General features: G+C 48.4%; 10 protein-coding genes and 2 pseudogenes across 14 annotated transcripts; 7 read left to right on the top strand and 5 right to left on the bottom strand.

Annotated features, from left to right (window-relative positions):
• The first annotated feature begins 12648 nt into the window (after window positions 1-12648).
• Window positions 12649-16408, top strand: LOC120683169 (beta-glucosidase 30-like). The gene is made up of 7 exons (XM_039965200.1): window positions 12649-12824; window positions 13813-13879; window positions 14246-14304; window positions 14436-14511; window positions 14626-14703; window positions 14836-14923; window positions 15048-16408. The coding sequence occupies exons 1-7, from the start codon at window positions 12699-12701 to the stop codon at window positions 16048-16050; spliced, it is 1497 nt and encodes a 498-aa protein (XP_039821134.1). The 5' UTR covers window positions 12649-12698; the 3' UTR covers window positions 16051-16408.
• Window positions 16409-20807: 4399 nt separating this feature from the next.
• Window positions 20808-26324, top strand: LOC120683152 (beta-glucosidase 30-like). The gene is made up of 8 exons (XM_039965184.1): window positions 20808-20980; window positions 22978-23044; window positions 23374-23432; window positions 23564-23639; window positions 23769-23846; window positions 24674-24761; window positions 24886-25610; window positions 25747-26324. Exons 1-8 carry the CDS (start codon window positions 20855-20857, stop codon window positions 26037-26039), a joined length of 1512 nt encoding a protein of 503 aa, XP_039821118.1. The 5' UTR covers window positions 20808-20854; the 3' UTR covers window positions 26040-26324.
• Window positions 26325-38586: 12262 nt separating this feature from the next.
• Window positions 38587-41521, top strand: LOC120683142 (ETHYLENE INSENSITIVE 3-like 3 protein). The gene is made up of 3 exons (XM_039965174.1): window positions 38587-38797; window positions 39113-41040; window positions 41120-41521. Exon 2 carries the CDS (start codon window positions 39235-39237, stop codon window positions 41032-41034), a length of 1800 nt encoding a protein of 599 aa, XP_039821108.1. The 5' UTR covers window positions 38587-38797; window positions 39113-39234; the 3' UTR covers window positions 41035-41040; window positions 41120-41521.
• Window positions 41522-48202: 6681 nt separating this feature from the next.
• Window positions 48203-57032, top strand: LOC120683133 (transcription factor TGA2.3-like). The gene is made up of 11 exons (XM_039965163.1): window positions 48203-48444; window positions 49741-49853; window positions 51125-51177; window positions 51323-51544; window positions 51679-51723; window positions 51886-51945; window positions 52106-52183; window positions 52315-52405; window positions 52494-52765; window positions 54877-55116; window positions 56370-57032. Exons 1-11 carry the CDS (start codon window positions 48296-48298, stop codon window positions 56544-56546), a joined length of 1500 nt encoding a protein of 499 aa, XP_039821097.1. The 5' UTR covers window positions 48203-48295; the 3' UTR covers window positions 56547-57032.
• Window positions 57033-60443: 3411 nt separating this feature from the next.
• LOC120683125 lies at window positions 60444-70243 on the top strand (annotated as a pseudogene).
• Window positions 70244-88963: 18720 nt separating this feature from the next.
• LOC120683112 (IRK-interacting protein-like) lies at window positions 88964-91267 on the top strand. Of its 2 annotated transcripts, none has more exons than XM_039965136.1 (2): window positions 88964-89443; window positions 89579-91267. In XM_039965136.1, exons 1-2 carry the CDS (start codon window positions 89177-89179, stop codon window positions 91079-91081), a joined length of 1770 nt encoding a protein of 589 aa, XP_039821070.1. In that variant the 5' UTR covers window positions 88964-89176; the 3' UTR covers window positions 91082-91267. The 2 variants fall into 2 exon arrangements, with proteins under 2 accessions (XP_039821070.1, XP_039821075.1); XM_039965141.1 differs by having other exon boundaries at window positions 88965-89443; window positions 89582-91267.
• Window positions 91268-96171: 4904 nt separating this feature from the next.
• LOC120695405 lies at window positions 96172-98178 on the bottom strand (annotated as a pseudogene).
• A 4300-nt stretch (window positions 98179-102478) lies between these two features.
• Window positions 102479-103789, bottom strand: LOC120683093. The gene is made up of 4 exons (XM_039965112.1): window positions 103379-103789; window positions 103082-103291; window positions 102856-103008; window positions 102479-102655 (listed from the first exon to the last, which is right to left on the bottom strand). The coding sequence occupies exons 1-4, from the start codon at window positions 103739-103741 to the stop codon at window positions 102494-102496; spliced, it is 888 nt and encodes a 295-aa protein (XP_039821046.1). The 5' UTR covers window positions 103742-103789; the 3' UTR covers window positions 102479-102493.
• A 135-nt stretch (window positions 103790-103924) lies between these two features.
• On the top strand, window positions 103925-104777 carry LOC120683102 (glucosamine 6-phosphate N-acetyltransferase 1-like). The gene has a single exon (XM_039965124.1). It carries the CDS (start codon window positions 103972-103974, stop codon window positions 104470-104472), a length of 501 nt encoding a protein of 166 aa, XP_039821058.1. The 5' UTR covers window positions 103925-103971; the 3' UTR covers window positions 104473-104777.
• A 12739-nt stretch (window positions 104778-117516) lies between these two features.
• On the bottom strand, window positions 117517-122061 carry LOC120683071 (eukaryotic translation initiation factor 3 subunit C-like). Of its 3 annotated transcripts, none has more exons than XM_039965090.1 (4): window positions 121923-122061; window positions 121128-121193; window positions 119185-120996; window positions 117517-118733 (listed from the first exon to the last, which is right to left on the bottom strand). In XM_039965090.1, exons 2-4 carry the CDS (start codon window positions 121152-121154, stop codon window positions 117786-117788), a joined length of 2787 nt encoding a protein of 928 aa, XP_039821024.1. In that variant the 5' UTR covers window positions 121155-121193; window positions 121923-122061; the 3' UTR covers window positions 117517-117785. The 3 variants fall into 3 exon arrangements, with proteins under 3 accessions (XP_039821024.1, XP_039821030.1, XP_039821038.1); XM_039965096.1 differs by having other exon boundaries at window positions 117529-118733; window positions 121739-121931; XM_039965104.1 differs by lacking the exon at window positions 121923-122061 and adding an exon at window positions 121730-121916 and having other exon boundaries at window positions 117529-118733.
• Window positions 122062-130607: 8546 nt separating this feature from the next.
• Window positions 130608-131234, bottom strand: LOC120695404 (serine/arginine repetitive matrix protein 1-like). The gene has a single exon (XM_039978665.1). The coding sequence runs from the start codon at window positions 131232-131234 to the stop codon at window positions 130608-130610; it is 627 nt and encodes a 208-aa protein (XP_039834599.1).
• A 1800-nt stretch (window positions 131235-133034) lies between these two features.
• On the bottom strand, window positions 133035-136785 carry LOC120683055 (transcription factor bHLH130-like). Of its 2 annotated transcripts, none has more exons than XM_039965081.1 (5): window positions 135764-136785; window positions 135108-135613; window positions 134935-135000; window positions 134690-134758; window positions 133035-133338 (listed from the first exon to the last, which is right to left on the bottom strand). In XM_039965081.1, exons 1-5 carry the CDS (start codon window positions 136272-136274, stop codon window positions 133306-133308), a joined length of 1185 nt encoding a protein of 394 aa, XP_039821015.1. In that variant the 5' UTR covers window positions 136275-136785; the 3' UTR covers window positions 133035-133305. The 2 variants fall into 2 exon arrangements, with proteins under 2 accessions (XP_039821015.1, XP_039821007.1); XM_039965073.1 differs by lacking the exon at window positions 133035-133338 and adding an exon at window positions 133450-134380 and having other exon boundaries at window positions 135764-136773.
• Between the last annotated feature and the right edge of the window lie 3935 nt (window positions 136786-140720).

Here is a 140720-nt window from a genome sequence, read left to right as displayed (position 1 = left end):
AAGAATGCCATTTGGGTGCCAAAAGTCTTGGTCACTAACGTTCAAGGACCCAAGAAAGTTTGGGTACCTAAAAGAGTTAATTTCTTTTTGTAGGTGAATTACAAGTCTGGAGGAAGACATTGGGTGCTTGATAGTGGATGCACCCAACACATGACCGGAGATCCAATGATGTTTTCCTCTCTAGATGAGAATGTGGGTGGCTATAGTGACATCATCTTTGGTGACAATAGCCGGGGCAAAGTCAAAGGAGTTGGTACAATTCCTATCTCAAGTGATCATTCTCTTTCAAAAGTATTGTTGGTTGATTCTCTCAAGTTTAATCTCTTAGCGGTCACTCAACTTTGTGATTTTGGATATAACTGTAGTTTTACTAAAGATGATGTTGTAGTGACTAGCTTGGATGGAAAAGATCACATCTTTACGGGATTTAGACATGAGGATATGTATCTTGTAGATTTTGCTACTAAAGAGGCAAACTTGTCTACTTGCTTGTTCACTCAATCTTCTTTGGGTTGGTTATGGCATAGAAGGCTTGGTCATGTTGGCATGAAGCAACTCAACCGACTTTTGAAGCATAATTTAGTAGTCGGCTTGAAGAATGTGAAGTTTGAAAAAGATAAGTTATGTAGTGCATGTCAAGCCGGAAAGCAAGTTGCAAATACTCATCCCACTAAGAGTATCATGTCAACCGAGAAACCATTGGAATTATTGCATATGAATTTATTTGGTCCTACAACATATAGAAGTATTGGTGAAAATTGCTATTGTCTTGTGGTAGTGGATGATTACTCAAGATATACATGGGTTTTCTTTCTTCGTGACAAGGCCAATACATATGACACATTCAAGAAATTCTTGACAAGGGCCGAAAATGAATTTGAGCTCAAGGTGAAGAAAGTGAGGAGTGACAATGGAAGTGAGTTTAGAAACACAAGAGTTGAGGAATGGTGTGATGAGAAAGGAATCAAGTATGAATTCTCAACCAAGTACACTCTGGAACAAAATGGTCTTGTTGAGAGGAAAAATAGAACCTTAATTGATATGGCAAGATCAATGCTCTCCGAATACAATGTTTCGGATAGCTTTTGGCCCGAAGCAATCAACACGGCTTGTCATGCCTCTAATAGATTGTATTGCCATAGATTTCATAACAAGACCCCATATGAGTTGCTCATTGGAAGGAAGCCAAATATCTCATATTTTAGAGTGTTTGGTTGCAAATGCTATATTCTCAAGAAGGGAACTCGGTTATCAAAGTTTCAAAGTAAATGTGATGAGGGTTTTCTTCTTGGATATTCATCTTGAAGCAAGGCTTATTGGGTCTACAATAAAACACATGGCATTGTTGAAGAAGCATATGATGTTGAGTTTGATGAAACCAATGGGTCTCATAATGAACAAGAAAATCTTGATGATGTGAGAAGTGATGGTTTGAGAAATGCAATGAAAAATATGTCAATTGGTGATGTTAGACCAAGAGAAGAAGATGAAGATGAAGATGGTCCTTCTATCTCTATTAGAGTTAATCCTTCAACTTCTATCTCAAATGATCAAGCACAACCAATTGTACAAGATTCAAGTAATGATGATTCTCAAGTACAAGATCAAGTTGGTTCATCTAGTGCACCTTCTCCATCAACTCAAGAACCCATTGTTCCTCAAAGAATTCATCATATTCTTGCAAAGGATCACCCGGTGGATCAAATCATGGGTGACATTAGTAAGGGTGTCCAAACTCGATCTCGCATTGCTTCATTTTGTGAACATTATTCTTTTGTATCTTTTCTTGAACCTAACCGTGTAGATGAAGCATTGAGAGATCCGGATTGGGTGAATGCTATGCATGAAGAATTAAATAATTTCTCCCGGAATCAAGTTTGGGATCTAGTTGAGAGGCCCAAGAATTATAATGTTATTGGCACTAAATGGGTCTTTAGAAACAAGCAAAATAAAGATGGAATGGTTGTGAGAAAGAAGGCAAGATTGGTAGCTCAAGGCTTCACTCAAGTCGAAGGTTTGGATTTCGGTGAAACTTTCGCTCCCGTTGCTAGATTAGAAGCTATTAGAATTTTATTAGCTTATGATTGCTCTCACAACATAAAACTTTTTCAAATGGATGTGAAAAGTGCTTTCTTGAATGGTAAGATTAGTGAACTTATTTTTGTTGAGCAACCTCCCGGTTTTGAAGATCCCAAGAAGCCAAATCATGTATACAAGCTCTCTAAAGCTCTTTATGATCTTAAGCAAGCTCCACGAGCTTGGTATGAAAGATTGAGGGACTTTCTTATCTCTAAGGGTTTCAAAATTGGTAAGGTTGACACTAGTTTGTTCACTAAAGAAATTGGTAAGGATTTGTTTGTTTGTCAAATTTATGTTGATGATATTATCTTTGGTTCAACTAACCCAAGTTTTTGTGAGGAATTTGGTGAAATGATGGCTAGGGAATTTGAGATGTCCATGATTGGTGAATTGAGTTTCTTTCTTGGACTTCAAATCAAGCAACTCAAGGAAGGCACCTTTGTGTGTCAATCAAAATTCGGTATGAAAGATGCAAAACCAATCAAGACTCCTATGGCCACAAATAGGCATCTCGACCTAGATGAGGGAGGTAACCCGGTTGACCAAAAGCTTTACCGTTCTATGATTGGTAGTTTACATTATTTGACCGCATCTAGGCCCGACATCATGTTTAGTGTTTGCATGTGTGCACGATTTCAAGCCGCACCTAGAGAATGTCATTTGACCGCTGTCAAAAGAATCTTGAGATACTTGAAATATACTCCTAATATTGGCTTATGGTATCCCAAGGGTGCTCATTTTGATTTGGTTGGATTCTCGGATTCGGATAATGCGGGGTGCAAGGTTGATAGGAAAAGCACCTCTGGTGGTTGTCAATTTCTTGGAAGATCTCTTGTATCTTGGTCATCAAAGAAGCAAAATTCCGTGGTTCTTTCAACCGCCGAAGCGGAATATATTTCGGCTGGAAGTTGTTGTGCACAATTGTTATGTATGAAGCAAACTCTTCTTGACTATGGTGTGAAATTTGATGAAATTCTCTTGTTGTGTGATAATGAAAGTGCCATGAAAATTGCTACTAATTCGGTTCAACATTCAAGAACCAAGCATATTGATATCCGCCATCATTTTCTTAGAGATCATGTGAACAAGGGTGATATCAAGATTGATGGTATTGGCACGGATGATCAATTAGCCGATATATTTACCAAGCCTTTGGATGAATCTCGGTTTTGCAAGTTAAGAAATGAGTTAAATATCATTGACTTCTCAAATGTGGCTTGAAAACTAGCACATATGGCATATGATTCTTTCATGCACTATTTGTTTCATTTTTCTGAATTTTTTAGGTATTTTTGAGCCATTTATGAGTTTTCATGATTTTACTCGATTTATTTTTGAATTCTTGTTGTAACTTGCTCATATGAGTCTTTTGAAGGTTTTCATGCCAGATTTGAGATTTTTGGATTTTTATATGAGCAATGATCCAAAATTGAAGTTGGAATTGAGAAAGTTGGCAAAATTCTGGGCTGTCTGAAATTTGGTACAGCGGACGGTCCGCGGGTAAGAGGCGGACAGTCCGCCGTTCATGAGACTTGTTCACCAGAGGCTCTGCAGAGAAGTTCTTAATCGCAAAAATACATTGCGGACGGTCCGCCTGTGTTGGGCAGAATTTGCCAGAGGCAGTTTCAGTCCGGTGTCAGTGTAAAAAATTCATAGGCGGACGGTCCGCCAAGATTCCGTGGACAGTCCGCGACTGGACAGAATGGTGGGGTCGGCCAGACTTGATTTATAATGGGTGTCCCTCTCACTCCCCCCCACCAAACCGCACACCTCATCCAAAAGCTCTCTCTCTTTCTCTCTCAAGCACGTGGGGGAGACGACAAGGTCAAGGCTTTTTGGCGTGGTTCCCGGACGGTCCGAGAACATCTCTGGACTCTTCTCAAGATTGTACATCATGTCCTCTCGGTATTTTGATGAATCCCTAACTCTTGTTCTTGGATTTCTTTATTGGAAAGAGTTAGGGTTAGATGCTCCGATCTATTTATGGACCATGGATTCTTAAAATTACTGGGGGGGATCTTGTTCCTAGTGATGAGGAGTTGCTATAGTTAAAATTTGGTTGGTGGATTTGAATCAAAACTCAAAATATGGGTGAATCAAAGTTGGGGCGATTTTGTTTTCCTGCGCAGAACAAATGGGTCGCGGACAGTCCGCCTGCTGAACGCGGACGGTCCGCCGTGGTGGTTCATAAACCGCGGACGGTCCGCGTTCAGAAGTGCGGACGGTCCGCCAGTGTCAGATTTTTCAGATGCCAGCTGAACTGACTTATATCATTATGGATTGGTTCTATTGGTTTAGTAATTGTTCTTATGGTTAAATCTTGATCTCAGGCCACCCCGGAAGGTTCTCAAGGCCACTGCTTCCAAAATCAAGAAGGCTATGACTTCCAAAAGACATAAAGACAGTGATGACTCTGATGATGTGGACTATGCTCCCAATCTCAGTGAGATGGCTGCAACATCTTCAGTGGGTGATGTTGGTGATGGATCTTCAGAGGAAGAGACTGAGGAAGTTGAGGATGATGTTACAGATGTGATGGGGCTAGATCTTCCTAGCCGACAGTGGACTGCTGAGAGCTATGCCAATGCTAGAGCAGTGAATCAGTTCAACTTGCCTCAGGACATCAACATCCTCTTCTTCAAAACTGAGGTACAAAAAGATGCTTACTTTGGTCATCTAGTTAAGAAGAATGTATTCAAACATCAGACCATTGACCTAGGATATATGAGATCACATGAAATCATGTCTGATCTAGTGGATAGATTTGAGCAAATGGGGTTAGCAAATTTTCTGTAGCATAGGTGTGATTGGAATGAAACAGTCATACGTCAGTTCTATGCCACCCTAGAGATCGACATAGTTGAGGAAACATTTTGGTGGACAACTGGAAAGAGAACCTATTATGCTACATTTGCACAATTTGCTGAGGCTAATCAGTTGGATTATGATTTCATCACTAGTGAGCAAAGTGTGAATGTTGGGTTAGAAAAACCTCTAGATGAGAATGACTACCCCATGTACTATGAGCCTGTACATCTTGGTATTGCTAGAAGCTTTGGGGGCACTCAGGGTTTGAGGCATCATCCTGCTGTGATTAATAAGATTGTCAGAGTCACATTCATGCCTAAGAGTGGCAACAAGGACAAGATTAGAGGGCTCTATTGGAATGTGATATCTCATATCATGAACGGAAATAGAATAAATGTTATTGCTCTTATTATGGATCAGCTTGCAGATTTAAGGCTTAACATGGAGATGAACCTATATTTTACTCCATACATTATGTCCATCATCAAGGTCAAGTCTAGCTTCAGAGGGATATGTGAAAGCAAGCACACTCTTTCAGGCCATTCAAGAATGACAATACTTTTCTTTTGAGGCCTTTGACTCCTTTCCCGGGAGATGATATGGATGCTGAAGCACAGGGGTAGGATGATGCTGATGATAGTGATGATGATGCTCACATGGGAGCAGCTGCAGCTCAACATGCCATGCCACCACCACATCCTCCAGTACAACAGCAGTGGGCTCCTCCAGCTGGCTACTTTGACCCTTACTTTGCATCCATGCAGGAGAGCATGTCCTCTCAGATTGCGGGGTTGGCTAGTCAGATGCAGAATCAGATGAACCTCAACTTCCAGAACATGCAGCAGCAGATGTTCCAGCCCATGATGGCTCAGATGCAGGGAGTTCAGCAGAGTTTACACTCAGACATAGCAGCTCTTGACTCACGCTTTGAGGATTTTCCCTCTTCTGAGCAGTTTGAGCAGTGGCAGGAGCAGCTAGGGCAGCGCTTTGATACTTTCAGCACAGCCTTCACAGGGTTTTCTGACCACTTCTACTCAATATTTCTGGCTCCAGTGCCGCCTCCAGAGTTCTACCCGCACCAGCCGTTCTACCCACCACCACCTCCTCCACCGCCGATGGATTGACTTTCTTGGCAATTGATGCCAAAGGGGGAGAAGGAGCTTTGGAGTGCTTGGATATAGGGGGAGCTCTTGGACTTCTCATGGAGATCATTTGCTTTCGGCTTCCGCTTGCTACTCGTGTTTATTTGTGTTGAACTATTGCATTACATGTTTATGATTTGTGTCTTGCATGAACTCTGTTTGAGACTTGTGTTTGGATTTGAACATTTAGTTTGTAACGTGTGATGAACTATGTTGGTTTGTGTTACTCTTATCTATTTATGTTCATCTTGTGGTTGTGAGGTTGTGCTAACCAAGCTAAAATTCATATATATATATATATATATATATATATATATATATATATATATCTTGTATCTTGTTTGCCTCGATTTCCACTTATAGGGAAAACTCCGTCAAAATTTTCAAATATATATAGGTGCTCTTGGTATTCATGCAAATTTATATGCACATATCAAGGGGGAGTTCTCTCTACTCATCGAACTTGGTGAATTTATTCATACCATATTTTGAGATTTTCAAGAAAAATAAGTAAGTTCTTCCAAAGTTCAATTCCAAGTCCACCTTATGCCTAGTGTATAAAGTTGACTTGAACACTTTTATCACTCCAAAATTTAGTGTTGTCATCAATTACCAAAAAAGGGGGAGATTGAAAGCATCTAGGCCCCTAATTGGAGTTTTGGTAATTAATGACAACAGTTTGTGGATTAACGATTTCATTTGAGATAATAAGTATAGGCTGATCCACGAATGAAAGAAATTTGGTTGTGAACGTGTGGAGTTTTGGAGATGATGAGCAAACCTCGGGCTCAAGGCAAAGGTATAAAATAGGGGTTTTGTATTTTACCGGTCACAAGGTGTTTAGTGGATGAAAAGTGACCGGATTTGTTGGATAGATAGCCGTACTATCAAGAGGGGTCGAGTACTCGTGCATGACCGGTCGTTAGTGCCATTTTGCTATCGGTCGCGATTTGGTTCGACTTTCTTGAGTGGTTTTGTTGGTACGATCCTTGTGAGCAACTTTGGTTCAACCCCCCCCCCCACCACCACCACCACAAAATTTCTCACGAATTCAACCTATTTTTGAGTTTCTCTCTAGAATGAGCTCTTTGTGTGGAATTCAATTTTCTTTCTTGTTACACGTTGGTTATTTTGATCTTTTCTCTAGATCTTTTCGGCTTTGACGTTGCAGATCTATGGCCGAAATGTCAATTTGATTCATTAAACTTTGAAGGAATAATTAGGTTTGAAGTTTCATTTTTCCCCTTGCTCTTCATTCCTTCCTACTGTTCTTGCACAGGGAAGGGAAGAGAAAGCTGGAGGCAATGGGCGGCACGTACCGTCCACGCGGCAGAGGCGCTGCGTGCCGGCCACCTCCGGCGCACGTGGCTGCCAGGCAGCCAATGGTAGTGTTTTTTAGAGAGTACAACGAGGATGCAACGTACTCACACGCATCATACTCAGAGCACACGTACAGACACGTGTACCACTAAATGCGCATGCAGGTGTTCATCCCAGCGAGTCTGGCCGCTCGCGCACCTGGTGAGCGAGCCAACTGATAGTGCAAATACTCGCAGTCACATGCGTGGGTGCGAGACAAAGCGTTGCAAAAAGCCGCTCCCAGTCACTGTAAGTGGGTTCGGGAGCTTCTGTTTATCTTCCTCCACGACCTCGACGCCGGAGTTTGAAGAGGAGGGTTGCCAGGTATTCCTGTGGCCTCCGAGCTTAGATGAAGAGGGGAGGAGCAGAAAAGCCCGCCGGTGGTGGCGGGTTGAGGGGGCGGCACGGTGAGGCGTTGGGAGCCGTCGGCCGCTGGCGAACAGTTAGGCAACTGGTGGGCCAGAACTAGAGCGCGGGCGTAGGTATGGTGGTGGCGAGCCGCGGTAGATCCTGTCGTAGGAACTGCCGGAGACGAAGGAGGTGGTCGACAGTGGGGGTGAACTTGTTGTCATGACCGTTCTTAGGCCAATCCCAACCCGAAGTTTCCATAGGCAGTTTCTTAGATGCCATGTCACCAAGACACTCCATCTGAAAACTACTTCATCCAACGCACGGTTTCTTTGAGTGGGCCCAGCATAAATTCTCTTGGCCATTGCTAATCTGGTTGCCCCACACGGTGGAAACGACGGACTCGCTCCAACACTGATCTGGTCGAGTCTTGCGTTCTTGGGCGATGCGTAGACACCGTATCGTGCAGGAGAAATGATGTCATGGTATTTTAATCTCTTTCTTCATTTATTGCTCTTCCACATCAGCATTTTGGTACGTGGCATGCTCATTTAATGAGATGGAAACGATCCCATCTGGCGCGTTGGTACTGGTCTTTGCCTCGTGGGAAACAACGTCAGGAACGGTGCTGTTTTCTCCTTTTTTAAGGTACTAGTAGCAGCGGTGCTGCTTGCGCCGGGCGCGCTGCTGCAGCTCGCGCTCGCCCACGCACGGGCCAGCAACCCGCCGCGGCCCACAGCGCGGGCAGGAAGGCAGGCCGGAGCTGCCAGTCCAGCCGAATGACACTGCCCCGGCTTCGCATGCGTGGGAGCAGGCTGTCCAATCAGCTCGGCCCATGCGTAAGAAGCCCAGTTGAAAGCGATCGGGTGCTCTAGCCTAAGAGGAGGAGGAGGTGAATTAGACACTATTAAAATCTAAACCTATGGCTCCAACTAGTTTGCACAAAACTTAAACTAATTCAAGCTATCTAGATGTGAAACTACAGTTCACTTTAGTGTGAAACCCTCATCCCAAAATTTTTTTTGCAACCTATAGCCAATCCTAGCAAGATACTACACTAAGAAAGTATAGGCACGCAAGTTACAATATGAAATGCGGAAGCTTAATGAGAGGGATGAGAGTAAGCGAACTCTCGACACGAGGATTTATCCCGTGGTTCGGATTGCCACAAAAATGCCCCTACGTTCACGTTGTTGAAGCACTCACGAAGAGTATCGCTTCCCAGCAATCAAGTCTCTTCTGTGAACATAATCACGGTCACCATGATCCAGATCTTCACTAAGGGAGATTGCCCACGAAAGAGGGGTCTTCGTCCCTCGCACAATGTTGTCGACGCCGCTCCACACCAAGCCGGAGGGTCGTTGACTTGCCGGCGAGCCACCAAGGCTCCAAGGATGGCCGGCGCACCAAGATACAAGGATGGTTCACTCTAGAACCACAGCACAAGGATCTAAACCTTTCTTGATCACTCACTCAAGAGCTAACCTTGCACTCAAACTCACAAAGCTTGTGCTAAGAACTAAGGATTTGATCTTAACGCTCTTGGATGGCTTGGAGATGTTCTTGGGTGTGTGTGGGATGTTCAGCAACTCCAGCAAACATCAAATGGCCGGGGTGAGGCGTATATATAGGCCACCAAGTCTTGTAGCCGTTTCTCCAATGGTCAGCAGAAAACAACATACCATCGGATGAACCGATGCCTCTGTATGGGGCGGCGTCGGTTCGTCCGGTCACTATCAGACTTGTAGTAGCCGTTGAGCTTCTGACGCACTATCTGCGACACCACCGGTTTAACCGATGACTGTGTGTCGGTTAAACCAGTCACTCACAGCACTCAACTAGCCGTTGGCGTCTTTCTCTCCTGCTGACGTCATTACACCGGTGCTATGCTCCGATGGACCACCGGTTCAACCGGTGCTGAAGACTTGGCTCCTGCGTGCTTGACATCGTCTCTGGAATATAGTACATCCAATGCACCGATGCCTAGCTTGACGCCGTCGGTTCAACCGGTGACTTGCCTATCTTGACTTGGTCTTCGCTTGATCTCCATTTGGTGCTCAGATTTGCACCGATGCCAGGATGTCGGAACTTCCGACAACCATCGGATGCACCGATGCTACATGCATCGGTTCTTCCGGTGCTCCTATTTTCTGCAGAACTCATCCAATTCAGCGTTTCTTTGAGTTCTTTCTTCGTGTATTGCTTTGTATGGCCTTTTTACTTCATCCCTGGGATCTAGAAATATTCACTTAACAAAAGCATTAGTCACATTGATTGCGTTGTCATAAGATCACCAAAATCACTCGAAATGGCATAAATGGTGCCATGTTCATTACACCTGTGAGCTTTTTAGCCTGTCTTTTATTTTCTGCACACTTGATTTAATCTATGCTCACTTGTTTGAAATACTTGCAAAGGGAATATAGCTCAGCTAGTAAGGTTTCTTGTGGTAAAATTTGCCTACTAGAGTTCAAGTTCTCAACTTGGCACTAGTGCTCGCATTTTTCTAGATATTATTTTTTTGAATATATTCTAGGATTTAACCAGCGCTATTCTTTCAGCGGTAGGCGACGTGCCCGTCGATAGCGAGACATCAATGGTAACTTCATCAATCTCGAGAATCTATCAACTCAGTTTCTCGAAGATGCTTATACGATGTGAGTGTGTGTGCGTTTGTAAGCGTTTACGTCTCTACCATGTTTTGCAAAAAAAGTTAATTAGTACTTGCTCTTTCCAATTGCTTTTAATTGATTTCATACTTACTTGACTTGTGTTGATTAGTTCTTGTAGCTAATTGTTTCATGCTTAGTCAAGTAAGCTTTAGCTGGTTTTGTAGTTTTAGTTCCAGTCCTTTTGGTGAGACAGTTAATGGATTTTTTTTTTGTTAAGCTTTGCTTCCGCTTAGTGCTGGACTTTGCTAATCTTATTGAATTGTGGAATGCTTGGTTAAGTGAAGTTCTGGGATAGCTTTTGCTTGAGTGAATTGTTTTACATTCACTTCTATTTGCGTCGAGTTTTTTCAAAATATTCTTAGGATGTGCTCATCACTGGTTGGCTTGTGTCATTTTGACTTCTAGAAGAGATACATGTTATTCTCTCGGATCAGAAAGAATTGATTTGAGAGAATTTTTTAAAGGCTCTCATCCACCCCTCTCATCGCCGTTCCGATCCTTCAAGTTTCCAGGCGGTCAATGCAACATCTAGAAGGAGAGATGTTGACGGGTGGTGAACATCACCTCGGGTGATGTAGCTGCATATATAGAGACGTTCAGAAGTGAGATTGTGAACCAGGAGTTGTAATGTTGGTGGTCTTGTAATTTTCTCTTTTTTATCTTTTTAAAAGCATATTCTTGTAAATAACTAAATACGCACTTTGCTTCCTCCTATAAGGAAAAAGCAGAGCACCTGCTGTACTTGCTAAAAAAACGGTATTTATAAAAAATGACGTTCATCATCGTTTTGTGATATGGACGAAAAATAAATCTAAGGATTGCGAACAAAAGTGAATCGGCACCTTGTCAAATTTTCTTTGGAGATTTGCACAACATATATTAAGATGTATAATTATCAGGCACGTCACCTACCATTAATAGAAACTAGGTGATACCCCACGCGTTGCCGCGAGAATTTTCTAAACATAATTTTAAATTGAAATTTGAAAATAGAAAATACTAAAATTATTGTATGGCAACATTCTTTTGCTAATGACATTATATATAAAAACATATTCATTCTGTTGAGAACGGCTCTTAAACGATTGATTCTCCGTGTAGAAATTTTGTAGCGTGATACTAATAAGTTGCATGTATGGATGCTATTAGTCACAAAAAATCGTTGTTATAAATAAATAGATGGTCTTAGTGGATGGTGACATGACGTCTGATATAGTGAATTCCTATATGACGTGGATAGCTTGCATGTTGAGAGAAATAGAGTTAATAATTTTTAATGGAATACATCTATATAGCTTATATAGATAAGATATTATTAAAAGCATGCACAGGGTGTCAAACTTACAGCTTGTGGCTGCGGGTAGGAGGCACAACTACCTTCATTATCCATTATTATTAATGGTGTGGCCGCAAGTGGGGCCTGAATTCAACTCTCTGATCCGCGCATCTGAACTACCCTGATCCGCGTTATCAAATCCAGCATCATTGCCCCTTCCAGTTAAGTTCAACGCTCCGATGGATGGGCTCATCTGAACCTCCGCATCCGCAATATCCGAGTCAACCCGCCCATCAAATTAAGTATGCGCAAATCTGCGCGCGCGCACGAAACGCATCGCTGTCTCAGCGTCACGGCATGTACCTCATGCAGCCAAACAAATCTATCCCATTTGCCAATTTGGACATCCTGTAGCTAAGGGTCCGTTTGGATAGATTAAAATTAAGTGATAAACTTTAGCACCTATTTAGCACTCAAATCTTCTTCTAAAGTTTTAAATCTTGGTTAAAATTTAGGCTACCTTATTAGCACTTCTGTTTGGATATAGTAGTACAAGTTTAGCACTTTAGAGCATTAGCAATTAAATCCAAACAATGGATGAGGGTGCTAAATTTTATTTTGCACTAATCTATCCAGACAGGAGTGAGCTAAATTATAGTTAAAACTTTAGCAAAGACATAAATGCTAAAAGATGCTAAAGTTTGGCACTCAACCTTCGCTCCAAACAGATCTTTAAGTCATATCTCGCTCTCCACGTGCAGAAGTGCAGTGCATGAATCCTCTCAGTACTGAAGCTAAGTCCATGGAGTCATGTTCCCTCTATTATATTATAAGAAAAAAAATGCTAGGCGTGGTACTTGAAAGAGATGGGTAAAGAAATCGTTTTCGGGACAGCAGGGAGATGGGCCCTTGCTGCCGTCTTCCCTCTACAAATAGCGCTCGGAACACTGCCAGTGCTCGCACCGACAATTCCGGCTCCGATCCAGTTCTTCGGAAACGGGTCCTGGAACCGGAATGGCGCGGCGGGTCCTCTCCGCGCTGCTTCTCGCAGCCCTGGCGTGCGACGTCGCGTCCGCCGAGTTCGGCAGGCACAGCTTCCCCGAGGGCTTCGTCTTCGGCACCGGCTCCGCGGCGTACCAGGTGATCGATGATCGGTGCTCATCCCTGCTGCACGTTCCTGACCCAGTGACCCTCCCTCCTCTGTCTCTGTGTACAACGTACCATTCATTCAGCCATGGGATGTACGCTGTTGCCAGGGCCGGCCCTGAGGGGGTGCGGACGGTGCGACCGCATCGGGCCTCCAAAAATTTCTATGTTATGAGGCATGTCAAGTTATAAGTAACATTTTTACTTATAAGCCAGCTCATTTAGATATTGAAAGAGACTCGGATCATCTAAGTATTTGGCATGGGCTTTGGAACATTAACCCAGGACTAATTTTGAGAGCTAATATTTAGTCTTAAATTGGTAAGCTAAGCATTAGCCCAAGGTAGATTGTTTGGATCCATGGGCTAATGCCTACCCTCTCTCTCATTCTCATATCTAGGTGTGTGTATACTCACATTTTTTGTGGGGTTCATACTAAATTAGCCTCATTATCACCTCTTGAAGGGGCTAGGAATTTTGGGAGAGATAATCCACTTTAACTTAAAATTATCCCTCATACATCCAAACAGGTGGGATAATTTGAAGCTAAAAGGTGAGGGATAACTATTATCTCTATGTATCCAAACAGACCCATGACCCCCTCATAAATTTTGTAACCTATATTGTTGGGCGTGACATCTCTGTCCAGTTGGAGGAATAAAGCCGCGCCTTGATTTGATAGAGGAAAATCAATGGACAACTTCTCCAACATTTGCCCAACTACACGCTTCAGTGCCTCCTTGACATCCTCGCGAGACGCCGCCGCTGTCTACAGATCGCCGATTTGCTACCTACTTATCATGCCGATTACCAATTTGACTTTTTATATTTTTATAGTTAATGGGAGCCTCCATTATTTTTTTCGTACTGGGCCACCAAAAAGTCAGGGCCGGCCCTGGCTGTTGCTTGAACCATGCATGTATATATGTGTACAAGGCTACAAGCATCTGAGCAAGTTGGTGCCTTGCATTTTTGTTTGCAGTACGAGGGTGCCTACAAGGAAGGAGGCAAAGGTCCCAGCGTGTGGGACATCTTCAGTCACTTACCAGGTTTAGTTCCCAAAAGTTTTTTACAGTACACATCACATCGAATCTTCGAACATATGCATGAAGCATTAAATACAGTAAAAAAATTACTCATTACATAATTTAACTGTAAACGACGAGACGAATTTTTTAAGCATAATTAGTTCATAGTTAGATATTAATTGACAAATAACAACAAAAGTGGTATAGTACCAAAACTCAAAAATTTCACGAACTAAACGAGGCCTTACATGAGTTGCTCCAAAAAAAATATTTACATGCATTCTCAGTTCTCTCTAGTAGTCCTTATGTCTGAATATGAGCTGCTGAAAGTGGTCGTAGACTGATACTGAGTAGCTGACATGCCGAACATCTGCCAACGGCTGCCAGGTAAAATCAAGAACAATGATACTGGCGATGTAGCGGATGACTTCTACCATCGATACAAGGTGATTGCTTGGAATACTTATTAGCTCTGATCAGATCGGTCATTTTGACATTGCTAAATCGAGCTATATATATATTTATTAGTAGTATGTGCTAACGATTAGTATATAAATGGAATCTGACCAATTTGCAGGAGGACGTGAAGCTCCTCAAGGACATGAACATGGATGCCTTCCGGTTCTCAATTGCCTGGACCAGGATCCTGCCAAGTGAGTGCATACTGAATTGGTGTACTAATGATGAGCCTCGAACACACAAGCTCCATCTGGATTGCTGCTGAGTTGTGTGTCACCACGTGCTTTTTCTTTGAATTGCTGCTGCAGCTGGCTCCCTGAGCGGAGGAATCAACAAGGAAGGGGTGGCCTTCTACAACAACCTCATCAACGAGGTCATAGCAAATGGTAGTCGATCAGTTAACTAATTATAATTATCCTTGCCATCCATCATGCAGCTTACTATGTATATAATAAATTATTAACCCATCGTCAACGATGACACACCGACATAATCTTTTGTTCCTAATCTCGTGATAGGGCTGAAGCCATTCGTCACCATCTTCCACTGGGACACACCCCAGGCCCTCGAGAGCAAGTACAAGGGCTTCCTCAGCGAGAACATCATGTATGTGCCTGCTACGTGTCATCTACTTTTGAGTGGCACGTGTCACCGGGCAGTTACTTCTTGTGTCCAAAAATAAAGAAGAAAACTTTGCTCACTACATTACTACGTTCACTGTGCTGTGCAGCCAGGACTACGTGGACTTCGCGGAGGTGTGCTTCCGCGAGTTCGGCGACCGCGTCAAGTTCTGGACCACGTTCAACGAGCCCTGGACGTACGCGTCGCAGGGGTACGGCAACGGCGCCCACGCCCCCGGCCGGTGCTCGCCGTCCATCTCCCCGTCCTGCACCCCCGGCGACTCCGGCCGCGAGCCCTACCTCGTGACGCACCACATCCTCCTCGCCCACGCCAGGGCCGTGGCGCTGTACCGCGCCCGGTACCAGCCAGCGCAGCGCGGCCAGATCGGCATCACCGTGGTCTCGCACTGGTTCGTGCCCAACACCGACACCCCCGCCGACCGCCGGGCCGTGCAGCGCAGCCTGGACTTCATGCTCGGCTGGTTCCTGAGCCCCATCGTGCACGGCGCGTACCCGGGCACCATGACCAGCTTCCTCGGCGGCCGGCTGCCGCGGTTCACGCCGGAGCAGGCGGAGATGGTCAGGGGCTCCTACGACTTCATCGGCCTCAACTACTACACCAGCTACTTCACCTCGGCGCGGCCCGCGCCCAACGGGCTCGCGCAGTCCTACGAAGGCGACATCCGCGCCAACACCTCCGGCTTCCGCGACGGCGTGCCCGTCGGCCAGCCGGAGTTCGTGCCCATCTTCTTCAACTCCCCGGCCGGCCTCCGCGAGCTCCTGCTCTACACCAAGCGCCGGTACAACAACCCCGTCATCTACGTCACCGAGAACGGCATTGCCGAGGAGAACAGCGCGCGCATCCCGCTCAGGGAGGCGCTCAAGGACGGGCACCGGATCGAGTTCCACTCCAGGCACCTGCAGTTCGTGAACCACGCCATCAGGAACGGCGTCAAGGTAAAGGGTTACTTCACCTGGACCTTCATGGACTGCTTCGAATGGGGCGACGGGTACCTCGACCGCTTCGGCCTCATCTTCATCGACCGCCTCAACGGGCTCAAGCGCTACCGCAAGCAGTCCAGCTACTGGATCGAGAAGTTCCTGAAGCGCTAGACGGTTTAATTTGCAGCCCACACTGCTGGTCACGAGGTCCATCCATGTCGATCTCATCCTGTTTCGATCGACAAGCTGGTGGTGGTGCCATGATGCCGTTGCTGCTGCCATGGCATCTTCTAGCTAGTTTGCTGCCGAGGGGCCGGGGTGTATTTGTTTCCAGAGAGCGATTGCTGTTTTGTGGGTCGGGGTTGCCGCTGTCGTTGCATTGTGTGTGCTTGGTGCTTGCAGAGAGGGAAATAAAGCTCACTTCGGAGCTATCTGTCAGTAGTTCAACGGACGTGTACTGTAGTTCAGTTCCTCTCATCAACAAGAATAATTAAACCAAGTGCAGCTGTGAGCTGGCTCGATCAATTAATTTGCTATTTAGTCACTGTTTGGTGCTTGTGGTGACTATTTCAAAGTTCGGACGCCTTAAAGCCTGTTTCTACGAGGCGCTTATACAGATAGAGTGGGCTAGTTTTCTGTGAGGGATCGTGTGAGCTGTTGTGCCAATCATGCGCCTTGTTCGCATTGCTAGTTCTGGCTGGCATCAGGCTCCTTTCGATCCCCTCTCCTGTCATTCCAACCCTGCCAACCATTCTTACTCAGCCAGTCGAACGGGCTGATGGATGCCTTAAAGCCTATTTCTATGAGGCGCTTATACAGAGAGTGGACTAGTTTGGAAACTATCTGTTTGGTGTAAGTCCTCTCATTTTGTTTTGTCAGAGTGATTGGTTAGGGTTAGACAGAGGGAGAGAGGAGTGGCTCGGATCTTTTTGCTATCCAATCCTTTAATTTTTCTAGAAAGTAGCTTGTAATTAGACCTCTTGAGATAATCCAAAGATCAATTTCATGCCAAATTGTTTCCTTTTGGCGTGATCTGAAAATTATCTTTTTCACATTTTCGGATGATTGCGATTATTTGGTTCAAATTTCTTAAGAGGTTTTGTTGCTATGATCCTTGTGAGCCATTGGTTCAATCCTCCCTCAAATCTCTCACGAATTCAACCCGGATTTTGAGTTTCTCTCAAGAACGAGCTCTTTGTGTGGAATTCGAATTTTTTTTCTCAATTCGTTATGGTTACTTGATCTTTTTTTTAGATCTGTTAAGGCTGGAGGGTGCACATCAACGGCCAAAAGTTTGACTTGATTAATTAAATGTTGAAGGAATAATTTAAATTTTGAAGTTTCTTTTTTTTTTCTTCTCAAAAACGCAGGAAAATGCACTTCTTTGTATTAAAATAAAAAAACAGTTCCGAGTTACACTTCATATCACAATTTCGCGTATTGAAGTTTCAATTTTTCCCCTTGCTCTTCCTTCCCTCCTTTTGTTCTTGCGCAGGGAAGAGAAGCAGAACACAGAAGGAAGCGGGGGGACGCGGCGCACAGGCACGCACCGCCCACGAGCGGCAGAGGCGCGGCGCAGCGCGCCAGGCAGCCAGCGGCAACGCTGCTGCTTTTGTTTCAGAGGGCAAGACGAGGATGCCAGACTCACCCACACCATACGCTCACACACGTGTACTCACATACTCTAGAGAGTAGACAAGGGATTAGTGAGCTCCAAGCTTTCTCGCTGAGGGAGGTAGCTGGATTCGGGCTGGGGCGACTAAGCTCGCTGCTATCGGTTGGCCACATCGATCGCTCACGAGTACAAATGTCAACGATAGCTAGGTCTCTTAGCAGGTGCTCTCTGGTTGCAATCTACGGCCGTATAGTTTTCTTCTAGTTTCGGTTGAGGTGTGCGTGCGCCCCTTCTTGGTCCGCGTTGTAAATTTTGAACAATCTTTTTTTAGTGAAATGATAGATAGCTCTCCTGTGTATTCTCGAAAAAAAGTACAGTAGTGCACGGAAAACGTACACGCAGGTGTCCATCCCAGCAATCGGACCCGCCGCGTCCGGCCGCTCGCGCCGCTGGGCTGCAGCGGCCCACGCACGGCCAGCAGCCACGCGGCCCTGCAGCGACCGCAGGCCGGAGCTGCCAGCCCAGCCACGGGCGGGCTCGGTCAGCAGCGCCTTTTTTATTTTTATATTTTTCGAAAACATTTTTTATAGAAATATATTTTCAATATCACAATTTACAGTTTTGTACCCCTACCGCCCGGCAGGGGGGCGACAGGGGGTCTGCCGCCCAGCAGCGGGGCGGCAGGGACTTATATGTAAATTTAAAAAAAATTATTTGCGCGGGAGCCCTTGGCGGGACTTATATGTTTAAATACATAGCAAAATATATGAATCTAGAAAAGTCAAAACGACCTACATTTTGGAACGGAGGGAGCAGTTAACTATTAACTAGTACTTGCTCTTGCTAATTGCCTTTAGCTGATTGCGTGCTTAAATGACTTGTGTTGATTAGTTCTAGTAGCTAGTCAAGTAAGCTTTAGTTAGTTTTGTAGTGTATAGTTCTAGTCTTTTTGGTGAGACTTTAATCGGCTTTTCGGTTAAGCTTTGCTTCCGCTTGGTGCTGAGCTTTTCTAATCTTCATTGAATCGTTAAATATTTGGTTTAGTGAAGTTTTGGGATAATTTTTCTCGAGTGAATCACTTTATATTTACTTTCGTTTACATCGAGCTTCTCCTATACATTCCTAGGATCAGATTATCACTAATTGACTTGTGTCACCTCGATGGTTAGAAAAGATGCGTGTCGGGTTATAGTTAGGACATAGACCTTATTCTCTCGAATTCGAGAGAATTTTTTAAAGACTCACATACATTTACCCTCCCCTCCTCTCTGATCGCCGGTTCCAATCATTTAAGTTTCCAGACGGTCAATGCTAACATTGAAGATCATATGCTTGGAACATCTACATAAAAAAAAACTTTCACTCTGTTTGCTGCAACTAGCCAACATTATTTTTCTCTCACACCAAACTAGCACCAACCACCGGCCACCAGCCAGCTAGCAGTACTTTTCTTTTATAAAAAAATCAGCATCAGCCACAACACAGCGTACAAAGTGTTTCAATGTAATCTCCTGTGTCCACTTCAAACAACTCAGCACAAATTCAAATAGTCACAATGTTCTTTTGAAAATAATAAAATAATGTGGAAGTGGTTGCGCATCGAATGGTGCAACTGGATCACTGTGTTCCTAAGTCCTGTATCCATTATTATTAATGGTCTGGCCGCAAGTGGGGCCTGAATTCAGCTCTCTGATCCGCGCATCTGAACTATCCGCATTATCAAATCCACCATCATTATCCCTTCCAGTTATGTTCTCAGTACGCTCCGATGGATGTGCACATCTGAACCTCCGCATCCGCAATATCCGAGTCAATCCGCCCATCAAATCAAGTAGGCAAATCTGCGCGCGTACACGAAACGTATCGCTGTGTCATTGTTTGTGTCACGGCGTGTACCTCATGCAGCCAAACAAATCTATCCCATTTGCCAATTTGGACATCACGCGTAGCTAACGCTCTATTTTTTTATTATAAAAAAAATTCCGACCTTGATAATTCTCACAAGTGAATAACTACAGCCAAAATAGTTACAAGAGCTCTTAGACTTTAGACCTCAAATGAGAGATTTCACAAATACAAGAAGAAAACTATAAAACAAAAAAATCTAGAAGACTAAACTTCAAACTTTTTCTTCGTTCCTGCTTCAATATATTCACATGTACCAATCCATCGTATCACTTGCCTGCTTAGAAACTTGATATTTAGATGGTATGTTGCTTGCCCTTTTACATAAATCTCCGTATGAGGAGCCACCATTGCCTATGAATGGTTAAAGGTGGTGCAGGGGTCGCAACGACAACGCCTGCATGGAGGAAATCGGCATCCGCAGACGTCGTCGCTCGTTGGGAACCACTATTGGCTTTTGCTAGCGAGTCACACCACCCTGTCAAAGCAGGTCTTCTAGACAGCGCCTCCATGGAGAACGCGACATCAATGCTGCCGCCGCTGCCTGCCCAGCACCTGAGTAGAGTTTCCTCCGAAGAATCCCGCAAGGTTCGCCACGCGAAATGACCAGCAGGCCACCAAGGCGCCGATCCGCTTGCCACCGACGAGCAGCAGCAGCAAGGTGTGAAATTCGACGTCATCGGTGAGGGCAGCCCGCCGCGGCACGCAGACCACCTGCGGATCGCCATAGGCGAGCAGTAGGCCGCCGTGTTGCAGACCAGGGCGGTACCATCGACACACCTCCCCATCTCCACTGCGACCGCACCACTTGGTCGGGCCAACGCTCTATTTGGATGGACTAAAGTTAAATGCTAAATTTTAACATCTATTAGCACTCAAATTTTCTTCTAACGATTTGAGTCTTGGTTAAAATTTAGGCCATCTTATTAGCATTTATATTTGGATAGAGTAGTGTTAAAATTTAGTGCTTTAGGGCATTAGCACCTAGATCCAAACAGTATGTAAGGCTCTGTTTGGACCAAATGCAAGTGAGTGAAGGTGCTAAACTTTAGCATTAGTATATCCAAATAAGAGTGCTAATAGGATGAGCTAGAGTTTGATCAAGACTTGAAAATTTTAGTAAAAATACAAGTGGTAATATATGCTAAAATTTAACACTTAACTTTAACTCATCTAAACAGACTCTGTCTCGCTCTCCACGTGCAGACGTGCAGTACATGAATCCTCTCAGTACTTAAGTCCATGGAGTCATGTTCCCTCTATTATATTATAGGAAAAAAATGCTAGGCGTGATACTTGAAAGAGAAGGGCAAAGAAATCGTTTTTGGGACAGCAGGGAGATGCATGGGCCTTGCTGCCGTTCCCTCTACAAATAGCGCTCGGAACTGATGACAGTCCTGGCACCAACAATTCCGGCTCCGATCCAGTTCTTCGGAAACGGGTCCTGGAACCGGCATGGCGAGGCGGGTCCTCTCCGCGCTCCTTCTCGCAGCCCTGGCGTGCGACGCCGCGTTCGCCAAGTTCGGCAGGCACAGCTTCCCCGAGGGCTTCGTCTTCGGCGCCGGCTCCGCGGCGTACCAGGTGATCGATGATCGGTGCTCATTCCTGATCCCTGCCACTACGAAGAAAACGATTTGTAGGAGCGTCTAATTTTTTTTTCAAAAACAGACTAAAATTTTATCCGTTACTACAAATATAACATGATTATTATAGTATCCGACCCGCCTCTATAAAAATATCCGACCCGCCTCTATAAAAATATTTTTAGAGGAAGAGTCACCCCTCATCTGCCCTAAAAATAAGTGGCATATTTGTGACACCCCGGCCCAGGGCTTAATAGGATTAATAGAATACTCATACCAACAAGTTGCAACTTCTTTTCTGAAAGCCGGTCTCCAAAAAACTCCGAGGTTAAGCGTGCTTGGCCCGGAGAAATTTGGCGATGGGTGACCGACCGAGAAATTTGGGGATGCTTGACCGGAAAGCAGCCAGATGTAAGCGGGCCCGGCCTCGGGGAGGCGGGACGTTACAGAATGGTATCAGAGCCGACTCTCGCGGTCTCCAAAGAACTCCGAGGTTAAGCGTGCTTGGTCCGGAGAAAAATTTGGGGATGGATGACCGACTGGGAAGTTCTTCCCGTGTGCGCATGCTTGGCCCGGAGAAATTTGGGGATGGGTGACCGACCGAGAAGTTCTTCCCGTGTGCGCACGAGTGATGACAAAGTGTGCAAAAAAGACTGGTGTTGGTCTGTGAGGACAGTCTATATCCTAGAAAGCAGCCAGATGTAAGCGGGCCCGGCCTCGGGGAGGCGGGACGTTACAATATCTAAGGGGCGAGTCACGCCAGGCCCGCCCCTAAAAATAGTGGCATTTGTAGGGACGGGCTCATTAATCCCTAAAAAAATATATTTATAGAAATGGATGGCATGACCCGCCTCTACAAATAGTTCTATAAAAAAATCATAATTTTTTTATATGATCTCGGATGAAATTAAACTTTATATCAAAAATATAGAGAATGACAAGATCTAAAACTTTGTAGTTGATAACTTTTTTCATTTAATGTCATTTGGTGGTCCAAAAAATTATTATTAGTTCTCTAATAGCTATAACTATATAGTATCTCATATAACTCAAGTCATATTTGAGGTTTCCACAATCTTAACCTTTATATGCACTAAATATACTTGATATATTTTTTGTTTCTATAGTTCACAATAATCATAGTGTAGAAGTTTCACATTTTTTTTAATTTGCACTAATTGAATCAGCTACAATCTTTATCCGAGATAGAACTGGATGCGTGGGGATGAATGGAGAAAAGCTTTGACGTCTAGGGTTAATATACTCAGGTCATCCAATCACGAATGGTCGTGATATAGTTGGTTATTACCTGATCTTACGGTCATAGGTGTTTTAATCACAACGTGGGAGACTCCAAAAATAAAGAAAAATCAGATGAATTAGTAAGAAATGACGGTTAGCAAATATACTTCCTATCCAATTCCTATCAGTAAGTGTTGCCCTGACGGTGATTCTTAGACCCGTTGGCCACCTCTATATGTTGCCGACGGTGATGAGTGAACTGCCGGGAATTTCAATAGTTTGCCAACGGTGACTACAAAACTATAAGGCACTAAAATAACTGTCGGCCATTTGTATAATACCCGAAGGTGATTAGCTGCACGGTTGGAAATATAAAAACAGTTGGCCATTGCTACGTTTCCATCAGGCTGTCGCTAATTTGTGGTAGCTCTCGGCCAAAGTTGCCAAAATTAGAATTCTAGTAGTGTTGTTTTTCGATTGTATGTAAACAATTAAATGAATTTTCAGATAAAATAGAAAAATATTTTTAAGGGCGTGTGATGGCATCACCCGCCCCTAAAAATGCATTTGTAGGGGTGGGTGATGGCGTCACCCGCCCCTACAAATCAATTTCTGAGTTAATATAAAAGAATATCATATGTCATAAAGTCACAAGTGATTATATAATATGGTGGTAAAGAAAGTACGTATGCTCGAGACTTGAGGTAGACGATTCGAATCACATGTGATGCAAGTGTAATTTTTTATTTGCAGTACGAGGGTGCCTACAAGGAAGGAGGCAAAGGTCCCAGCGTGTGGGACATCTTCAGTCACATACCAGGTCTCTATGAATTTATTTACATGAGTTGCTTGAAAAAAAATTATTTACATGCACTCTCAGTTCTCTCTAGTAGTCTCTGCATGTCTGAAATATGAGCTACTGAAAGTGGTCGTATACTGGTACTGAGTAGCTGACATGCCGAAAAATTGCCAACGGCTGCCAGTAGGGGTGGTAAAGGGCCCAACATTTTGAATTAGAAAATCTAAGGATCGGGCCCTAAAAGGACCGGGCTCTAAACATATGTATTTTTGAACTAAAAATTTTAAGGGCTTTATTGGACTGTGAAGAGGCCACTAGGGCCATGGCCCATTACCACCCCTAGCTGCCAGGTAAAATCAAGAACAATGATACTGGCGATGTAGCGGATGACTTCTACCATCGATACAAGGTGATTGCTTGGAATACTTCTTATTATTAGCTCCGATCGGATCGGTCATTTTGACATTTCTGAATCGAGCGATATATATTTATTAGTAGTATGAGCTAACGATTGGTAAATGGAATCTGACCAATTTGCAGGAGGACGTGAAGCTCCTCAAGGACATGAACATGGATGCCTTCCGGTTCTCAATTGCCTGGACCAGGATCCTGCCAAGTGAGTACATACTGAATTGTTGTACTAATGACGAGCCTCGAACACACAATAAGCTCCATCTGGATCACTAAGTTTCTTCGCTTTGAGTTGTGTGTCACCACGTGCTTTTTCTTTGCATTGCTGCTGCAGCTGGCTCCCTGAGCGGAGGAATCAACAAGGAAGGGGTGGCCTTCTACAACAACCTCATCAACGAGGTCATAGCAAATGGTAGCCGATCAATTAACTAATTGTCCGAGTCATCCATGCAGTTTATTATGTATATAAATTATTAACTTACTAGCCTATCAATCCATGCTTCCACACGAACTAATTAAATTTAATATAAAATAAAACTTATAGCTAATAATTATATTTATCTATCTCATACCCTTTTTTATCTATTACATATTCTAAAATACATATTTATTATTATCTAGTCGCAATAGATTTCATTTTGGGTCTCCATATGTGTTCGATATATATTTAATTGAAACATTTGGTATTCTTATCTCTTCCATCACACATAAATACATGGTGACACATATCGAGTAATATTTTCATAAACAATAATATAAATAATATATTAATAATGATAGAAATAGTGATTTACAATTTTATATTGCTGATTTTTAATATTTTGTTATAATTATATAATTTGGATTCAGATTTGGGGTTACTTTAACTTTTAGTAATGATATAATTTATATGCAAAAATTAAGGGTTATTTGCTTTCTTTTTATAATAGCATATGTGGGTAATTTACACGACGATTAGTTGTTTACTTTAGATTTTTATAATGACAGAAGTGTGTAATTAGATACATATATTTTGGAGGTTATTTTAGTCTATTTTTATAATGGCATATAAGAATAATTTATTTAGAAAAAAGGATCATGTTTTTTATTTTTATGAGAATACTAGAATTTCTCTATTTTTAGAAAGTCCATCTAAGATTCTCCATGGCTTCGCGTGGAGACTTAAAAAAATATGATTGAGTGATTGTACGATTCTCAACGATGACACCAACATAATTTTTTTTACTAATCTCGTGATAGGGCTGAAGCCATTCGTCACCATCTTCCACTGGGACACACCCCAGGCCCTCGAGAGCAACTACAAGGGCTTCCTCAGCGAGAACATCATGTATGTGCCTGCTACGTGTCATCTACTTTTGAGTGGCACGTGTCACCGGGCAGTTGCTTCTTGTGTCCAAAAATAAAGAAGAAAACTTTGCTCACTACATTACTACGTTCACTGTGCTGTGCAGCCAGGACTACGTGGACTTCGCGGAGGTGTGCTTCCGCGAGTTCGGCGACCGCGTCAAGTTCTGGACCACTTTCAACGAGCCCTGGACGTACTCGTCCATGGGGTACGGCACCGGCGCCCACGCCCCCGGCCGGTGCTCGCCGTTCATCTCCCGGTCCTGCACCCCCGGCGACTCCGGCCGCGAGCCCTACGTCGTGACGCACCACATCCTCCTCGCCCACGCCGAGGCCGTGGCGCTGTACCGCGCCAAGTACCAGCCGGCGCAGCGCGGCCAGATCGGCATCACCGTGGTGACCAACTGGTACGTGCCCAGCACCGACACCCTCGCCGACCGGAGGGCCGTGCAGCGCAGCCTGGACTTCATGTACGGCTGGTTCCTCGACCCCATCGTGCACGGCGCGTACCCGGGCACCATGACCAGCTTCCTCGGCGACCGGCTGCCGCCGTTCACGCCGGAGCAGATCAAGCTGGTCAAGGGCTCCTACGACTTCATCGGCGTCAACTACTACACCAGCGACTACGCCTCCGCCGCGCCGGCGCCCAACGGGCCCCAGCAGTCCTACGCCACCGACATCCGCGCCAACACCTCTGGGTTCCGCGACGGCGTGCCCATCGGCCCGCCGGAGTTCGTGCCCACCTTCTTCAACTCCCCGGCCGGCCTCCGCGAGCTCCTGCTCTACACCGCCCGCCGGTACAACAACCCCGTCATCTACATCACCGAGAACGGTATGCGATTATTGATCGACCTGCTGCCGCCGCGATCGATCAGCTCTCGATCCATTGCAGAACGAACGCGCCATGGATTGATATGCTCTAATTAACCTGCTCTACTACTCCGTCGCCGTCGTCGTGTGTGCCGCAGGCATCGCCGAGGAGAACAGCGCGCGCATCCCGCTCAGGAAGGCGCTCAAGGACGGGCACCGGATCACGTTCCACTCGCAGCACCTGCAGTTCGTGAACCACGCCATCAAGAACGGGGTCAACGTCAAGGGCTACTTCACCTGGACCTTCATGGACTGCTTCGAGTGGAGCGACGGCTACCTCGACCGCTTCGGCCTCATCTTCATCGACCGCCTCAACGGCCTCAAGCGCTACCGCAAGCAGTCCAGCTACTGGATCGAGAGCTTCCTCAAGAGGGAGGAGACGCACTACTGATGATCATCAGCTGAGCTCCATCGCCGGCTTTGATCAGCTGGTGCTGCGTCGTCGTTGCCGCGCCCGAGAATGGGTGTGATTGTGGGGCCGGGAATTTAGTAATTTTCGGAGAGTGATTACTGTCTGCTGCTGCCTGTATTTTGTTTGCTTGGTGTCGCTGAGGGCCCAGTAAGGGGAAATAAAGCTCTGGCCGAGCTCGTTTATTACCAGTTCAATTGGGTAATGTAATTCAATTCTTCTGAAGCAAAATAAACCAACACGTGCTGTCTGCGCATGTTTCCATCAGAACACATCGTTTTCACATCTCCTATACTGCAAGCGCCAGAAATTTTAAAATATTTTAGTCCTTGTTCGGTTGTAAGAGACTTTATGGGGATTAGAGAGGTTTGGGAGGGATTAATTCTCCTCTCAATTCCTTCCGATCCTCCTCAATTCTCTTGTGGAGGGGATTAATCGAACAAGACCTTTGTTGATCATGTGAACAGTTCAGAGTCGCACAATTAGGATGGGTCTTTCGATGGGCATGTTCGACAAGCGATTTGGCACTAGGAGGCCATTCGGGGGCAGACTAAGAGCAACTTCAAAAGCCTATTTAAATCTATTTAGTTAGGTACAAATAGAAAAAAAAAGATAAAATCTTGATCCAAGAGTAGCTATCTGTAACGGCTCGGCATCTACCCCTGCTCACTCGGCACACATGCCGACCGTGCTCAGCCTCGCTATCTCCTCCCGCGTCCTCCCCTTCCTCTTCTGGCGCCCTCCACACCCCCCCCCCCTCTAGCAGCTATGGCGAAGGAGCGGGCTCGCGGCCCTCGATGGTGGCGTGAGGTCCGAATCGGCGGCGACTGGTCCAAATCGGTGATGGCGGCGTTAGAGGTTGGCGGTGATGAGCTTGGCACGGACCCCGGCGGCGACGAGCTCAGCACAGACCCAGGCAGCAGTGAGCTCGGGGTGGAGGCGGGCGACGACGGGCTCGGCACGGACCCTAGCGGCAGCGAGCTCGGCCCGGAGGCGGGCGGGCCGGCGATCTTGGCATGGACCCCAGTGGCGGCTCACATGGCACGGAAGCCAAAATTCTTAGTTGGCGCTCGTGCGTTGGGACCCGTAGCAGCGATCACCTCATATTAGTCAAGCTTCTTTACTCCACTTTCCCTTTTTGGTGTCTGCACATTGTTGTCCGTGCGCCATCTCTTCCGTGCTGCTTTTACTTTCCCCGAGCTGTTTAACGATTCCAATTCTCCCCTCCCCCGTCCACCACCGCCTTCATTTTTCTGAAATTTCTGCCAGCCCCAAAATCTACCACGCCGCTGCACCGCCATCTCCGTTAATGATTCTTTCTCGCGAGTGGGAGCGACGCCAGGAGCCAGGAGGGGATCCACGCGCGTCGATCTCGTCTCCCGGCGTCAGTGCTTCGTTCTCGCCGAGGGAAGGCACGGCGGGAGCAGCCCCAAATCTGCTAGAGCGAGGTCACACAGCGATTCGTTCTCGCCAAGGGGAAGGCGCGCCTGGAGAGAGGTAGGGATCCACATGCGCGTCGATCTCGCTGGCGATTCGGGGTCATCCTCGCCGGAGGGATCGGCGCACCGTGAGCGAGGGCGGGATCCACCAGAGAAGGAACGAGCAGGGAGATCCCGCGCCCGGCGGTTACCGCGCCGTCAGTTCCCTCACCGCTCCAGGAGGTCAATAATCTTAGTTGGCAAGGGTGCATTTTTTTTTATAAGTTTGGGATGCCCCCGTTGAGCTACTGTATGCACACATATTTCAGATTTTCAATAAACCAAGCTCTTTTTGTTCATGTTCTTTTTCTGTGTATTGAGTGAAAATGCTCTAAATATATGTTTTCCAAGTGTATGGATTTATAGTTTATATATTTATGATTTTAAAGTTAGATATGTAAATAGGTATCTAACCAACATGTATGAAGTTTCTTATTTAGCCTCAGATAAAATTTAGTTAAAAGTTTCTAACATGTCCAAATAAAGTTTTGACACACGGAGCACAAATTTTGAAATGTGCTACTACAAATTTCCTACATTTGTGGATTTAAAGTTCGAAACTACAACGATTTGGATCCGGATGTATAAAGTTTATAATGTGATAGTAGAAATTTACAATAAATTAGTAGAAAGTTCAGAATTTCAGACTCAAAGTTAAGAATTACAAAGTTTTTTTAGATCTTTTTTTTGAGATGTTTGAAACATATTAATAGAAACTCTTGAAAATTATTAAACTGCAACTTTTAGAGTTAGTTTTGTAAAATATTTTTAACCAGTGTTTTTCAAAGTTCCAGAATTCAAAGTGCAAAGTTACCAAATTTTGAATGTAAAGTATTCAAATGATGGGAAAAGCTGGATTTGTCAAAAGTTTTTAAATATATCATTTGAAACTTTTTCATATCCAATCTCAAATATTTTTAAAAAGTTTTTCAATATATAGAGTACAAAGTTTGTAACATGCTAGCACAAAATTCTTTGATGTAGGATTCTAAAGTTTTTGGATTGCAAAGTTTTGAATCTAGGTGTATAAAGTTTATAATCTGCCTGTAGAAAGTTCATTAAATTTAGATTCAAGGTGTGGATATACGAAGTGTTTTGGATCTTTTCTGTATCATAATGCTTGAACCTTTTTTTCATTCGGGGCTTTTTTTTGCCTGAATTTAGTGTGGAAAGGTTTGGAATTACAAAGTTGTGGATTCTGGCGTATAAAGTTTGAAAACTTATTAGCACAGAGTTTTTGAAAACATAATGATAGGGGGCATTCTAATCCCCCCATGAATTCATAAATTCACTTAAGTCCTTTATTTCAGTGTATTGAGTCAAAATGCTATGAATATTTGTTTTCCAAGTCAATGGTCTTATAGTATATATATTCATAATTTTAAAGTTACATATGTAAATAGGTATGATGATATCTAATCAATATGTATGGAGTTTCTTATTTACCCCTCAGATAAAATTTAGTAAAAAATTTCTAACATGCCCGTATAAAGTTTTGATGCATGGAGCACAAAGTTTGAAATGTGCTACTGCAAATTTCCTGCAGTTGTGACTGTAAAGTTTGGAACTACGAAGTTTTGGATCCGGGGTGTATAAAGTTTATAATGTGATAGTACAAATTTACAATATAATAGTAGAAAGTTTATTATTTTGAACTCAAAGTTAAGAATTACAAAGTTTTAGACTTTTTCCGAAATGTTTTGAACTGCAACATTTGGAGTTAGTTTTGTAAAATACTTTTACCTAGTGTTTACAAAGTTCCAGAATTCAAAGTGCAAGTTACCAAATTTTGAATGCAAAATTTTCAAATGATGTTGAAAGCTGGACTTGTCAAAAGATTTTAAATATACCATTTGAAAAAAAATTTATATCGAATCTTAAATATTTTTATAAAGTTTTTCAATATACAAAATACAAAGTTTGTAACATGTTAGCATAAAACTTTTGGATGCAGGAGTCTAAAGTTTTTGGATTAGAAAGTTTTGAAGGTGTACAAAGTTTATAATTTGCTTGTAGAAAGTTCATTAAATTTAGATTCATGGTGTGGATATACGAAGCTTTTGGATCTTTTCATAGCATAATATTTGAATCTTTTTCTCATTCTAGGGTTTTATTCCCCAATTTTAGTGTGCAAAGTTCTTGAATTTAGTGTGAAAAGTTCTGGAACTAAAAAGTTCATGACTCCAGCGTATAAAGTTGGAAAACATGTTAGCACAAATTTTTTGAATTTTTACAGTGCAAGAGTTTGAACTAAAGTTTTGTATTTGGGAGTACAAATTTCTATGTCTAAAAATACAAAGTTTGTTATATGCTGCTAGTAAGTTTCAGATATAGTACAATAGGAGTTGGAATTTTTTCTACCTTTTTCTTTGCTGCACACAACTGCGATAGCGGTATATTTGTTACGAAACTCATGTAAAGCCACGATGGTGACAAGCAACACCTGTTCAAACCAGTGAGTATACCTTTTTCTTATCCGTCTCTATTTTTTTTCATGGTTCATGAGTAGTCAAAATATATTTATTTATTCAAATATCATAGTTTCATATTCTAAAATTTTGGTACTATAACAATTTATTAGTGTGCTAGTATAAAGTTTATAGTTTCAGATTTTAAAGTTTTGGGGTAAACAAAAAATTATTATGTGCTAGTACAAATCTCATAATGTGCTAGTACAAAGTTCATAGTTTTTTGGCTTTCAAAGTTTTTATGGCCTCAAGCTTTATTACTATGGTACTACAAAGTTCATAGTTTCGTATTTGAAAGTTTTTTTGGAGCTGCAAACTTTTATTGCTGTGGTACTACATATTTCAAAGTTTTTGGGAAGCTAATAAAATTTATTTATATGATAGTAATAAGTTTATGGCTTCAGGTTCAAAAGTTTTCAAACTAATAAGAAACTATTACTGTAGTACAAAGTTTATAGCTTCAACTTCAAATTATTTTTAGAACTACAAACCAAGTTGCATTTTCTTTTTCCTTTATATTCCTACTGACCAAGTACGACACACTTGTGGAGATAAAAAAATACTAAATATGCATGTAAGTTTATATGTGGATATCTTTTTAGCTCACTTTTTAAAACATATTTTAACAGATGAGCAGTTATAAGAAAAGACGTTGGATAAAGAATATGGACGTGATGTTTATTCTATGTTGGAGAATAACAGCCCGCAAATGTTCTTTTTTTTATTTTTTATACTCATATACGCCTAAACATGAGATGTTGGAGTTTTATTTTATATTTTTATCAAATATTGCATCTTTTTTTTTCTATTTTCTCAATCTTCTTTTTGCTTAGTTCTACATGCATATGGATGTGAAACCCTCCGCCCATTCACTCACCTACACATCCGTTGTCCCGAAAAAAGAAAGAAGAATGAGTAGAAGGCAGAGTATAGCACGAAACTAGCAAGTCAAATGCTTATTCGCTAGTTGTAAGGATCGATGGACCAAGAGGGGGGGTGAATTGGGCCTTTTTCAAATTCCTAAAACAAAGTAAAGCAACCTTAACCTATGCAAAACTAGTAAGGCTCAATTCACCAACCGGCTAGCTAAGCAAATTACACAAGCTTACAAAGATACAACTAGATATTAAACTAAGCAAGGTAGAGCTAAACTATGATATCTAAGGTCAAGCACATGAATAATTGCATGAAAGTAAGTGCTTGAAAGTAAGGAGTGGGCAAGAGACAACCGGATTTTTTTTCCCGTGGTGTCGATGTGTTGGCACACACCCCTAATCCATGTTGTGACACTCACTAAAAGTCTTGTCACCTCCCAAGTCACCGAGACGAGGGCGCTCACTAAGAGTCTCCGTTCACCATCCCGGCGTGGTGGAGCTCAAGCCACGTACAAACTTCTTCAGGCTCCCACAATCTTTGGCAAGCTCCGGAAGAAACACCTTCAATCACCAAGATCGCCTAGGTGCTGCCAATCACCAAGAGTAACAAGCTAGGGCCTTCACTTGAGCAAGAACCGATCACCAAGAACGGATGCACACAAGCTTCTCTCTACTCAAGTCCTTAGTCTTGCTTCTTGATTGATTGAATGAACAAATATGTGGAAGATGAAGCTCAAGGTGGCTCTCAACAATGTATGAGTGTATGAATGTGTCCTGGTGTTAAGAGTATGCAAAATGACCCATTGGAGGGGTATATATAGGCAGCTTACACGAATAGAGCCGTTGGAGAAAAGCTGCCAGAAAACTGCATAGCGCCGGTTAATCCGACGTACCTCCAATAGTCAGCGTCGGTTTAACCGATGAATGTAAACTGCCCTTTCTGAAAACTAGCCGTTACAACTTGGGCAGATTAACCGACGTATCATCGGTTTAACCGGTGAGTGTAGTTGTCCACTGATCAACTGAAAAACCAAGTCTCTGGACAACTGCACCGACATTAACTTAAAACCATCGTCGGTTTAACCGGTGAGTACAACTTCTGAATTTCTTTGAAAAACCATCTCACTGGTCAATTGCACCGACGTCTCAATTCAAACAGCGTCGGTTTAACCGGTGTATAGAACCTTGAAACACACTGGAAAAACCAAATCTGGACAGATGCACCGACGTTAAATTCAAACACGTCGGTTTAACCGGTGTATTGACTTGTCCAGACTCTGCCGACTTCGTTTAACCGACATATAGAAAAATGAAAGCGTCGGTTAAACCGGTGTTAAAGACTTTTTCTGATTTTGCCTTTTCTGTTTTGAGTCTTGAATGAAATCCAAATATTCTTGAGATATAAGTTGAAAACCACTTATTTGAACTTCTAGGAACCTGAGTGACCATAGTGTGCATGCATTTTTGATTTACCATGTCCATGCTCAAGTTACTTGGCCTTAACCCCTTTTAATAGTGTGATCACTACAAAACTATAAAACCTATACTAACCTAAGTGTCCTTCTCAACCTTATGACACTTAGGACTAGAAAGATCCTTAGTCTTGACATATAATTGAGTTGAATACCGAGATCGCCTTTTTGAATAATGAAATTGAGGGGCCTCTTTTGACATATGACCAAATGAGTGATAATGATTTATTAAGCTGCACAAACTCATTAGTCACAATAATGGTTGTCATTAATCACCGAAACATACCTTGAGGGCCTAGATGCTTACACTAGTACTAGTGACACTGCACGTCCGCTACTTGCTAGTTGCAGTGCTCGTTCGTCACTTTGTCATCGTGGCGCACGATCGCCAAATAGTGCCCCCCACCCCCATGGAAGCTCGGTATGGAAGCGGACGGGAGGTGCATGAGGATGGATGGGACACTGACAGCCGGGTCGACAGAACAGAGAGTATATAGAGTATATGAAGAGTGGGATTTTAGGTAGGCTGTTGGTTCTCCAACCCTTTGACTAACTTTTTATTTGTTTACCTAGTCTTTTACCTAGCCATTTAGGTAGAAATTTTACTTTTAAGGGGTGTTTGGTTCATAGCCACACTTTGCCACACCTAATTTTAGATAAGTTTGACCATGTTGGTTCATAGCTCCACATGTTATAGCCATTTAGTTTTTTAGATTACACATGAAATTTTAGATGGAAATAGGCATTTCGTAAACTGAGGGTCCACCATATTTGGACAACATTTGCGTGGATTATTCCTCTGTTGACTTGCGTTGGGCTGACTGCTGAGACATGAAGCCCGAGCAGTTTGTTTTGGCGACCAGTTCGCCGGCCCAGTGCCTCCGAGCCAAACACGGCCCAGCCTGCCTCTTTCACAAGATAGCGCGAAGGCCCATCTCTGACTGAGCTGGGCTGGGTCCGCAACAGTACCTTGAACCTGGACGCCTTTTGACGTGAGGTGGTCTACGTTCAGCTTTTTTCATTTTTATATTTAAAAAAAAATTTCAAAAATATATGTCGAATAGGGAAATTTTTAAAAATGTGTGCATGTCGCCCATCGCCCATACAATTGGCGACTGGACCTAAATATAAAAAAAATTTTACATTTAGGTTCTCGCGCCCAGGGCGCATTAAACAGTAAATTTGTAAAATCGATATAAAATCATAGAAAAAATCGGAAAAATACAAACTCAACTGTTATGGATTCTATTAAATAATATCTACAACTTTTGTTACATAAAGTTTTTCATTTTATCAATGTATCTAAATCAAGAAAAATAGTTCTTGTACCTAGAAAAATCTGAAATAATTCATTTGGTCTAGTTGTGCTTATCTAAAATTGACCAAATTTTTTTATAGCTCTTAGAAAATAAAATAATGGTACTGTAAAAGTTATGGCTTCTAATACTTAGCATAGCAGCATGGATAAATAACCCATTTAAACTAGACATATTGCAAGATCTAATTTAAAAACTTATTCTAGAAATGTTTTATGGGCCTACCAATTTTGTAAATGTCTATGCTCACCATATGCAACACTCTGGCCAAACATGACATGCATCCAAAGGATGGATCTTGAGATTTAAATAAAAGTGCATTAAACTGGTATTTAAAATAGAGCAAAATACATTGATCAAATGAAAAACTTTATGTCACAAACATTGTAGATCTTGTTTCATAAAATCCATAACAGTTGAGTTTGTATTTTTTTGATTTTTCTACGATTTTATATCGATTTTACAAGTTCACTATTTAATACGCCCTGGGCGCCAGGACCTAAATGTAATTTTTTTTACATTTAGGTCCTGTCGCCAACTGGACGGGCGACAGGCACCCTGTCGCCCATTAGGGGGGCGACAGACACTCATTTTTTAAAATTTCCCTATTCGGCATATATTTTTGAAATTTTATTTTTTTAATATAAAAATGAAAAAAGCGCCCACGTTCAACGAACCTGCAGGTTTAGGGAACCTGGCCGAGCACCACTCGCCTGCCTGCCCGGAATAGCTATATAGCGCGCGCTACAAAAGCGCGAGCCATCGCCTGAAGCTGACGTCGGTGACCAATTCAGCCTTTCGCGGCCCATGTACGGCCCACTCGTGACTCCCTCCTCCTTCTCGCCGTCGTTTCTCCTCCGCTGCGTCGCTGCCGCCGCCGCTGCTCATGCCGCCGCCGCGGGTGACGTTTCAGGTTAGGGTTCGGGGTTCGGGGGGTTCGGATTTGGGGGTTCCGGGTGGGCGGTGGGCGGAGCGGACGCCGGCGGCCGGGGTGGTGGAGGGAGGCGGCGGAGCTTATGGTTCCAGGGTTGACGGGGGTGGGGGCGGCTCCATTGCTCGCCGGCGTTAGAAAAGAAGGTGGTGGGCGGGGAGGAATCGACCGGCGGTGGGTGGTGGTGTGTGGGCGGGCGGCGAGGCGGAGCGCCGCCGGTGGGGGTGGTGGACGCCGGCGGCCGGGCCAGGTCCCGGGTGGGGGCGTGGTGCCGGAGAGGTTGGGGCGCGGTCGAGACGGCGGCGGCGTCTCCAGCGGCGGGAGCCGCCAGAGACGGGCAGGGCGACGGCAGTGGCGGGGGTGGGAGCTCGTGGGTCTTCAGGTGATGGTTCCTCAAACCATCGCCTGAAGCGACACGCAACCACGTCCCTGCCTGCCTCCTCGCTTCATGCAAGACACGAACGCTAGTAAGGATGAAAACGGATGGAAAAATCACGTCCCGTCCGCCCGTATTTCTATATTTATCTTGTCTGTTTCCGTATTTACGGAAAAATACGAAAATGGAACGGGAAGCGGGAAGGGGTGTATCCCGCCCGTATTTACGGGATCCCGTTTTTAGCCGGGATAATCCCGTATTATTTCCATATTTATAAAATCCGAAAAAAATAATAGGCACATCATATATCCTCTCATGTTCCTCAATATTAATATATGTACTTCACGATTTAATCATAGGAAAAAGAAACATTGATCATATATTTGAAAAATAACTTATGTAAAGGAGTGTCTAGTGTTATATTCATGCAAGTGAATGGTGATTAAATAATAATATTTTTCGGTAGATTTTTTGGTTTCCGCCCGTTTCCATAACCGTTATATTCCGTTTCCGCTTCCGTACCCGGTGTTTCCGCTCCCACTCCCATTTTCTGTAATTAAAAACAGAAATGGAAATGATTGATGAATTTTCCTATCCGTTCTCGTCCTTTTCCATCCCTAAACGCTAGTACGCTACTGCCACAGCCCCTCCACACTGGCTCTTCGCTGCAGGCTCGGGCCGCCCATCTAGCCCATAGATTATCATCGTAGAGTAGCTCCAGTATCGCATTTGAATTGAAAAAGGGCAGTATTCGATTAGTTTTTTTAATCTCAAATTTTTACAGTATCAACTTCGAACATTTGATTACTAAGAATATTAGATGTGGATAACTGACAAAATTCATTCTAAAACCCCGAATGTAATTGCAAGACGAATCTTTTAAGTTTAATTGGGCCATGATTAGACAATATCGTACTACAGTAAACAACTTCTAATGACGAATTAATTAGGTTTAATAGATTCATCTCATGATTTCCCGTCCATCTATATTATTAGTTTTATAACTAGATTATGTTTAGTCCTAATCTTTAGTTGAAAATTGCTACAGTGAATTACGTCCAAATTTTTACAGGATGTAAACACACTCTAGTTCTGCACGGGTCGCTGCTGCCTGTAGTGTAAACATCATATTCTTGGACCCCACGTTAAATAAGAAATCACCTTTGTTTTTTTACCTGCTAGATGTTCCGCCTGTCACTGCACCATTGCCAGCATGTAGTGGCGAAGCTAGAGCGAATTGAAGGGGATATATTTGACTCGTGGATACATAAAGTTGAATTATGGAGGCTACAAATATAATAAAAAATTAAACATGATCACTGCTTTTCTACTTTTGGGGGTGCAAACTTTTTGGAGGGTGCATTAATTAGACTATAGCTTCGCCCCTGCCAGCATGCACATTTGAACCTACTTTCTCCGTTCTAAATTATAAACCATTTTAAAAAATTTGGAGAATCAAATCATCTTACAGTTTGACCAAAATTATAGAAAAAAATATAAAAATTTATGATATCAAATAGGTGCACTATGAAAATATAGCTAACAAAAAATTTAATGATACTTAATTGGTATCATAAATGTTATTATCTTGTCATATAAATTTAATCAAACTTAAAAAAATTTGACTCTCTAAAATTCTTGGAATGACTTATAATTTAGAACGGAGGGAGTATAGCTTTATATTTTTTTTTACTTTGCTGTGCTTGAATCATATTTGATAGTTGGAGTTCGATTTTAGCTTGCGACACGAGCATTCGACATCTCCAATCGTCGTGGTTCGCTGTTTTTGCCCATAGTTTGCTTTTACACGAATAGTGGAGCAAGTCTAAAATACTCCGTAGAAGAAGAAGAAGGCATGACTTCACTGCCGTGAGCTGCTGACATCTACTCCGGCACCTGCGCCGTTGCGCCGCAGCGGCGGACCAAGGATAGTGCGGCGGCGCTGAAAGTTCAATGGCTCTCTCGTCGAGCACTCGAGCAGCGGGACGCCCACGCGCACGAGAGGCGGTGCTGCGGCTGCGGGCGGAAAAGGCTCGGCGCACCTCGGGGGAACGGGGGATCATCGGCACGGGGGCGGAAAAGCGCAGCCGTGACTGGTGAGACAGAGAGCATCGCTGCTGCATCATCGCTGACTCGGGGAACCGGATCCTCGTGCGGGGAGGGGTGGAGGGGGGCACTCGTGTGGCCCCCCGCGCGGAGCGTGCGGCGAGAGATGCTCGCTCTCGGTCTGAATCGTCTGATGCTGATGCTCCGCGAGACCGCGACGATGGGCGCGCCGCGCGGTGCGGGCTAGTATATATCTGAAGGACGGTGATCAGGCCGTGGCCCTCTGAAGGTGAGAACTGACGGGGAGAATTTTGAATAAGTAACAAGCGTCAGAAGTCGAACATATGTTCTGTTTCCTTTCAGAAAAGGACGTATTATGTCCTTCCTGATTTGATAAAGAGAGGGAGAGAAGTCAGGATATTTGTAAACATTGCAGGTGTCTTCAGAAGTTTTGCAATCGCCTGCTTTTTCTTTTTTTTTTAAAAAAAACGGTGCAGCAAGTTTAGCACCGTTTTGTCCGCACTTTGAAATTTTTAGTGATAATTGTTTACATTCCTGGATTTGTCCCCTTTTGTGAATATGTGTTAAACTTTCCATACAAAGCCAGCTTTTACGAGGAATTGAACCTGTTTCAATTGAATTTATCCTCCTATGTCTCAAACCCTTGACTCAACAAGTCGATACTTGTCAAAATAATTAAAAAAAACAATGAGGAAGAGGTAAGCGTTTGACTTTGCGTATATTATATGATATGACATATCACAGTTCACATCATACCTTGACATACATATATCTCTCATCAACAAAATATAAATCTATGATTGACCGAATGAGAGCCATTTGACATCTATAATTATATTTTAAGTTTAGTTACAGCATACTGTGAAGTGGATAGTATGGCAACAAGATTACAGCAATATTATGGCTACTTGTGTGAATCACACTATAATATAGTGACAAAATCAATGATGTTTCAGGAGCATTTCGATAGAAATATCGTTACCACCTACTCCCTCCGTTCCAAATTAGAAGACTTCCAAAAATTTTTGGAGAGTCAAAGCAATTCCAAATTTGACCAAAATTATAGATAAAAATATAAAGATTTATGATATCAAATTGATGTATTATGAAAATATAACTAATAAAAAATCTAATAGTACTTAGTTTATATAATAAATGTTATTATTTTATCATATCAATTTGGTCAAACATAAAAAACTTTGACTCTTCAAGATATCGTTACTCGCTCCGTTTCAAAATATAGATTGTTTTGACTCTTTTAGATTCATAGTATTTGTTATGCACTTAGATATAACATATGTCTAGGTACATAGCAAAATATATGAATTAAAAAAATCAAAACGACCTATATTTTAGAATGGAGGGTATATTTTAGAACGGAGGGAGTATAATTTTTAACGGAGGGAGTAACCATCGTGATACATTTTTTTGTTTTTGAACTCGGGAGCCAACCGAGTTGGCGGCTCGTCCGCACGGTAGCGTACAGGAGAAACGGAGCAGAGGATCCACCGAATTACCCCACGGAGGCCTCGTGTTCGCTTTCGTCCATTCCTCCTGCTTGCCCCGTTTCTTCCTCCCGTCCTGCTTCCTTCCCTTTTTTTTTCTCACTTTCCATTCGACTCCCAAATCCGAAATAAATAGCGAGAAGAGAAACTTCTCCTCCATTCCCCGAGCAAATCCCCCCTTCACTCCAGCGAGATCAAATCCATTCGACGAGAATTTCTCGTCCATCGCCGCCCCTCCCTGCTCGCCGCCAGGTACGAAGCGATAGCCCCTCTGATTGCTGCTCTGATTAGGGTTCGTGTTCTCGGGGATTAGAGGTGGGGTAGGTGGGAGAATTTTGCGCTTAATCGTGTCCTCTCGTCGCCGTTTTTAGGGTTGGTTTCTGGTACGGATTAGTTTTGGCGCCTCAATACCGACGGTAGGGTCAAACGTGTGAGGTACGGATTCCTGTTTCGGGATGCAAAATTAGCAAATGGCTAGCGGAGTGGATGGAACTGTAGTGTTTCAACATTTCAGTCTGTTTTTGCCTGCAGTACTGACCGCATTTTTTTTTGGGCTTTGATTTATAGGGCCCAGGTTTCCGGTGCACAGGTTGCTGACCGCTGTGATCCTTTGTTGAATGGCATAGTGCAGCCTGCGACGGGAGGTTTGCTGGGTTTGATGTGATCGGGCTATCAAAGTGGTAGTTCTTATGGATCAACTTGCCATCCTTGCGACGGAGTTGGTTGACTCGTCAGATTTTGAGGTCGAGGGAATCCCGAACCTCACTGAGAATGATGTTAGTGACGAGGAGATTGAGCCTGAGGACCTGGCGCGGCGGATGTGGAAGGACAGGGTCAGGCTTAGGAGGATCAAGGAGCGGCAGCAGAAGCTTGCGCTGCAGCAGGCTGAGTTGGAGAAGTCGAGGCCGAAGCCGATATCCGACCAGGCCATGCGCAAGAAGATGTCGAGGGCTCAGGATGGGATCCTCAAGTACATGCTCAAGCTGATGGAGGTGTGCAATGCGCGTGGGTTCGTGTACGGGATCATCCCTGACAAGGGGAAGCCTGTCAGTGGTGCTTCAGATAATATCAGAGCTTGGTGGAAGGAGAAGGTCAAGTTTGACAAGAACGGGCCTGCGGCGATTGAGAAGTACGAATCTGAGAACTTGGTTTCTGCTAATGCGCAGAATGGTGGGATTAAGAACCAGCACAGCTTGATGGATCTCCAAGATGCCACTCTGGGCTCTCTACTTTCGTCATTGATGCAGCATTGTAATCCACCGCAGCGCAAATACCCTCTGGAGAAGGGCACTCCACCCCCATGGTGGCCTTCAGGGAATGAGGAGTGGTGGATTTCCTTGGGCCTTCCCAGCGGTCAAATGCCTCCTTATAAAAAACCACATGACCTTAAGAAGGTTTGGAAGGTTGGTGTGCTTACAGGTGTAATCAGGCACATGTCCCCCAACTTCGATAAGATCAAAAATCAAGTGCGCAAATCAAAATGCTTGCAGGATAAAATGACTGCAAAAGAGAGCCTAATTTGGCTCGGAGTTCTGCAGAGAGAAGAAAGGCTTGTTCACAGAATTGACAATGGTGTATCAGAGATTACTCACCACAGTTTGCTAGAAGACACAAATGGGGAAACAATCAGCAGCAGTAATGAGTATGATGTTGATGGTTTTGAGGATGCTCCTCTTTCTACATCATCTAAAGATGATGAACAAGATCTGTCTCCTGTTGCACAATCTGCTGAGGAGCATGTCCCGAAAAGAGGGAGGGAAAGGGCCTCCAATAAACGCCCTAGTCAGATTGTTCCTAGTAAGGCAAGGAGAAAAGAACCACCAAAGAGGAAAAGAGCGCGTCACAGCTCCACTGGTATTGAGCCTGATATACAAAGTGTTGATGATGCACCAGAAAACCCAAGGAATTTGATTCCTGATATGAACCAACTGGATCAAGTAGAAATCCAAGGCATGGCTACCCAGATTGTCAGCTTCAACCATGGGGGCACCACAAGTGAAGCTTTACACCACAGAGGAGACACTCAAGTACAGGTCCATCTTCCTGGTGCTGAGGGTAATGACTTCGATGGTGATCCAGCTGCAAACGCCACTCCTATAAGCATATACGTGGGAGGGCAGCATGTACCTTATCAAAATAGTGACAGCGCCAGGTCAAGATCTGAAAATAATCTGCCCAGCAGTTATCATACCTTGCCACCGAAACAATCACTTCCACTATCTATGATGGATCATCATGTGGTTCCCATGGGTGTCAGGGCACCTACTGATAACATTCCTTATGGTGACCATATACTAGGTGGAAATTCAACTTCTGTTCCTGGAGACATGCAGCAGCTTATAGATTTTCCTTTCTATGGTGAACAAGATAAGTTTGTTGGCAGTTCCTTTGAGGGATTGCCTTTAGACTATATCAGTATCAGTAGCCCAATCCCAGATATTGATGACTTGCTGCATGATGATGATTTAATGGAATACTTGGGAACATAACCTTAGGTAATTTCATTACATATCCTTTTCCTTGCTACTTATTTCTCTTTGATCATTTGGTTTATTATTTTCATTTCGTTTTCAGGTTAGGATGAGGTCGATAGCGTTTGTTTTTCATCCATTGTCTTGCCAGAATCATCGTCCTAACTTGAGTATGGAAGGCTAAACTTCTCAGTTTCCTGCCAATCTTGTTATTTGAGACCAATCATGTGTAGTATGCTGAGTGATGACCTGCATTCTTTGGCAATAATGTATTGTATAGAGACAGAGTTGAGAGTTGTACATTTGGAAGGTGAACATGGTCAGATAATCTCTGGCGAAGAAAGGAAATATTTTGTAATTTTAGAATCTTTGAGATATGAGCGTTTTGCTGTTCTGCATCCTCTCATTCTCTATGGCCTTTTGCCATCCACATAAACATCAGGAATCCAACACTGTATATACAATAAGGAATGAAAAAAAAAATCAGTTGAGGCACCCCTTTATATATCTTTCTTTTATGTTTGATTTCGTTGTACTAACAAAAGGCGTTGCAGTTGCAGTATAACAAAATCTCCACTGCTACTTCCATTTTCTGATTGTAGTTACAAAGCGGAAATTGTTGTTGCTACACTGTGCAAGAATAAAAATTTAAAACCACCTTTGCATATTACAGTTCAGAGGTATCTCAATGTAGTAGCAATTTATAGCCCCCTGAAAGTATATACAGTAGTCTTTGCTGACCATTTGGTGTGACTGTGGTACAGATTCAGTCTTTGTGAGAAGTTGCTTGCCACACTTGTGATTTTCAAAATTATACATGCAACAAAGCATCCAAATTTTAAATAAGAATTTTGAACACATAGTTTCTTGCGAGCTATATGTTTTACTAAAGGTCTTCGGTTTCTTATGTTGGAGACCTATATGTTTACACTTTTACTAGAGGTCTTCGAGACAGTTTTGTTTGCTGATTTCTGATTTCAGGCGTTGAGCACAAAAGTTTGGCATCGTACTCTCTGAGACTTATGCTGTCTCTAGGCGTCTTTTCTTCTATAATTTTTTGTCTTGTGACAAACAACATATTGTTAACCTTTTTTCTCTCTCTATTTGGCAAATCTTTTTCGGAAATTCTGCCATAGGACGCTTAAAGTGTGTGGTCTTAGGCCTCTTACTTCCTTGGGTTTATGCTCTGTATCTAGGTGCCTTCTTTTCTCCCATAATTTTCTTTTGTGATAAACAACATATAGTTCACCTTTTATTCTCTCTACTTGGTAAATTGTTTTTTAGGAAATTTTGCCACTGAACAATCAAATGTGTGACATTTGCTGAATTCACCAATCTGGGACCCCTATCAACAGTTTCTCCTTCATATAATGTGCCTGCACTATATCACACTCACTAATAGTTACTCTCTTCATTTCTTTTTGTTAGGTGATTTAGCACTCAGCGCAAAGATTAAGGAGCATTAACTATTGTGAAACAAGTGAGAAGGACAATGCTAACCTTGCTATTCTGTCGGCAGAAAACAAAACATGCAATCAATGCTGCCTCTTCGGCTGGCTAGCAGTAGACGAGATGAGGGTAGAATGGGAAGAAAGAGGAGAATACTTGCTTGGTAAACTGAAATGCCTTGCAAAACGAAATTTCTTCTCGATCTTAACACACCCATCAAAAGGAAATGGAGGGAGTAAATGTCAGGCAGTCACATAAGAATTGGAAAAAATCTAACTATTCAGCTGAACTCTTGGCCAAAGTGTTACTTAGCTGATTTAGATTTAAGATGAGAGATCCTCTAGCTTGAGCTGGTAACCTTGAATTGATTCTCTCGTTCCTTATGTAACATTGGTTTCAGCTTTGCCAATACACGTTTTTATTGGTCAGTCATTTAAGTTGTCTTGTGTCACACACTCACACTCACACTGATGAACTTTACTGTATCTTTATGGAATAAGCTTCTGTTTGCATGCACTGATTTGAATGGGCTGTTTGTTCAATTACTCATGAGTTGTCACGATTTGTACAAAAATATAGTCCTCAATTTAAGTATACCATTGTTCTTCAGTCCTTTGGTCTCTGAAGTTTATCTCAAAATTTCTTGACCACTGGTCTCGCTGGCAGAGCTAATGCTTGTCTGTATGCACTCCCACTCTCCCTGGTCTGGTATGTACTATGCAGGTTATGGATCTAAGCTGTTCTGCTTAAACTAGAGTTATTAGGGTCTCTTAATTTTGATATTGTTATTTGGCTATACTTGGTAACTTTCTGCCATATCCTCCTGCAGATGAATGGACATAGCTCAACGTTTGTTAACATGTTATGGTGTTAATGGAAGCTCTAGTTATACTATGAAATGGACGAGGATGGCTACCGAAAACTCTATCAACAGTTGCAATACTAAGATATATATGATTTATGGTTGATAACATTTTCTACAATTGACAAGCTTATGCTAGAATGTCTAACTATTAATTAGTATGCTGCAACTGGCAAGTTAGACTACCATAAGCAAAGCATTATTGCATTAATTACAGAGAACAGAATTGTGGAAACACAGTATCAATAACATCTTAAATTGTAGGGCTAAAAATGGTCACAACAGACAGTCCTGGTTCAGTTTGGCTACTAGCATTTTTCCTCCTATGGTCGTATGGCGCTGATTGCCCCAGTTAAGTGGGAACATGTCAGACTTGAAACAGTATATTTTACCTTTTCATTTTCTTTCTTATATATTGTAGACGAGAATTTATGATTGCTTCAAGTCTTCGGCTTTTTGGATGCATGCACCTAATCCAACAATAACCACTGTATTGGACCAAGTAGGTGTTTCTTCAGTTTTGATATGCATTAGTACAAACATAAGCAGATAGCATTTAACAACTTTGATTGTGACAGTAGAATAATATAAGAGCACTTAAGTTGGGAGTAGGTGTTTGAAGTTGGAACGATTGTGATAAATATTCTGTAAAGAAAATGCCAGGACACATATCACATAGCAGCCTGCAACTGTGCTTTGTTGTCAAGAAAATAAAAGAAAGAAGTTTCTTGATTTACATTTGCTCTGAAGCTTTGCCATCATCATCAGTTAAGTGTAAGCTCTTATCCTTTTCAGAGAATCAGGCATTTTGAGTTTCAAAATACTCTATTATTTTCCTGCTTACCACTGTCCAGTGACTAAGTTTCAAAATACTCGATCAGTTATTGTTCAGTATCAGTAATAAGGGTAGAGATCAAACCATGCCATGACTGTTACTGTTACTCTTTTGAAACCCCAACTGGAGTGTTGAGATAGCGGCATTTTGTCTTTTAGACTGTTATAATAGCTTATTTTCATGAAAGGTGTAAGGAAAACTTGGCCATTTTGGAGCAGTCACTGGTACGAGATGTTTTCTGTACTCGGAAGTCAATGATATATCTTTTCCACAATTTATAAAGTGGTCAGCTCAATGTTAAATTCAGCAACTTAAGTCTCAGCACTTGCATCTCACCATGACCGTGGAGCCTTGGGTTTATCCTCCTCTGATTTTCACTCCTGTCTTCGTTTGTTATTTGGGATCAGTCTGGTTTGGGTGTTTTTTGCTTTGTTCCTTATGCTATGTTCTGTTGCGTGAAAGATACAAGATTCATATCTCTTGGCATGGGTGTTGTTGGACTGCGGGCTGCCTCCTTGTGCACAAATTGGCAGGAGCCAGCACTTGTGGGGTCCTCTAATCATAATCCCTTTGCAGCAATTCTGTCACATGCATGACAGGCCTGGAGCATCTCGAGCGATCAGAGATTCAGAAAGACTGGGCCAGAAAAAGAGCCCTCTGGCAAGCAGAACATCGAGCCGTGAAACGGGATGTCAGGTAACCGTTTGACGTTTACCGGGAGCTGCAGTACTGGGATACTGGCTCGCGTCGACAGCTGTAGTTTCATGCATGTTTTTTTTTAACCTTGCAGAAAACAGGTTGACCCAAAGATGCAGGGAAAACCAGAGCAGCAGAACCTTTTCATCTCCAGTGACGAAAGGGCATCTCCCACATCCTAGCGAGGCGCGTCCCTGTCCCTTGGCGATTGCAGAAATGCTAGTGTATGTGGCATTTCTTAGAAGGATAAATGTTAGTAGATATATTTAGATTCCTTGAAAAATTCTTTCTTCCAATTCATTTTTTTCCCCTCTGAATGGTCTTTCTTCTTTCTTCCAATTTTCCAAACCTTGGGGGAAAAGGAGAACCTCGGTTTGGACATTGAATATTCAGGCTAAGGCGTCAACGCTTCTTCTGATTTTTTGTGCGTCAGATAAAAGAAATAGCCGACGACCTAGTCTGCACAATTTCTGTAACTGCTCCATTTTTTCACTGAATCACCTGTTCAACACTGCTTTCTCCGTGCTGACCAAACATTGTAGCAGACTGCAGACATGATCTTTCTTTTTAAAATCCAGGCCCGTCTGTATGTGTATCTGAACCTGACTGTCGTTAGACAATCAACCGCTACTGCAAACTCTCCAAAATGATCTCACTGAACACAACTTCCTGATGCACCATGCATACCTGACGTACGGCCGCTCTAACCCGGGGTCACATGTTGCGAGTCCAGGCAGGAGCCTGTTCGTGCCGACTGACGACGCTCCGTCGCAAGTCTCCAGCTGACATGGGCAGCAACTAGTATTCTGTACGCCGACTGAGAAAGGTTCAATTCTCTACACCGCACCAGGCGGAGAAAGAAGAATAATTGTAGTCGCAGAGGGAGAGTTGGGCATCTCGAGATCGCCAATGTCAAGATGTCATGCATGCGCCCCATTCAATTCCTCCAGAATTCCTCCCCTCTCGCGCCATCAGTCCTGAATTCCCCCTTCTGCTCCATGCCAGGGGTGTACTTCCATAGTTTTACTTAGCCAAATATGCTCGTACTACGGAAAAATACCGTATAAAGTATCGGATATGTATAATCGTCCGTTCTTTAATTTAATTGTAGAGATTTAGGGTTGAGTCATGAACGAGGCTGGTCCGACTCCCGATGGACCAAAACCCACATATCAATGGTAGAAGTTGGACCAAGTGAACTAAAAAATAAGTTGGAAATGTTACATGCTTTAGAAATAGACTAAGCAATTATGATGCATCGGATATGTATTGATGCCCCCTTACACTAATTTGTAGTGATCTGTGTGATCGAGTCGTGGATGGAGAGAGTTGGTCCGACTCGCATATGGGATGGACTAAGGCCCACCTGTCACTAACACAGGTGGACCAAAATCAACGTACCAAACCAAAAATTTGGGTGCAAACCTTACTCGCTTTAGTAATATGTATAGATAAATACTAGATAATTATGCCCGTGTGTTGCTACAGATAAAGTTAGTATAAGTATCCGATACGTATCGGCGCCCGTGCTACATGCAGTTTATAGAGGTTGGCCTAACTCGCATACGGGATGGACTAAGATCCACCTGTCAATAATACAAAACGGACAAAATCAAATGGACCAAACTAAAAAAAATAGGTGAAAATCTTATTTGTTTTAAAAATAGGTGTACATAAATAAAAGATTCAAGCGCAGCTTCACTCCATTCGCTTTTCGAAGCTACGGTAAAAAGAGGCCGATCCCGTTCCGGGACGTGAGAACTCGCCCCCGAATTCTCGACGGAATCGAACTGATCCTCGCGAGTTCTTTGTGAAATTCCGCACTAGTACACCCCGAGTGCCACACCTGGCAATCTGCATTTGGCAAGTCGATTTTCCGGAGGATCTTGGAGCGAGACGAAGACGAGCTAGAGCGGTGGGGATGAGAACGGAATGAAAGGGATGCGGCCACGTAAATTTTTGAGACGGGAGCGAGGGTTCACCTCGCCTCAGGCTCAGGAGACTGATGATTTTGGGAGGTGGGACGGCGCGCGTGCCTCGAGAGCCGCAACCGCACTGCACGCAACAGGAGCATTCACATACAAACTCCCCACCGATCTCTCTCTCTCTCTCTCTCTCTCTCTCTCTCTCTCTCTCTCTCTCTCTCTCTCTCTCTCTCTCTCTCTCTCTCTCTCTCTCCGGGCCTGCCTGACCGGAGGTGCTCTCGGCTCTGGACCAGGGCACGGCCAGGCAGGCGGTTCTTGTCGTGGCCCGCCGGCACGCTTGATCCGGTCAAGCTGCCGAGGCCAGTTACTCCCCTTGCCCTGCTCTTTCAATTCACTCCTTCAGACGGACCTCCCTCAGCTCGCCGTGTCTTCTAGCTAGGTGCCTTCGCTCACTGCTGGCTTTCCAGGCACCTTTCTGCAACTGCATGCCGGCCGGGCTTTTGCTTCAAACTCCTGTTCTGCTGCGTACAACACGGGTTGACTTTCACTGGGAGCTAGTGAAAAATTGAAACGGGACGGGCTGCAACTTGTTGCAACTGTCCCCTTTTCAAAAAAAAGAGAAAAGGTTCTGATGATATCTTTAAGAATAGCAATATGCATGTTAGTCCCCTAGTCTCGTCTACAGACTACAGATATATATGCTGTCTGTTGCGTGTTCCATAGAATTTCTAAATTCCGATAAGTAGTCAAGACTTATTTTGGAAAAAAAAGAGAAGAGAGCAAAATGCAAAGAGTACGCTGGATACGCTTCTGTCAGAGGGTGGGAAATGCAAATGGGGGAAGGAACAGGGTTTCGGTGCGAAAGGGGGGAGAGGAAATTAAAGGCGGCAACGTCTTCTTCACCTGCTCTCTCTCTCCGATCCCCCTCCCCTCCCTCACTAAAGCAAAGAACGGCGAGGAAGAGAGGGAGAAAAGCCGGGGCTGTTTGCATCGCCCTCATTAGATGCAGCGAGCATGGCGCCAAACAGAAAGTCTGTTTCGCCATTAATAGGTCATCACCTTCCTTCCTGGAATCCATAGGCACATCTGCACAAAATCCAGCCCAGAGATACACACCGATCATCAACAGCAAGAGAGCTTTAGAGATAGAGAGAGAACTGTAGAGAGAGAGAGAGAGGAGCCGAAGGAAGAGCACTAGAACACAACTACTAGTTAGTGGTTTGTTAGTATTAGATAGCTAGGCTCCAAGGTCCGTCACAAATGACTAGCGTCCTAGAAAGATTTGGTCACGAGGTGGTTCACTAGTGTGGAGGGATAGAGGTGTTGCGTTGGCCGCTAGCCCTCTCCCCCCGGCCCCGAGTCAAACCGTATTCCTAGGGCCTCACTGCGGCCGCCCCGGGGATATATACACACGCACGCCGCCTGCGCGCAGGCCGTGTCGGCGTGCGCCTGCGGTCGCCACCAGTGATCGCCTGATCGGTCGACTACCGGGCGCTCGCTCCTCTCTCCGCCATGGCGAGCGGCGGCAGCTTGAGGGAGCAGCAGCAGGAGATGAACATCTCCTTCGGGATGATGAACAGCCACCACGGCGGCCACCACCACCACCAGCCTCCGTCCTCCTCCTCCTCCTCCTCCATGCATGCGGCGGCCGCGAGCTTCATGTAAATTTCTCTATTTCTTCTTCCTGCCTGCTGTTGAATTCTTCGATCCCAGCTCAGCGCTGGTTTGTTTGTGCTGCTTCTGATGGCTTGTTCTTGAATTCTCGATCGGTCGGTCGATGATCCATTCCCTTGGGGTTTGATTATTTGATCTGGCTGCTCGCGGCTTGTCTGATCTTCTTTCTTTGCTGATTGACTGATTCCTTCGGTTTTGCCCTGGTTTTGAGCTTGCTTTCCAGTCTTTCCTTCTCATGCTTTTCTCTTGGCGAATCCGGCCGGTAGCCCGTTTCTAGCTAGCTACGAAGGGTAGGGTACCGGCCGTCTTGTTGCAGTCTTGCACCACTGAATTTTGCATGCTAGTGATTTAATTTTTCCTTTGCTTAGCTGATGCAAAATTTAACTCTTGTGCTTCTGCTTCATGCGTGTGCACTGAATTTTGCATTTACTACTCATCGCCTTTGCACCGATCTTTTTTTTTCCTTTCTGAAATCTCCCGCGATTCTTTTGATTCCGCAACAAAACCACATAGCAGCTAGCGCTATCTGCTATCCGGCCCTTAAAAAAAATCATTTGAGTGCGATTGTTGGAGTATTTCTGATTTTGATATGCCTGACGACCGGATTTGATTCTTCCATTTCTTCTTCCTCCTTCCTTCTCCCAAGAGGACAAAAGTGTGGCAGATGGTTCCTAAACCAACTATATAGATTTAATTAAAATCCGGTGCTTTCATTTGTTATTGGTGACAGATAGTTGAACAATTGCTGTGAATTGATTAACAAATCACTGGCTAGTCTTTCTTTTGAATCTTGAATCCAAGTGCACACTAATTATTTCATGTTTTCAGAACAAGGACAAGAATATTAATTTACATTAGGACATACATGGCAACTGACATATATTGTTTGCTTTTCTCTCTTTTATTTCACCTTTCAGTGAGTATAGCTTGCACACATGAATTTTCGAGGCTGTACACATATAGCTAGCCATATTTTTCTGGGTTGCCAGATAAATGCTACAAGCTAGAGAAGATTCCATATTATTCTCCTGTTCCCATCCGGCAGAGGTTGGACCAGAGATAATGACTAGCGCCATGCAGTCACACGCACACACACACACAGGCCAAATAAAGCTTAGCTTATAGCAGCATGATTTCATGATGATGTATGGTGCAGTGGCTTTCAGAGTTTCATCAGTCCTCAAATCCTGTGCAAACGCATCTGCTGCATAAATGTTACAGCGTCATCACTCATAACATATTTAATTATATATATGTATCTTTCTGTTGCGAACACAAAGCAGGAGCGGCAAGGAGGCGTCAGGGGCGTATGACCATCTGGGGGAGCTGGACCAGGCCTTGTTCATGTACCTGGATCACGGAAGCGGCCATGGCGCCACGCACCAAGAGCAAAGGCGTAAGTGTTGTGTACTACTACTACTACGCATGCACATGCAGCTCTCCGACCGGAATTCAACTGCAGTTGCCATGTTTTTGCTTGCCTTTTTCTGCTTGCAGGAAGTCAAATGCAACTGATCGTCAGCGGTAGTAACGCTTGTAGACTAGTGCAGTCCTATCATCAGTTACTAGCTGTTTTTTTTTTTTTTTGACTGCATTTAGTAATAGAAACATAGCTAGGCCCAGAAATACATGTTAAGGATGGATGGATAGGCGTCGTGGTGTGGACGGGATAGCTAGCTGCAGGGATTAATCCTCCGATCCGATGCTCTCCGTCTCGATCGGTGCAGAGCAGTCAGAGACGCAGTGCAGAAACGCGCATCCTTTTCCGGGGCCAGGCATGTGAGATCAAGAACGGCGATACGGGCCGCAGCAGATTCTCAGGCAGGTACCCCATTTGACCAGGATCTGCTGCAAATCCGCAGCGCTTTGGAGGACCAGGCCAGGGAATCGGCGAGAACATACATGCTGCTAGCTCAAAGTCCATGCATGGAGCCAAGAAAGCTTCTCTCTAGCTTTCTGCCTTTTTGTTTCTTGCTTCCTCTCCTTCCTCTCTCTTCCCCTCTTCTTCCTCTCTCTCTTCCCCTACCTCCGGCCGGTCGGACTGTGACATGTAACGGACAGGACTGCTCAATGATTTCGCCGCAATCGAGCTGCATGTGCCCGCGGCAGAACAGTACACGCAGAGGGGATGATCGATCTCTTCCAGTACTACGCCAGTGGCTGGCTAGTGGCCACTGATCTCCCTCTCCCCCTCTTCTCTCTTCTCTCTCCATGCACGCCCTTCTCTCTCCCCCCTCTCCCCCCTCTAGCAGTGCGCGCAAGCAGCATCTGTACATGCATGCATGTTTGACTCGATCCTATCAATTCCCTTTCGGTTTCAGTACAACTGTACAAGCACGCCTTAGCTGTGGCTGCTGCGCGAATCCCTGCCGTCCCGTATCTCCAGCTTTCTCGTGCCACTTCCTGTTGTACTGCACACTGGCACTGCCCGGCCGGCGCCCAGCTAGCTGGTACCGCCATGATTGAGGACCGCTTCGTGCTGCATGCAGCGCCCCAGGCCACAGCCTCTCTCAAGCTCTTCTTCAGAGCTCAGTGTGGATATATATGTGTGTGTGTGTGTGTGTGATATCTGATGAGTACATGCTGCCGCTCTCCCCCCACTCTAGAGCTAGCTACAGACTCTCACCAGGCCATTGCTTTGTTTTCTTGTCTTGTTCATGGATGCAGAGACACTCAACATCTTCCCTTCCCAGCCCATGCATGTGGAGCCATCGCCGAAGGTAAGGCAGCCACGCATCTCAGATTTGTTGAGGCACTCATTGTCTTTTCAGATGCTGCAGGCCTGTAGCTGCTGCCGTTGACAGATGATTTCGACTTATTTGGTTGTTTAACTGACAAATGATCTCTCTGATGCGCGATTGGTAGGGGGAGATTAGTTTAGTCCTGTCCCCGGCGCCGGTGGGATCCAAGCAGCCTAGGTCACCGGACCATCACCATCACCAGCAGGCCGCCATGGAGGAGTTGGCGGGGAGCAGGAGGCTGCAGCAGGAGCACCACCACCTGCAGCACCAACCCTTCCCTTCTGCCGGTGCTGAGCCTGCAGCGGCCGGGATGACCAAGGATGTGAAGCCTGCACTGGCCAATAAGGTGAGTGGTTAACTAGTGCTCCTCTTGAATATGAATTTGGTGGCTTGCTCCACGCGCACAAGCTCATTTTCGTAGTGCGTGTGGCTGTTTTCCCTGGGCTTGCTTAATTTCCCCCCATTTTTTGGTGGTTGTAGAAGGATCACAGGAGGGGCACATCGACCTCTGAACGCGATCCGAAAGTAATGGATTATGATACTCTCAAGCCTCAAGTCTTAATGAATTAGTTATTAATTGTATTGTGGGAACAGACAAATAAAGAACACCAGTAGCTAGTAGTCAATTCTTTTCACTAATTTTGTTTACTGCTTATGCATCATGCTGCAATTAATTTACACGTGCAGACACTGAGAAGGCTGGCCCAGAACAGGGAGGCAGCAAGGAAAAGCAGGCTTAGGAAGAAGGTGAGTGAATTGACAGCTGACTATTGACAACCAACATGGAGAAAAAAAATACAAGAAAAAAGAAATCAAAACCAAACATTAACATTGTTCTTTGTTTTTTTGCCCATCATGCCAATGCAATTTCAATTCGGAATAATTTAACCTCTCTTGGTTGCAACAGGCTTACATCCAGCAGCTGGAGTCCAGCAGGATCAGGCTAGCTCAGCTCGAACAAGAACTTCACACTGCAAGAGCTCAGGTAATAATGGATGGGTACCCATAATGGATAGCTGATCGATAAGAGGTTGAAATGTGCATGTAGCCATTGACCCTTTTCTGAAGCCTCAACTGATCTCTGCACAAATATGTAAAAAATAATTAAATCTGTAGGGAGTCTTCTTCCCCAACAGCAGCCTCCTCGCCGACCAAGGCGTCGCCGGCAAAGGCGTCCCCATCGGCGGCATCGACGGCCTCAGCTCAGGTACGTGCACCAGCTCTCTAACTGGCCTCTTTCCATTCCATTATTGATAAGTTCAGAGGCGGCGATCATGGATTATTCGATCCATCAGAGGCGGCGATGTTCGACGTGGAGTACGGGCGGTGGCAGGAAGAGCACTACCGGCTGATGTACGAGCTGCGGGCGGCGCTGCAGCAGCACCTGCCGGAGGGGGAGCTGCAGATGTACGTGGAGAGCTGCCTGGCGCACCACGACGAGATGATGGGCATCAAGGAGGGCGCCATCAAGGGCGACGTCTTCCACCTCATCTCCGGCGTCTGGAGGAGCCCCGCCGAGCGCTGCTTCCTCTGGCTCGGCGGCTTCCGCCCCTCCGAGGTCATCAAGGTGCGTCCTCGTCCATGGATCCCATCTCTCTAGGCCTTTCATGACCTGCTGGAAACCCGAGTGACTGCTTAACCCTAACCCTAGAGAGAGTCAATAGCTACCGTAGATAATTATTTGACGGGCAGCACCTCGATCTCCATGGCACTTACATTACAGCGACGTCAGTGGATCATCATCGGTGACGAAAACTATTGCTTCTAGAAACTTGACCGTATCATATATCCCTGCAAACCCCCTAAAAAGTTTGGTATAGCAATTTCAGTCCGTGCAAAAATACAAGAACTACAGTTACAAAAGCCTACCCCACCTAGGATTGGGTTTGATTGGTACGGAGTAGTTATTCATGGCATTAATTTAATGCAATTTTTAGGTTCTCTTCGAGTCAAACCTTTTAAACTTTGACTTAAAGAAAATAAAGATTGACAATATAAGTGTCATACGGAGTATTAGTTTATTCGTAATGAAACCAACTACCGTAACATATCATATTTTCTATTTAAAATAATTATTTTTGAAGATATGGTCAAAGTAAAAATGTTTGACTTTGAAAATTTATAAAGTTAATTGTTATTATTTGGGGATGGAGGTAGTACCTTTTTAGGTGCGCGGTACGTAGCTAGATTGGTCAAGGCAGAACATATATACAGGAAGTTATATAATTAGAATAGTTTGAAACTAAATATTCAAGGAGAGGCCAATGTAAACTTAGAAGAAAACGTGAATCGTTTTTTATATGGCACAATATATATGCACTAAAAGTTAGGTTCCTTTACTACCGACGATGACGTCGTTAGGAAAATAATAAACACCCAAAAATTCAGCTTTCACCAGCAAGATATATATATATATATATATATATATATATATATATATATATATATATATATATATATATATATATATATATAAAACTTAAGAGCATCAATATCTTTTTACATGATTGCGACGCATACAAAAAAAAAGTCCCACTGCTCGCATTAGAATTGATACTAGTCACGTCAGGCAGCAGCATGCAACAAGCCGTGCAGAAGGAGTTGGTAATTGGTATACAGACACACAGTACATAGCTGTAGCAACTACTCCTAGGAAGTAGCCTGAAGCAGCCGAAATCTTCGGATAAGGTGGTCGTTGCCGGAAATGGGTAGGGCAGCCTCGCCTTCCACGGCAGCCCTCCATGAAAGCTTCCCGGCCATGGAGATGGGATGATGCCTGCCGGCCCGCCGGGCGATCTCCGATCCGCGGCATTGATGCGCCGGGACCCTCGTCGATCTCTGTCGATCGATGGAGCGCCGCGGGCAGGCATGCTCCGCAACATTCGCGGGGCGAATTAACTTAAAGTTTTAATATATGTATATATATAGCCTACTAATGACTATTAATATTATATATGTTGCCTCTCCTACGTTCAGGCCAGATCCAGTTTCCGAGCCGTCGCCATGACCCCCATTTCCACAAGTAGGAGAAAGACAGGCCGGCAGTTTCTCATCTCAATCTTCAATGTGCCCGAGGGATCACGCCTAGCTCTAGATCGCCGCCCATCTCGGTCTGCGCCGCGGGCAGGCATGCTCCGCAACATTCGCGGGGCGCGCCTGCATGCGCGCGGCGCATACCGAGATGGGCGGCGATCTAGAGCTAGGCGTGATCCCTCGGGCACATTGAAGATTGAGATGAGAAACTGCCGGCCTGTCTTTCTCCTACTTGTGGAAATGGGGGTCATGGCGACGGCTCGGAAACTGGATCTGGCCTGAACGTAGGAGAGGCAACATATATAATATTAATAGTCATTAGTAGGCTATATATATACATATATTAAAACTTTAAGTTAATTTTTGTTCTGCTGGCTGTCGATAAAAAACCTTATTAACTTCATGGACTTGCATGTGATGATTACAACTATATATGTCTGTGGACCTAGCTAAGCATAAACTGGACACGAGTGTGCTCCATGCTCATTATACGACCATGCCAGCTTCATCGTTCCATCACATCCCGCATAAGCATGCATGCATGCTCCTGGTCACGTATTAGTATATGCATAGCATCATCATCAATCATGTGTTACTTACTGCTTTGCTTAATGTTTCACATGGACACAATAATAATGCATGCAGATGCTGCTGAGCCACGTGGAGCCCCTGACGGAGCAGCAGATCGTGGGCGTGTACGGGCTGCAGCAGTCGGCGCTGGAGACGGAGGAGGCGCTGAGCCAGGGCCTGGACGCGCTCTACCAGTCGCTCTCCGACACCGTCGTCTCCGACGCGCTCAGCTGCCCCTCCAACGTCGCCAACTACATGGGCCAGATGGCCGCCGCCATGAACAAGCTCTCCACCCTCGAGGGCTTCGTCAGACAAGTAAGTAACCAATCATAATGCATGCACACTGTTCTCATGCATCTGCATCATCCATCGATCGACTAGCAGTTTAATTATCTTCAGTGTCACTCCTCCTCCTAATTCGATCGCTGTCGCTGTAATGGGTTAGTTAGAGCTTCAACCAACACAACGAGATCGATCGATCCATCAAGGCACACTTATATACACACATATTCTATCATTAGTTGAAGCAAGGTACATTGGATCGGCTTGGATGGTTCACCTAATTAACTTGAGATCGACAGTGCAGCTGATGATTAGTCAGACTAATTAAACAAACGGTTTGGATATGTTTAGCACGCACGCCAGGTGCAGGCCGGCAGAGCAGACGCAGGGATTAGGTTCTAGTTAGCATTACTAAAAAGCACCCAACTGTCGTCATCCCAGAAATGGAGACCCAGTAGTATATATATAGCGGGGAACGTATCTGGTGCAAACCAATGATCTTGTGCAAACCCGTGCAAACCTACTAAAAAAGTTTCAAAAAATTCTGAAAAAAAATCATGAATGTGCTTCTCAGCTTACCTCATCAATATACAAAATTTTATGGTCAAATTCATCTTACTCTAAAATTAAAAAAAAAGACAAATTTTCTGACAACAATAATGGTTCAAATGCATCTCAAATTTGTCTTTTTTGTAACTTCTAGAGTAAGACGAATTTGACCATGAAATTTTATATATAGATGATGTAATCTGAGAAGCACATTCATGATTTTTTTCAGATTTTTTTGAAATTTTGTTTAGTAAGTTTGCACGGATTTGCACGAGGTCCTTGGTTTGCACTAGATACGTTGCCTATATAGCGTACGACTTGCCATGGCTAACAGATCGATCGATGCAGACAGTTGTTTGGATGGTAGGACATAGTGCCGAACCACTTGCTTGCTCATCCAGCTTTCCATGTTGGGTGGGTAAACCTTGATGCCGGCATTGTTTAGGCTGCCTTCACCTGCTCATGGCTGCCACAAACAGGGTTGCGTGCGTGGACTGTTGTTATCGATTAGGCTTATTTAGGCCACTGCAAAAATAGTGCTGCCGGCTGATTCTGGTGTGACGATGGCAAAACGTCAGATAATAGTTCTGATGACAGTGGCATCTATATATAGAAAGATATATGATCTGTTCCTAATTTAGATTTTTTTTGTAGCTCGCATTGTGTGTTGTGTGTGGTGTCTGTTAATTTTAGTTACAATCGAGCTTCTGACGATGAACACATGCATGACGATGCAGGCGGAGAGCCTTCGGCAGCAGACGCTGCACCGGCTGCACCAGATCCTGACGACGCGGCAGATGGCGCGGTCGCTGCTGGCGGTGTCCGACTACTTCCACCGCCTCCGCACGCTGAGCTCGCTCTGGGTCACCCGCCCCAGGGCGCCGCAGGAGCAGCCGCAGCAGGGCCACAGCTAGTGGCGGCGCCGGCAGCGGCCTTCGTCGACCGGCGGCGGCGGCGCTGATCTGACCGCCGCCGCAGCGGCGCGCTCATGCGTCCCTGCATGCGTATATGACGCATGCATGGACGCATGCATGGTGGTGCTTCGCCAGTTCTCATCAAGAAGGTTAAAAACCCAGCAGATCGAACGAGACCAGCTTGCAGGTAGTAGCTAGTAGTTTGTGTAGCTTGCTAGGAGGGAGAGTGAGGTCGAGGATCGGAATCATCATCAACCAAAAGGATATGTTAATCTTAGCGACTGTCGCTGGATGCTAGTAGAGCTTAGCTATATCTAGGTGTGATCGGTCGGTTGGTCGTCGGCTACTCGGCTGCCCATCCAGTCGACGCCTCTGATTGATGGTTTTATTGACTAGTAATCTGCTTATGATCGACTTTGGAGATGAGGCGTTTTAATTATTAACTGCATGTCGAACTGTTGAACGAGAGAATGAGATTCGAGACTATCTATCACTCGGCGGTGGATTTTTAATCATTTTCTGGGCTATTAGATCTACGTACGGGGCTGCTAACCTCCGGACATCTAATGAGAAATTTTTCGTGGAATGCTCTACCGAAACATTAAAATTTACTTAGTGAAACATTAACGGTCACTGTTTTGCAACATGAGAAATAATGTGTAAAAAATGACTCTACTGTTCAACTCTGGGATACAAAATTTTCGCCGCAACAAGAACACTATGTTTCATGTAGCATTTACTATGATATATGCAGAAAACAATAGTTGCAACATCGATACTTAACTGTTGCAACATATGTTGGAATGTCCAATTTTTTAATGATTTCGGACATCGGTTCTATAGCATTACTGTTAGATCTATCCGTGTTAGTAGCTAGGATGATTGGCTGCTAACAGTAGACATGTCCCTTTTCCTCCACAATCTTAGCTTCGGTGGCATTTATCACGAGACCAAAACTCTTGAACAATTTTCCATTTCTTAATTATGTTTGCAAATATAGAAATAAAGTTGTAACTATACAATTTTGGATATTCACTTAGTTTTGTTTTTATTTTAGTTTATATGTATGCAAAGATTGAAATAAAATCACCGCAATATAATTTTAGGTATTGATGAAATTTTGTAATTTTGTTAGGTACTTAGATTAGGTGTTTTTCTTCTAGTACTCAAGGATCTTCATTTTTGGCGGCATATATGATATATACCTTCCTTTCCTGGTGGGTGTTAGAAACTACGGCGAAGAAACGGCGAAGAACAACAAGATCAAACCACAGGAGACACGAGGATTTAACATGGAAAACCCTTCCAATGCGAAAGGGAAAAATCACGGGCGCCAGCCAGCAAATCTTCACTATATCGGGTGTGTGTTTACAACGCCTAACGGCGGCTTACAAGAGGAATAGAATGTCGAGGAGCAAACCCTAGCCTTTTCTTTTGTGCAATGAATTTGGATCACAATATAACAAACTCCACCTTGAGACAAATTCCTTCTTGTAGCATAAATCAAATCATCACCTGAACACAACAAAGAACAAAACTTCTGACGCCAAATAGCCTATTAGGCTAAGCTGTCAAACCAACTAAGCTTGAGCAAAACTCAAACTTAGCAACAGGAACTGACTTTGTCTTTGTCATCATATCAGCAAGATTATCATGAGTACTGATCTTGTATACCTTCAATTTACCTTGTGAGATGATATCACGAACATAATAGTACTTGACATCAATATGCTTAGTTCTCTCATAGAACATCTGATCTTTAGTGAGACAAATAGCCCTCTGACTGTCACAGAACAGGTCAATGCAAGAATCAACTCCACAAAGCACAGCAAATAAATCTTTCAGCCAAACCGACTCCTTGCACGCTTCAGCAATAGCCATATATTCTGCTTCTGTGGTAGACATAGCAACAACAGACTACAAAGTAGCCTTCCAACTCACAGCACAACTGCCAACAGTGAACACATATCCTGTGAGTGACCTGCGCCTATCCAAATCAGCAGCATAATCTGAATCCATATAACCAATAAGTCCCTGATCAGTTCTCCCAAACTTCAAACAAGAATCTGCTGTCCATCTGAGGTACCTGAAAATCCACTGAACTATCTTCTAGTGTTCTTTACCAGGATTAGACATGTATCTACTAACCAAACTCATTAGACAAATGAAGCTGAATCAGAGATAGGGCCTTACGATCTCTTCGCTTTTCCTCAGCGGTCTACTCATCCTTCTTCTTCTTCCCAAAGCCTTCCAGCGCCTCATCAAGATCCTGAGATTGCACCAAAACAGCACGCATCTTGACTTGCCACAATGAGAACCTCGTCTTGTAATCCAGCGGCGGTAGATCATACTTTTGTCGATGCCATCGCGGAACCCTAACCAAAGCTCTGGTACCACTTGTTAGAAACGACGGCGAAGAACAACAAGACTCCCGGCGACGGGCCTCCGCTTCGCTGCGTCGGAAGTCGGCCTTTGCTTTTGTGCAATGAATTTGGATCACAATATAACAGTGGGAAATATTATTATGATTTAGAAGCTAAAAATTGGTTATAGATGATCCAATTAGATGGCTAAAACGTGGGCTAAAAAATAGCCAAACTCCCAACTAAACTTTAGTCCATTAGCTAGCGCTCCAAAGTCCAAACCCATCTAATGAGGGCTGATTTCTGATAACAGATAATACAAATGACTTTTCTTTGTCATATAGCTAGAGTTTAGCTCAGATATCCAGTTAATGTACAAACGTCCAAACTTTAGCCATGGTTACACAGACTCTCCTGTACGCAACAGGTGAGCCTAACTCTCTGGAGAGAGTGGAGACTAAAGAAAAAGAAAAAGAAGGCACCTCTACTCTAGAGATCCTAAAGCCTGTTGCAATTGCCCCTTGCCTAGAACTCGGCCTACAACTCTTGGCTATGCTATCTCCAAATGGGCCTCAACAAAACCATTGGCTCCTGATCCTGGAGCGCTCTTAGCCCAATCAAGGATTGGGCTTGGCGAGCCGGCCCATCCCTCATCACAAGTTGTCCAACTCCAACGGGGGATATCTCAAAAAAAAAAAAACTCCAACGTGGGAAACCAAACGAAATCACGGTTACGCCAAATGGGGAAGGTTTCGGCCGCATCATCGCGACCGAAAGAGGCAAAGCCTCACGCATCCGGAGCAAAAGCAACCAGAGCCAGAAATATCGGGGAAATCTATTTGTAGCGCGCGCGAATACGATTAGAGTTATCGCAGAAGTATTTTTTTTACCCAATGATGTCCTTGGCCCACCACTGACCCCATGTTGTGGCCAGCCATCCAGCACGTGCAACAACGGCTCATGCTAACCTGTTAATGTGGAGGATTAGCTTGAAATCAAAATTTAAATATGTCCAATTTATTACAAGATCATATACGAATTTGCTAAATTTACTGTATTTCTTATTTGCTTAGAACATTTTCATTTGTTCTCAGAATATTGATTTTCATTGAGAACATTTTCTTCACACAAAACACTTTACTTTGTTCTCAGATTTTTTTTTGTTCTTAGAACAATATTTTTATTGGAACACTTTTATTTGTTCCATAATAATTTTTATGAGAAATCACAATGTTTGAAGCAGCATCTCGTGGAACATCTTGCTGGAACAATTATAAATGTTCTGAACAATCATAATTGTTCCGAATTTTACAATTAATTTATTCTAATTTCTTTAAATATGTTATTATAAGAAACACAATAGTTCAAACAAAATTTAATTTGCACTCTTATTTTGAAACAGTGTTTTGTTATTTTTTTTGTGCATAACTACCGAGCCGTTGCTTTCACCTTCTCCTAGCGATGTGATAGGCTAGCTGCACAGCGGAGGAATCATGGGCCTAGAAGCAAATGAAAAAGTGTAGCGCTTTGGGTACGGAGTACATGTGCGATGCAACAACTCCGACTCGCGCGCGCTAAGCATAGACACCCCCGAAATATCTCCTCTCCGCTCCGCCCCCCTGCGCTTTTGCGCCCTTTTCTCCTCCTCCTCCCCCCAACCGCAGCCGCACCAGCACGGCGCCGCCCCGTCCGTCCCCGATGGCCGCCGCCGCGGGAGATAACGGGGGAGGGCGGGTTCGCGTTCGTCGCCTCTGCGGAGAAGGCGGCGGCGGGGGCCGGGGACCTGCGCGTGGCGGAGGCCGCGCGGGAGATGGCTTGGGAGCAGCTCCACTCGGGCCCCTGGAACGAGGTTGGGCGCCGCCTGGCGGGACGCCTACGCTCTCGCCTGCCTCCACGTCGCGCAGCTCCGCGCGGGCGGCGACCGGGCCGCCGCGCTCAAGGCGCTCGACATGGGGCTCATCATGGGGGGCAACCTGCTCCGCGCCGACCTCGAGGCCGCCCTCGCGCGCATCTCCGCCGAGCCCCGCGGCGAGGAGGGCGCGTCGGCCGTCGACGAGGAGGACCGGAGGTGGAGGGAGGGGCTCGACAGGAACCGAGACATCGCTGATGTGAGATCGCTGTTGCCTGTGTAAGATTTCCTGTTTGTGTATCAGCTCATTCGTACCCACGTGTGTCCGAATTGCGCTGAGATTTCAGGGGCCTGTTGTACTTACTAGTATGAATAGCTTTTTCTTTTCCCATTTCTGAATGCACTTTTTGAAACACTGGAACTACAGTGCTGGCAGCTTGGGATGAAACTGGGCCTGCTTAGAATACGTGATTGGCTTAATTCATGATTCTGTGAGAACTCGGTGTAACTAGACCAGGCACATGATGCAATTGCAGAACCTGTGGGAGACGAGAGGTTACATTTATGTTCTGATTGTTTGGACAAAGCTACAGCGAGTCCTATCATAATATTTTTTCTGGGGGGTAACTTACCTAGGATCATTCATATTTTGTGGGTCTACTTTTCATGGAAGGATAATTGCAGGCTGTATTGAATGGAAATATCTCCTCTAGTTACCTGAATGCTTAGTTGTTTGCTGAATTTGTTTTGCTGATGGAAAGATTTCTAATTCATCACTTGTCCCTCATCTTGTAGTGCTGTTAACAAATAATTTGTTTCAGGCACTCAAAATTCTTCCTGCAAAGGCTTTATCCTGTAAGAAAGTCGAGAGGCTATCACACATTTCCTTGGAGGAGTTTATATGTAATTACTTTTTACGTGAGTCCCCTGTCATAATCAGTGGTGCCATCGATCATTGGCCTGCAAGGACAAAATGGAAGGACATTAAATACCTCAAGAAGATTGCTGGAGATCGGACTGTTCCTGTCGAAGTAAATGCTTCTCTTATACTAAATGCTGAAAGGTTTTGGAAGTATACTATATAAATTCCATTAACTTTACAGTATCACTTTGAGTATGTATTTGCCTTTTTTCTCTTGACAAATGCATTTAAAGGCCAAGGAAATAAAATGTAGATGTAAAACTCATTTCCATGGTATTTTAAGTGTATCTGAACATTATGCTCAATGTTATTACTTGTTTCTATAAGCTGTTCCAATTGTTTTTTTATCTCAATCCCTAGTTATTAAAACGACGTTTAAACGTCGTGAAAACGACGTTTAAACGTCGTGAAAACGACGTTTTCACGAGAAAACGTTCTTGTGAAATCGACGTTTAAACGTTAAAACGTCCGTTTAAACGATAAAACGTCCATCGTTTCGTTAAAATCTACCCTCTATTCGTTTCGTCGTTTTATCGTTTTAATAACCCTGTCTCAATCAGCCTTGTCATCAAGTAGCATTAATTAACGATAAAAGAGTGTAGCCTGTATTTGTCTTGGTTGTACCACTGATGCTATTGAGATGTGTAACTTCGATCTTTTGACATGCAGCCAAAGCACTAGTTAAACTGTACCTAAAAAACACTAGGTAAATTGAAACTCTTTTAAACTGCTCTCTGCATAAAGTAGTATCCAAAGGACTGAAAATACTACTCCCTCCTGTTAAAAATACTTGGCACCATTGACTTTATGCCTTTATGGTCATAGTCTTTGAGATGCAACGTTGACCACTATTTTCTATTAGAATATAGCTGCACTACTCCATGATTTGTTTTTGTTTGCAACCTAAATATTTCAAGCTATTGATGATCAAAGCTTCAAAAGTTTGACCGGATCTTAGTCAAAATGTCAAGTATTTGTGACCGGAGGAAGTATATCAAACTGCAATTCACTGAGATATTACAATTCACAAGAAACACATGTTTTGGTGGATCTTATTAGAGTTGCATGCTTCTTATTGATTTCGGATTGCTGGTTATCTGAATAAATTACAGTCCAAACGTTTTTCATTGTTTGTGATGATTATTTTGGTTCACATATGAAGTTGATTTTCATCAGGTTGGAAAAAACTATGTGTGTAGTGAGTGGAAGCAGGAGCTTATCACATTTTCTCAGTTCCTTGAGAGGATGTGGTCAAGTGATTGTCCATCAAACTTGACATATCTAGCTCAGCATCCATTGTTTGAGCAGGTAGTCAATCTATCACTGTTATTCTGTAGTAGTTTGGCTTTGTTCAGTTGTGGATTTTACTTCATTGGATTGAGCAGATAAAAGAGCTCAGTGAAGACATAATAGTTCCCGACTACTGTTATGTTGGTGGAGGTGAACTACAATCACTCAATGTTTGGTTTGGCCCACACGGAACAGTGACACCATTGCACCATGACCCACATCACAACATCTTAGCTCAGGTAAAGCATGTCTATGTTTTCCCTTGTCGGTTTCCTGCATCAATTTAAAGTCCAATTTAAAACTGGTGGTCCTACAATTTGAAAAATGAGCTACGAACAAATGCCAACCTTTTAAGATGTAGTTTGAAAGGATATATCCCCAACCATTTACTTGGCTTTGTTAAAATATCTTGCAATAGATAAGATATATTTTAACATAGCCAGTTAAAAAAAATCTTGTAATGTGGCACGGCTCTGTTATCTTACTTTAATAACAGGTGAACCATGTTCTATTTTAGTTATCAGATAGCTATGCCCTACCTTTTCATGCATTAGAATTAGATGCTATCTCAATGGATATATCCCCAACCATTTACTTGGCTATGTGAAAATATCTAATATGGTAGCGTTCTGTTAGCTTAATATGTTAACGGGTGAACCATGTTCTGTTTTAGTTATCAGTTAGCTATGCCAATTTGATCTTTCATGCATTGGAATTAGATGCTGATAGGAACGGCATTCCTACCGCGACTGCGAAGGTTGTAGGGATGTGAGGGAGGAGGGCGAGGCTTGGGCAGCCGGCGACGTATGGGCGCCGTGGCTGCTAGGGCGGCGCTAGCGGTGGCGGCGGCGCGCGAGTGTGGAGAGGGATAGACGAGGGTTTGGGGCGGCCCCTTGAGGCCAAGCCGAGATTGATACTCAGCCTAATATTTTTCCATCTAGCGAAGAGTATTTAACTTACAAATTGTTCCACACTTTAGGAAAGTAAATAAGGCCCTAAGGAAATAAATCGACGTGGCTCTTCTAGCCACTTGTGCGGCGCCCTCGGTGTTGGTACGTGATCCACACCGGGGCCGCCGGCTGCTGCTCCTGGGCCTGGCCAGCTGCTCCTGGGCCCTAACATCTCTCCGCCCCTTGGGAAACAGCTCGTCCTCGAGCTAGAAGTCGGGGTAGCGCTCGACGAATAGCTCCCGGGGCTCCCATGTCGCATCATCCGGAGATAGACCCTGCCACTCGACGAGGATGTCCCGCACGCCTTGGCGTAGACACGCTCGGCGTACTCGTGCAGGCGTCAAGACCACCCTGCCATCATGAACGGGCGGCAATGGCGGCGTGGACGCAGGAGGGTCGCCGTGGAAGGGCTTCAGCAACCCCACATAGAAGACATTGTGGAGGCACGACCCCTCTGGAAGTTGCAGGCGGTAGGCCACCTGCCCAATGCGCTCGATCACCTGGAACGGACCTCCATAGCGGGGGCCGAGCTTGCCCTTGGGACAACGCTCCAGCGAGTGGGTCGGCTTGTGTAGCAGGCGGAGCCAGACCCAATCGCCCACCGCAAACTCCAGCTCGCGGTGGTGAACGTCGTAGTAGTGCTTGGCGTGCTGGCGAGCCTGAAGGAGACGCTCACGGACGTCGGCGAGGAAGGAGTCGCGGTCGCGGAGAAGCGTGTCGGCTGCGTCCATCTGGGCCGCGCCGGCGGTGTGTGGTAGTAGCGCCGGCGGAGGCCGCCTGTAGACCACCTCGAACGGCATCGCCCGAAGCGCCGTGTGGTAGGAGGTGTTGTAGCAGTACTCCGCCCACGCGAGCCAGTCAACCCAGGCTCGCGGGCGGTCTCCCGTGGCGCACCGCAGGTACATGGGCAGCACCTTGTTGACGATCTCCGACTGGCCTTCCGTCTGAGGATGAAAAGCTGTGCTGAAACAGAGCTGGACGCCGGCCATCTTGAACAGGTCGCGCCACATGTGATTGGTGAAGACCGGATCCCGGTCGCTGACGATGGACGTCGGGAAGCCGTGGAGCCGAACAATGCCGTCGAAGAAGGCGTGGACGACCGACGAAGCCGTGTATGGATGGCTTAGGGCGATGAAGTGCGCATACTTGGAGAAGCAGTCCACCACAGTGAGGATGACCGACTTCCCGCCGACCTTGGGCAGGCTCTCGACGAAGTCCATCGAGATGTCCGCCCACACCTGAGAGGGGACCTCGAGGGGCTGGAGCAGCCCCGCTGGCCGCTGCGTCGGCGTCTTGTTGCGCTGGCATGTCGGGCAGGCGCGGACGAGCTCCTGCACCAGCCGCCTGTCGTGGGGGATGTAGAAGTCGGCACGCAGACGTTGTAGGGTCTTCTAGACGCCTCATGGCCCGCTGAATGGACCAATGAGAGCACCCGCTGGCGAAGGTCGTCCTGGGCGGGCACGAAGATGCGCTTGCCGTGGAGGAGGGGCCCAGCGTCCCAGCGCCAAGGAGCCGTTAGGCCCTCACCCTGGTGCTGGGAGGCCTCGCCGTCGGTGGAGGTAGCCGCCCGAATGTCGTCGATGAGGCTGAAGGACGGCTCGGAGATGGCGTGGAGCGCCGCTGCGTCGTCGGAGCTGGACTCGCTGTCGCGGCGAGAGAGGGCGTCGGCCGCGGAGTTGAGGCGCCCCGGACGATACTCCACGGCGAAGTCGAAGCCGAATAGCTTGCTGAGCCACTGGTGCTGCGGGATCGTGGACAGCCGCTGGTCGAGGAGGTACTTCAGGCTGTAGTGGTCGGTGCGGACTAGGAAGCGGCGCCCCCACAGGTAGGGCCGCCAGTGCCGCACAGCCTGTACCAGGCCAATGAGCTCCCTCTCGTAGGCCGCCAGCTTGACATGGCGGGCGGCGAACGGCCTGCTAATGAAGGCCAGAGGTCCGGACCCCTGGTCGAGTACGGCGCCAAACCCGGTGCCGAAGGCGTCGCAGTCGACCACGAACTGACGCTCGAAGTCCGGCATTTGCAGAACGGGACCGGTGGAGAGCGCTTGCTTCAGCGCCGCGAAAGCCTCCGCTGCTTCCGCGGTCCAGGCGAAGGCCTCCTTGCGCAGGAGGCGAGTCAGGGGTGCAGCGACGGCCCCGAAGTTCCGGATGAACTTCCGGTAGTACCCCGCGAGTCCCAGAAAGCCGCGGACGCCCCGTGCCGAGCGGGGCTCAGGCCAGGACGCCACAGCCTCCACCTTGGCGCTGTCCATGGCGACGCCCCCGGCCGAGATGATGTGGCCGAGGTAGGCGACCGAGCTGGAGCCGAAGGAGCACTTGGAGCGCTTGAGGTGGAGGTCGTGGGCACGGAGCGCGTCGAGGACGAGGCGGACGTGCTACACGTGCTCGGACTACGAGGAGCTGTAGATCAGGATATCATCAAAGAAAACAAGCACGAACCGCCGAAGGAACGATTGCAGGACGTCGTTCATGAGAGCCTGGAACGTGGTTGGCGCGTTGGAGAGTCCGAACGGCATGACGAGGAACTTGAAGTGGCCGTGGTGGGTGCGGAACGCGGTCTTCTCCACGTCGGCCAAGTGCATGCACACTTGGTGATAGCCGGAGCGCAAGTCCAGCTTGGTGAAGAACTTGGCGCCATGCAGCTCGTCGAGGAACTCGTCGACCACCGGGATCGGGAACTTGTCCTTGGAGGTCTTGTCGTTTAGCGCGAGGTAGTCGATGTAGAAGCGCCAAGTGCCGTCCGCCTTCTTGACCAGCAGTACGGGCGCCGAGAACGGGGACGTGTTGGGTCGAATGATGCCCTGAGACAGCATCGTGGCACACTGGCGCTTGAGCTCGTCCTTCTGCAGCTGGGGGTGGCGGTACGGTCGGACCGCCACTGGAGCCGTGCCCAGTAGGAGGTGGATCCTGTGGTTGTAGGGACGGGACGGCGGCAGCCCGCGCGGCTCGGCGAAGACGTCATCGTACTGCTGGAGGAGGACGTTGAGGAGGGGGGTGCTCGGGGTCGGCGGCCAGGGCCCGCAGGCTCGGCTCGAAGATGTCGTTGCGGGGGGGGGGGGGGGGCAATTCCCCGCCAGGAGACGCGGCGCCCGTGCCATGTGAACGCCATGCAGAGGTCCTCGAAATCCCACAGGATCGGGCCCAAGGTCCGCAGGTAGTCGACGCCGAGGATGACGTCGAAGCCGCCCAGTTCAATGCCGAGGCAGCTGATGGTGAAGTCCTCCTTGCCAATATGCATGGTGATGTTGCGGGCCACCACCCCACAAGGCACGTGGTCTCCGTTGGCCACCGTCACGTGCGTGTTGGTCGTCGATGTCTCCAGGCCCATGCGGCGCATCAGATGCATGTGGACGAAGTTGTGCGTAGAGCCGCTGTCGAGGGCCGTAAGGTGGTGACCGTGGGTGTAGACGGGTACCATCATCGTGTCCTCCGTGCGGATGTCGGCGATGGTGTGCAAGGAGACCACTGGGGCGGCCTCCTCGGCTGGCTGGGCGTCGGCGTCTCCGGCCGCCGCGCCGTCGGACGTGTAGTCGCTCACCTCCAGGAAGAAGAGGCGCTGGCACTGGTGTCCGCGGACGTAGGGCTTGTCGCAGTTGTAGCAGAGGCCCTGGCGGCGGCGCTCCACCATCTCAGCGGGGGAGAGACGGCGGAACTGCCGAGGCGGTGGCATCAGTAGGGCCGTCGCCGGGGCTGCCGGTGCGGGCAGCGCTGGGGGAGCCGCGTGTGGTGTAGCTGGCGGCGGTCGGGGCGGGCACTGGGGTAGGCGCCCTGCGCGCTGCGGCGGAGCGGTTGCCGTGGCCGCTGCGCGACGCTCGAAGGACCGCGCCAGGTACATGGCGGTCTGAAGATCCTGGGGCGCCCGGAGCTCGACGTCTACGCGGATGTGATCCGGGAGGCCACCCACGAACAGGTCGGCCTTCTGGAGTGGGGAGAGCTCCGGCGTGTGGCACACCAGGGCGTTGAAACGCTCCTGGTATTCCTGGACAGTGCCGTGCCAAGGGAGCCGTGCGAGCTCCGAGAGACGGTTGCTTCGGACGGCTGGACCGAAGCGCTGGTTGGCGAGTTCCTTGAAGCGTTCCCACGACGGCATGCCCTCGTCCTGCTCGAGGGCATAGTACCAGGTCTGCGCCACCCCGGTCATATGGTACGAGGCGAGCCAGACCCGATCCGAGGCCAGTGTACGCTGTCCTCGGAAGAACTGCTCGCAGCGGTGGAGCCAGTTCAGGGGATCGTCGGCGCCGTCGTAGGATGGGAAGTCAATCTTGCTGAAGCGAGGGACGCCCAGACGCTTGTTGAGGCCGCCGGTCCCTGGTGCGAACGGCGCACCATGGGGGAGGAACGCGGGGATGTCGAATGTAGATGGGATCGACGACGGCGAGTGGGGGAACGGGATGCTGGTGATGGGAAGGGAGGGCGCTGTCGTCGGGGGTGCCGTTGACAAGGCCGGAGCCGTTGACGAGGAGCTTGCCAGCGAGGTCGACCCATAGCCCGGCATCCCATAGGGCATGGAGGCGCTAGGGTTTGGTGGCGCGGACCAGCATGCCTCCGCGGAGGAGATGCGCTCCTCCATGCGTGTCTCCAGGCCGTTGATCAACTTGGTCATCATGGCGGCGAGCTCTTCCACCGTAGTCGGCGGCGGTGATGGCGCTGGGGGGCTCTTCCCGTCGCTTGGCATTGCCGATACCAGGTTGATAGGAATGGCGTTCCTACCGCGACTGCGAAGGTTGTAGGGATGTGAGGGAGGAGGGCGAGGCTTGGGCAGCCGGCGACGTATGGGCGCCGTGGTTGCTAGGGCGGCGCTAGCGGTGGCGGCGGCGCGCGAGCGTGGAGAGGGATAGATGAGGGTTTGGGGCGGCCCCTTGAGGCCAAGCCGAGATTGATACTCAGCCTAATATTTTTCCATCTAGCGAAGAGTATTTAACTTACAAATTATTCCACACTTTAGGAAAGTAAATAAGGCCCTAAGGAAATAAATCGACGTGGCTCTTCTAGCCACTTGTGCGGCGCCCCCGGCGTTGGTACGTGATCCACGCCGGGGCCGCCGGCTGCTCTTGGGCCCTAACAGATGCTATCTCAATGTGACATCTACGAGTGCTTATAATGAATAGATCAGAAAGTTGAGCATAATCTCCGGTTAAATTCAGTTAACCAGGTAAAGATCTTGGCAAAAGGCCTTTGCGGGCAACTACCTGTTTTGAGTGGTTCTAGATGTTATCAGCTTAAAAAAAATCATAGTGATACCTGTTTCGTTAGGTAAGTTTTATCAGCAGTGCAGTGGTTGATGCTTGTTTTTCTAGGTCTTGGGCAGGATGTATATTAGACTCTATCCTGCTTCAATATCTGAGGAGCTGTATCCACACACAGAAACTATGCTAAGCAATACCAGTCAGGTATGTATATCTATTCAGTTAGATATGTATTTATGAGGAAAGTCATAGAGATACCGTTTGCGGATCGTCATGATGTTACATATAGTTCTGGCAGCTAAAAGTTTGAAATACTGAACTTCTGGATTTGTATTGTTAATACTCTCTTCACCACTCTAAACAATGGTATTGCAAACTGGACCATCTTGCTAGTGCATTTTGATGGCTTTGCATACAAAAGGTTTCCACTCTCCACTCTATATGTCATTTGTTTTCCTTCACGCTTATTAGCATTTTTGATATATTTGTTTTCCATTTCGGTACATTTCTGGCAGGTAATCAGTGATTACTTTTTGGGACTGGTCATTCTTATTTCTCTGTCCAAATTATCTACATGAATTCTCGTTTCCAGATCTTGTTGGGCTCTGCTCGCTGTAGTTAGAATGCGCTGCTGTTGTGCTAATAATTGGCTATGCAGGTAGATCTTGACAACATAAATTTGAAGGAGTTCCCTAGGGCCGAAAACTTGGAATTCATGGATTGTATACTGGAGGATGGTGAGCTGCTTTACATTCCACCAAAATGGTGGCATTACATCAGATCTCTCTCCACAAGTTTCTCGGTTAGCTTTTGGTGGCGTGCAACAGTTCAACCTTCAGGCGGTTCATAGCGTTAATTCTCTATCTCTCCCTCGCCAGAATCAGATTGCAGAAGACTAAAGAAACCTGACAGGATCCTTTGTTTCAGGTGACATCCTCTTTTAATGGATGTAGGCACACGTCACATATGTGGCGTTGTTAGTTTTACCTGTGATTCAGATACTGAAACTGCTCATATACTGCTTGTAACAATGCGATGATCGATTATCGCGCTATCATCTGATTCTTGAGAGTTGAGGTTGAAGGGGTTCAGTAGTCCCCACTCCCCAGTGTCATTTTCTTCAAATTGGGTTGCCTTACTATTGGTGTCACCTTTCTTCTTGTTTTTTTTAGAAAAGAATGGTGTCACCTTTCTCGTTACCATTGACCAATACCAACCACAAATCCGGTTTCTGTACGAAGACCCCATTTGAATGTCAGTTGCCTGTAATCACAGGCACTGCTTTCGCTCGCCTACTCGGCGGCCTGTCTTATGCAAACTGTTCCATGCGTTCCCTGCCTGCAGGCTAGCCTGTGATAGTTCGTGGCATGGCTCGCATGGGGTACGTGCTTGGACAAGCGCATAGCGTATGGCGGTATGGCCGTATGCAGAGGTTCAGATGTGATCTTTAGTTTAGACACTTCCGTCTGGTATATGTATGTACTGACTCTCAATTAAAGTAACGGTTAAAGAAAGTTCTGTAACATGAGGCGTGTCCAAATTCGTAGCTAGAATAGATAATGCCAGTTTTCTTCTGGTAGGGCAGGGGCAAATCTTGGTTGGTGCCCTCAAAAACTGCGAAGCCGCAACAGTCAACGGCGGCGAGACATTCCGGCGTTACCTGCAGCCCCCTCCCTCGCCGCTTTCCGATAAAGCACTGAACCTTCGTCCTTGTCCTTGAGACACACAACCACTACAAGAGAAGCGAAAGATGGACGAGGGAGGCGCTGTGTGGACCGTGCGCACATACACATACGCATGGAATCGAAGCAAAGCGAGGCCCATACCATACAGCAAAAGCCTAGTACTTTGAGCACTGCACGGTAGCAGCAGCAGCCTAGGCATATGTGACTGCAAAAAGACAGGCATCTACGTCAAATTCTTTTGGCGTCAATCTCCCAGCAACTTCCCTGCCTGCGTCGCCGCTGCATCCGCGGGACCACCAGCCACCCCGCCGCGCATGGCGCCACGGAAATGGAGCTGCCCGAGCCCGGCCGCGGCCTCCCCTGCCCTGCCGATGCGTCGCGCCGTGCCCACCATGGCACGGTACCGCCCGTCCTGGCTGCTCTCCGTCGATCGATCTGCTGCTGTGACATAGCATCCGTCCGGTGCGGCGACGCCGATGCCCCCTGTGTCTGTGTCCGTGTACGTGCCCTACGGCGCCGTCGCGCGGCACCCCGCTTGGCTTGGCTCCTCGCACGTGCTACCGCAGCTTTTCCGTTCCGTTCTTCGACTGCACGCGCAACGCAACAGTGTCATCACTGCGCGCGAAGCAGGGTCCGCACTGCAGAGGGCGGTCACCATGCATGTCACGCCGCTCTTTGTTCGTAGGGCTCTGTGGCAGCTCCTGTATTCAGCCCCTGCAAAACCCACACGTTCCGAGCACGCTCATCTTTGGACCCGTATCGCTAGGACCGTCTCTTGCAGCGCACTAGCTAGCCTCTGTTCCGTCTGCTGGTCCGAGCTTTTGCGGTGGTACAGGTTTCTGCTACGGCGCACTTGGTTTGGTTTCTACTTTCTAGCTTGTTTCGCGTGCGGCTCGTGCAACGTTGCGGCCGCTTTTTTTTTTTAAATTCTTACTTAGCAGGTGTAGTTCCGGCAGCAGCATTGCAGTGCAGCAACACTGATGAATTCTTTCAAAGAAAAAAAAAGCAACACTAATGAATGATGGTTGAAGGAGCAGGTTAACGCAACCTACTCCGACCTGCGGTAGACAGAAAGGACTACTGTGCGTTCACATGCATCTGTTGACATGCTCAACTAGTTTAATAATCAGAGCTAATAACCAGCCTTCTACTACCGCCTTGGCACCTTGTGATCCTGAACATACAAAAATTAGTATTCTTCCTCTAAAAAGAAGAAGAAATTAGTATTCTAGGCCTACATGTTCTTGTTGTGATTTGTAAAAACGATTAGCAAAAGCATCACCACCCCTAGTATATTAAACAGCATCCACGAGGGCTAGACAGACAGACATCCTTCCAGGTATATGAAGGCTCTGAACATTCTGCATGGCTCCGCCTGCTCTCCGAGCTGTTATTTTGTTCCTTGCTTTGTGCCGAGACAAAGGCATCCGGGGGATGCCTACCTGGTTTCGTTTTCTTGCTCACTGGCCTCCCTGCACATACCTTTTAAAAAAGAGCAAAATGGAGGATAGAAAAGGGACATAAAGACAAAGAAAAAGGGGCATACCAAAGTTTAAAGGGGGAAGATATGCTCAAATGTCTTTGGTTTAGACCCCTAAGACTTATCTTTTTTGTAAATTTTCATATCAAACAGGTGCGAAACGAGTTGCAAGATATGCACAAACAATTGAAAGGGTTTGGTTTGGTTAAGGCCCGTATCTAGGCTTTACCAGTGCCAGCCGGAGGCGTCCCATCCTGTTCTCCTCATGCACGCTAGTAGGATCCATTTAGCTAGGCGCCATTGGAAAAGCTCTCAAAGTTGCAAAGAGAAAGCGAAAGGATAGATCACCTTTTTGTTGGTTGTGCCGTCTCTAACCGAGCCTTTTCCAAATCACCGATCTCTGATAATGTCGCCTAGAGCTTTTTTTCGAAACCGTGACTGAGCACGTTTTTCATTAAGAAGAAGAGAATTACAACGACGCAGCTACGAGAGAACTCTCGCAGCGCAGGAATACAAACCACCAAGAAGGTGATTAGCGACCCAAAACAAACCTAAAAAAGCAAGAAAAGAAGGGGGAACCCCTCAGCTCCAAGAAAAGAAGGGGGAACCCCTCAGCTCCGGGAACCTAAGACGACCAAGAACCACTGAACTTGTGGATGAAGAGCCTGAACACCATGACTGCCTACACCTACCGCCAAACTTAAAAGATGGCAAAGCTTCCATCCAAAGATGACGAACAACCCAAGCTACCATGGCGGCAAAGCATCCGCCAATGCGACGACGGCGAAGCATCCGTCAGAGCAACATGAAAATGGTGGCAAAGCATCCACCAGCGGCGGCAAAACATCCGCCTAAGCGACGACGGCGAAGCATCCGTCAGAGCAGCAAGACAATGGTGGCAAAGCATCCACCAGCGGCGGCAAAGCATCCGCCGAACTCCAAGTAGCCAAACCAGCAGCACGATAGGGCAGATCAAGGTGAGGCAAAGAAGCACACACATGCACAGGAGCAGTAAGGCTGGCTCCACAGCGACGAACAGCACACCGCCGACGAGTGGGGATCCCGAGCAGGCGACACCACCAGGGGCCCACACACCGGCGGCAGGTAGGCCCAGTCGCAGCACCGGCCACCGGTGCAGAGGTGCCGGCGACAGGGGCGGCAACCCCGGGTGGGCCCAGGCATGAGCCCAGGCACGCTGCACAGGACAGCGCAGCCAGTGCCTGCCGCCTCGCCGTGGCAAGGGACGCCTCGCCAGCGACCCACACCGGCGGCCGGAGATCCGGACCGACGCCGGAGACCGCCAGCACCGGCGAGGGGAAAGCCGCCCAGCGACACCGACCGAGAAGGCCACGACCGGATCCGGCCTGGGGGAGGCCGGATCCGGCCCCCGGCGGCCGGCAAACTACGGAGCTGCAAAACCATGACCTAGGCTTGGGGGCGGGGGAGGAGGAGGAAGAGAGAGGGGAGGGAGGGAGGATGCGAGCTGAGCCGGTTTCGGCTCAACCGCAGGCCGCCGCCGCCGCCCGAACGGTCGCCGGCGGCGGCAGTGGCCACCGGAGGTGGACAGGCGCGGGGGTTAGTGGCGGCTCGGAGTCACCTACCCATTTAACTTATCCTGACTTGTGATCCGTGAAACTTCTTTTGCATTATTGGCCATATGATACAGCTGGGACCTTGAGCTTTGCCTCTGCTACGAACTAACCCTGTTCCAAGGTTCTAATTTAACTTACTGGCTTGGGATCTCGTTAGCTTTCTGCGGTAACCTTTTTGACTAATCGCTAGGCTCAAGACAGTGTCAGGAAGAACAGGCTCCTAGAGATCCTCCCCTGCATTAGACAATCAAGAAAAAGTGAACTTTAGAGCTCTTTTAAACTGATGAGGAACAGTAAGAATGTTTTTTGTGCAATGGACCTACGTATTCTTGCGGTGAGCTTGTCCAGGTGCCGAATTGAAGCAGTGGGTTTTCCCAGCTTCTGAATTCTGGGAGGCTTCAGCAACCGTAATTGGCCAACGCCCTGCATCAGCAAAAACAAGTCAGCCAGGCAGCAACGCAGGAAAGCCTGCAGGGTATCACCATCACCACAGCAGGTTCATTAAACTCAGCTCGTTTCATAATCAGTAGGGAAGAGAGAGCACGACCATTGGCCTTGTTTGGATGCGTGCTAGAATCCTAGCGCTAGAAGAGAATTTTTCCCGCATGAAGGACTGAATGAAGTCTATTTGCAAAACCTTTTTAGGTATGACTGTAACTTTTCGCGACGAATCTAATAACGGTAATTAATCGATGATTTGCTACAGTGATACTACAGTAATCATCCTCTAATCGCGCGGTCAAAGGCCTCATTAGATTCTTCAGGGTCACTAGCGCGGGGTTCTGGAGTTGGTTTTGTAAACTGACTTTGTTTGATACCATAATAAGCAGTTAAAGTGTCACTATTCACTATCGCATTACAAAACCAAACGGGGCCATTGTTTGGCCCACCTCCCAACTGCCAACCACTCCTAAAGTTATGGAAACACTAACCCTACATGACTACTAGTAGTTTGTAATGACGAAATTTCGTGCAAAAGAAGTCACGTCAACGGTTTGACCAGATGTCGGGAGGGTTTTTTCGGACAATAATTAAAAAATTAATTTCAGAACTCACTTAAAAACCGCGAGACGAATCTTTTGAGGCCTTTGACCGCATCATTAGCACATGTGGGGTTACTGTAGCACTTATGGTGTCGGTACCCTGTAGCGGGGATACCCACTCTTACTGCAGCAAGGCAGGACCCGCGTTGTAGCCAGGCCCCACCGGCCAGGCTCTTTCCTCACCAGGACAACGGCCCCGGACCCGTTCCCCGCCTGGGGATGGGTCCGGAGACGCCACGTGTCTCTAAGGAAGGGAAGCTCCGAGCTGACAGCCGAGGCCTCGGACCCCCCCATAGGAGTCCGAGACCTCCTGCGCCATCCGGACCCCCCTTACCGTGTGGGGGTCCAGAGCCGCCACGCGCCCCGGTGGCACGGGCGCGGGCTCGTGCGCGAGTCCTCCGCAAGGAGACTCGCCCACCCACCGCATTTAATGCGAATGGTTGAGGCGTGCTCTGTCGCCGCGGCACGCGGGACAGCCTTTGTCAGGCCTCACTGTGCACCGCGTATTACCAAGGTGCACAGTGCGGCCGCCTGTGCCGCGCCCGCGCAGAGCCCGTCTGCAGCATTAAATGGATACGACGGCACGGCACTTTTCCATCATGCCGCCTACGCCGCTCCCTACACAGCCGTTCAGCTACGTGGCAGGCGATGCCACTAGCTACGTCTGGCATCGTCCCGACAAGACGGCGCCTGGACATGATGAACGAGGGACACCAGGAGCAGGCAAGGGATTTCCGGAGAGAGATCCCCGCTGCCTGCGATGCCATGATGTATGAACAGTACGTTAATTTATACTACACCGTTGGGCCCACTTGTCGGGGACCCAACAGCCATGTACGCGCCTCCCTTGAGATATAAAAGGGAGGCGCTCGCTGCGCACTACAGACTTCAAGCTCTCCGCACACACCAGCCCTGGTGAGCTCGCTCACTCTCGTGGGAAGGCAATACAACACACAGTGGACGTAGGGTATTACGCTCCGGTGGCCCGAACCACTCTAAATCTTGCTGTGTTCATCGTGTTCTTGAGTGAGATCCATCTGGGACTAGCTAACCCCCGAGTACACACCCTCTGGCTAGGGCGGGTGCCTTCCGCCACCCGGCCGTGGTTGCAGCACCACGACATTTGGCGCGCCAGGTAGGGGGTTTAGCTAGTCGCAGTTCATCTCCTCTTCGTCCCCATGGTTCGTGTGGACGACGTAGAGATGACGGAGGGTGTGGCGTCCTCCACGCCACACGCCCCTCGTGTTCCTGCTCCAGGGGCAACTGTGCCTGCGGAGCAGCCACCGTCGGCAGCAGCGCGCGCTGCTCGCCGGCAAGAGTCAGGGCGCCCATCAAGGGCCCCCTCACAAGCTGCGAGCGGCGGAGCGCTGGCAGCGGCTAGGGAGTTGCTTCGCAACCCCCCGGCTGAAGCAGCCTCGCCAGAAGCCCTGAAGCAGTGGCGGGATGACGTTGACCGTCTCCTCTACCTGGCTTAGGCCTCCCCCAGTTCTGCAAGGACTGGGCAACGACCTCCGCCGGCAACGCGGTGGTACCTTACCGCCAGCGTCAGGGCGGTGCGTCGGCATCCGTGCACTCCCCTACCGTTAGGGGTGCACGAACAGAAGACCTGCGGGCGGAGCTCAACCGCCGGCGCGCGGGAGAGGATGCCCGCGTCTCCGTTGAGAGGGCGCGAGAGCGCCGTCTTAACATTGAGGGTCGTAACCTCGACGCTGACTTGGACGTGGTGGCACCCAAGCCCCCGGTGAACGCCCGGATACAGCCAGGCGCACCAGTTGCTGGAGTGGGCTGCGCTGCACTGGCGAACCACCTCCGAGCAGTGGCATGGCCATCCAAGTTCCGCCCCCACCTACCGGAAAAGTACGACGGTACCACTAACCCGTCGGAGTTCCCGCAGGTGTATGTTACTGCCATCACAGCGGCTGGTGGCAACGGCGCCGTCATGGCAAGCTACTTTCATGTAGCCTTGTCTGGGCCAGCCCGGACCTGGCTCATGAACCTCACACCTGGGACGATCCAGTCCTGGGAAGAGCTCTGTGCGAGGTTCACAGCAAACTTCGCCAGTGCGTACCAGCAGCATGGTGTGGAGGCACACCTCCACGCCGTGAGGCAAAAACCCGGAGAAACGCTCCGGGCCTTCATCTCGCGCTTCACCAAGGTACGGGGTACCATTCCTCGTATCTCAGATGCATCTATTATCACTACTTTCCGCCATGGGGTACGTGACGAGAAGATGCTCGAGAAGCTGGCGACGCACGAGGTGGAAAACGTCACTACGCTTTTCTCCCTGGCAGACAAGTGTGCCAGGGCCGCTGAGGGTCGTGCATGGCACTCAGCCCCCCAAGGCGGAGACGCCAAGGCTGGCGGCTCCAGTGCTACCGCTCAGGGCGGTGGCAAGAAGAAGAAGAACAAGAACCGGAATCGCGGGGAACCGCAATCTGGCGGACCAGTCGTTGCAGTGGCAGCGCCAGCGGCGGCGCCGGCTGCGGCAGCAGCGGCTGGGGGCCAAAATGCACATGGCAAACGCCCTCGCCCGCAAGGTGGGAGCGGAGGTTCATGCCCAGTGCATCCCACCGCTCGCCACAGCGCCGCTGACTGCCGCGAGATCCAGAAGCTCGCGAAGCGGGTCAGTGGGCGGCGTGAGCAGTCCTCCAAAGACGGCTCACCTCCTCCTCGCCAGCGGGCCGGCAAGGAGAAGGCCTCCGACAGCGGGGCCGCCGCCGGGGAGAAGGAGCTGGGGTACCAATCCCCCGCTCGAGAGCTGAAGGGCATCTACCACGACGACGACTCCGATTCCGACAACGGCGACCGCCACAAGAAGCTGTACGTAATGTACGGCGGAAGCTGGGAGCTTGTCTCCCGACGGGACGTGAAGACCCTTCGCCGGGAAGTCCTCTCGGTGAAGCCGGGGGTCCCGAAGGCGGCGCCGCACCAGAGGTGGATGAACACCACCATCTCTTTCGGGCCATCCGACTGCCCGGAGAATATGGCCGAAGCTGGTGTACTACCTCTAGTCACCGCTCCCGTCATATCCAACGTAAGGCTCTATCACGTGCTGATTGACGGTGGGGCTGGCCTCAATGTCATCAGCTATGCAGCATTCAAGCAGCTGCAGATGCCGGAGTCCAAGCTGACTCCCTCTCGCCCATTCTCTGGAGTGGGCCCACACCCGGTGTTCCCTCTGGGGAGCATCACATTACCGGTCACATTCGGGACCGAGGAGAACTTCCGCACAGAGAGCGTTCTGTTCGATGTTGCGGAAGTAAACCTCCCGTTCAACGCCATCATTGGCCGGCCGGCGCTCTACCGCTTCATGGCCATTGCTCATTATGGGTATTTGGCCTTGAAGATGCCTTCCCCTGCCGGAGTCCTCACCGTGCAGGGCGACCGCACCGCTGCCGTCGCTGCAGTTGAGAGACTGCATGCTCTGGCGGCAGAGGCTGCACGTTCCGAGGAGGATCCGTCCACCTCGCAACCCAAGGCGCTTGCAAAGGCTCCCAAGGTCCAACCGTCCGATCCGGACCATGTTCCCGTGAAGACAGTGCAGATTGGAGCTGACTCCACCAGGACCACCCGCATCGCGGGGAACCTGGAGGAGAAATAGGAAGACGCGCTCATCGCTTTCCTCTGGGCAAATGTCGACGTGTTCGCCTGGGAACCGTCACAGATGCCCGGGATCCCCAGGGAAGTGATCGAGCACAATCTGAGGATCTACCCCGACGCCACGCCGGTGCGCCAGAAGCCTCGGAAGCAGTCCGTGGAGTGACAAAACTTCATCCGCGAAGAAGTCCACAAGCTCCTACACGCCGGCTTCATCGAGGAGGTCCACCACCCCGAGTGGTTGGCCAATCCGGTCGTCGTCCCAAAGGCCAACGGGAAGCTTCGGATGTGCATCGACTACACCAGCCTCAACAAGGCATGTCCTAGAGACCCCTATCCTCTTCCGCGTATCGATCAGATCGTGGACTCCACCTCCGGGTGTGACCTTTTGTCTTTCCTAGATGCATACTCTGGTTTCCACCAGATTCAGATGTCTAGAGAGGATAGGAAGCATACTGCCTTTGTAACAGTAGATGGGCTTTATTGCTACATTGTCATGCCGTATGGTCTAAGGAATCCCTTACCCACGTTTGTACGAGCTATGAACAAAACCTTCTATAATCTAATTAGAGATATTGTTGAGGTTTATGTCGAGGGCATTGTGGTCAAGACTAAGGTAGGGTCAACACTAGTGGAAGACCTGTCCCTCGTCTTCGACCGGCTCCGCGCCACGCGCACGAAGCTGAATCCCGAGAAGTGCATCTTCGGCGTCTCAGCAGGGAAGCTGCTGGGTTTCCTGGTCTCACATCGAGGCATCCAGGCAAACCCAGCCAAGATCAAGGCGATCGAAGCGATGAGGCCTCCTGGCCGCATCAAGGATGTCCAGAAGCTCACTGGATCTCTCGCTGCTCTTAGCCACTTCATATCGAGGCTAGCTGAGAGGGCCCTCCCCTTCTTCAAACTATTGAGGAGGTCCGGTCCATTTTCTTGGACCGAAGAGGCTGAACAGGCCTTCCAGGAGCTGAAGCAGCACCTCACCTCGCTGCCAGTATTGGTGGCTCCAGAGCCCGGTGAGCCGTTGTTTCTGTATCTTGCTGCGTCTGCGGAGGCAGTCAGCATGGTGCTGGTCGCCGAAAGGACGGAGCAAGCCCGCCAGAGGGACACCAGGGTCTCCCCGGCCAAAGATGGTGAGCCGGACCCCGGACACGGGGGCCCGTCAGCCTCACCTCTGCCTGAAGCCCCGGACCCCGCACAAGGGGGTCCGGACGAGCCTTGTGCCAGTGGGAACCCAGAGCCGCTGGGGGCCCAAGGACCTGATGTGGTGGATAAGGGCGAGCCGGACACGGTAACCAGGGCCGGACCGTCCAAAAGCCAGTTTACTACGTCAGTGAAGTCCTCCACGAGGCGAAGGCCAGGTATCTTGAGATGCATAAGCTTATCTATCCAAAAGCCAGTTTACTACGTCAGTGAAGTCCTCCACCGAGTTGTCGTAGTGACCTCTTAACCGTTAAGAGCGATCCTGCACAACTCCAATGCCACAGGCAATATCGCCAAGTGGGCGGCAGAGCTGGCCGAGTTCCAACTGGACTTCCAGCCACACCATGCAGTCAAGAGCCAGATCCTGGCCGATTTCATAGCGGAGTGGACTCCTTCCCCAAGCAATCCTGGGGGTCCGGTCGTCAACGCTGGACCCCCGGAGCCGAAAATCAGGGCACCAGTCTTCACCGAGCCCCACTGGACACTCTTCTTCGACGGGTCCGCCCACGAAAAATGGGCCGGAGCTGGTGTGGTCCTCATCGACCCAAACGGAGATCAGCTGAAGTACATGGTGCACCTTGAGTTCAAGGCCACCAACAACATGGCGGAGTACGAAGCTCTGATCTTTGGCCTGACGCAAGCCCTCTCATTGGGGGTCCGGCAGCTCCTGGTGAAGGGGGACTCCCAGCTAATCATCAAGCAGGTCCGAGGGGATTGCAACTGCAACAATCCCCTACTCGCGGCATACCTCATACACGTGAGGAAGCTCGAGAAGGACTTCAACGCCTTGGAACTACAACACGTTCCCCGCGAGCACAACTCAGCAGCAGATGATCTCTCTGTGAGAGCATCTACCTGGGCACCCGTGCCCGAGGGTGTCTTCGAAAGACGGCTGCTGAGACCTACCGCCCAGCCTGCCGAGTTGGGTGAAGGGGATCAAGCTAGCACCTCAAAGCCAGCGGTCCCGGCAGCAATCCACCTGTGGTGCCCAACCTGGGCCGTGTGCCCTGTTGAGGATCCTGGTGACCTCGCAGAGCCACACCCACCTACTCAGGGAGCTCCTGATGCATGGATCTCCGAGATCCGGGACTACCTGAAAGATAACATCCTCCCTGATGACGATGTGTCCGCTGAGCGCATAGTCCGATTGGCTAAACGCTACGCGGTGGTAGAAGGGGATCTCTACCGCCGTGGCGCCAACGGTGTCCTCATGCGGTGCATTTCCCAGGGAGAGGGCCGCGAGTTGCTTGCGGAGATCCATGGAGGCAAGTGCGGAAGTCATTCCTCCTCTCGCACGCTTGTTGGCAAGGCCTTTCGGCATGGCTTCTACTGGCCAACAGCACTCCAGGATGCGGCTGAGCTGGTAAGGTCCTGCAAAGCATGCCAATTCCATGCAAAGCAAATACACACCCCGGCTCAAGCTCTGCAGATGATTCCGCCCTCATGGCCATTCGCTGTGTGGGGTGTGGATATCCTGGGGCCATTCCCCCGGGCTGTTGGCGGGTACCGGTTCCTCTATGTCGCCATCGACAAGTTCACCAAGTGGCCGGAAGTTACCCCTGTGGTGAATATCACTAAGAAATCAGCAGTCGCCTTCCTTAGGTCCATTGTATGCAGATTTGGCATCCCAAGCCGCATCATCGAGGATAACGGGACCCAATTCAAAAGCAGACTCTTCCTAGAGTACTGTGAGGACATTGGCATCCAGCTATGCTTTGCGTCCGTAGCACATCCTCGCAGCAATGGACAAGTTGAGAGAGCGAATGCAGAGATCCTCAGGGGACTCAAGACCCGCACCTACAACTGCTTGAAGAAGCATGGTGCCAAATGGGTTGACGAGCTTCCATGCGTGCTATGGGGCAATCGGACCACACCCAGCCGAGCCACCGGGGAGACTCCGTTCTTCCTGGTCTATGGGGCTGAAGCATGCCTTCCCCCAGAAATTCACCTGGGCTCACCACGGGTCCAGGCCTTTCACGAATCCATGCAGGAACAGCTGCGGCGCGACGACGTGGACTTCGTTGATGAGCGAAGGTGGCGAGCAGCAATCTGAAATGCACGCTACAACCAGGCGCTCCGGCGCTATCATCAACGGTTCGTGCACGGCAGGGAGCTCCGGGCTGGCGACCTCGTCCTCAGACGGATCCTGAGCCGAGCAGGGCTCCACAAACTTTCCCCCAGCTGGGAGGGGCCCTTCAGGGTTATAGAGGTATGCCGGCCCAGATGCGTTCGCCTCGCCACAGAAGATGGAGTGCCGCTGCCCAACCCATGGAACATAGAGCATCTGCGTAAGTTCTACACCTAGGCAGAACCGGAAAATAATCCTTTCCTTTGTAATAAGATAGAGTTACTGTGCGGCCCAGAGCGGTTGGGGGCCACCCTCGTAAACCCGACCTCTGGCATCCATCGCACCGTCGGCTAACGCGCGGCCCAGAACGATAGAGGTCCGACCTCGTAAACCCGGTCTCTGGCATCCATCGCGCAAGCCATGTACATCAAGATTGCAAAGGAAATAATTTCTCCCAGTTCTGTCTTTGTGTCAAAATTTAAATTCGCATGCCGATTCTCAAGTTTTTACCTCTCTAACCCCCGCGGGGACCTCTGCCCTTATTGCTACAACTAAGATCTGAGCTGAGTTGCTGGACTGCCGTACAGATCCGGACCCTCTTGCTGCTGGAGAGGAGTCCAGACCCTTAGGGACCTACTCTGGAGAGCGGTTGCTTGTTTCCTGGGGTGGTCCGGAGTCCTGTGTAGCCACTTAGCTGGTTCCGAAGCCTACACACTCCACCACCCTGTAACGAGTACTCTAGTACCTGGGGTCGGGTAATTAAGGGCACGGACCCCGTTCCAGCTCAAGAGTTGGTTTCCTAAGTCCAACACGGCATGTCCAGTCCTATATCTCAAAAGATCGAGTACAACAAAGTGACCTTGCCACTGCTGCGAGAGGCCTGGGATGATGAAGCCAGGTCCGGGAAGATCGTGCTGTTTTCTGGAATGGTCCGGAGCCCTGTGTAGCGCCTTAGCCTAGTCCCGTACCCTAAGCCTACACACTCCACCACTCTGTAACAAGCGCTGAGCAACCTGGACCTGCGCATCTAGAACCCCGGACCTTGTACCAGCCTGGCACTGGTCAGGGATGAGTCCCGCGGGCCTGCTACTAAGCTGTAAATTTGAAGTGGTACACAGGTTAAGTCCTGACTGGTGGTAGCCAGCCTCAAACCATTGAACCTACCTACCAGGGGGGTCCTAGCATCTGCTTCAAAGCCTTCATGCAGATCAAGGTCCAGTCTCAATGGTAGACAGACTCAAAACAACTGAGTCTATCTCCCAGGGGGCCCGGAGCATCCGCTTTGTCCCACACATCACGAACGGATTCTGCATGCGTCAAGCAACTAAGTTGCAGTATCATTGCTACTGTATAAGTGAGCTTGATTCTTTTCTCTGTAGTTCTGTATGCTACACAGGGAACAAGGCGCTTGCTCGTCTTACCAACTATGCAGCCCTATGCCCAACGAGGTCCAGAGTATCTTCTACGGCTCAGGTGGCAGACAGGTCCAAGCAACTGCACCTATCCGCCAGGGGGCCAGGGCGCCGGGGTGCTGCATACCGCAAATCAACAACTGACAAACAGCTATGTTGAAGTTTTTTCTATTTCAAAAATTTCAGCTAATACAATGTTTGTTACATAGTGCAAAAAGAAAAAAGATACAATCCCCAGCCTAAGGGTCCGCAGGCTCTCGCTTGAAGTAGGCAGCGACGAAGTCAACGACCTCCCGCACGCTGTCCCGAGCGGCGGCCTCCGTCTCCGCTACAGGGCCATCGACCACGGGCGCCAACGAGATGGTCGGGTCGTGGCTCCGGAGGCAGGTCAGGATGTGCTCCGCCACCATCCGGATCAGCTCGCGGCCCTCGGTTTCGAGCTGTCCAGCAAGGACCGGCCCCAGGCGCTGGAGCCTATCCGAAGCAGAGCTCAGCACTGGGAGGGCGTCAGCTATCGAAGCTGGTGGCTCCGCCACCTGGATTGGGCTCATCCCAAATGGCACCAGTGCGAGGCTCGCTTCGGCCGCCCAGTCAGCGATCCGCTGGGCTCCCGCGCGCTGGTCCTCCTGGTGCTTCCGGACTGCCTCCTGGACCGCCTCTCGCACCCGGGTGTCCAGAGCCGCTTTGGCCACCTCCACCTCGCGGGACCTTTCCTCGAGCCCGCGGGACCTCTCCTCGAGCTCGGCCTCCCTCTCCTCCGCCCAGTCCTTCAACTTCTTGAGCGAGTCTCGCTGGCGCCCGAGTTCCTTATCTATGCCGGTGGCGTGGGCCTCCCGCTTGGCAAGGGATTTCCGAACCTCCTCCAAAACCACCTCGTCGGCAGTCAGCTGGCGGGCTCTCTCCTGCAGTTGTTCACGCCATCCCTGCAGAGTCGCAGAGAAGACGTCGAGCTCCTGCCTCCGGACCTCGAGGTCCTCGCTGCGAGTCTCCAGCTCGGACTGTCGAGCCGTGAGGTGGGCCTCGAGGTCGGACCGCTGAGCCGCGAAGCCAACAACCTCCAGAGTGAAATCCTGCTCCCGCTGCGCCAGGGATTTCTCTCGGTTTGACACTGCGAACTCCCGGTCAAACACCTTCTTAAGGTTGGCTCGGTAGGCCTCTTGGTCCGCCTTGAGCTTTGACCGAGTTTCTGCAGCGCGGGAGGGTTCAGCCTTCGTATGCGCTTCCAGGCGGGCGTGCCAGTCGGAGAGGCGCTGGCGCTCGCTCTCCAGGGCAGACCACTCCCGCCGGAAGGCCGTCTCGGCGGAGGAGGTTGCCTCTTCGATCGACCGCCGGACCTGAAACATCACCTGGGGGAGGGGAGTCACATCCTCCTCCGGGAGTTGGAGCTGCAGGAGCCGCCTGCCAAAGACCACCTCCAACTCCTCCTCTGCAACAGGACCGGAGCTGGAGGTGGGGGCTTCTGCTGCAGCACTTGTCTCCGCCTCCGCCGCCGCCGCGTCGGATGCGGCTGCGCCCAGCACCGGCGCCGCCTCCGCCACTGCCGCGTCGGGTGCGGCTGCGCCCAGAGCCGGCATCTCAGCCGCCGCGGCGTCGGGTGCGGATGCCCCCAGCGCCTGCGCCTCAGCCATCGCTGCGTCGGGTACGGCAGCACCCAACACCGGTGTTTCCGCCGTCGCCGCGTCAGATGCGGCTGCACCCAGCACCGGCATTTCCACCGCCACTGTGTCTGCTGCCTCTGCCACAGGTGCCTCCACCGCCGCGGCATTGTGCGCTGCTGAACCTGGAAATGACACGCATGTCAGCTCCACGTCACACACCACTGGGCTGGCATAGGTCGCTGTACCTGAGGGTCCCGCACCCGCTGTCGCCATTGCTGTCAACACCGAGGCCACGGCCGCCTGGGCACCAGCCGACGAGCCGGCGATGGTAGAGGAACCGCTGGGGCGAGGAGCCCTGGTAACAAAGCGGAGAAGCCTTCAGGAAAAAAGCAGAGCACCGGCGTAAAGGAAGAAAGCAGGATAACACTAACCCAGAAGTACCGGGCACCCAGCGTCCTCGGAGCCCCGGCCTCTTCTCCTGCGGTTGCTGTCCCCGTGGCTGCAGCACGGGCGCGACCCGGGGTTGCACCTGTTGCTGCTGTTGCCGCCCTCGTGCCTGTTGCCGCTGCTCTTGCGGCTGCTGCTGCTGTTGCTGCCGGCGGGAGGAATTCCTCGGCGGCGATGGTGGTGGTGCGGCTGCCCCAGAGGATGCGTGGGGGCCGGCAGCCCGGGAGCTACCCTGGCCCGCGCCCTCAGAAGACCAGGGTCCTGTCGCCCCTGAGTAGCCTGCGCCGGCCTGCGTCTCCCGACGCTGCACCGGAGCTGCTCTGTGCCCGGCTGGAACCGGCTGCGGCCGCGATGCTAGCCGCAGCCTGCTTCCCCTTCGTGGTGGCGCCGGACCCCGCATTGCTCAGCGTAGCCTGATCCCCGGACGCGCCAGGGATCCGGAGCCCACGGTTCGCGTCGCCTCCGGTCTGGCATGGGGCCAGTCCCCCGTCGTCCAAAGTCGGCAGGGTTGCCAGCACCGCCACCCTCGCGGGGTCCTCGCATAGGGGGACTATGCTCTGCGGGAGGATCAGGTTCTCCGGGATGAAGGCGTTCCCCGTCACGTTCCACACCAGAACCTCCAAGGCCTCCTGGGTCAGGTCGCTCCCCTCTCCGCGTTGGGTCCTGCTGCAGTCGTTGAGGCCGATGAAGTTCCACGCATGACGCGGCCGCTGCTTCAGGGGAGCGATCCGGCGCTTCACGAAGTCTCCGAGCACGTGCCACGAGGTGAGCCCGCTCTCCGCCAGCGACTTGATCTTGTCCAGCACGGAGTCAAACTCCGGCTACAGCGACGGCTTGGCCCTCCAGGATGCCTTGTCGGAGGCGGGCCCCTCGGTCGGCAGGGCGAGGCGCTCGTTGGCTTCGGTGGTGGCGATCACCCAATCCCTACGCCACTCCTCCCACTTTCCGCCAGCAAGGCCGGGAATGTAAGGATTCGCCAGGTCACTCCTCACCTGGAAGTAGTACCCCCCACCTCGTCCTTGCTTCTTCCGGACCTCACCAGAATGAAGAAGTAGCGGAAGAGGATGACGCAGGGCCGCACTCCCATGAACATCTCGCATAAGTGCACGAAGATGGACGTCAGGAGGAGGGAGTGCGGCGTCAGATGCTGAAGTTGGAGGCCGAAGTCTTCCAGCAGCAGCAGCAGGAACGAGGAAATCGGCAGTCCCACGCCGGTGGAGATGTGCGAGATGAATAGCACAAACTCCCCGGCGCGGAGGTTGCCAAGGGGAACCGAGCCTGCTCGCACCCCCCAGCCAGTCTCCTGAGCACTCCATCCCAGCAGACGGTGCACTGTGTTCAACTCTCCCTCGGTCTGGTAGCGGCGGGGATGAACAAGGGACGCCATCTCTCGGTGGAGTGAGTAGCAGCCTGCGTGGGGGAGAAAGGGGCAAGGGAAGCTCGAAGGCAAAGGGGAGCAAAGGTTGGAAGGAAGAAGGCGAATGCGGAAAAGTAACCGCGGAATGCGGTTCACCCCATTTATAAAGCCTGACTCAACCGGCGCACCCCGGAACCGTCGCCGGAACCCAAGCGACGCCCGCGCCTGGTGTTAACCGCCCAGTCCATGACATGGGTTCCCAGGCCCACCTGTCGGGGTGAGCGGGTAACCAACAAGGGTGCGAAAAGACGGGATCTGAACCAACGTCCGCGCGCGCGCGGAGCGAGGCGGAAGCCGAGCTGACGTGCGCGTATTAAGCGCTGGCGTGGCCGAGCCTTTCGGGAACTGCGCCGGTAGTAAATGATCCGTTTACTCCGGCCGCAAGAATGCCGAGCGTCGCGCGCGTGACTAGGTGTACCACTGTGCGTGGGGGCCACGAGTCAATAAGCCGTTGCGATGTGATGAGGCAGCGGACAATCCGATGGATGGTCAAAGCCGGTCAAGACCTCTGCAGCAAGAAGCTTCAAGCTATGCAGAGCCAAATTGCAGTAGTGGCCCCACCTGCGGGTTCGTACCTCCCCCAAGGTGGGCCCGGGGGCCACTGTCGGTACCCTGTAGCGGGGATACCCACTCTTACTGCAGTAAGGCAGAACCCGCGTAGTTATCCGTAACTACGCGTAAGGACGGAGTAGCCAGGCCCCACCGGTCAGGCTCTTTTCTCACCAGGCCAACGGCCCCAGACCCGTTCCCCGCCTGGGGATGGGTCCGGAGACGCCACGTGTCTCTAAGAAAGGGAAGCTCCGAGCTGACAGCCGAGGCCTCGGACCCCCCCATAGGGGTCCGGGACCTCCTGCGCCATCCGGACCCCCTTACCGTGTGGGGGTCCAGAGCCGCCACGTGCCCCGGTGGCACGGGCGCGGGCTCGTGCGCGAGTCCTCCGCAAGGAGACTCGCCCACCCACCGCATTTAATGCGAATGGTTGAGGTGTGCTCTGTCGCCGCGGCACGCGGGACAGCCTTTGTCAGGTCTCACTGTGCACCGCGTATTACCAAGGTGCACAGTGCGGCCGCCTGTGCCGCGCCCGCGCAGAGCCCGTCTGCAGCATTAAATGGATACGACGGCACGGCACTTTTCCATCATGCCGCCTACGCCGCTCCCTACACAGCCGTTCAGCTACGTGGCAGGCGACGCCACTAGCTACGTCTGGCATCGTCCCGACAAGACGGCGCCTGGACATGATGAACGAGGGACACCAGGAGCAGGCAAGGGATTTCCGGAGAGAGATCCCCGCTGCCTGCGACGCCATGATGTATGAACAGTACGTTAATTTATACTACACCGTTGGGCCCACTTGTCGGGGACCCAACGGCCATGTACGCGTCTCCCTTGAGATATAAAAGGGAGGCGCTCGCTGCGCACTACAGACTTCAAGCTCTCCGCACACACCAGCCCTGGTGAGCTCGCTCACTCTCGTGGGAAGGCAATACAACACACAGTGGACGTAGGGTATTACGCTTCGGCGGCCCGAACCACTCTAAATCTTGCTGTGTTCATCGTGTTCTTGAGTGAGATCCATCTGGGACTAGCTAACCCCCGAGTACACACCCTCTGGGTTAGGGCGGGTGCCTTCCGCCACTCGGCCGTGGTTGCAGCACCACGACATATGGCTAATCATGTACTAATTAGGCCGCCGTGGTCTCGTCGTGTACATCCAAACTTTATAATTAGTTTTGTTATTTAATTACATTTAGTGCTCATACATGTGTCTAGAGGAAAAGTCATAAATTTCGAGTTCGAGATGAAAATTTTTAGGAACTAAACGCGCCCTTAGATTTCCACAGATTCAGGTTGCAGCTTTCTGTTTCGGTTTTTTAAACAAGACTGCCATGCGGCAAATCAAAACAAAAGTAACTGTCGAGTTTACTATTGTAGCAAAGATTAAAAAAATGCCCAGAAGACGCTGCGGGCTCTGTCAATCTCTTGTTTAGTTGCGCGTTATAAAATTTTTGAAAAGACATCTTTCTATATTTGAAGTACTAAATATAGATTAACCACAAAATAATTATAGAACTCGTCTGTAAATCGCGAGACGAATCTAATGAGCCTAATTAATCCGTCATTAGAGGTTATTTACTGTAGCATTAATGTAGCAATTTAGCATCTAATTATAGTCTAATTAAGTTCATTAGATTCGTCTCGCCATTTACAGACAGCAGTCGCAATGTGTTTTTTATTTCATCTAAATTTATGTCTCCATGCAGGTGCCAGAATTTTTTTAGAATTTCGATTTTTTAACTAAACACGGCCTCTGTCTTCAAATGTGCTGTTCCCTCCACCACTTCACCCACCACCAGGCCACCTCTCTCCCCTCTCAAGAATTCTCTGCTACTGTTCTTCGCCCATTCCTTCTCCTCAGTCACCTCACTCTTTACCCGTGCCGAGCCTGCTGCCCTGCTGCCTCCACTACGTTTCTAGAATCCCAAGGCCTCCCTCCCCGCCAGCAGAAGCGGCAGCCTTTGACCCGCCGCCGCCGCCATGGTCGTGGCCGCCGGCGGCGCCGAGGGCTTCGACCCCACGGCGCCGTCCCCGTCCCGCGCCCCGGCCTCGCGCCAGGACGTCCAGGCGGCCATCGCCAAGGCCGTCGAGCTGCGCCAGCTCCACGCCGCCCTCCTCCAGCGCGGCGCGCCCAATGCCCGCGCCGGGGCCGCCGCCGGCCGCAGCCCGGCCGTCATCCGTCTCCCGCCGGTCGCGTCCCCCGCGCGCTCCCGGACGGTGGACGAGGAGTACCCCGTGTTCACTCCGGTGAGCTAGCTTCCTTCCTTAAACAAGTGTTGGTTGGTTACATGACTGTGCTGCGGCCTTAATGCCTCAAGCTCACCGTCACTGACAATGGCGTCCCTTACATTGCTTGGCTGCTTGGCTGCCGTGCTCGGCCAGCAGGCCTACGACGACAAGGAGTGCGTGGCCGCGGCTGCACTGAACCATATTTGCCAGGACAACCGGAGCCGGTCGGAGAACTGGGCCGGCGTCGCCCTGGACCACGGCGGCTGCGACGACGCGGCCCTGTCCGACTACGACAGTGGCCTCAACGCCTTCTCGTCCTCCAACAGCGAGGTGCTCTTCCCTTCCTCCAACGACCCCTGCCTGCGGAGCAGAGGCGCGGCGTACAAGATCCACCCGGCCTTCATGCACTCCGCGCCCTCGGCCGACCGCGTCCTCCTGTCCGCCGGGCGGGCGTCGGAGCTCAAGCTGCCGCCGGCGACGTGCAACAATGCGATCCGGCCCGCGACGATCAGCAGCAGCAGCAGGGTGCCGCCCCCGTCGGCGCACTCCCGGGCGAAGAGCAGAGCGCCGCAGATCCTCTCGTGGCTCTTCCCCAAGTCGAGGAAGAAAGCGAAGCCGCCGGAGATGATGACGATGCCGCCGACCGCCATCGATCGCGGCAACGTGTCGCAGCTCCTGACGGAGTGGGGGGCGCTGTCCCTCGAGTCCCTCAAGAAGGAGCTCGCGGAGGCCCACGCGCACCGCGACGCCGCGCTCCGGGAAGCCGCGGAGGTGAGGTCGTCTCTGGGGGAGCTGGCCGCCAAGCTGGTGAGCGTGGAAGCCTACTGCGCGGAGCTCAAGAAGGCGCTGCGGCAGGCCACCAGCTCGCCGTCCGTCTCCCGGAGATCGACGAGATCAGCCGAGGCAAGCCGAGAGCTCCCGATGCCGGTGAGCCACGACGTGATGGTGGAAGGCTTCCTGCAGATCGCGTCGGAGGCCCGGCTCTCGGTGAAGCAGCTCTGCAAGGCGCTGATCCAGCAGGTGAGCGACGACGCCGGCGACGGCCTGTCCGACAGGCTGAACCTGCTCCTGCGGCCGTACCAGCTCGCGCTCGCCGGCGGCGGCGCCGGCAGGCAATGCTCCAAGACCGTGCTGCACCACCTCGAGGCGGTCATGAACCAGGCCATGTACCAGGACTTCGAGAACCCGGCGTTCCAGCGCGGCGGCGCGCCGAGGTGCCTCGACCCCGCGGAGGACCGGCGGCGGAGCTTCGCCGCCTTTGTGGCGCTGCGCAACCTGAGCTGGAACGAGGTGCTGAGGAAGGGGACCAAGTACTACAGCGAGGACTTCAGCCGGTTCTGCGACCGGAAGATGAGCGGCGTGGTGGCGACGCTGGGCTGGTGCCGGCCGTGGCCGGAGCAGCTGCTGCAGTGCTTCTTCGTCGCCGCCAAGTGCGTCTGGCTGCTCCACCTGCTGGCCTTCTCCTTCGGCCCGCCGCTGACGATCCTGCGCGTCGAGGACGGCCGCGCGTTTGATCAGATGTACATGGAGGACATCCTGCAGGACAGGCAACAGGTGCAGAGTCCTTGTCAAGTGAAGGTCATGGTGATGCCAGGGTTTTATGTCCAAGATAGAGTGCTTAAGTGCAGGGTCCTCACCACCAGATCAGCTTCATAGATGTCTCATATCTCAGCTGTATTTGACCAACAGCTTGTGTGGTGTCAACTTCCAAGTGTAACTTCTTCTCTCTCTTTTTCTTCTTTTCTTTTTTGTCTTGAGCCAAAGTACAGTAATTTCAGATGTGCTGAACCATTTGTTTGCCGTAGATTTGCAGTAAACAACTAACAAAGTGAAATTGTGAGACTCCCCGGAGAAAAGTGGAAGTGATTGATTACTCCACTGTTGTGTTATAATCAACAAGTGTTCCATCACAACATAATTTCTGTTACAAAACATTTTCACTTGACCTCATCAATGCAGCCGCCATGGATTAAGTCATGGTAACCGCCATGGTAAAGGATGGATTGAAGACCATGTAACAGTCATGGTTAAGGATATGAATTGCTAGGCTATGTGTAAGGATCACCGGGGTGTCCGACCCTAGAGGGGGAGGGAGTGAATAGGGTCGCTAATCGCTTTTTAACCTAGGGCTCAATCTAATTGCATAAGATAAACCTAACATGTCCTACACATGCTAGTTAGAACTAAGGTTTATCTATGCTACCCTCTACTTACCCCAAAAGCCTTGCAACCTATAGCCAATCCTAATCAAACTAACTAGGAAAGTAAAGGTACGCAAGATAGAGTAAATGCGGAAACGTAATGCGGTAAGTAAAGAGGTAAGTGTAAGAGGGATGCAAACTCCCGAGTAGACACAGTCATGTAACGTGGTTCGGCACAAACGCCTACGTCCACGGGACACCGAGGCTCTTCCGATCACCGTCTTGCACTACGCCTCCAAGGCGATGCCGGCAAGCAAAGGCAAGTGCCCCTAAGACACCGAGTCTCGTGCACCGCCACCGTCTCTCTCGGTCACCCGGCCGTAATCCACTACGGAGCTTCTCCACCAAGGAGGGGGCCTCCTCTTCCCCCGCACAAAGTGTCGTTGCCACTCCACACCCAGATGGAGGGTCACACGACGGATCACAAGTTGCTTGCCGCAGCAAGACTTCTCTTCAAGGGAGCTCTCGCAAGAACTAATCCTTATTATAAGCACTAAGCACTCTCACAAGTGTGCTTAAGCCTATATGATGTACAATGAAGCTCTATGGTGGTTGGAGATGATCTTTAGCTCTTGTATACTTTCTTGAACTCCAGCACTCTCAAATGACCCGGCCTTGGGGGTATATATAGGCAGCATAAGCAAATATAGCCGTTGGAGAAAGGCTGCCAGAAAACTGCGTAACGCCGGTTAATCCGACGTACCCCAAGAGCCATCATCGGTTCAACCGGTGTATGTAAACTGCTAATTGAAAAACTAGCCGTTAGCAATCAACCGGTGTATCGCCGGTTTAACCGATGTAATCAACCGGTGTATGTAATATTAGCGTCGGTTTAACCGGTGAGTGTAACTTCTTCACGTTCCTCCAAAAACCACCTCTCTGGACAACTGAACCGATGCAATTGACCGATGCATCGTCGGTTCAACCGGTGTAGGTATTTTCCTCGGTCTTCATCTGCCAATGCACCGACGTATATAACTTCTGTAGCGTCGGTTCATCCGGTGTAAAACACTAGCCCGCAGACCTTCTCTGTGATTGCACCGGTGAGTTAATTTTGCCCTACGTCGGTTTAACCGATGATAGCAAAATGCCTCAATTCTTGTCCCTTGGACGGAAGCGGAACCCCCGTAGGGGTGGCCCTTCGGGCCTTACTACGCCTCTCTTCTCTTTGTCATCACTTGAACCTAAAAGCCTGAGAATAGTCATCTTAACAATCCCATTAGTCCAAGTGTTGTGTGTGTCATCAATCGCCAAAATATTATATTGAAATATAGCATGAGAGGCCATTTTCGCTACACTATGAATCAAAGTTAATGCTGCATTGAGAAACTGATGTAATCTCCCTATATAAGGGAACCTTGAGATCAATGAGAATTGAGGAACGAGAGTACTCTATCCTGCTTGTGATGAGTGAATTATCAACCGTGCGGTGTGATCGTGCGCTTGGTTTTTGGATTGCAGGTACACGGGTGTCGAGTGTCGACGGGGAGCTGCCGTGGAGGTGCTGTGGCCGATGGACCGTGCGGTGGACGGCGGTGAAGGGCAGCCGGAACCGGAGCTCGGACCGGGCGGCAGCTGTGGCGTCCACTCCTGGATCGAGGGCGCAAGCGGCGACGGAAGGCGGGTTTCTTGGTTTGCGCCACAAAACCAAGGAGGCGGACGGCTGTTGAAGACGCCAAGTCGTGGAGGCACGGGCGTCGGTCTCGGGACTGACGGAGGCGACGGGCGTCGACGACGTCTAGGGCCTCGCTGCGGGCGAGGAGGTGACGGGCGTCGGGCGGCGTCTAGGGCCGTCAGGAGGCCGAGGCGGGAACGGCGTCTAGGGCCACGGTGTGGAGGCGGGAATCTTCCCGCGCGTGAGGTTTTGGCGGTTTTCTCAAAACCGGCCACCTACCCGGGTTTCGCGGACCCTCCAAAACCGCGGACCGGATCTTCGTCGACGTGGCGGCATCGCAGCAAAGACTTCGAGTCGAAGAAAGAAGCTCCGCCGTCGATCGAGGCTGTACAGCAGGGTGCTGCTGCCCCCGACCGGTCTGACCGGTCTGGCCGCAGCAGCCGGGTATAAATACCTCCCACCAGCCCGTGGGTGGGTGAGTCTCTGGAGTCTTTTGTTTTCTCTGGGTTTTTCCTTCTCCCAGCCTCTGCTCTAGGTTAGGGCCAAGGACTCCAACGCAAAGAGAGTTTAGATTATAGCTATTCTCTTCAATCTAGTGGGTGGATGATGGACGGATGGCTCTAGCCTTTGTATAGGTGAATTCCTCTGAGTTTAATGGATGAAATTTGTCTGAGATTCACTTGTGTGTGCTGAGCATCTCGTCCTCCCCTTCTCTCTTGCGTTTTGGGTTTAATTCTCCTCTTTTGGTGTGTTTCTTGTTTGGAGGAGACCAACCCTTGTATTCGTGGTTTGATGGACTCTTTGTGACGATTCTAATCCTTCTAGCCGAGTGCTAAACCTACTGGAATCGAGAGTTCTCACGAATTGGTGATTTTGTGTTTTTGAGAAAACCCCAATCCCTTTTGATCTTTCCTCGATTTCTCTCGATCCGTGAATTTTTTGGGTGAGATCCTTTGGGGATATGTTCACGGGGTAGTTACGAAGCTTTCCTCCAAGTTTCATCGAATTTGGACTTCGTTTACTCAAGATTTGCCTTTTAAAGCTTAGGTCTCGGGTTGTCTGGAAGGGACCGGTCTGACCGGTCTCTGAAACCGGTCTGACCGGTCTGGATTTTTGAATTCTAGCCTGACCGGTCTGACTCAGTGTGCTGCTGTTTGTGGAGTTTTTTCAGTTTTGCTTCCGCGAAGTTTTCTAGGGTGTGCTGTTGTGAGATAGGTTGTTCATAGCTATTCTCACATATCCTAGGTGCAGGGTTTGTGGTGATTTTGGGATATAGGCCGACGGATCGATTTCAGAAGAAATTTTGATCGGCTCCCATTCACCCCCCTCTGGTAATTCACCATTTACATTGTCTCCACAATTTTACTCCTACCACAACTTGTTGCAATCCTTCGGGCTCCGGTGCGTCGCTCTCGTCGCCGCAGAGGCCGTGCAGCTGGCTTTGCCGGCTATGGCCCCATGTCTCCTCTTTCCGGCTTCTTCAGCCGTGGAGGAGGACGCTGCCGCAACGGCAACATCGCTACTCGAAGAACTGCTCAAGCCACGAGCAGCGACTCTAGCACTAACGCGACTCATCGCAGACCTCAAATGATGCCCGATGGGCAGCAGCAGGAGGGGCCAGTTATGGTGACAGCGTTATGTCCTCGCCATGGCTGGTCCACCTATTCTTGTGGCAACGACGGTTCCTTTTCACCGGAGTACACGCCGGCAACGTCGCCGAACTCTCCAACTCCGGCCTCAGAGGCATCATTGCCGCGTGCCGCGGAGCCCCACACTTCTCCATGACCGTGGGCAGCTCCAGCAGCATGGCCCCGGCAACACCGCCATCACCTCCACCACCGGCTTCCTCGACTGCCGGCCGCCCGACCGCAGCCGCGGCGGCCAACGCGCGCCCCGGCCTCCGCCACATCATCAAGACCGGACATGACCAGGACTCCGTCAAAGCCGCACTAATGCGCCGCCCCGCCGGTCCGCCGCTGCCGCACTAATGCGCAGCCGCCGCTTCGGTCCACCGCCGCGCCCGTCCGCCACCACCTACCACCGCTCGAACTCCGTCTCACCTGCCTGTGCTAAGGCCTCGTTGGGCCACGCCGCCGGCCCGTTGCCGCTCGTTTCGGCCGGGACATGCCCGGTCTTGATGATGCGGCGGAGGCCGGGTGGATGTTGGCCGCCGCGGCTGTGGTCGGGTGGCCGGCAATCGAGGAAGCCGGTGGTGGAGGTGGAGGTGGTGTCGTCGGGGCCATGCTGCTGGAGCTGCCCGCGGTCATGGAGAAGTGCGGGGCTCCGCAACGCGCGGCCATGATGCCTCTAAGGAGGAATTCCGGCGGCGTGGCCGAAGTTGGAGAGTTCGGCGGCGTTGCCGGCGTGTACTCCGGTGAGGAAGAACCGTCGTCGCCACATGCGTTGGTGGACCAACCATGGCGAGGACAGAACGCCGTCACCATAACCGGCCCCTCCTGCTGCTGCCGTCGGGCATCATATGAGGTCCGCGATGAGTCGCGTCGAGTCGCTGCTCACGGCTCGAGCAGTCTCCGGGCAGCTGCGTTGCTGTTGCGGCGTCGTCCTCCTCCACGACTGAAGAAGCCCGAAAGAGGAGACATGGTGCCATAGACGGCAAAGCCAGCTGCACGGCCCCTACCGCGACGAGAGCGACGCACCGAAGCCCGAAGGATTGCAGCAAGCTGCTGGTGCAGAAGGCGACGAAGGAGGCGTGCACGGAGATGTCTAGAAAGGAAGGAACCAGCCTCAAAGGGAATTGATCCACGGGCCATCCTTACCCTTGAAAAATCTGGTGATATCTTTCTCTTGCTTAGGTAGAGAGGTGTTGATAACGTGTTAGAGGTGAAATTGTGGAGACAATGGAATAGTGAATTGGATTAGCTTTTCTCATTGATCTCAAGGTTATGTATATAGGGAGTACAAGGTAGATGTTACATCTAACATAAGTGCAATCCTTCAATTCTTTCTCTAACAATTGCAATAACTATGGCTGTTACAATAGCCATAACAATGGCTGTTACCATTGCCTTAACCATGACTTTCATGGTCTCATTTGTAACTGCTGTTTTGATGAGATCAAATAAAGTATTGTAACACTACAGATGTTATGAAAGCCTCATCCCTGATTTGGCCAGGAACCTGGAAAGGTTCTGAACATTTCCAAGGAGTCTGCATTCCTGCAGCACAAAACTGAGCATACCGCCCTAGAAAACTAGAGAAGATCAAAACATACATATGCACATCAGATGCCTGCATGACAAAACTGAAATCTGGAATCACACCCTGCTGCTCTCAAATGAGAGATCATCGATCCGAAACGACAAGTCCCCCACATAGTCCTGCTCAGCATCTACTCTAGGCTCGACGCTCTCCACCATGAGGTTTTGGTGTGGCTGAGGGAGCAGCGTTGAAGGTGGGGGTAGCTTCAGCGAATGAATGATCCTCTCCACTGGACCAGCAGGCTTCTCCCATGCAAGAAAATGCAGCTGGATAGGGCGCACTGCGAGGCGGTGCAAGGAGAGCTTCTGGCTGAGGGAGATGGTGTCAAACCAACGGATTGCCCCTGAACTGGAGATCATCCAGGGAAGGACTTTCTCGTTGGACACCCTTGAGATGACCAGCAGCTTGGACGCCTCTTTGGCCCGGTTGAACAGATCACGGAGCCCGGATCGCGATGATGGTGCCTGGCATTCTTTGTCGTCGTCAACCACAGAGGATATGTAGATAAAACCCTGACAGAAAGAAACATATCAGAAGGCTCGAATGCTAGTTCTAATTGCTAAAGTGGAACATAATTGCCAGCATTGTGCAGAATTGATAGTGAGAAGGGACCTCTTCAGTCCGGCTGATGGCAAAGCCAAGCCTCGTGTCACCTTCTTCAAGTGGGATCTCCAGCAGCAATTCTCCTCCTATGCAGCTGTACCAAAGTCGTGCTGCCTTTACCACACCAATGTCCACCCCATGGTAATCCTCGAAACCGTAGAGGGTCGCATTAGCGACGTTCGACAGATCAGATAATGAACCTGAATTGACAGTTGCAGATGCTGTCTCTCCGGATACCTGCATATTTCAGAATGTAACAGTGTGAAGGGAAACTTTGAGCAGGATCTTTCAGAATGAAGTACAACAAATTTCGGTTAAAAAAAATGAAGTACAACAAACTGAGTGTCCATTTTCTAGGCTTAGGTTTCTAGGTAGTAAAGTCGAACTAGCTGAAGGTTCATTCTAGTAATTGCCTAATTGGTAACCTGACATGTTTGAATTAGGGGGTGTTTTCGAACAGGGACTTAAAAAAAGTCCCAGGGACTTTTTAGTATTTAGAAGTATTAAATAAAGGTTAATTATAAAAATAACTGCAGAACCCTGGGGCTAAACTGCGAGACGAATCTAATGATGTATCTTAATCTATGATTAGCGAATGGTTACTGTAGCATCACTGTAGCACATTATGAATTAATTAGGCTCATTAGATTCGTCTCGCGAAAAAGCACTCGGCTGTCAAAAAACATTTATAAACAAATTTTATTTAATACTATAAAATAGTAAGATTCTTTTTGATGTGATAGGGACTTCTGAAAAAAGTTTGGAACCAAACAGGGCCTTAGAGAGCTTGTATCAGCACCTTGGTTAGAAGAGCTTCACTCTGCACATTCATGAGATCAATGGGGATGCCCGATGCCTGCGCTGAGTAGAGCCATGCACTGGCACGTGCCAGTGTGTCGTCAAAGGACTCATAGCGACAAGCGTTGGAGTCCAGAGCCTTGGGAAGGACGAGCATCGAAAGGTAGCAGTTAGAGTTGGGCAGGCGTAGAGTGTCGCGCATCTTCTTCTCCCATGGATGGATATGCCACGTACCCATCCTGGAGTTGTGCCTTGCTCAGTGCTGATGCAACTCTTGTGCTCCTCGTGCCTAAAGACAGATATAGATGCCAGATTGTGATTATGTAGAAAGTTTAGAGTTGACAAGAAAACAACCTGACATGCTCGTAATTTAGTTGTACTGTATGTGAAAAGAACATTCAGAAATAAAAGCATCATCATCGGTGATCAGAAGCATGGTCAAAAGACCCATCAAGAAATCAGAAAAGTTTCCATTGTAAGACAACGTTTTTTCAAAAGGATAAGATAAACAGTTAGACAAGAAAAACATATCTTTGGTGCGAAGTCTGAAATTCATGACTTTAATTGTTTGAGACAAGCAATTCATGGCTTCAATCGAGATGCCAGTTTTTCACAGAATTTTTTTCCCATATCAAAAGAGAAGTTTTTTTAGGATTGTAGAAGAAAAGTTCAAACAAAGTTGGAAACAACACATGATGACTGTTTCTAGCGTCCTTTGGGTGATGCCAATAGTCTAGCAAACTAAACAATACCATATTCCCCGGGTGAACATCACTATGTGCATGTCACACCCGATTTTAAGGACAAAACAGAATGCATAGCTATATGTATGTCAGGATCAAGTTTCATACATATAGAGACATCATAAGTGAATAATCAGTAACAGTATCACGTAAAAGAGAATTACAACAAATAGAAGATTATCAGAGTTATACAGCTTATTTTGGAAACGAAAGCTCCAAACTTCACAGGCAATCGACTGGGGGTTGCGTACGCCTAGAACTCAGCATCATCTTCAAAATTCTTCACAGCAACTTTCTCTTCTGAGCAGCAGTAAGCAAGGGTGATGTCACACCCTGAAATTTTTGGATTTCAGGATGTGATTAAAAATAAAAATAAAACAACAATTTTCTCATAATTTTTAAAAGCTTGCCAACATTTATTTTCTTTTCAGGGAATTTTGTACAAAAAATAATAATAATTGGTTGTCTTCTAAATTAAATGAGGTCGTTTTGGTTGTTATGCATTCATGCTGAACTGCATTGTTTTATTGCTTGTTGTTCAATTCAAATTTGAATTCTCTGAATTTGAGTTTGAATTGAATTGTTTGAGTTAGTTTCAAAAATGCAAAGCCTCTTCTTTTTCCCTTCCTCTTTTCGGCTGAGGGGGTCCGGTTATTATACAGGGGGTCCGGGACCCCATGTGGGGTCCGGGACCCTGCGGGGGTCCGGTCTCCTCGGGGAGGTCCGGAGTCCCGACTGCTTGCGCACGAGTTCCTGCCTTCTCCGGGACACGTGGTGTCTCCGGACCTTTCCCAACTGAGGAACTGCCCAGGCCGCTGCTGGGAGAACAGGATTCCGGACCGCAGGGTCCGGTTGTTTGGATGTAGTTAAGGATAACTATAAGATCCTTGCCTAGACACAGCAAGAGGGGGTACCCCAGTCCTGGGGTACCGACAGTGGCCCCCGGGCCCGCCTCGGGTGAGGTACGAACCCGCAGGTGGGGCCACCATCGTGATGAGTTCCTACGCAAGTTGATTGCGTTGGTGTGCCCACGGAGAGAGCGGGCATCCCGGACCCCTGAGGCCGGTATGCCTGTTGCTAGGTTTAGGTACTAGAGTGCTCTCCATGGGGCGACGAAGGTGTAGGCTTAGGGTACGGAACCAAGCTAAGCGGCTACACAGACTTCGGATCGCCCAGGGAGCAAGCACCGCTTCCCGGACCTGGCTTTTGTCGACCGTGGCGAGCGGTCTCCGCCGGAGCGGGCCACCGGAGTGGACTTGGAGCGACCGTGGCGAGCGGTCTCCGCCGGAGCGGGCCACCGGAGTGGACTTGGAGCGACCGTGGCGAGCGGTCTCCGCCGGAGCGGGCCACCGGAGTGGACTTGGAGCGACCGTGGCGAGCGGTCTCCGCCGGAGCGGGCCACCGGAGTGGACTTGGAGCGACCGTGGCGAGCGGTCTCCGCCGGAGCGGGCCACCGGAGTGAACTTGGAGCGACCGTTGCTGACAATCCGATGAAGCTTGTTACCGGACCTCATAGTAAGGTGCAAAGAAACCAAGCCTTATACTAGAAGAGAGCCCGGGACCTCTAAGACAGCAGTCTTGGATACTAGAGTACTTGTAACAGGGTAGTGAAGTACGTAAACTTTAGGGTACATTACCAGGCTAAGCCACGCGGAGCTTCTATACCCCAGGATACAAATACCACTTCCCCAGAGCAGGTCCCTAGGGGTCCGGACCGCCTTCCAGCTAGAAGGGGTGTCTTCACCTGACCACAAGCCAGCAACTTAACTTGGATTGTTAGCAATAAGGGAAACTCCGGTCAAGAGAAAAGAATAGTTAAACCAAGGCGAATAGATGTAATCAGGGTGGAGCCTAGGTAAAACTGAAAAAGAAAGTCTCCTTTATTATTGTGGTTGTCACGGTATACATCGGAGGTCGGGATTACGAGGTCGGACCTCTACCGCTCCGGACCGCTTTTGCCTGTTTGTGTGATAGGGCCAGAGGTCGGGTTTACAAGGTCGGACCTTGACCGCTCTGGGCACACACGTAGACGCCACGCTATTACAAAGGAGGAATTCTCTTAGTTTTTTCTTAGGAGTAACCTACGGCTGCATGCTATACAGCGTGTTCTTCGGAGGTGAAGGCGCCCTGGACATGCCTGAACCGCATCATCCAGCATCACTTCGGGAGCTCGGGGGACGCCTTCTTGCCTAAGAGCTGTCACATGCTTACATGGCATGAGACAAATTCTTTGGCTTTGAATGGGAGAGGCCCCCTCCCCCTGCCGTCGCCGTTGCCGATGGAAACCAGAGCGCTTGCGCAGCAGATGGGCCGGTGCGACGCGTGGAGAAGTGCGGTCGTTCGCCGGCTTGTCCTTGGTGCTAGCGCCAGGGGCCCCCGCACGAGGAGGCGGGGTCCTGTCTGCAGCAGCGCCGAGCAACGCTGAGGTGGATCTCCGGCGCTGGAGACAGCAGGACGACACGGTCAACTTCCTCCGGGATGGCCGTCGGCTCCAGGCTCCATGTTGAGAGAAAGCCTTGAGCCGACGCCATGCCACCGCAGAGGAGGCGTGGCCGTTGCTTGAGAGAAAACCTTGAGTCGACGTAGGGGCGGCAGCGCGCAGCGGCGCCTCCGCTGTGCGCTGCCACGCCGGCTCTGAGGTGTCGCAGTGGCGACGCACAGCAGGCGTCGCTGCCGTGCGCCGCCGCACCGAGGGCGTTGGAGCGCCGGTGCCATGGCATGTGAAGTGAGTGTGGCGCTGCCTTCCTTCATCTTCTCGCTCGTCGTTGCAGAGGATGAACACAGCCCAGAAGCCCGAAAATCCAGCCAACGCCTGTCCCTCCCCACGGATGGCGCCAAAATGTCGTGGGGATTCTAGGGGTACCCACAGCCGGGTGGCGGAACGCACCCGCCTATTCCCAGTGAGGGAGTACTCGGGGAAGTACTAGGCAATGGGGCTAGATCTACGCTGAGAAAGGGGACTCAAGAACACACGATTTAGAGTGGTTCGGGCCGCCGGAGCGTAATACCCTACGTCCACTGTGAGATGTATTGTTCTTGGTTGTGTATGAACCTATCCTCTGCTGGCCTTGATTCTTGCTCAGCCTGAGGTTTTCTAGCGGCGTCCTCCCCCTTTTATAGATCAAGGGGGAGCGGATACATAGGGCGTGGATGCCCCGACAGGTGGGCCCAACGTGACTGTGGCTACAGCGGTAGCGAATCTTTACTGCTGCTCTCCTGACTCAGGGGGGTCTTTTCTTGTCCCGTCAACTAGGCGCTCGTTGGAGTAGCGTAGCTTGCGGCGTGGCCTGCTGAGGCTATTATGTAGCGTCATAATGGGCGAAGCTGAGCCGTCGTATCCATCTGGCAGACGCAGTATGGGCGGCGCCAGCGGCTCCACTGCCTTGGTAATACGCGATCAATAGTATCCCCTGGTCAATGAAAAGCCTCAGCTTCTGTCATATCAATGCAGACGTTCACCTACTGCAATAAATGCAATGGTGGGTGAACGTTGGTATGGAAACCCAAACGGCCATGTCTTGCAGACACGTGGCGGCCCCGGACCACCCCGACGCGGGGCGTCGATCTCTTCCCTTAGCGAGGGGTCCGGTTATTATACAGGGGGTCCGGGACCCCATGTGGGGTCCGGGACCCTGCGGGGGTCCGGTCTCCTCGGGGAGGTCCGGAGTCCCGACTGCTTGCGCACGAGTTCCTGCCTTCTCCGGGACACGTGGTGTCTCCGGACCTTTCCCAACTGAGGAACTGCCCAGGCCGCTGCTGGGAGAACAGGATTCCGGACCGCAGGGGTCCGATTGTTTGGATGTAGTTAAGGATAACTATAAGATCCTTGCCTAGACACAGCAAGAGGGGGTACCCCAGTCCTGGGGTACCGACAGAATTTACTAATACTCTAATAGTATATTACCTGAAATGTTGGCAGGCAACAATTTACCTTGGCATCAGCAGTACTAGATGCATGTGCAGCTGCTGCTAGTTCCTTGATAGTTGCATCCTTCTCGTCACATTCCTTCTGAAGATTGTACAATTGTTGATCCGCTGCCAGGAAACTTAGCTGGATAACAATTTAGCAGTGTGTCAGTGTGTCACCACACAACACAACTGAAGGTTAGAAAAGGGATTTTCTGAACTTTGATCAAAGATTTCCTAGTAACTTAAAAAGGCCAAAAGGAATGCATTATCAAGAATTATACATGGATACAATCAGGTAAGTGGACTAATGCCTTAACCACAGAAAAGTGCAGGCCGCTCTACCTGATTATCCCCGTTTATATGGTTATCAACTGATGATCCAACACTCCAGCAGAAGTCTGAGAGGTCTGACATACGACGCTCTTCATGATCCACAAAAGATAGACTAGATCTATCAACCACATCACTCCTAGCATCATCCATCCCACAGAGATCCTGCACAGTTGGTGCATACTCTTCAGTGAACATGTTCTCTGTTTTTTTAAAGGAATAAGCAAATAGGTTGTACCTTTGCCTTCTGAGGAGTGGGTGCAGCATCTGGCCTTGAACACACACATCTAGATCCATCTTCGTCTCCTATATTCTTATTGCATATAATCTCATCCTTTTCCCTTTCACTGGAAATGTAACTATCGCACTTGACGTACTGTTGTTGCAAGTAGTTCATCTCGACGAGTAGATCATCCAGCTTCTGCTGCATGCCTTCCAGCACCTCATCCTGCATACCAAAAAAATTATTCATCGGGAGTGGTCAAAATATCCAATCCGTAAATAGAAAGAATCGAGGAGATCAATAGAGGCAAACCCTAAGATTAATCGAACGTTGTAGCTGCTCGATCCGGCGGGCGGCATGGGAGCGGGAGGATGTGGCGGCGACGGTGGCGACGAGTAGCACGCGATGGAGCGGGCTGAAGAGCTCCCACGCCACCGCCTCATCACGCGGGAGGCCTGGCGCCGCCGAAGCAGCACTCGACGCCTCCTCCGCCCCGACGAGGCGTCCCTGGAGGGAGATCCACGCGTGCCGCCGCGGGGCCGCTGGCTCCCGGAAGCGGCTCGTGAGGGCGCAGCGGCGGCGGGAGTAAGGCGAGGGCGAGGAGATGGACACGCGCGAGGGTGGGAGGTCTGGGGGCGGGGTCGCCTCGCCGACGGAGGCGGCGGCGGCGACCATGGCGACGAGACCCGCACAGGGTTTGGCCGTTTGGGGATTGGAATTTTGAATTGGGGATTTTTGTGCGTTTGGGCGGGGTTCTCAATTTTTTTTTGGTGTTCAAAACAATTAAAATTGTTCTATTTTTAACGCGTTTTGGATCTCATCCGCGACTGTCTCGGCCCATTGGAAACTCACGCGATCTGCCGGCCCATCTAGTAGTTATTGGATCACGCGTCCACGACGAACATATGGAACAGCCGCATGCTCCAGTCGCGGCGGAGGCCGGCGCCGGCGCGGCGGCCGCCGGCGACGGTTACACCATCCGGCCGCTCGAGCTCTCCGACCTCTCCAAGGGCTTCTGCGAGCTTCTCGCACAGCTCTCCCCTTCTCCGCCGCTCTCAGAGGAAGCCTTCCGCGCGCGCTTCGCCGAGCTCGCGGCGCTGGGCGCCGACCACCTGGTCCTCGTCGCGGAGGAAGCCGCGACGGACCGCCTCACCGCCGCGGGGGCGGTTCTGGTGGAGCGCAAGTTCATCCGGCGCTGCGGCCTCGTGGGCCACCTGGAAGACGTGGTGGTGGACGCGGCCGCGAGGGGGCGGGGTCTCGGGGAGCGGCTCGTGCGCCGCCTCGTGGAGCACGCGAGAGGGAGGGGGTGCTACAAGGTCATACTGAACTGCACGGCGGAGCTCAAGGGGTTCTACGCCAAGTGCGGCTTCGAGGAGAAGAATGTCCAGATGGGGCTCTACTTCTGATCTAAGGTTCCACTTTATCTGATCACACTCCCTGTTTATGTTGTCTTCGATTGATTAGTGGATTTATGATGTGCGATGGGTAAGATCTGCAGGTTCGCCTGTTTCTTCAAATAACTGTTTGTAGTTTCCTATGTGAGCTAGTGGCCTGTGCTGCTTGTAATGCATTACCTCAGCATAATTGTGTGATGTGTGACACGTTTATCCGGTCCAATTGTAATGAAATGTTATCAGAAGTTACCTGTACACCCCTTACAGTTCCAAATGATCTCGTTGAGTAAAAGTAATACTGAATGACGTTTCAATTTCATTTAGTAGAAGGAAAATCAGAACAAGTAAGATGGCAGTTTTCTTTTCCCCTGAGTTTGGTCCTTTTACCTAGGAGCTTATGCAAGGTTTGACACTTGAGCATGATGAAACTTTCATAGAATGCAAGTAGTGTTTTATTTGATAAGATCGGTGTCAGTAGTTGAGCACTCATAGATTTTAGAGGGTGCACCTATTATGCGCATTATGCAGTAAACATAATTCATCTTAATGCAAAATTCAGGGTCCTAGAGTCTATTCCCTAGAAGCTTTCTGAATGTAATATGCAATGGAGTACGGTATGAGCATCAAAGTTTCACGTAAATAGTGAGAATAATTATCTTTTAGTGTCACACATTGATCCGTATCTACTTAGAAAAAGACACTCAATGTATTTGCATTTCTGCAAGACTGTCAAAATGATATCTAAATTAATTTTCAAGATGAGGTTAGAAAAGATTTGTGCATTTACTACTACTGAAGCTATGTTAAGCAGACCTAACCAGCTTATGTTCTCCCATTGCCAAAATCAATTAGTGCACATTAACCAGCTAATGTTCCTTTTAGGGTTGCTTTTTTACATTTCCTTAATTGTTTAAGAAAACTGTACTATCCAATACCCCAACCTTTCCTGCGATAAGCATATGTTGAGATTAGTTTTATTATTTGAGCTATATATAGATCAGGGCTAGCTGGCTAGGGTGGTTGTGCCAGAATGCAGCTGCAGTGAAATGAGCACTCCTTATTCTCTTATAGATAGATTATCATGTCTTACTGTGTTTTTCATGGATAGTATTTCTGTTCCAACTGTTCATTGAAGCGAAATATCTGACATGTTCAGTCTTCAAGCACATAGGATATTTCAAAAATGAATAGCAACCTTTACTGTAATGATGTCCTTTTTGTCTGTGAGCAACTGAACACGGATTTGAATATTGTACATGTTTTGGATCATTGCTCTCAGGCCTTGTGAAAAAGGAAGCTATTTAATCGCAGAAAACAAACTATACCTCCTAGAGAATCCTCTAGTTCATCTCATCTCACCATCTTCTTGGCATTCACTACCTATGAAACATTTCATCGACCCACACACAGAAACGAAGGTCTAGTAGGATGAGTAATCAATCTTTCAAGGAACAGATCATGTCTCGAGTTCTCCAAAGCCAAGCAACATTAACATAGGCTTGGGTGATTTCGCAGCAAATCCCAGCATGAAGTTGGAGAGTGTTGACGCAAAAATCAACACACTGGAATCCGAGGGCAAGTGTTCGCCGAGTCACGGAAAGTCAATCAAGTGTGCCAGTCAAGTTGACCTAAAATTTACAAGGGAGAAAACAAAGTTAAATTCGAGAGCGTATTGGCTGGGATTCTGAATATCTCTCAGATGAGCGTATCGACAAGCTTTGCCGATACTATTGACGACAAAAGGGTATTAAATGCACGCGCGTAGTAAAAGAGCGCATCGGCAGGATCAGCCGATGCACTAAACGACAAAACCGGCTTTGAACAGCCGATCGTGTATGTATGACAAGATCTAAGCTACGAATGTGTAACTCAGATGATGTGAGCTAAAAACAGATCTAAACCGGCTCTTGAGATAACAAAAGTGTTACTCCAAAACCTAAAGTCGATCTAGTATGTTTTTAGATGTGATAATGGCCAAAAAACGTAGGAAAACCTACAAATCTAGCCGATATCGATAATTGGTGAATAAATCTAGACGAGACGACAGCGATGCGCCCGGAAGTCAAAGCCTAGATAAACTCGATAACTTTTGAATAGATTTGAATGAAGCCACAGCTATACGCCCGGTAGCTAAAGCTCAAATATACTCGGTAAAACGAAAACTCACCAGCAAATCAAGTCGCTCGAATGTGAGGCGTCCTTGATCAACTTGAAAGAACTCGTCGAAAAAAAGAGAAAAGACAAAGTCGCCGAAAAAGTGCAAAGGAATTATAAAGTTGTGTTGTATTAGATGTGTATCAAGTTTTTCCGGTCCCTTACAACTGATATATATATAGCCTAGCGCTATCAAGTCCTAGCCGATTACGGCAAACATTACTTGACCCTAAAGAAAAGACTACCTAAAATATAAACTACTTAAAATATTACAACCGAATCATCAAGATTTTCGTAGAGCCCGGATCTTCTTCTCCTTCCTTGACTTCATCGGCAACTCTCCATCAGCCGAGCACTAGAGCTAGCGGATCAGCATCTTCAAAGCATATTCCTCTGGCCCGGACGGACTCCATCGGCCGATTCCAACCCTGTGCATCTTTTGTTTTCTTCCAAATCGGCCACCTTCCCTTCACAAAAATCACATTCCTTGACACGTGTCAAAAAACAGTGTCAACACATGCCCCCCAGTTTCGGAATAATTTATTTTGTTCCGAAATTACTCCAACCAGCATTCAAAGCTATTCCTCGTATCCCGTGCACACGGCTACCCCGTACAACTGGGTAAAATTCTTCTTTGCCCCTGGCCTTTCGCCTTCTATTTTGCGCAAACCCAATGCGCCGATTCACCTTCCGTCTTTTCACTTACCCAGACTGGTCCATAAATATTACCCCTTGGCTCTGCATCGGTAACAAGTCTCCATTAGCTACAGCTCCCTCTTCCTTCTTTCTTCTTCCTTCAGCAAAAACCCTAGGTCTTCCTGTAGCAATGGCGGGTTCCAAGCACACCGATGAGGGCCCCTCTGATATTCCGCCGGCGATCCGCCGCCGCGTGGAGTAAGCCCTGTTCTCCCATCATCGGAGTGCCACATTTTTGTTCAACTTTCGATCTCTAATTTCTCTGCCCCTTTTCTGTGCAGTGACGATGCTTCTTCTGGTTCCTCCAACTCGGAGGGACCCCCCTTTCCTAGTGTTCCCGAGAGCACCCAGGAATACATTCGCCGGCTCCTTCGCGAGAAGGACAAAGCTCGGGAGAATTACACCAGGAGACCATCAGGTCTCAGCGTCTCGCCTCCGAATTGGAGGCGGCACAAGCCGACCGGGCCATTGTCCGGGCCCAACTTACAGCCGCCGACTCCAGAGTCGCCTGTAAGTCACTCCTCCTAAAGCATTGCTTTCCCTTGCTTCACCGATCTCTTTTCTGACCCTTCACTTCAGTTCTGGAGTCGCAGATCCAAGCCCTCCATGCTGCAGCCGCCACCGCGACCGGATCGGTGAACGCTCAGCTCGAGTCCGGCCACGACTTCCTGCAAATCGAACCGGTCCACTTGCTGCTGGGCAGCAAAGACTGGTGGGCCTTCGAGGAGCTCACCGACGACATGGAGATGGCAGCTGCCGCCATCTCCGAAGATGTCAATATAGAGGCGGTCATCGGCAATGTCTTTGCCGATGATTAGATTTCTAGGAGTAGCATCTTCCTAGAAACAACTTTTGCTGTATTGGCCAGATCATCTGATCGGCCTTTTTGTAAATGATATTATTAACGAAGTATTTCCCCTTTCTTGTTGATTTTCATTGCAACTTCTCACTTGATAACGCAAAAAACTAACCCTGATCTGAATTTGAGCAGCTTGGATTGTGTGAATTTTTTGCACTAAGGGCGACATATATCATGTCGGCCATAACAATTCAACCGATAACTCAATTAATCGGCTATCCATCCACCCAAACGATAGGGTAATACTTCTTCAAATATTTTCCGTTAAGAGCTCTAGAATACTCTTCCCCTTCGAGTGTCTCTAAAATATAAGTATTTCCAGGAACGCATCTATTTACTCTGAATGGTCCCTTCCACGTTGGCGACCATTTGCCGAATTTTGAACTCTTTGTTCCTATAGGCAATATCAATTTCCAAACCAATTCACCTTGCTCAAAAGTTTTGGCTTTTGCCTTCTTATCATACCATCGGCTAACTCTGGCTTTATTCGCCTCAACATTTGTAAGAGCCTTCAGCCGATGGCCAGCCAAATCCTCTAATTCATCTTTCATCAGAGCAAAATATTCATCAGCCGTCAATTGATTCTGAAACGTGACATGCCGTGAATCAAGTTTCAACTCCCATGGGAGAACAGCTTCATGTCCGTATACCAAATGATATGGAGACACCTTTGTAGCGCCATGACAAGCCATTCTGTATGTCCATAAAGCTTCATGAAGCACAGTATGCCACTTTCTAGGATATTCATCAATCTTTCTCTTGATCAATTTGACGACCTCTTTATTAGATGTTTCTGCTTGACCGTTAGCTTGGGCATAATATGGAGAAGAATTCAGCAATTTAATCCCCATTCCAGTAGCAAATTCCTCAAATTCATCTGACGTAAACATAGTACCCTGATCGGTCGTAATGGTCTGTGGAATACCAAACCGATAGATAATATGTTCTTTGACGAATTCAATCGTCTCTCTTGATGTAATATTTTTCAGAGGAATTGCTTCAACCCACTTGGTGAAATAATCAGTGGCCACCAAGATAAACTTATGATTTTTACTGGATGGAGGATATATCTGGTCGATCAAATCAATTCCCCATCCTCTAAACGGCCACAGTTTGATTATGGGATTCATGGCTGACGCAGGAACTCTTTGCACGCTCCCAAACTTCTGACATTCTTGGCAACCTCTGTAATATGTGAAGCAATCTTCCAGCATCGTCGGCCAAAAATATCCGTTCCTCCTGATCACCCATTTCATCTTATAGGCCGATTGATGGGATCCACAGACCCCTTCATGAATTTCACCCATTAATACCTTAGCTTCTTCTTTATCGATGCATTTGAGCAAAACTCCATCAATCGTCTGGTAATATAAATTTTCCTCCAACAGCACATACTTGATTGCTTGGAATCTGACCTTTCTGTTTACCTTCTTGGAAGGATCTTCCAAATATTCAACAATCTCCTTCCTCCAGTCATCGGCCGTTACCTCCGAAACCATCACCCCTTCCATCGGCCGATACCCTGAAGCATGCTGAGCCAACCGATTTGCATCACTGTTATGAAATTTGGGAACATGCTCGATGGTTACCTTCTTGAATTCTTTCAGCAGCCGGAGGTATTTTTCAAGATATAATCGCAAAATATCATCTTTACATTTATACTCCCCAACTAACTGATTGATCACCAGCATAGAATCCCCAAAAATCTCAATAGCATCGGCTTTGATTTCTCGAAGTAATTGAATCCCTTTGAGAATAGCACGATACTCAGCTTGATTATTGGTTGCAGATGCTTCAATTGGAAATGAGAATTCAAAATTTGCCCCCCGAGGGGAAATCAACACTACACCAATTCCAGAACCGTTCTCACAAAAGGATCCATCAAAGAATAAAGTCCAAGGAACAAGATTTACCATGTTTAATTCTGGTCCACAATGTTGCACAACAAAATCGGCCACGGCTTGACCCTTAACTGCTTTAGCCGATTCATATCTCAAATCAAATTCTGACAATGCCAAAATCCATTTCCCTATTCTCCCTTTTAAAACCGGCAATGAGAGCATATATCTAATAACATCATCTTTGCTCACAACAACACATTCAGCCGATAATAAATAATGTCTAAGCTTGGTACATGAGAAGTATAAGTAAAGACATAATCTCTCGACGGGAGAATACCTGGTTTCAGCATCCAGCAATCTTCTACTCACAAAGTATATAGCTCTTTCTTTTCCTTCAAATTCTTGAATAAGGGCCGATCCGATAGCACGCTCATCAGCCGATAAATACAATTTAAACGGCTTGTGCTTTTGGGGAGGAACCAATACTGGAGGATTCACCAGTTAATGTTTGATTTCATCCAATGCTTTTTGATGTTCCTCTCTCCATACAAACTCCTAATCGGCCTTCAACTTCAGTAAAGAGCTGAACGGCTGAATTTTTCCCGACAGATTGGATATAAATCTCCGAATAAAAATAATCTTGCCGATCAATGACTGAAGTTCAACTTTTGTTGTAGGGGCTTCAACTTTGTCGATGGCTGATATAGTCTTCTGACTAATTTCAATCCCTTGTTCATGTACCATAAAACCCAAGAATTGGCCAGCTGATACACCAAAAGCGCACTTGTTTGGATTCATCTTTAAACCATGTCTTCTGGTGCATTCCAAAGCTCTACGCAGATCAGCCAAATGTTCTTGGTGCCCCTTTGACTTCACAACCACGTCATCAATGTATATCTCCACAATTTTGCCGATGAGTTCATGAAAGATATAACTCATGGCTCTCTGGTACGTAGCACCAGCATTTTTTAATCCGAAGGTCATGACTACCCACTCGAATAAACCGAGATGTCCTGGACATCTGAACGCAGTCTTGTGGATGTCTTCCTCTGCCATAAAAATCTGATTGTATCCAGCATTGCCATCCATAAAACTGATCACTTTGTGCCCAGTAGCAGCATCTACCAATATATCAACTATCGGCATAGGGTAACCATCCATCGACGTAGCTTTGTTGAGATCCCTGAAATCAATGCACACTCGTAGTTTGCCATTTTTCTTGTAAACAGGAACCACATTAGAAATCCATTCGGCATAATGACACTGCCGAATAAAATTGGCTTCAATTAACCGTGTGATTTCGGCCTTTATATCCGGTAAAATCTTAGGATTACACCGTCTTGCTCCTTGTTGATATGGCTGATATCCCGGTTTTATAGGCAAACAAAGTTCCACAATAGATCTATCCAAGCTAGGCATCTCATAATATTCCCAAACAAAGCAATCTTTGTACTCTCTTAATAAACTTTTTAGTTCCTGCTTGTATTTGGGATCCAAGTTGGCACTAATAAACGTAGGCCTCGGTCTATCGCCATCTCCGATATCAATTTTCTCTAGTAAATCGGCCGACGTAAATCCCTGCCCTAATTTCCCTTTTTCTTCTAGAAACTCATCCATTAGGAACTTTCTGAAGAACCGACTGCTTGGATCGGTGTGGAACTGTTACTGGCCGATTCACCATCGGCCTTAGCCTTAACACGCCAAACTTGTGATTTGACTCCTTTCTTGTTCAGAGTTTGTTCTTGTTCTTCCTCAATGATCTCCAGCTGGTGTAACCTCTGAACACGTCGCTTCTGAGACCTGGTCAAACCCCCTGGGCACCATTGAGATTGATCCGTGCAATCAGGCTCGCGTTCTGGATCTCTCCGCATCGGCTGATCATCTCGCACTCTGTCATCGGCCACCTGTTCTAGCCAATCATGTGCGGGTACTCTTCTTCCAGCAGGATTACGTAGCATGGATCTGCCCCCCAGTCGATCATGCACCGATATCTTTTTTTCCTAGCCGATCATGCACAGGAGTGCGCTCACGCTGATAGGGCTCATGACGTGACCTTTCATATGATCGGCTGCCTTGACCATTGCATTTGGGACAATCATATGCCGATGGCAATGCCAACACTTCTTTCCAGCAGTAGACAAAGAAAGAACACCTCCAATGATCTTGCTCGTGTCGTTCCTCTTCTTCTCTATGTTGCCGCCTTTCATGATCACGCTGAAACTTGTTCAACAGCATTTGAGACGTTACACGTCTACGTGGTGCCGATGAACGTTCAGCATCCTTTATCGGACCCTTTCCTTTGACCTCATCGACCGCTATCTGCGCTTTAGGATCAACAGCTCTAGATTTTTTGGCCGATGATGACGTCAGAATCTTGGCTTGAGGAGAACCCTCATCTCTGGCCACATCAACCATGTTTGTGGCGAAAGGGTGCCCGTCGATCTTCATCGTCTGCTTGGGAGCCTCAAATTTTAATCTCCCTTGTTCAAAAGCCATCTAAATCTGCTGCCGGAAGACCTTGCACTCATTTGTATCATGCGACATGGCATTGTGCCACTTGCAGTACTTCATATTCTTGAGCTCGTCCTCCGATGGAATCCTCTGATATGGCTTCAACTTGATCAACCCTCCCGATAATAACAAGTCAAAGATCTTGTCGGCTTTGGTGATGTCAAACCAATACGACTCAGGCTCTTTCTTTCCAAACGGACACGTCACCAGTTTCTTGCTGTTCTGTATCCACTCAGCCGATGCGACCGTTTCTTACTCCTCTTCAGACTCATCATTAGCAGAATATTCCACATAGTTGATCTTCTTCTGAAAAGACTTCTTGGACTCGTAGGATCGAGTCTCTTCTGTCATCCGACTCGCGATCTGGCTAATACTTTCAAACTCCTGCGATGCATATTTATCTTTAATGTGCGGCAAGAGCCCATTGAATGCTGCATCGGCCAACTGCTGATCGGACAGAACCAAACTATAACATTGATTCTTGACATCTCTGAACCTTTGGATAAAAGCAGCAACCGATTCATCGTTTCTTTGCCTTAAACCAGTCAAATCGGTCAACTTTAACTCAGTAATCCCAGAGAAGAAGAAATGATGAAATTGTCTCTCTAGATCGGCCCAATATAATATGGAGTTTGCCGACAAAGTGGTGAACCAAGCAAAGGCCGATCCAGACAAAGACAAGGAGAACAAACAGACTCTGAGTGCATCATAGTTGCCCGCTTCTCCCAACTGTAGAAGGAACCTGTTAACGTGTTCCATCGTAGAAACTTCTCCCTGCCCTGAGAACTTCGTGAAGTCAGGTATCTTGTACTTGTGGGGGAGAGGAATCTGATTGTAAGCCGGAGGATAGGGAGCCTTGTATATAACAGATTGTTGTTTCGGCCTTAAGCCAAACTGCTCCCTCATCACTTCAGCTACCTTCGTGCTCCAATCAACTTGTGTTTCAACATTTGGCGTCTGTTGGGGAGAAGCCACGCTCGCTGCATTGGTCATCATTGCAAGTTGCTGAGCTACATGATTCATCGGCTGTTGAGCCGATTGCATCTGTTGTGCTTGCTGGGACATCTGATTGGGTATCTGCTGAGTCATCGTCGGCTGTGTAGCTGATGGGTTAGCTGATTGTTGACCAGTAATATCCATGTACGGCACATTGACACACCGTATCTATCTGGTTGCTTGATTGTGGAATACCCAGTTGACTCCCTTCTGATGCGTAGATTGCGACAATAACACTTCTGAAGGAGACTGGGGTTGGAGCAGGATAGCAAAACGCTGCTGCGGGGTCATCGGCGACGACGCCGATGCATTAGTTTGTGCCATCTGTTGTGGGCTCCATGCGCCTTGTGCATTCAGTTGTGTTGCCGATGCATCCTACTGTGTACCCATCGGCTGAACGGCCGATGGATCAGGCTGAGAGGCTATCGACTGAGAAACCGACGCATTAAACTGCATCTTGGGTGGCATAGAAAAGAAATCCGGATGCATACCATACCCAGTAGCAGGATTCCATCCTTTAGGAAATACGGACGCAGATCCATCTTGCACAGTTGTAGCAATCGGCGGTGTGGTTGAGTAGATAGGATCTGTTGTACCCGCCGATGCTGCAATAGTCATCTGGGGTGGAGTTTGACTGTTGCTTGTTCCTACCTGGCTATTTTGAGCCGACAGGGCTGCTGCCATAGACACCTCCAAGGGAGTATATTGCATCTGATCTGGTTGTATATAGCAAGGACCCATGCACCCTGGTAACGTGCATTCAGCAAAAGTCTTGACCACTGCATTGTGCATCGTGTTGCCCATGACTGTTGCACTCTTGATGAAGGCTTGTGCCACAGCTTGGCCAACTGCGTCTATCATCTTGCTTTCACGTTGAGCCTCTGTCAATGGCTGGAAAGATGGAAGATTAAACTTCTTGATCACCTCACCAGATTTGTTGACGTTGTATGACTTGAGGCATTCACGTTTGAATTTCTCCACCAGCTCTTCATATTCCTTCTTTTGTTCTTCTTTGAGCTTATCTTCAGGAACAGGAATCTGGTTCTCTTCACTGACTGCAGATTTATCAGTAATGTCCACCATGTTGAAGCTTTCGGTCTCACTGGGCGTGCCAAAAGATGTGTTGACGCAAAAATCAACACACTGGAATCCGATGGCAAGTGTTCGCCGAGTTACGGGAAGTCAACCAAGAGTGCCGGTCAATTTGATCTGAAATTGATAAGGGAGAAAACAAAGTCAAATTCGAGAGCGTATCGGCTGGGATTCCGAATATCTCTCAGATGTGCGTATCGGCAAGCTTTGCCGATACTATAGACGACAAAAGGGTATTAAATGCACGCGCGTAGTAAAAGAGCGCATTGGCAGGATCAGCCGATGTACTAAACGACAAAACCGGCTTTGAACAGCCAATCGTGTATGTATGACAAGATCTAAGCTACGAATGTGTAACTCAGATGATGTGAGCTAAAAACGGACCTAAATCGGCTTTTGAGATAACAAAAGTGTTACTCCAAAACCTAAAGTCGATCTAGTATGTTTTTAGATGTGATAATGGCCAAAAAGCATAGGAAAACCTACAAATCTAGCCGATATCGATAATTGGTGAATAAATCTAGACGAGACGACAGCGATGCGCCCGGAAGTCAAAGCCTAGATAAACTCGATAACTTTTGAATAGATTTGAACGAATCCACAGCGATGCGCCTGGTAGCTAAAGCTCAAATATACTCGGTAAAACGAAAACTCACCAGCAAATCAAGTCGCTCGAATGTGAGGCGTCCTTGATCAACTTGAAAGAACTCGTCGAAAAAAGAAGAGAAAAGACGAAGTCGCCGAAAAAGTGTAAAGGAATTGTAAAGTTGTGTTATATTGGATGTGTATCAAATTTTTCCGATCCTTTACAACTGATATATATAGCCTAACGCTATCAAGTCCTAACCGATTACGGCAAACATTACTTGACCCTAAAGAAAAGACTACCTAAAATATAAACTACTTAAAATATTACAACCGAATCATCAAGATTTTCGTAGAGCCCGGATCTTCTTCTCCTTCCTTGACTTCATCGGCAACTCTCCATCGGCCGAGCACCAGAGCTAGCGGATCAGCATCTTCAAAGCATATCCCTCTGGCCCATCGGACGGACTCCATCGGCCGATTCCAACCCTGTGCATCTTTTGTTTTCTTCCAAATCGGCTACCTTCCCTTCACAAAAATCACCTTACTTGACACGTGTCAAAAAACGGTGTCAACAGAGAGCTTACTCCTCGAATGCATAGGTCTAAGCGGAGCCCAAAAGATAGCAAGCCACATATAAACAAAAAAAAAACTACCACTATTTTTCTGCCCCATTGCAAATGAACACATCTCAATATTTTATTGAAATGCCAGTTTGACAGCTAGCTCTTGTATGTAACATCTTCTAGGAAAATGCTGACTGCAATTTTACTAAATTTGCAAAAGTCGGCACTCAGCGGTCAGCGCTGCAGGGTAGTCAAACACACTCAGAAAAGAACAATACATGGATTAATCATAAGAGCTTCTCAAAGCTCTGTAACCTTTATAGATGCTAGTATCAGAAGTTTAAGACTTTTTTTCATATGGTTCGCCAAAATATAACTTATTTAGGTGCACTTTGATCTCTTTTTTGCCGTTTTGGTTGTTGAATGTGGTTCACGTGGCATGACTCGGAACTGTAGTGTTGATATCTAGTAACCTCTTGGATTCGTGTGCACCTATGTCAATTGTCATTCTAAATCAGGCAGCCATCTATTGTCAGATCAGGACAAAAATGGCTATTTTCTGATTGTCATAATGGATGAACATTCCGTGATTGACTCACATTGTACTCCACCAGAAGGCAGTGGAAATTGGAATAAAACCAAGTTGAGAGCTATCCTATTCCTACAGAAGGGCAAGGTAAAATGGTGTCTGAATAGTGCCTGGTGGTCATGCAACTCAAATGGAGGATGGTAGTGGATTCCTGAATCAGCACACGGATTCCTGAATCAGCTTGTGCTGGACTGCATATTTCCCTAATCTTACTCTTGCAGTCTTTCTTAGTTCTCTGCCAGGCTTCCAAAATAAGGTTGGTCAGATTCTTTTTCATTATTTTGTCACAATACTATCAGCTGCTATTGTCTTGTTTCTGAATAGCTATAATGCTTTATGCTACGTATAATAGTTCAGATAGAAGTCTGCTGTTTTAAGTTCAGGTTTTCGAAATCGACTATGGACAGCTTCGTTTGCATGGTGTCCCAGTTACAGTGGATTCTAGTACTCTATCTTCTTGTTTTGCTCACAAAGGGTCGATCTACGTCTACCTACAGCTAGTTCACGCCAGAAGAGTGCCGCAAGCACTTAACTAACCCCGTGTTCGCCATTCAGTGATGGATCATCCTCTGCTCGCAGCTCAGCTACCTTCACTTACGTGATGCTTGGGTACTCCAGCGCAAGCGTGGTGACGCTTCCAAGTTGGTGTAGATGCTCTCCTGGGAGGGCAGATGGTAGGAACGGGACATTAGAGTGATTTTCTTTTTGTCGTCATTTTTTTTTATATTGCGCGCCCCAGAAACGATTATACTTGCACGCTGTAGCTAAAATAGTCAGAAAGGTGCGACGATTACATCTCAAACATCGAACTCATTCCACACGCTGGGAAGCTCTAAATGAACAGAGGAATCATTTCGTGAACGTCCATCTCGAGCTCTCGTACTGGAAGCTTGTCACATCTTTGAATTATGAAAAGATGGCTGCACAAGTCCAACTATTGAGGTCCAACTTTGTGGCAAATAAGTCCCACAGTGAATGTTAAGACCACTTAACCGTTCTTGCTGGAGCAAACTTTTCTAGTTTGCAAAAGTGTGCAATATAAATGTTCACACACAAAAGAACTCAACATCTATGCCTGCAAGTACTGAAGCTCAAAGATGTGACACGACCATCTTCAGTCTCCACTCGATAACGAGATAAACATATGCAACTTTACGCCACCATCCATTCACACAATGCTTAAAAACATCAAACCAGAATAAGCATAAACAGTCGCAAGTGGATATCAAATGTAGGAACGAATACATAGCCCTCACTCTCATGACACAAATCAGAGTACCAAGTCTTAGATTGTGACAGGGACTTGAATCAAAAGGCTACAGCAAAATATAGCAAATAACCCGAGTTTAAAACTGCAAGGTTCTAAATTATGGAAAAAACAGCGCTTCAAAAGTGGAGACCTTGATGGAAGACCTTCAGGCTCAAATTTATCGCACCTAAACTCTACCAGCCCTGTTAAGGCTCACCATCCGTGCACCACCATCACCACCTCTCCCTGAGGAACCAGACTGGTTGCGACCCCTTCCATCCTGAAACCGTGAGCCGCCGCTATAGTCCCCACGGGAACCCTGGTTTCCCCTGTCCCTCTGGTATCCACCACCATGGCCACCTCCACCTCTGCCAGCATATCCAGACCGGTTGCCACCTCCCTGCCTCCCTTGTGAGGATACAAAGTTGTCCTGCCACTTCCCCATATTAGATTCCTGTCCGTCGCCCCTGCGCCTGGGCGGTACCCCCTCAAGAGTACCACCAGTTCTTGCCTCGTATGCCCTCTCATTGCTCTCCACCAGGACTGAGAGCTTATCTGCCATCTGGAAGAGTAGCCCCTGAAGCCTAGTTTGATCCACACTGTGGAAAACAATACACTTCGTCGGTTGGTCCCAGCTAGCATGAAGCTCTTCATGCATCATCATCTTGCTAACAATGCTGTGAGCATGCTGCTCACTGAGATCAAACATGGTGGTGAGCTGGTTCAGGCTCAAGGACTCGTAGCAAGAAGAGTACGAGAAAAGATAGGTTCGAAGGGCTTCCTCCTTGATCTTAAGCTTCAGCATCTCAAGAGCATGCTCCCGGTTCCTCAAAAGCTTCCAGATCTCCAGCGAACTTATGACACTGAAAGCCTTTTGGTGGTCACCCTTGTTGAGGGCTCTTGTGGCAGCCATTACATGATCCCTCACATTTTCCGGAGGCCCAACAAAAGTCTGCCTTTCACTCACTTCAAGAAGCCTGCGGAAAGTTTTGCTCATAGGCCTCCGCTTGTCATAAGTACTGGCAGCCATATTGGGGACTTCAATTAGCATCGCACAGATCAAGTGTGTGGCTTCCAAAAGCTCCAGGTTTATATGCATATGGTAAGGCATCTGCCTTCTCCTCTCAAGTCTTTCCTGCAGGAGTTAAGAGTGGCTAAATCATTAGCACTGATAATCAAAAGCACAAATCATTTATTACCCTTGTATAAAATATCCCAACTGAAGTTTATAATTAAATGAATATAAAAAATAGACTAAAGCAGTTTACTTTAAATATTAGTAAAGCCTTCTCGCTGCAAATACCATAAAGCAACTACATCCATGTTATCAAAATATAAACACAGCCAAGTATGGAGAAAAAAACGCCAAAGTTTGGAATCAACATAAGAATTGCTGTGTAAAATAGGATCAAGCATCATATTAACATGTTATAGAGAGCCACAGAAAAAATAATTAGCAGGCAAGGTCAATGAAATAGTTTGACACTTTTTCCAACTATCAGTGTTTTGTGTGTGTGAATTGTGATTTGGGCCCATGTGCTCAGCATTTACATGACAAGCAGAGTGAGTAGCATGAGAGGTCTTACCTGTTCGGGAGTTTTTTCATGGTATCTGCTTTGTTGCACACCTTGTGCAAGCAGTTCTTTAACTCTTCCAGTTGAGTAGAGCTCAGTCAAGCAGCCATGAGCTTCATTTATCAAACCGGCCCTGAAAGCACACAACCCTAGCTGTGCCATGACTCTGTTGAACAAAATTTGGGATGATATGTCCATAAGCTGAACACCATCTTGCAAATGACTCATCAAAAGTAAGTCACGAGCCACTGAAAACTCATCAGAAATTGCATGGTGATATATATCACAAAGCATTGCACGGGCTTTGGTCCTTTCATCTCCATACTTGTAAATTAAGGACATCAATCCATCCATCAAAGCTCTGCCACTCTCTGGAAAGGTAGGCTTCCTAGGCACAACCTCCGGAATCACAACAAATGGCGGTGGCCCCCTATTGGCATCCATTGCTTGATGCTCATCACCGGTCTCTGCATCACCCTCGTCCACTGTGTCCTCAGGCTGCTCGGCCAATTTCCTCATTGAGTCATATACTTCTTGGGGTTTGTAGTACACTAACTCAACACGACGCAGTGCAACCTTAGCAGCAGCTTTGAGGTTCCCAACCCTTTCCAAGTAATCTTGGACATTCTGTGCAACAACCAAGAATAGGGGTTCCTCCCTAAGTCTCTGAACATAATCTTTTGTGTATGGATCCGAGCACTGTAACGTCTTGAAAAATTCAGTGTCCAGTCTCTCCAGGAATGCAACCAGGTCACCGGTAACATGTATCGTTCCATTGAAGTCTGCACCCTTCTGAGTTTCTTTCTCATCAGGCTCCAGTGAAGTGTCTACTACAATGTTAGGATACTGCTGCAGTATATCAAGCACAAGCAGCATGTTGTTAACACACTTCTTCCACACATTGACTGGCATATGCCCAAGTAAGCTAGGGTTCACATCAAACTGTGCAGATATCACATGGAAAAGGATTTCAAGCTTCTGAGCAGGTGTTTTGGCCACACGGGTCAAAAAGGTTAGCTGTTCAACACGCTCGATCCTTCCAGTACCTTTCTTTCCCCTTGATGCAACAATCTCCTTGAGTTTCTTATCAACAATATCCCACGTGATTTCACTTGGATCTTTCAAGAACTGCTTGTCCATCATCTTATCTTTCTTGTTCAGCTTCTTTGTCCAACCACTGTCATCTTCATCTTCAGCATCCACTTCTGATTCCGATGTTACTATCTTCTCAGGATCTTCAATCTCTGCGTCACTGTCCTCATCTTCATCATCCTCATCTTCATCCTTGTCATCCGCAGCTTCATCTTCAAAGCTCTCCGGATGCTCCCTGCACTTCTGAATCTGCTCTTCGTACTGCTTGTTGTTCTTCTTAAGCTTTTGTCTCATCGCATTGAGTGCTTTCGAATTGCTGCTGCTCATCTTCTTCTTAGCCTCTTTATTTGCAAGGGCTTCAGCAAGGAAGTCCTCCAATAATACAAGTGCCTTGATATACATCTTTGGAATCTCAGTTGATTCATTGACACGTACAACCTTCTCAAGATGTTTGTTGAGCTTCTCAAAGCTATCCTGCAGGCTAACCCAGTCATTGATCTTCATAGCATTACGCATCTGATCAACAATAGATCTCATCTCCTCATTGCGCTTGTCCTTCAAAGAGCGAATCACGCGGTGGCCTGAATCAGACTCATCACTATCATCTTCTTGGGTCTTCAAATAGCGGTTTTGGATTCCACGCCCCCCAGGACCTGGAGCTACGTCATCTTCACTATCACTACCCTCTTCTGATTCGACTTCTTCCTCCTCCTCCTCAGATTCACTGTCCCCCTGAAGTTGCGAAGAACCAAGCAGTAAGTATTGCAACCAACGACAACGATGACACAAAGTAGCAATTACTACAGTATGGACACAATGCATAGGCCGCCATGCTGGGGTCATTGCAAAGAGAAAGCAAGTACCTGTCCCCAGAAACGTGATGCCTGCATGGTTGCTGCTGCTGCTTTTGCTTCGACTTGGCTCAAGCTCTGCAAAGTGTACCAGAGGATGAATTATGAAAAAAAAGAATGAAAAATGTATTTGGACTCTGAGGTGAAGGAAAGCAAAACAATTCTCGAGTCCAAACTTAAATAAATCTCATAAGCAATCCTTCAAAAAATTACAGAAGAAACAATAACTACGAAACAGAAGATAACCTCAGCAATAGACACTTGACAATTAACGGCAGACTGCCCAACCAAAAAAAAACACATCGATCTGCCAACGATGCTGCGGTTTACGCTAGCTGATCTCCATACAAGCAATAGAAACATGCTCTGAGCCTAGCAGCACTGCGTGATACACCGAGTTAAATGGAACGACAGATTCGTAGCCCAAAAACAACTTTCAGCACAAGTTAACAACGAGGACATCAAACCGAGCTCCCACTCTGACATCGGGCTAGAACAAACACGAATCGATTCGCCTCAAAACCTCTAACACGTCACATGATTCCGGGACTTGGGGATCTAAGTATAACCTAAGAATCTACCGTCAAAATTCACACAGAATAAAAGGGACATACACAACCAACCACATGGCGCGGGGCTGAACGAATTGCTCGCCCCTGTCGAAAGAAACCGAGATGCGGGAACGGGAACGGGAACGGCTCGCTGGACGCAAGGCGCCAGGAACCACCGATCCGGCGAGGACGATTCAAGACAAGGGCGATGGGTTCTTGAATGAGGGACTGGACGAGAGGGAGGGCGGCTGCTCACCTGGAGTTCGGGTGCGTCGGAGGCGGCGGCGGCGCGTGGTTGAGACTGAGGATAGGGAAGAAACCCTAGGTGGTTGGGTTCGAGTGGCGTGTAGTGTGCCCTTAGCGATCGAGGACCAAGAGGCGGTGGGGGAAGCTATTTGGGCCAGGCCAGGGGGCCGGGGGAGCCTGTATGGGTCGAGGAGCCCGATAATTGAATGGGCCAGATACAAGGTGGGTGATGATCTTGGTGGGTGAATGTTCGTGACCAGCGAGTAGTGGGAGTTGCCCTGCAGATGAATACATCTCATTCTCATCGCTAGGCAATGTATCGTTTGCTATGAAGTCGTTGACTACAAATTTTGCGCCCGGTACAAGTTCATTTTTCTTTTTAGAAATTATAGCAGGTGCTCTGCTTGTGCATTAATAGTAGGAGGAAGTCCAAAGATTTACAAGTAATTACGAGGAGCTAAAGAATTAAAAGATGACAGTGGAGAAGACTGAACGAAGCAACAATTTGTGTGGAGCTAAGTGTTGCATTTTGCATGAGCCTAGCGGTAAGCAGCGACGTCTCGCACAATTAGTAGAACCAACTGATCTGCATGTAGTGCTTTGTCATCAAACACCCGCTGACAGCGTTTCTTCTCGATGTTCCAAGTAGCGTGTCGGAGGTGAGCCTGATCAAGACCAATGGCCATAGGGCATCAGCAATGTTTATGGTCCAATCAGTTTTTAAGGTAGACTTTTGTACCAGCAGACCATAAGTAAATAGAACACCAGCAATGTTGAACCAGATAGTAGTCTTTACACATAGAACCCACATGAGATAGTTGCTCATGCATGTGTATGTGCAAATCAGGCTGGTGAGAAGAGAGGGGAGAGAAAGAAATAATATTTTAGTCTTGTGGGTGGATAGTAGCGTTGTGGACTGCTTTATGTCCACAACCTTATAGTCTGCTTTTAAAACTAGCCCACAGTGTATATAGACCACTTTAGGAGGCTTATGGACTGGTTTCGAGTAACATTGTGGCTGCCCTTAGTGAGCTGCTCCCACCAATCTTGAACATTGGACAGCTGCGAAGAATTCCGCACAAAGATGAAGAAGGCTCGGTGCCCCAGTATACCACCTTATCGTAAGCGCAGCGGTGTGCAAGGTTGTTTCTTCTTTGCAATGGCATAATTTGCGAAATGTATTAACCGTACCACTGCGTTGGATGATCATGTTTGCGGTAGGTAGCTTGCATTGAAGGAGCAGCCACATGAAAACAACACTTGTTTTCCACCTTCATTTGCCACACTTGTGCCCAACGTTTTTTTTTCAAAAGAACCAACAAATCTTTTCTACTAATTCTGGTACATTCTCTTGCATGAAAGGGTAGCCACATCACCTCAAATCACCTCGGCCGTCGGATCGGCCGATCTGACAGCGAACAGTTGAGGACGTAAATTTTGAAGAAGAAAAAAACTCCAAACTTTAGTGAAATTAACCTGTGGACGGCAATTTTACAAAAGAACTCTGGACTTTGTGAATGTTAATTTTACAAAAAAAACTTGAACTTTGACGAAATCGACACGCACTCTATTGACAGTAATTTTATGAAAACCCCATAGATTTGGGTAAAATCAACGGGTACTATGCCTATATCGTTTTCACATGAAACTCCCTGAACTTTGGCGAAATCAATCTGCACTTCACGAACATCAATTTCACATAAAACCCCCAAGACTTTTGCGAAACCAACCCCCTTAATGTGTATCGGTGACCGGTTAAATCGCCTCCCACACATACACACTGCATATACACAGTATCGACAGACTACCACATACATGCTTTCTTGCTATAGACGCATGGACGATCCATAGACATATTTCAACGCTCCACACCTCACACACATACATTTAACAACCCAAATCAAATTTGACCGAGCCCACAACAAAACTTTATAAGCACTGATATATATGTACGTGACGGGCTTCTCGGGGCGCCAAGGGTAGACCTGGGCATCCTCCGGGCCGGGTCGGGTTCGGGTCGGGCCAAAAAAAGCCCGGTGTTTTTTCTAGCGGCCCGTGCCCGACCCGACCCGATGGCCGGGCCGTAAAATTGAGCCCGCACCCGACCCGACAGCCACTCGGGTCGGGTCGGGTTCGGGTCGGGTCGGGCCGGGCCTATGTAAAATGTCGGGTTCCTTCGGGTTTTTCGGGTTTCGGGTCAAAATTTTTAGCCCGTGCCCGGCCCGTCAGTCATACCGGGTCAAAAATTTTGACCCGAGCCCGCCCATCAAACTCTTCGGGTCGGGTCGGGTCGGGCTATTTTCGGGCGGGTTGGGTCGGGTCCGTCGGGTCGGGCAGCCCATGCCCAGGTCTAGCCAAGGGCGCGCCATTTTTCTAGTTGAACAACATAGGTGGATGCCGCCGAGTAGGAGCCATTTGCAGCTAGATGCCATGTGATTGTGTCTTTAGAGTCACTGAGTCGAATTTGCTGCAATCTTCCCCGAAGGTCCACAAAATGATGTAGAGCGATGGAGATGTCAGATGTGTCGGAGGCCTCGCATCCATTTCCAGTCGAGCAACGCCTGCTGGACAGAAATGTTTTGCGCCAGGCCAGGCGGAAGCAATCCGGAGCAATGTCCATCGTGGTCTGCCTTGTAACCAGCGGTCTTTCCAGAACTGAGTATTTGCCCCGTTGCCGACAGTAATTGTCGTGCATAGTCTGAATAGTTCCTGTTCCTCCACTGAAAGTTTCGGTGGCATGCTTGTCCAAGGTTTGGTAGGTTCTGTCCACAAGAAGTTTCATGTTAATCCACACTCAGAAAAAGAAAAGCATAAGGGTTGCTTATAAGAACATCGCGAATCTCTGTAACTTCTATGGATTCTTGTATTGTAAGTTCCAAAGAATTGTTTTCGTATGATTTGCAAATGTGGAGCGATGGAACCTTTTTCTCTAGCGGCTGGTCATGTGGGTCGAAACTCCGAACTGCAGTATTGATCTGTAGCCATTCTAAGCTAGGTATCTAGATAATGTCTGATTAGGAATGAAAATGGCCATTTCTTTTCTGATTGAGCTGGCGAGTTTTAGGAACTCCACTCCGCGTGATGGATGAATATTCCGTGACTGACTCGCACCATTGACCAGCGAGTAGTGGGAAGAATAAGTTGAGAGTTGCCCTGCTCCTACTCCTACAGAAGGGCTAGGTGAAATGATGCCATCTGAATAGTGCCTGAAGGTCACACAAGTATACAACCCACCAGGAATATTTGGGCGGTTGGTGGTGGATCCCTGAATCAGCTTGTCCTGGACTGCATATTCTCCCTTCTACTCTTGCCACTTTACCTAGTTCTCTGCCAGGTTTCCCAAATTCGGCTGATCAGATTCTTTTTCACTCCTTGTCACGAACTCACGGTACCCCCAGCTGTTAATATAATCTTATGTTGACAACTAAAATTGGCAGCAGACTAGGCCAACCGGTCTGACCGGTTTGACCAAGCGGTCGGACCATCCAGGTGCTGTAGCTAGTCTGGCACGACCGAGTACAACTAGGACTTTTAATAGATTTAGATCTTGTAATAGGATTTCTTGCGGGGCAAGTCCACCCACCTATAATTATAAAGGGTCACGGTCGATTAGGGTATCCAATCGCATCTATCAAACATAATTTTATCTTTTTACCTTTTCTTCCAATCCTATGTGTTGTTTGTCTCTCGTCTCCATGGCGTGAGGGGCGCCCTAGCTGCCCTGCTGAGCCGGGCAACCCAAGGTGCGCTTGCCTTGACGGGGTCCCTTCCGGGCGAGCGTTCGTTGGATCTTCGTCGGGCTTCCCGGCGAAACCGGTCTGACCGGCCACCAAACCGGTCTGACCAGATCTCGTGGAGGCGCTACAAGGAGCTCTCTACGAGGTGCACATGACGTGCTCGTGTGATGGCGCGTTTTAGCGTCAACACATTTTTTGGCGACTCCGCTGGGGAACGAAAGTGTGGCTATCATGGCCGATCTATCAAACTTCAGTGATATGATGGCACTTGAAGAATTACCTGAAGAACTAGTCAAGTATATCCGTATCTATATGCTTCCTCACTGTTATCGTGTAGCGGAAAAAGGCGTCATCATGATGAAGATATTTGTCATTGACGAATTGAGGATGTTCGATCTATCAAAACACTGTAAGTTCACAGTTAGCTTTTATAACTAGTTTGATCAGTTTTGTGGATGAGCTGATTAATAAAAAGAAGAGTGTAGATCCAATTTCTGTTATTCAAAAGTCGGCTGTTGAGAAGCCGACTAATAATCATTGCAATGATTTGCCAACTTGTGATATTGCTGGTCAAGATGTAATTCGGCCGTCCCAAGCCGAAATTGTCAAACCAAAATTTTCTAACAAGAGCACAGAAACTAAGTCTAGTACTTCTACGCTCGGGGGGCAACAAAACAAAGGCAAAGATGCCGGTTGTATTGCAACCAGTCAGACCGGTTATCCGACCGGTCTGACCGCCTCTCCTAGGATTTCTAGAATTAAATCAAAACCTAAGATGGTTAAGTCCAAAAAACTCGAGATAGGTGTTTGGAAAATAGTTGAAGCCAAAAGCCGTAGAAAACATCAAAAGGAAAAGCCGAAGCCTATTTATAGAGAGCTTTCGGCTAAATCCAAAAGGCAAATTAATGTCAATGATGCTAGTCGGTTTAAAAATTTCAAGCAACCAAAATTTGCTTCAAAACAGAAATTCCATAAACAGAATAGGCAATGGAGCAATCCTCACATATCAATGTTGTTTCCATCATATGGAGCACCTCTACATGTGCCATGGGAATTTTATTTTAATAAGCATTATTCTTATCCTCCATGGTCTTATAATTCGTATATGTCGTTTCCTCCTAGATATTTTTGTCCAGATTATATTACATATAAAGAATCGGCAATTAAAAAGTCACCAAATGTCAACAATGATTGTTTTAATCATAAAAATCGGTATGTGCAAAAAAAAAGAAACATAAGGTGACTAAACAAGTCTATCGTATCAAAAAAGATGGCCGGTTAACTAAAAATTCATATTTGACATTAGACAAAGAAAAACCGATCATTGAAGAAACATCGGCTAGTTCTATTGATCAAATTGCCTCTGATGTTGAACATGCTTCAAATGATATAGCTGAACAACAATTAAGTTCGGCTGGGGGACAAGAGCAGAAGAGAGACGCCAGGTCTGCTGACACCGGTCTGACCGGTCTAGAAATCGATTTGACCGGTTCATCTGGGAGTGTTGTTAAAAATCCCAGTAATAAGAGCAAAGCAAGGCCGAGCTTCAAAGATCTTTTGGCCAAATATGAGAAGAAAAGAGCAGCCCAAAAACAAAGGAGACGGTCAAACAAAGTTAAAGATGTGAAGTTAAAATCAGCTTCTGGTGAGCAATCGAACCATCGTCCATGTCAAGGTAATTGTGCTGCTATGCAATATTCAGGACCGGTTGCTACATGATTTTGGCCGAATCCTTTTTCTTATACGCCTATGGATTATAATGGGATACATATGCAGTCTTATTTTATTCAATATCCTTCTATATATCTAAATTGTGGTACATCACAAAGACCGATTGTTGCTAGCAATAATCTGGTCAAAAAAAATTATATTGCAATAAGGAGGGTGAGAAGAACATAAAACAAGATTCGAGATACTTACAGCCGAGGTGGTGTCACTTGGGCTTATCTCACACTCAAAAAAGAAGATTGCAACGGATGCGTAAGGAGTCCATGGAACAGCAAGCGGAGGTTGTACCAGCAAGGTCGGTGACCATGAAGCAAGTATGGAGGTCTAAGCAAGTTGTTTCGTCATCAGCTTGAAGAAGAAGCAAGATACAGTCGTTAAATTATTATCCCCTTTAGCACAAAAAATAGCCGATGTATTCATCGCTCTTAAACAATTTTGGTACAAAAGAGTGTTCTTTGGCACGCAAGCTTTGCCAAAGAACAGGGGGTATATATTGACAACTAAAATTGACAGCAGACTAGGCCAACCGGTCTGACCGGTTTGACCAAACGGTCTAACCGGTCCAGGTGCTGTAGCTAGTCTGGCATGACCGACCGTTGACCAAGCGGTCTGACCGGTCCAAGTGCTGTAGCTAGTCTGGCACGACCGCCCGGTCTGACCGGTGGGTCTGACTGGTCCGACCGGTCCACGCAGAGTCCGAGTACAACTAGGGCTTTTAATAGATTTAGATCTTGTAATAGGATTTCTTGCGGGGCAAGTCCACCCACCCTATAAATATAAAGGGTCACGGCCGATTAGGGTATCCAATCACATCTATGACTTTTAATAGATTTAGATCTTGTAATAAGATTTCTTACCGGACAAATCCACCCACCCTATAAATATAAAGGGACACAACCAATTAGGGTATCCAATCACATCTATCAAACATAATTTTTTCTTTTTACCTTTTCTTCCAACCCTACGTGATGTTCGTCTCCCGTCTCCATGGCGTGAGGGGGTGCCCTAGCTGGCCTGCCGAGCCTAGGGCAACCCAAGGTGCGTTTGCCCTGACAGGGTCCCTCCCGGGCGAGCGTTCGTTGAATCTTCATCGGGCTTTCCGACGAAACCGGTCTGACCGGCCACCAAACTGGTCTGACCAGATCTCGCGGAGGCGCTGCAAGAAGCTCTCTACGAGGTGCACGTGACGTGCTCGTGTGACGGCGCGTTTTAGCGTCAACACTTTCTTTCTGAAAAATGCTATTCATGATTTCTGAAACTTCAGAGAGCCGAGAGGTCAATGGGCAGGAAGAAGAAGAACCATACCGTTGGAAGTTCAGGTTACAGACGTGTAGTCTATCTCTGATGTTTTACTTGCAAAGGTGATGTCTTGCCTTCACGCCGCTCTGTCACTCTGGCTCTTGCACGGTACAGGTGCAAGTGCGCAGGCAGATCAAAGTTCGGAGTAGATCCGTTTTATTTTTTCCCCCATAGATTTCATTTACCTAACGGCCTGGAATCTCGATCTTTGCACATGCAGAATCCCCATGGTGGAGGGCTGGAGTGGAGGCAATCATTGGTGATTTTGAAGGCACTGCATCGCCCTCGTCCGGCCAAGCCGCCATGCCTGATCCATTGCGTCGTTCGGTGCTCCATGGGGTGGACGGTTTCATGCCGTGCCGCTGTCGCGGTCCCTTTCTTGATTCCCCGATCAGACCCAGCAAGCCAAGGCATCTCTCTGGATCCGGCTCTCTTGCGCTACTGCTGTTTAAGCCATCACGACTATCGCAGGCAGGACACTGTCGCCTGTTGGCGGCGATGGCCGTGGCGACTTTGCTTCCGAAATGCGGCGGACACGAGACCTTCGACCTGGACTCCACTGCTGCCGTAGCCCGTAGCAGTGGTTTTATCGGTCAGCTCTGCCCACTCGTAGCACGCTTTGTGACAGGTTGCCACACTGCGCGTTTCAACTCAGCTGGAGCTAGCACTATTTGTCTGCCCCAGACCAAGCCTACCCAACGAGTAGGCCGGCAAGGTGGCGGTGGCGGTAGTACCGTAGTAGGCGAGGTGAGATTCTTGTACTACACGAGAAAAGGGCAGCGAGAGTAGAATCTTGTAGTGCTGTGTCCACACGGATCGGCCTGGCAAGCCGTTCGAGGGAATGGCGTGAGCTCGATGTTGCAGCTCTCATCTAGGAGACGCCCTCGCAAGATGCTTGGAGTCCCACCACGATCAGGTGGAGTGGAGCCGCCGGCGCATCATCAGTAGCCGGCCGCGGCTGGAACCCGACCGACCGCCTCGATCGCATTTGGACGGGCGCGCACTGGCGCACTGCGGGCACGCGTACCGCCCGGCCCTGCGCAGGGGAGGCCTGCCAGGCCGCACCGGCGCTGCGCGCTGCCGCGCCGTGGTGGTCCTGGTGGAAGCAGGGGTACGTACGGCCGGCAATGATTCGGAGCACTCCGCCGCCGCGGCGGGCACGAGGGTTGGCTGCGCCCGCGTGATGGATGCCACCAGCGGCAAGCGCCGGTGGTTCCGCGCCGGAACGGTGGTTCGCCGCCGGCCGCCTGGTGTCGCCGTGCCGGGCGCGCACGCGTACGCGTACGTCGGCCTCGCGCTCGGCAGCGCCGCGGGCGGCACCGGACTATACCGGAGACGGCGTGGAGACCGTGTCGCGGGACACACACTTTACATCAGTGGCTCCATCGTCGTTCTGACGCCGACCTCTGTCTATCTCGCCTGCCCGGCCGATTCTGCTATTCATCTCCTCTTCAGTCCTTCTCCTGGTACATCCATCCCTGGTAGACCCCTCGGCCGAACCTAGTGCGCTAGAGCTAGCCAAGCGGTGCAGAAAAAGAAGGCCGATCGACGGTGCACGGCCACCCTTCTACGGATCGGTTCACGGGCTTCATGCCGCCCGAGGAAATGGGATGTCGACACGAACGATCAGAAAAATGAGAGACAGAGAGCTTCTACTTCTGTCATGGTGTCTTTTGCTATCAACGATCCGTGGCCTTTTTCCCCTTTTCTTTGTACTTTGCTTTGCACGATGATGATGATTACAGAAAGGAGTACTATTAAATACTAAAGAAGCTGCGCGTCCAGATTCCAGCCCTCGATCGAGAGTCTCAAGTTTTTAATAGGGAAAAGGAAACCGTTAGAGCATGGCGGCCGATCCTGCCCAATTGGAGAATGTACGAACGGCACGAGACGACACCAAGTGCAAAAGGGAGTGGGCTGGGCTCGGTTGACTACGAGGTCTGGTTGGCCGGTACAGGTACAGTGCCGAGTCGCTGCCCGGTCGTAGCACGCGTGCTCGGTGGCTTGCCTCCGGCGCGGCGCGCGGACGTGATGCCGGACTGGTCCGGCAGGTTCCGCGCTGACCTGCCGCGCCGGACGCCCGGGATATGCTGGCTGACGTTGGACGACGACGCGCGCTCGGCTGCGGGATGCGGCCGCCCGGTCGTAGCACGCGTGCTCGGTGGCTTGCCTCCGGCGCGGCGCGCGGACGTGATGCCGGACTGGTCCGGCAGGTTCCGCGCTGACCTGCCGCGCCGGACGCCCGGGATATGCTGGCTGACGTTGGACGACGACGCGCGCTCGGCTGCGGGATGCGGCCGCCGGCCGAGCCGCCCGTTGCCTCTTGGGGGCGGCGAAAAAGGGCGGCCTGTCGGTCGATGATCGGCGCCGGCGTGCGGCGGCGGCGGCGGCGGCAGCGCAGCGTGGGGAAAAGCCGTCGTCGCTCTGTGGCAGCGTCTTTCTGATGACGACGCGACGTGGACATCACCCCTGACTCCCTGAGGCCCTGATGGATCTAATGATCCCTGTCGCTCGCCCCCATTTCCGTCTCGTCTCGTCTTCTCTTCCTCACGGTACATGGACTCGGGAGTCGGGAGCAGTTGCGCCTGTAAGAAGAAAAAAAAACTATACTACGTGCTAAGAGCAGGTATAATAGTTGGCGGGGAGCCGGCGGGGAGTTTGTGTGGCAGATGAGAGAGAGTCAAGCAGGCGGAGAGCAAAACGCCGGTTTGGAGACACGCCACGCGTCTTGCCATTGGCTGAGCAACGAGCTGGCAACGGAGCCCACCACCATCCCGCGCACGTCCCAGCCAGCGGCTGGCGAAATCTATTAAACTTGCTCTAAGCTGCAGCACCAGCAACAAGGTGCGGGGTAGAGTGCCACGGACCAACTAGTCCAGCAGAGTGACACACGCCGCACGGATTGCAAGTTATCAACGCATCGTGGCTGCTGGCTTTGATTATTTTAGCTTTGTCGAACGTCTCGTATATAGCTCGAGAAAAAGTATCTGCAATTTTAATTTCGTTAAATTCCCATTGGTTATAATAGTGTATTTATTTGATGTTTTCAATGCAAATATGTAAGATTAAAGTTACTGGATAATTTTGATTTATAAAAAACTAAAGTATAAAATGTACGAGTAATTCGGAGATGCAGTATCTATCCCGGGGCAACCCCTCTGAAAGCGAACCATCCTTTCCAAAAGCACCTATAAAAATCCAATTAAAAAAAGCGAGCAATTCCATGATATCTAATGTCATACTAGTTCGCTTTGCTTTCCCTTTGTACGATGATGATTAGCAAGGGAAGTACGTAATCGAAGAAGCCGCGCATCCAGAATCCAACCTCGGCTCCGGTCAGAGAGAAGAAACCGTTACGGCATAGCCTTTCCCTTTTCAAATCGTTCGATCCCCGACGATGGGGCCACGGCACGGCAGCGACGGCGGACGGAAGCGACGAGAGAGGTCGCGGGGCCAGGGCCCGCCGCCGTGTTTCGTCTCGTTTCGACTCGTTCCAAGACTCCTCCCGTCGAGGTCACGTGGCGGCGGTGGCGGATTGACGTGGGAAGGGGTTAGCGCCGCCACGCAAGCGCCCGCGGTTTTTCCGCGGCGGCGACGGCCATGCGGTTTGCGCAGCAGGAGACGCGACGGCGACGAGTAAAGGTAGAGGCAGGAGTGCAGGGTCGGCAGCAATTATACTGTTCACTGAACCTGTATTTCTGGTCCATTCGACTCAGTACTATAAAACCAGAAATAGTTTTTTTTCCTGCTTGTCACACCAAAATTTCTAAAAGGAAAAAAAAAAGGTTGCGAACAACTCGGCCGTAAAGAAAGGAACAGAAGGCGATGTTTCTGGTTCAGGAGAAATTCATTTTCGGCTGAGAGGCGATGGCCGCAGAGAACAATTGGTGAGCACTTGAGTAGGTTGCTGTTAAATACCTGCAGGCATAACCATAACGGGAAACGGATAGATGCATTGGGCGACACAGTGTTGCAATGCAGGATCTTGTTGGGTGCGTGCATATGCATGTACGTGCAGCGTAATGGAGACGAACAATCGAATAAAGACGAGACGAAGCCTGTACATTTCTGATGGGTGATTTCACCACCCATTACAGCTAGAAGAAGAACCAACCAAGTCACCGAGCCCGCAGCTATCACTAACACGTGGGGCCAGCGGTCCTCATGGGGCCCTGCCTGCTAATGGCCTTGCATGTGCTACAGACTAATCTCATTTCCATATCTTTTTCTTTTACTTTTTTTCGAGACGAGGCCCTGCCCCATTTCCATTACAGAGAACGGAAATACAGAGTATCACAGTTAAAGCAGCAGACACAGGAGAGGGAGGGAGAGAGGGGGGGGCACAAGAGCACGCCTCGTTCAGACACTCTAGGACTGATTCAGACCTAGATAGTTGTCACCTTATACAGGTTGACCCCAAGAATCCCAGGACGCGACAGAAACGGACACGGATACAACGGAGATTAAGAGTAAGAAAAAACGTTAGATCCAACATCTGGAATCTTCAAGCGGTGCTCTCGTCATCAGTTGCCACCTCTTCGACCGCGGCCGTCAATATCTTCGGGGCGTGACTGGGTTGTTGCGCCAACACCCGGTAAGCACACGCCAGCAGAGCTTTGACTCCCACCATCAGGCTTCCCTGGAGCTCGGAATTGTACAATCCTGCCCAATAAGTGATGAAAGCACAAGCATGAAAAATGATTTCAGAAGAGTGTTTGATTAGTTTATTATCGAAGCAAGCCTTGTTTCGACATTTCCATAAGGCCCAACAGATGCCAGTAAAACCAAGATGGTGAACCGCCTCACCACCAGGAAGCCATCTCTTGATCCAGGGTCTGTATTGTGATGTATTTTGGGGTATATTGGTTGCCCCAAGACAAATCGACACAATACCCCAAGTGACTCTTGCCACCGGGCATGTGAAGAACAAATGATCCACAGTTTCAATTTGCGGACAAAAGCAACAACTAGGATCTCCTGGCCAATTCTTCCTTTTCAAATTGTCTTTGGTCAGGACAACCTTGTTTTCCACCAACCAAGTGAAGATCTTAATCTTGTAGGGCAGTCTACTTTTCCAAATGTGTTTGAAATCCCCTCTACAAGATCTATGAGAAATATGTTCATACACAGATTTGGTGGAAAACTTTCCATTCCTATTCCATCTCCACCCAGTTTTGTCTGGACTGTTTTCGAAGTGGAATGAAAATATATCGTTCATCATATCCACCCAGCTAGAGAAGAGAATGGGTGGCAGCCTCCTGCTGAACCCAATCTGACCATTTTTTCTTAAGAAATCAAAAACCGTGATGTCTTTCTCAGAGCAGAGGTCATAGAGTACATGATATGTCACACAGAGAGGCTTGTTATTCAACCAAGAATCCGACCAAAGTATGGTATTTTTCCCATTTTTAGTTTGTAGTCTCCTGCCCCTCAAGTAAATATCTTTGATTTTGAGTAGATCAGCCAATCTCTACAAGTATCTTTTTCTTTTACGGTTTCACCTCCTCATATACGCTGGCAAGTACACCGGTAGGACTAGGACCAGAGGATGCGGCCGGTGCAGAGGCTTCTCCTCCGGCCAGGCCTTGCGGCCGTGGCGCGCCGCATCCAGCCGTGAGAGGTGGCGGCTGTTTCAGCTGCCGAACTGGTTCTGCAGCAGCTTGCCGGCGGAGCAGGTGCAGCTGGCGCGGCCGTCGTTCAGCACCTGGGGCGAACGAGAGGCCACCATGAGCAAATCGAAATTTCAAGCTACAGTATCTCTTAATAATAAGCTTAATTAAGAATGCTGGAATTGACTTTGTTTCGGAGGATGCAGTTGGATAAGCCTTTTAAAAAAAAGTTGGATAAGCCTTATCAAAGTTACCCCTGCCGTCAACCAGAGGGCAAATCTGCTCGACTGAAGCATCCTGATAGCTCAGGGCGACCCGGTGACCCAATCGTGCGGCGTGCATTCAAGTTACTGTCAACAATCGTGTCGTGAAGAAAAGAACGGTTTTCGGATGTGGGCATATACCTTGACCTTCTTCTGAAGATCCTTGATGTAGTCCACGGCCAGATCCAACATGTCGGCAGTGTTGGTTTGCTGCAGTCATGAACAAAAAAAAAACCAAGCATTTCATCTTGCACTGTTGTATTGTATCACCCAGGGGATCGGAGGAAAGAAAAGGCTTGACATTTCACTGTTTTTCTTGAAGTGACATTTCACTGTTCTATCAATCCTTCTCGGGGTTTGGGCAACTTTGGGTTCGGTTTGGTTACCTTTTCCATGTTGGGCACGAGCTCCTGCAGCTTCCGTATCCGCTCGCTGATCTTCGTCCTCCTCACCTGACAACGACAGCGACATGAATCTCCTTCCAAGCTTTCTTTTTTCTGAAAAAACAAGCGAGAGCTCGGAGAGTTGCAGCCAGGAATGCCGCAGGGCACACACGCACCCGCTCGGCGATGCTGCGGGGGTGGGTGGCGCACCCGCGCTTGGCGCGGATCTTGCAGGGGACGGCGTCCTGGAACTGCAGGAACTTGTCGATCGCCGCCATCTCCGCCGAGGGCTGCTTCCCGACGCCGTTGCCGCCGCCGCCGGGCAGGCTGAGCTGCGGCGCCAGCGGCTGCTGCTGCTGCCCGTTCTGCGGCGCCGGGCCGGAGTCGCGGGGGCGCTTCGCGCCGGACGACGTCGGCGACTGCTCGTCCGCCCAGGCGCCGGACGAGCCGCCGCCCATCGGGTACCCCGGGATGCCGCCGTACCCGCGCGCCGCGCCGTTGCTGCCGGCCGCCTCGGGGCTGCCGCCGCCGTCGAGCTCCTCGCTGCTCACCTCGGAGATCTGCGACATCACCGACCCCTGTCGGGACGGGAAGCTCAGCTGCCCCTTGAGCCGCGCGTCGCCGACGACGCCGTTCCTGAACCCGCCGACGGCCATGCCCGCCCGGAGCATGCTCCCGTACCCTGCGCGCCGCGGCGGCGCATTGATTGCTCACGGTCAGTTCCAGAAACGGAAAGCTAGGCGCCTAGCCCATGATTGGAATGCTACTACTTCTGGAGAGACCAACACAAGGTACGGCGGGGGCCGAAGCAGGAGGCAGAAGCACCAATTACCGTTGTCCATGCTCAGATGGTTCAGGAAACCAGCGGGGGAGCTGCTCTGACGGAGCACGGCGCCGCCGCTGGCGCCGGCGGCAACAGCCTGCTCCGCGCCGCCGGAGCTGACGTTGCGGTAGAGCCCCTCCATAGCGGCCATCTGCTGCTGCGACGGGTACATGAGCTGCTGCTGCTGCGAGGCGGCCACGGACGCGGCGTCCTCCATGAAGTGGGCGGCCGCGGCCGGGCGGGGAGGCTTGCAGTCGGGGATCTCCGCGTGGTGCCCGGCAAGAAACCGGGCGAGGACGTTGTCCGCGGCGGCGTGCTCCGGGCCGTGCCCTGCCGCGCCGGCAGCCGCCCCGGGGAAGTCGTGATCCCCGCACATCACCTCGCCGAGCAGCGTGCTCGGCGCCGACCTGTACCGCAGCAGGCCCGGGGAGCTCATCTGCGGCGGCGTCCTGGTCGTGGTCGGCTGCGGCTGCTGGGCTGCTGGCAGGTTGAGGTCCTTGGGCACCGGCGAGCCGTACATCACCCACCCCGCGCTCCCCACTTGCAATCAATCCCACCTCCTGACCACGGCGCTATCGGGTTGACCGCGGCGGGTGGAGACTGGAGAGCGCGGACGGTGAACGGTGAATCCGATCGAGCGGGAGGAGGGAGAAAGGAAGCGAAGCAGAGGGATCAGGGCGTGCGTCGGGGACTGTGTCGATAAGAGGAGTTCGCTAGCTGAGCTGAGCTGAGCTGTGTTTGACTGGGGAGGCGTGCGGGTGCGGCAGTTTAACATGTGGGAGTGAGCGCCCGGCGCAATTTATAACGGCGGAAGTTACCGGAAGCGCAGCGCCCTCGTGGCCGGGGCACTCGTCTCGTCGTCGACGCGGCCGTGCCCATGCGGGGAGGGAGGGGAACCTTTGCGAAGCAACGCTGCCATGGCCACCGCGGCGCAGTGCTCGATATTAAGTTCTCTTTCAGTGCTCCTTCCCTCAGCTGCGAGAGGGCTCATTAATACCTGAGCTTAATGCGGATCTGGTTGTCTAAACCGTCATCTCGATTATAAAGAAAACAATAAATCCATCTACGAATAAGCAGTCGTACGTAGCAATAAGGGAAATTTTTTTCGTTGCACTTTTATGTTTCTCCTGTAGGGATGGTAATAATTTGTAACTAATTTAACGAAAAAAATGGATCTTTTTATTTTTCTTAGAATTGGATCTTTTTATTTTGTTTGATTTGACAAAAACTGTTGTGCAGCTTGACAAGGGAGCCCAAGGCCCAAGCAGATTCCTGAGGCCCATCCAGTTCCACACGACCACGTGTACCCTCCGCTGCCACAGGAGGCTGTGGGCTCCATCGATACCAGTCTGTAGGAAAAGAAATTGAAAAAAAAAGATCGCCGTTCACGAGGGCGTGCACATGTGCCGCGCGATCTGCCCTCGTGGAGCATCCGGGCGTAGCCTATCAGCTTCCTCTGCGTTCGGTAGGCTGGAGCTGGAGGCTGGAGTTGGAGTGGTGTTTGAAAAAAATACTGTTGGTCTGGCTAGAGCTGGAGTTGGTGGCTGGAGTTGTGTGAGAGAAAAATACTGTTGGGCTGGAGCTGGAGCCACCTGCCGAACACAGTGAAGCCATTGGTGCAGTTCCAAATGCTGCTGCTGAAAAGTTCTTGATGACGCGTATTAAACTATAGTGAAGCCATTGGTGCAGTGGTAAGCTGTCCATCCCTCCAGGGTTTAATTCGATTTGAGTTGGGTTGCCAATGTCGATCAGAGTTGCTGCAAGTTTGAGCAGACAAACTTGACAAAATGCGAGCAGGTAACGGGTGAAAGATAGGGCAACTGAAGTCTGTGCAGCGTTGCAGGGAGGACACCACCTGCCCATCTCGAGTTGTTAACTGCGGACTCAGATGAATATTTCTATTTTGCATAAAAATTTCTTAGTTCGGGACCAAGGGAATCCGGAATCTGCGAAAAAAAATGCAGAACTTTTAAACCCTGCTGCACGCTTTTTGAGTGAGTGGTATCTCCCCATCGAGTGTTTAAATTTAATTTTCACAATTCAGTAAAAACACACACAATACTATTACGATCAACGTTGAGCTGGCAAAGAGTTAAATAATACATATCTATATGTTCGTTTTGGAAAGAACTTTAATTTTGGTACACAAATTTTATTGGATTTTATAAACATTAAATATAAAATATCGCTCAAAACTAGACCTAGAGATGCATCATTGATCAACACGTCAACTATTATTTGTAATCGAGAGGAGTGCTGGTTCTGGTTGGACCATGCTAAACTAGTTTACCATGATAGGCAGAATCAAGTATTCTACTGCCAGAGGACCAGAACCATCTGTCACCCCTACTGTCATCATCTTCCTCGATGCCATAACACGGATCAAGCCTTTGCAGTTTGATTCCATCACAAGGAAGGAATCAGATGAAACCCCATTGTTTTCGCGGGGGCACATGTGCTCCTGTGAACCCGATGGCTCCACATCCACGGCCGCGCCGGATCCTCTCCCTCCCATGCCTGATCAATGCTAAGCTTGTGCTTCACTGTTCCACCACCGATCCTTCATCCATGGCAGCAGTGAGCCACCAAAAGGCGAGCAAGAAAGAGGAAGAAAAAAAAAGTGGTGTTGTGTAGCTTTACGTTCTGATCCGACAAGAGACAATAGAACAAGGGCATGCAATTTTTTGGAGTTGAGGTCATAAAGTCCTAGATAAAGTGTGGGAATAGTTGAACCACTACTGCACAACAATTCCCATACAGGAATCATTGAACAATCCTATACGATCAAACACTCTGGAACACCTATCCAGCTGCATACTGAGAAAGTATTAGATGTAAACCAACTTCTTGGTGGAAATGTGAAAACCTCTTAAAAATCATAGTTGCAAGTATTATAAAAATTTCAAATGATGCACATCCATAGTGCATCATTAGACTCTGTGGAAAAGTTGAGATGCAAAATCATTTTGTAAAAATTCATAAGAATATAATAAATTCTATATGCAAGTGCACTACAAGACAAATTTCTAGGAATTTTATTTGTTTTCTAGTGCCTCATGAACTTTGAGTTTTTTTTATTTTTGTTTGAATTTTCTAGATTGGGTTTGCATCCCAACTTTTGATACAAAGTACATCTAATGATACACTATGGATGCACATCGTTTAAATTTTTTTGGATTCCAGTAACTATAATTTTTAAGGGGTTTTTATGTTTTCACCTAGAAGATGCTCGCTGGTTCAGCATCAGCCTCCTCAGAACATCCGATTTAGCTACTCTAGTAACATCATCAACAATTGAACTATAACAAAACCCCCCAAATGGTAATGACCAGCATCTCCCCTTTGCTGACAAACAACATGAGTGCATCAATCAACCCATGGCATCCCAATGTAGATTACCACAACAATCCGCCACCATTGCTGCTGCCCCCCCCCCCCTCCTCCCCACCACACACACCCATCCACGCACGCGATATGGGGGATGTGGCTCATTCAAGGATTAGATGGATATTATTTTCTTTTAGTACAATTAGACCAGTATATTATCGTCTCAATAAGTTAGGTCGTATGTATATATGTATAGAACATGTGATGGATCTTTCTTTGAAAATATGCACATTAGGAATCGTGTGCCACGGGTTAAAGTGATGACTGATGAACCTTATCTGAGGATGCTATTCCTAAAAATCCAACACCGTAAAATTTGAGGGTCCCCATGCATAATATGTCATAATTATCGCGATAAGGATTTCTTGGTGGCATAACTGCATAAGGCATCTTTGATCAAGGAGCGTGACCACGCCGAGCGTGCAAGGACATAAAGGCCACAATGAAGAATTTCGCCGAGTATAATGCCATAACCAGATTAATCCCAATGGATCGGTGTGTGCTGCATGATCATTATTTCAACATCGCCACTCCTGGAATATGATGTTCCCATTGTTCCCAACGGTGTAAATAGACAGCAGCAATAATTCTTGGAATCGTTTTGGTCGTACAGAACATGAGAATATCTCTGCATTATTATCTGGAGTAGTCGTCTATGCCCTTTCCTGCTAATGTTCCATGATTTATATTCGAGCGAGAATAATCCGGTGGAAAATCTTGATAGCATTTGCAACACTTTGTGTCGTGAAAAAGGTGTATTCCTCTCGCTACTTAAAATTACGTCAAATTATTCTTTCCTATGGAGGATAAGCTTCCAATTCTTGGCACCTTATTCTTACATAGTTACACTGGATAGGAGAAGAAGCATCACTACAGGACCACGCAGCTTTGTGTACTTTTCTCCGGTTCAAAATTCATACTTGCCCTCAATTTTTTTCTCCATAAAAAATGATTTGTCCTAAAAAAAGGAAAATAAAAATAACTCCCCCCCTCTTGTGTTTATAAACAAGATAATTTCTTAACGTAGTCCCCCGTTCGTTTTTAAATATACGACATTTCGACTTTTTAAATCTAAGTCCTAAACGGCATACATTTAAGATCGGAAGTAGTATTGTACTGTACATCACCATTCGTGTATGAAAGAGTACGACACACGCGCTGAACATTCCGCTCGATCTGGAACGAACTGAACGCACGGTAGCGGACGCCAAGGTCCAGTTTTTATTGGCCCTTGAATGCACGAGGGTGGTGCGCCCATCACCCCGGCCACTCTGACCACCGTACGTAGATGCGGCGCACGAAGCGGTGGGCGCCCGTGGAATTTTTTTTAATCTTTAACCCATTTTTTGTTAATATTTTAAAAATAATTCCTCTCAAAATTTATTTGCATCACGTAATCCGTTTGATCGCGCCGATCTACGTGGCGCGACGGGACCACATTGTCGCACCGACGTATTCGGCGCGATAAAGTGCCACGCTGGCACGAGCAGATGACGTGGAGGCAGGTCCTGTCGATGTCCTCGGCAGTCTCTTCCTCTCATCCTTTCTTCTCTTTCTTTTTCCAGGTTTACGCGTCGTC

Source organism: Panicum virgatum, chromosome 2K (genome assembly GCF_016808335.1).
Source record: "Panicum virgatum strain AP13 chromosome 2K, P.virgatum_v5, whole genome shotgun sequence".
Classification (NCBI taxonomy): Eukaryota; Viridiplantae; Streptophyta; class Magnoliopsida; order Poales; family Poaceae; genus Panicum; species Panicum virgatum.
This window is presented reverse-complemented; position numbering and strand designations above follow the sequence as displayed.

Bases quoted from the DNA above. Each gene is read 5' to 3' on its own strand.
- LOC120683169 (XM_039965200.1), top strand. From the start codon at position 12,699: ATGGCGCGGCGGGTCCTCTCCGCGCTGCTTCTCGCAGCCCTGGCGTGC. The intron at 12,825-13,812 runs GTGATCGATGAT...TTTTGTTTGCAG, and splicing joins CCGGCTCCGCGGCGTACCAG to TACGAGGGTGCCTACAAGGA. The intron at 14,924-15,047 runs GTATGTGCCTGC...TGTGCTGTGCAG, and splicing joins TTCCTCAGCGAGAACATCAT to CCAGGACTACGTGGACTTCG.
- LOC120683152 (XM_039965184.1), top strand. From the start codon at position 20,855: ATGGCGAGGCGGGTCCTCTCCGCGCTCCTTCTCGCAGCCCTGGCGTGC. The intron at 23,433-23,563 runs GTGATTGCTTGG...ACCAATTTGCAG, and splicing joins ACTTCTACCATCGATACAAG to GAGGACGTGAAGCTCCTCAA. The intron at 25,611-25,746 runs GTATGCGATTAT...TGTGTGCCGCAG, and splicing joins CATCTACATCACCGAGAACG to GCATCGCCGAGGAGAACAGC.
- LOC120683142 (XM_039965174.1), top strand. From the start codon at position 39,235: ATGGATCAACTTGCCATCCTTGCGACGGAGTTGGTTGACTCGTCAGAT.
- LOC120683133 (XM_039965163.1), top strand. From the start codon at position 48,296: ATGGCGAGCGGCGGCAGCTTGAGGGAGCAGCAGCAGGAGATGAACATC. The intron at 51,946-52,105 runs GTGAGTGAATTG...TGGTTGCAACAG, and splicing joins AAAGCAGGCTTAGGAAGAAG to GCTTACATCCAGCAGCTGGA. The intron at 52,184-52,314 runs GTAATAATGGAT...TTAAATCTGTAG, and splicing joins TTCACACTGCAAGAGCTCAG to GGAGTCTTCTTCCCCAACAG.
- LOC120683112 (XM_039965136.1), top strand. From the start codon at position 89,177: ATGGTCGTGGCCGCCGGCGGCGCCGAGGGCTTCGACCCCACGGCGCCG. The intron at 89,444-89,578 runs GTGAGCTAGCTT...GTGCTCGGCCAG, and splicing joins AGTACCCCGTGTTCACTCCG to CAGGCCTACGACGACAAGGA.
- LOC120683093 (XM_039965112.1), bottom strand. From the start codon at position 103,741: ATGGTCGCCGCCGCCGCCTCCGTCGGCGAGGCGACCCCGCCCCCAGAC. The intron at 103,292-103,378 runs GTTTGCCTCTAT...TTTGGTATGCAG, and splicing joins AACGTTCGATTAATCTTAGG to GATGAGGTGCTGGAAGGCAT. The intron at 102,656-102,855 runs GTAGAGCGGCCT...ATTGTTATCCAG, and splicing joins ATATAAACGGGGATAATCAG to CTAAGTTTCCTGGCAGCGGA.
- LOC120683102 (XM_039965124.1), top strand. From the start codon at position 103,972: ATGGAACAGCCGCATGCTCCAGTCGCGGCGGAGGCCGGCGCCGGCGCG.
- LOC120683071 (XM_039965090.1), bottom strand. From the start codon at position 121,154: ATGCAGGCATCACGTTTCTGGGGACAG. The intron at 120,997-121,127 runs GTACTTGCTTTC...TCGCAACTTCAG, and splicing joins CATCACGTTTCTGGGGACAG to GGGGACAGTGAATCTGAGGA. The intron at 118,734-119,184 runs GTAAGACCTCTC...TAACTCCTGCAG, and splicing joins ATGAAAAAACTCCCGAACAG to GAAAGACTTGAGAGGAGAAG.
- LOC120695404 (XM_039978665.1), bottom strand. From the start codon at position 131,234: ATGTACCGTGAGGAAGAGAAGACGAGACGAGACGGAAATGGGGGCGAG.
- LOC120683055 (XM_039965073.1), bottom strand. From the start codon at position 136,274: ATGTACGGCTCGCCGGTGCCCAAGGACCTCAACCTGCCAGCAGCCCAG. The intron at 135,001-135,107 runs GTGCGTGTGTGC...TGTCGTTGTCAG, and splicing joins CCCGCAGCATCGCCGAGCGG to GTGAGGAGGACGAAGATCAG. The intron at 134,381-134,689 runs GTATATGCCCAC...CGTTCGCCCCAG, and splicing joins ATCTTCAGAAGAAGGTCAAG to GTGCTGAACGACGGCCGCGC.